Source organism: Ovis canadensis, chromosome 5, assembly GCF_042477335.2.
Source record: "Ovis canadensis isolate MfBH-ARS-UI-01 breed Bighorn chromosome 5, ARS-UI_OviCan_v2, whole genome shotgun sequence".
Classification (NCBI taxonomy): domain Eukaryota; kingdom Metazoa; phylum Chordata; class Mammalia; order Artiodactyla; family Bovidae; genus Ovis; species Ovis canadensis.
In genome coordinates, this window is record NC_091249.1 from 34,175,250 (window position 1) to 34,314,255 (window position 139,006).

General features: G+C 52.1%; 4 protein-coding genes and 1 long non-coding RNA gene across 13 annotated transcripts; 3 read left to right on the top strand and 2 right to left on the bottom strand.

The window, feature by feature from the left end:
- The first annotated feature begins 3,935 nt into the window (after positions 1–3,935).
- On the top strand, positions 3,936–37,372 carry AP3D1 (adaptor related protein complex 3 subunit delta 1). Its single transcript, XM_069591488.1, has 32 exons — positions 3,936–4,331; positions 16,044–16,139; positions 16,278–16,358; positions 17,286–17,366; positions 18,530–18,637; positions 20,208–20,337; positions 20,755–20,894; positions 21,015–21,088; positions 22,107–22,156; positions 23,021–23,070; positions 23,161–23,209; positions 23,888–24,033; positions 24,106–24,254; positions 24,340–24,570; positions 24,711–24,942; positions 25,726–25,871; positions 26,241–26,382; positions 26,823–26,894; positions 27,425–27,500; positions 27,754–27,953; positions 28,194–28,267; positions 28,458–28,629; positions 28,973–29,029; positions 29,528–29,635; positions 29,805–29,954; positions 30,135–30,182; positions 30,332–30,521; positions 30,653–30,741; positions 30,849–30,934; positions 31,483–31,604; positions 31,707–31,786; positions 36,256–37,372. The coding sequence occupies exons 1-32, from the start codon at positions 4,236–4,238 to the stop codon at positions 36,349–36,351; spliced, it is 3,621 nt and encodes a 1,206-aa protein (XP_069447589.1). The 5' UTR covers positions 3,936–4,235; the 3' UTR covers positions 36,352–37,372.
- A 1,433-nt stretch (positions 37,373–38,805) lies between these two features.
- On the bottom strand, positions 38,806–42,282 carry IZUMO4 (IZUMO family member 4). 3 transcript variants are annotated; one of them, XM_069591584.1, is made up of 9 exons: positions 41,689–42,282; positions 41,518–41,598; positions 41,317–41,388; positions 40,460–40,486; positions 40,287–40,362; positions 40,088–40,135; positions 39,989–40,003; positions 39,636–39,653; positions 38,806–39,149 (listed from the first exon to the last, which is right to left on the bottom strand). In XM_069591584.1, the coding sequence occupies exons 1-9, from the start codon at positions 41,900–41,902 to the stop codon at positions 39,059–39,061; spliced, it is 642 nt and encodes a 213-aa protein (XP_069447685.1). In that variant the 5' UTR covers positions 41,903–42,282; the 3' UTR covers positions 38,806–39,058. The 3 variants fall into 3 exon arrangements, with proteins under 3 accessions (XP_069447685.1, XP_069447687.1, XP_069447686.1); XM_069591586.1 differs by lacking the exons at positions 39,636–39,653; positions 39,989–40,003 and having other exon boundaries at positions 40,063–40,135; XM_069591585.1 differs by lacking the exons at positions 38,806–39,149; positions 39,636–39,653; positions 39,989–40,003; ... (1 more) ...; positions 40,287–40,362; positions 40,460–40,486 and adding an exon at positions 40,687–40,953 and having other exon boundaries at positions 41,689–42,276.
- On the top strand, positions 42,058–61,302 carry MOB3A (MOB kinase activator 3A). Of its 3 annotated transcripts, XM_069591583.1 has the most exons (5): positions 47,665–47,907; positions 49,669–49,805; positions 53,139–53,662; positions 57,608–57,810; positions 60,005–61,302. In XM_069591583.1, exons 3-5 carry the CDS (start codon positions 53,242–53,244, stop codon positions 60,032–60,034), a joined length of 654 nt encoding a protein of 217 aa, XP_069447684.1. In that variant the 5' UTR covers positions 47,665–47,907; positions 49,669–49,805; positions 53,139–53,241; the 3' UTR covers positions 60,035–61,302. The 3 variants fall into 3 exon arrangements, with proteins under 3 accessions (XP_069447682.1, XP_069447684.1, XP_069447683.1); XM_069591581.1 differs by lacking the exons at positions 47,665–47,907; positions 49,669–49,805 and adding an exon at positions 42,058–42,447; XM_069591582.1 differs by lacking the exon at positions 49,669–49,805 and having other exon boundaries at positions 47,675–47,907.
- Positions 61,303–78,770: 17,468 nt separating this feature from the next.
- MKNK2 (MAPK interacting serine/threonine kinase 2) lies at positions 78,771–90,450 on the top strand. Of its 5 annotated transcripts, XM_069591522.1 has the most exons (15): positions 78,771–78,945; positions 79,094–79,229; positions 82,552–82,639; positions 82,746–82,847; positions 82,930–83,027; positions 84,819–84,898; positions 85,229–85,302; positions 85,543–85,647; positions 85,737–85,792; positions 85,877–85,972; positions 86,375–86,569; positions 87,202–87,366; positions 87,990–88,033; positions 88,285–88,549; positions 89,935–90,450. In XM_069591522.1, exons 2-14 carry the CDS (start codon positions 79,179–79,181, stop codon positions 88,523–88,525), a joined length of 1,395 nt encoding a protein of 464 aa, XP_069447623.1. In that variant the 5' UTR covers positions 78,771–78,945; positions 79,094–79,178; the 3' UTR covers positions 88,526–88,549; positions 89,935–90,450. The 5 variants fall into 5 exon arrangements, with proteins under 5 accessions (XP_069447623.1, XP_069447622.1, XP_069447626.1 ...); XM_069591521.1 differs by having other exon boundaries at positions 88,285–90,450; XM_069591525.1 differs by lacking the exon at positions 82,930–83,027 and having other exon boundaries at positions 78,796–78,945.
- Positions 90,010–92,347, bottom strand: LOC138441112 (uncharacterized). The gene is made up of 3 exons (XR_011257246.1): positions 92,256–92,347; positions 91,294–91,623; positions 90,010–90,859 (listed from the first exon to the last, which is right to left on the bottom strand). It is a non-coding gene; the product is annotated as an uncharacterized lncRNA (long non-coding RNA).
- Between the last annotated feature and the right edge of the window lie 46,659 nt (positions 92,348–139,006).

A 139,006-nucleotide genomic window follows, 5' to 3' on the forward strand; every position in this document is an offset into this window, starting at 1 on the left:
GTCTGAGCGACTGAACTGAACTGATGGGCTTCCTAAGGAAATTGCCTGCAATGCAGGAAGACCTGGGTTCCATCCCTGGCCGGGAAGATCTCCTGGAGAAGAAAATGGCAATCCACTTATTCTTGCCTGGAGAATTCTACGGATAGAGGCCCCTGGCAGGCTACAGTCCACGGGGATACAAAGAGTCGGACATGACTGAGTGACTGACACACACACGGCAGCTCTACATCCCACCTGGCCACATATCCACGTTTGTTTAGTCAATCATCGAACACATACCACTCAGTCCAGCCAATCAGTAAAGGAAACCAACTTTGTCATTTAAAAACTGCATTTATTTATTTATTTTGGCTCTACTGTGTCTTCATTCCTGTGTTACTGTGCGGGCTTCTCTGTAGTTGAGGTGAGCAGGGGCTACTCTCTTGTTGCAAAGCATGAGCTCTAGGGCACACAGAGCTCAGTAGTTGTGGTACATGGGCTCAGTGGTTGAAGCTCCCAGGCTCTAGAGCACAGGTTCAATCATTGTGGTGCACAGACTTAGTTGCTCTGCAGCATGTGGAATCTTCCCGGACCAAGGATCGAACCTATGTCCCCTGCATTGGCAGGCAGATTCCCATCCACTCTACCACCAGGGAAGCCCCCATCTTAACCATTTTTAAGTGACAGTTGTACATTCACATTCTTGGGCAACCACCCCCACCATCCATCTCCAGAACTTTCTCATCTTCCCAAACTGAAGTTCTGCCCTATTTAAGACTAACTCTCTAGCCCCTGGCCCCCACCAACTACTGCCTATTTCTATGGGTCTGACTAGGGTTAAAACATACTACTTCGCACATTTTATAAGACCCTTACAAGGTTACATTTCTATTTGTACCTCCCATTCTCCATATACTGTTGTTTTACTTCAAATATGATGTAAAATCAATCTCAGGATTTTGCCAGCGGTCCAGTAGTTAGATTATACGCTTCCACTGCAGAGGAGATGAATTTGATCCCTGGTCAGGGAACTAAGATCCCACATGCTATGTGGCCAAAGAAAAAGACCAGAACAGTTAGAATAGACTTCATTCTACAATGAAGCACAAAACTTCTGAGGTCCCTACTGGATGCCTCACATACTCAATGAATTAAATGCACCTTAAAAAAAAATTATTTTTCTTTGACTGTGCTGAGTCTTAGTTGCAGTATGTGGGATCTAGTTCCCTGGCCAGGGATCGAACCTGGGCCCCCTGCATTGGAGCACAGAGACACCCGCCGGACCACCAGAGAAGTCCCTCTCTCCACCTTTGCTGGCAGGTTCTCCAAGCAGTCCCACAATAGACAAGCTCTCAGGGATTGTCCTTTCCCCAGCCTTGTTCTTTGCCCGGCCTCCTGAAGTTTCACCACATGCACTTATAGCTGGATATTCAAACAAACACCTGAGGGCACCCCTGTGAAGATTTAAGAGCAGTTTCTTAAAATAGTTCCCTGTTCTCCAGCACACCACCCTCCAGACTGCAGCCACTTTGACCTGTCACCTCCCATCTCTGTTTCCTCAGACTATGAAAACTCTGTGTTCTGTTGGAGTTTCCCCTCTCTGACCTACAGCCTGGAAATCACTTACAGGCAGAATTCTGGGGCAACTCTGGGGCTCATCCTGTTTGTTTCCCTCCTCTCTCCACTGCCTATTGTATGCTATCTGAAAACCAGTGTTTTATATATTTTGTCCAGTTCCCTAGTTTTGGGTGGAAGGGCAATTCCCATAGCAATGACTTACCAACTACGTTTCTTTTAAATAGCTGGTCAGGAATCCATTGTGTGGTTATGCCAGAACCTATTTATCCAGTTTTCAGTTCTCTCTTGTATACTTGTTTAACCTATGATGTTACTTAAGCTGGGGCTTCCCAGGTGGTGTAGTGGTAAAGAATCTGCCTGCCAAGGCAGGAGACATGGGTTCAATTCCTGGGTTGGGAAGGTCCCCTGGAGTAGGAAATGGCAATCCACTCCAGTATTCCTGCTTGGAGAATTCCATGAGCAGAGGAGCTTGGTGGACTGCAGTCCATGGGGTCGCCAAAGGGTTGGACATGACTGAGCAACTGTGCATGCACGTTAATCTTTCATCATAGATTAATTTTGGCACCTCATAGCATGCAGGATCCTCGTTCTTTGAGCAGGGATCAAACATAGAGCCCCAACCATCGAACTGCCAGGGAAGACCCTGCCATAGATTAAATCTGCATGCAACTGGGCATCATATCAGTAGAACCATGCTGTGTACACTCTTTAATGTTCGGTCTATTATGTTCAGCATTGTGTGTGTGTGCTTCACCTATTTTGTTCTCTGTTAGTACTTTGTTCTTTTCCTTGCTGCAAAGTTATACCAGGGAGTTATGTATCCATTTTCTGTTGATAGATATTTGGATCCTTTTGAGTTTTTGGCTAACATAAATACAGTTACTGTGAACATTCTTGTTCCAGTCTTCGGTGGATGTATTTATGCTTTCCTGTTGGGAACAGTGGTAGAATTTTTGGGTTAAAGGGCATACATATATTAGCTTTAAAAGATACAGCCAAAATTTTTTAAAGTTTAGGGCACACCCTGCGATGTGTGGGACCTTAGTTCTCAGACCAGGGATGGAAAACGTGTCCCCTGCAGTGGAAGCATGGAGTCCTAACCACTGGACTGCCAAGGAAGCCCCCCTCAGTGTGGTTTAACTTTACTTTTCTTTTATGACTGAGATAGGGCATCCTATTGGCCATATGCATCTTTTATTTTGTGAAGCGCATATTCACAACTTGTGCCATATTTCAACTGGGTTGTCTTTTTCTTCACAATTTGTAGGAATTTTTGTTTGGTTCTGCTTTATTTTCTGTTTAATTATATCGTGGATATAAATCTTTTGTCCAATATATGTATTACAAATATCTTACCCCAGTTTGTGGCTTGCTTTTTTTACTTTCTTCATGGTGGATTCTGGTGGGCAGGAACCAAGTGTATCTCATTCACTTGCCAGGCCTAGGACACAGTTGGCACTCAATAAATGTTAGTTGAAGGAATGAATTGGGCTTCCTTGGTGGTTCAGACGGTAAAGAATCTGCCTACAATAAGGGAAACCGCCAATCGATCCCTGGGTTGGGAAGATCTTCTAGACAAGGGCATGGCAACACACTCCAGTATTCTTGTCTGGGAAATCTCATGGACAGACGAGCCTGGCGGGCTATAGCCCATCGCGTCGCGAAGAGTCGTACACGACTGAGCAACTAACTAAGCACAGCACAGAACGAGTGAATGGGTTGAAGTCCTATCTCTCGATCTCAATTTCTTCACGTGGGCACGTTAATTCCTGTTGTTCACTCGCTCAATCTTGTCCAACACTTTGTGTCCCTATGGACAGCAGTGTGCCAGGCTTTCCTGTCCTTCATCATCTCCCAGAGTTTCCTCAGTCATGTCCATTGAGTTGATGATGCCATCCAACCGTTTCATACTTCATTGCCCTTCTTCTCCCTTCAATCTTTCTGCCCATATCATATACTCCCCATATCACAGAATTTTGTGACACTTGCAGGACATACGAGACCAGTCCACCGCAGAGCGGGATTTGGAGGTTCTCTGACAACGTCAGCTTTTAGAATCAGAAGGGGCGGAGCTAGGTTCTTCTTAGGGAACCTCTTCGAGAAGCTCCACGTGGGCGCCCCGCCCACAGCAGGCCCCGCCCACATCTGTCACAGAGTTGAGGGGCGGGGCAAGAAGGCGCGCGTAGAGGGCGTGGTAACATTCCGGAACGGGGAAGTAGGCGGAGTTCCGGAGGTCACTGACCTATGAGGGGGAAAAGCGCTGACACGCAGGGGGCGTGGCTGGGCCGCCCGTAGGCCGTTGTCTGCTTTTCCATTGGACGGCCTGGCGTCGTCAGGGAAACGCGGCGTCTAGGAGTGAAGAGGCGGGGCCTGTAGGGAGGCGGGGCTTCCGGGGGCCGGCCGCCGGGCCGGGGCTCCCGCCGTCAGCTGACCGACCGCCATCTTGTCGGCCATTTGCAAGCGGCGCGGCGCGGAGCCGGAGTGGTGGGGAGCGCGGCCTGCCGAGCGGGTCGCTGCCGCCGCCGCCCCGTCAGCCGCCGCCGACCTGGCCTGGGAGTCCGCCCCTCCGCGGCGGCCGGCAGCACAGCGCTCCGCGGGCGGCAAGCGCGGCCCCTGGGCTCCCTCAGGGCGGTCGGCCGTGGGCCTCCCGGGGCTCGAGCCCGGCGGCGGCCGCCGCGATGGCCCTCAAGATGGTCAAGGGCAGCATCGACCGCATGTTCGACAAGAATCTGCAGGACCTGGTGCGCGGCATCCGCAACCACAAGGAGGACGAGGTGATCCCAGCGCGCCGACCCTGGCCCTGGCCCGGACTCTCGCCCTGACTGACCCAGTCCGACCCGACCCGGTTCCCGGCGCTGCCCCTGATTCCGGCCCCCCGCCCGCCCCCGCGGCCCCGCTCCCGGCTGGAGCCCCGCCTGCCTGCGGCCTCGACCTCCGTACCTCTGCCCGTTCCTTCTCCGAGCCTCAGTTTATCCTCTTGGAGTTGGGGGCCCATCTCCCGCTCCCCGAGGGTGGCCCGAAAGAGACTTCGCAGGTCCCCACCCTCGCTAGCGGCGGATCTCTGATCTTGAATGTGTTTGTGTATCTCTTGTTCAAAATGCAGAGCCCCCTGCCCCGCCCCAGGCCTGGGACTCCTTGTTGGGGGACCCTCCTCTTCTGCGGGCCGCCCCCGGAGGAAACCCTTTCTGGGATAAACGCACGTCCAGGTTGCTCCCTGGTGTCTGGTCCGGAATTGGCCTTGCCTCCTGGGCTCGAGTCCCCCAGAAGGTGGGGCCGCCCCTCCTAGCGGGTAAGGGGTGGGGCAGCCGACGTTCTAGGCCAAATTAAGGAAGCAGCTCAGGAGTCCTGGAATAGGGAAGCAGACTTCAACTAGACACCCGAAAGCAAGAGGGGAAAAGGTTTTCCAGAAGTAGTGTTGTAACAGTGGGCACCATTTTCTTCCCTCCCGCCACCGCGCAACCTGTGACCTAGATTTAGGAGGAATGGGGACAGTTAGTGACCACCAGACCACTGGCTTCCGGGGAGGGAGACCCAAATCTGCACTTACACAATGGAAGGTGGAGCAAGTCCCCTTTTCCTTGCCTGAGAGTGAGGCTCCCCGATGGAGAGCAGCTGTCGGACAGGTCCCACGACCAGGTGCCACCTGGCCGGCCCTCACAGTGGTGCCGAGGAAGCCAGCAGAGCCGAGAGGAAAGTGCAGGGACATTAAGGAATTCGCTGGCAGGCACCAAGAGCCCCGGGTGCTGTCCTTCTGCGGAGAGCTTGAGTTCCTGCCTCTGTTGCACTTTATCAGAATGGGTGTGACCTCGCTGAAATGTAATTAGGTTATTTTGGTTCATTTCTGTAACTCGACCACCTTCCCTTCTTTGGCTACACCTAGGCACCTAGGTTTTGCATCATGTTAAACACTCTGGCCAGTTCCGCTGGTCACAACAGTAGTGAACTCTTGGTCTGATCTTTAGTTTCTCTTTGAAAGAATAGCTGGTCAGCCTGCATTTCAGACCCCAGGGCATGGCAAAGTAAATATGTGGAAGGAGTTTGCACTCTCAGATTGCTTTTTCTGCACTGGTTGACCTCCAGATACCCCCCTCTGGTAGTGGGTGTTATTGAGCAGTGTTTTCGGAGATTCTGAGGAGGGGCCGAGGGTTTTTGCCCTGGAGAAATGCGAGTTCAAGTTAGGGCGTCTGCTTTTTAGGGTGCAAGCCTGTTATCAGGGGCAGTGCCCTGAATCATGCTCTATTCACTCAGAATTGGTAGGAACTGATGGCTTGATCCTCAGGCTTGGAGCCCATTATTTGGCATTTTGATGGTGGTGGTACCTGGGTTCCACGCAGATGCTGTCCAGGCCTGTGGGCGATTCCCACAGGATGTGGCTCAGTATTCGAGGGTCCCTCATCAGAAGAGCTGTGATCTGGTCGGTCATGACTGGCTCCAGATGTTGGGGAGCACAGCAGGCAGCTATGGAGTTACTCTTAGCTCCGAAACCACCCCCCATTCCAAGGAAGACTGGCAGTAGTGTAGTTTTCCCTCAGAGTTTACTGTTTACAATAGGTTGTAGCTTAAACTCCTGTTGTGGCACCATAGAAGTGAGGCTTGGCAGTGACCTTAAAAAAAGCCGGATGGAATGGCATCATGATTTAGCATGTGACGTTGTGATACCCAAGTCCAGGTTCTTGGTCCTGTTTGAGTGAGGGGAGAGTTCCCTAGTGTAAAGTGGGAGGGACGGCTACCCCCCCCCCCCAATCTTGTTGAGTGCCTATAACTCAGGCTTCTGTGAGCTCCCCAAAGAAGAATCCAGAAAGTCCAGACCCCTGGCAGAGTGTGAAACTTTTGCTTCTGCTTGGAGTAGTAAGCATGTGCATGCCTGTGAGTGGGGTTACCATGGAAAACATGCTTTTTACAGTGACTCAAAGAAGTTTGAAAAATAATGGGCTGATTCCCATCTTTCTGGGGTGCTTGAGTTTCAATGTATATTAATATAGCACCAGCTCATGTGGGCAGGTGAGGAAAGTCACTTGGGAGTGTCCTTGCTTCTGAAACTTGTGTATAAGAAAAAACCAAATGATTTTCAATGTTGAATTCTTATGAGTACTTTTCATATTTGGGAGTAAACCTTTCCTTTCAGCCTTTTTAGATTATATGCATAACTTTTTATAATAAGCTCAGTGTTTATGAAAGTGAAAAGGTAAAATACTTCTTCCCAGAAATCAGTTCGAGAGTTTTTCTCTGTAAATAGAACTTGAGGGAGATTCTGTTAAGGTTTTGTGCTGCTCTTCCCTGTTATGGTGGCAGCCCTTCCTGAGTGCTGTCCATGTCCCTGAAGTGCTCCTGAGGACCAACCCTCTGAGTGTGGGTGCACACCTCCACCCCCCTCCCTGCCCCCGCCAGCAATCAAGTGGGTTCCACTTTGTCTGTGTCCCAGCTCACTCCATCAGGTGGCACCTTGCAGTTGTCAGTTTTTGTGTGGGGTCTGAGCTTGCGTCTAACCTACTCAACTGGTTTCTGAACTTGAAAAATTCACTCCTAATTGTGTATAGTTGGCTGTGTGTATCCATAGGTTCTGCATTCACCAACTGGATTGAAAGTATATTTTTAAAAATTCCAGAAAGTTCCAAGAAGCAAGACTTGCTGCACACTGGCAACTATTGGAATACACAGCACTTACATTGGGTCAGGTGTTGTAAGTCATCTCACAATGAGTTAAAGTGAACGGAAGGATGTGTGTACGTCATGTAGAAGTTCATTATATAGGAGGGACTGGAGTGTCTGAGGATTCTGGTGTCTTCGGGGGTCTGGAACCAGTCCCCTGCAACAGCAAGGGTTGACTGTGGAGTGGTATTTTGGAATTGGGCATAATCTGGGATTAAGATTGAACTGTACGAAGTGCTGTTATTCTAGGGTCTCTAACCTCAGAAATGCAATTTCCTGGGGTTCAGCCCTTGCCAGGGTGTCTGGCGCTCCTTGGGCCCTGAGGTCTGTGCAGGGCTGCCGCTCGTTGCCCTAGGGACAGTTACTGAAGCATGTGTTGTGTCTGGTGCGGTGCTTTTGGTTATTCTGTAAGACTTTCTATTTTAAAAACTGAGAAGACTAAAGATAGGAAGTTTAGTAAACAAATTTAGTAAACACCCTGAGTCAGGGTGTCTCCCCCTTGGCACTGCTGACTTCAGTCTGGGTCAGTCCTGAAGGGGGCTGTCCTGGGCACTGTGGGGTGTTGAGCAGTGTCTCTGGCCTCACCTGTGTGATGCCAGGCCTCCCCCAGTCTTGATAATCACAGTGTTCGCAGGTACGCCCCAGTGTCCCCTAGGCGCAGGATCCCCTGACCATAATTGATAGAGAAGATTTCTCTGGGTTTTTTAATGCTTCCCCTTCATCTAGGTGACCCTTGTTCCCTGTGCTGTCACTGTGTTGTTGGACCCTATGCTGTTGTGAGATAAGGAGGCCTGTCTCTGCTCGTGTGGCAGAGCTCCGGGAACCTTTGTAGCTTCCTAAGCAACAAAGGTAACTGGGAGCATCCTGGTTGGGGTGTTCAGTCTCTGCCCCGGGTTCCTGGCCCCAAGCTGCTGAGTCCCTTGGGGTTTCCTGGGAGATGGGGTGTCTTTTGTTCTGATGAGGTGACTCTTTGTGGGACTGGGGCACCAGAAAGGCCAGGCCATGGTTTGAAACTTGGGACTTTCAGACACTCCCCTCCAGTCCTCTAGAGAAGGAGGAGGGGCTGCAGGTGGAGTTTATGATGGATCATGAATTTGTGATGAAGCCTCCATAAAAATCTCTGAAGTGTGGGCTTCAGGGAGAGTCTTGGTTGGGGAAAGCACCTGTGTGCGGGGTGGCACACCGCCTGCTGTGAGGGCAGAAATCCTGCCTCTGGGCCCTGCGCCCTGCCCTGCCCCGTTGCCTCTTTGGCCAGCTGTCCGTCTATTGGCTTTGTTGTGCCCTTACTATGTAATAAGCTGGAAAACATAAGTAAATGCTTCCCTGAGGCAAGGGGGGTTCTGGGAACCCTGATTTACAGCTGGTTGGTGTGTGCGGTGGGGGCAGACCTGTGGGGTCTGTGCTGACTCCTGGCAGTGTGTGAGAACCCAGCTGAGTTGTGGGACCCCCCTAGGGTCACGGGGTTGGTTGGGGGGGGATGGTCCGTGTTTCCTAGGCAGCCCGCAGGGTGTGTCTTCCAGGTTTGTGCTGTTTTTCTCTCATTCTTATTAGTTGTGCAGAATGTGACACACCTGCACTGAATTAAGCGTTGTACAGTGTAAGTATAGTGATGGTAATCACGCTAAGTTCTCTGCGTGTCACTTCCTTGCTTTGCTCAGAGTTTTCTCCCTTATATGTGTGTCCCTGGACAGTGTTGCTTGCTTCTGGTCACCTGCAGCGGCTGCTCTCACTCTCTGCCACGGGAAAGGGCCATCATGACTTGTTCATTTCCGTCGCCGACGGGTGTGTTGTCTGTCTACACCAGGGTTCCTTTATCCACTGGACTATTGCCGGACGTCTGGCTTGTTTCCCACCTGGGGCATTTATGTGCCGCTGTGTACAGAAGGGCGGGCCGCTGTGGCGGGAGTGGGAGCGGGAGCAGCCTCAGCCTCCCCCTGGCCATGTCCTCGTGAGCGGTGTCCTCTTGGGCCGTGGCCACCACGAGGGCTGCTATGGCTTCTGCTTCGAGCAGCAGCCCCGGGGCCTCCCTGCCTTCCCTCTGTTTGGCGTGGCGCCTTTTGCTGACTCCTTGAAGCTGTCTCTTCAGGATTTGGGCCTCTTTCTGTGCATTTTTCCCCTGACTTGGGGGAGTTTTCAAGGGTACACTATAGGCCTAGATGCCATGGGTGGCGGCAGCTGTCAGGACCGAGTCTGGGGAAGGGGGGGGGGTCTGTGTGGCCCCTGGGGATACCCAGCTGCGTAAGGGCTCCAGGAGGTTGAAAGGCTGCAGGTGGCTAAGGCAGGCTCAAGGCCAGGATCCCCCTCCGGCACTGTGGACACGAGGACTTAGTCATCCTCGGGGTGGAGGGGCATCCCGGGCGCTGGAGTGTGGGGCAGCCTCCCTGGCTGCTTCACGTGCCAGGAGCCCCCAGTCCTGATGAACACGGATGTCCCAGGTGGGGCCTGGCATCCCCCGGGGCATGGTCGCCTCTCTGGGAACCTTGCTCTGGGACCTCACTGAGAGATGGTGTGGGAGGTTGGGAAGTCTGAGGCTTGACTGCGGCCCTTGCAGCTGATCCACGCTGAGTCCTGGGCCTGTGATGGGCACAGCCAAGACGGGTTCGCCCCGCCTTGCTGTCTCCCTAGGTATGGCCTCCCTTGGGGAGTGTCCTCATTGTGGGCCAGCTTGTACATTGTCAGAATTTTCTTGTTCTGACACTGACTTGCCTTGCCTACATTTTGGGGTTAAAGTGTATTTTCTTACTGAAGTGATCGTAGTAGACGGCAGCTGATTGTTGCTGACGACGTAGATGGAGTGACAGAGACAGCCTTCTGTGGTCCCCTGTCGTAATAGATGTCCATCTCTGGTGATGACCTCAACCATGTCCAGCAGCTCCCTCCCCCAGGAGTCTCAGGACTGCTGCTTACAGGAGCAGGGTGGAGGGGCTCTGGGCTCTGAACTGGGGACCCTGCAGGCAGCCGAGGGTGATGGCAAGACCCACATATTTATGACGATTCGGAGAGAGTCTCTTGGAAATGTCAGTGGACCAGGCAAGTGAGATGATGTCCTCCAGGAGATGGACAGATCATCCTGACAATGCTGCTTTACTTGGATTAGAAGTCATCAAGCCCCAGGAAGATAGGGAGGAACCTTAAACACACATGACTAAGTGGAAGAAACTGTCTGAAAAGTCTCCACACTGTGATTCCAGCTTTGGGACATTCTGGAAAAGGCGGAGCTCTGGAGAAGGATCGGTGGTTATGGGGAAGGGGGGATGAATGGGCGGGGCCAGAGGGGTTTAGGGCAGTGACTCTGTTCAGTGATACAGCGACACTGGGTGCCTGTCAGTGTACATACATCTGTCAAGACCCACAGAATGAACCCTGACACCAGCTGTGGATCCTGGGTGATGACGTGTCTGTGTGGGTTCATCGATTGTACAGATGCGCACTGCTGGGGAGGCTGTGCATACGTGGGGGCGGGCGAGCCAGGAATCTCTACCTGCCGCTCAGTTCTGCTTGAACCTAAAACTGCTTTAAAAAAGTGTTTTTTAAAAGAGACTCCCTGGTCCAGGTGTGTGGTTTTTGATCCTGCCAATCCATCAGGGTTAAGGGCAGCTTCTTGGGTCGACCCCTCAAGGTCTGACCCCACTCCTCTGGGAATCTTGGGGTGTCTTAAGTGACTCAGGGGGCTCTTCTAAGCAGGCAGGGTTGGATGGCTATTTTTCCATAGCTGCTGGGTTCATACCAGGCATGTGTCCTTTGCTGTGGATAAATTTGGGGTTGCACATCCATCTCAGCATTGTGTGCTCCGTGGTGAAGTGTGGCTGCTCAGAACAGGCCAAGGGGTGAGAATTTCATCATGTTCGCATCACCAACTTCTGTTTTTGAAACAAGTATTAAGGACATGTAGTCATGTATACTTTTGATCTTAAAATAGCTTCTAATTTTTGTTTTTAATACAGATAGACCTTATTTTTACTGCTTTCTCCGTGATCATGCTTTCCATGTACTGCGTGTTTCACAAATGTGGCAAGCATGTTGCCACATTTTCCAACAGCATTCCTTCAGTTTGTGTCTCTGAGTCACGTTTTGGTAATTCTCACGAATTTTCAGTTATTATGTGATGGTGATCTGCGGTCAGCAATCTCTGGTGTTACTCTCACAATTGTCTTGGGGCTCCATGAACCTCACCCACATAAGCGTGGCACTATCATTTGTGGAAGTGATAACAAAGCAGGTGGAATATTATGTACCTTCGTTGATAAGGGTTTGGGAAAATCGACTCCAGCTGTGAAGGAAGTTCTCCTGCAGTTAAAATGCCATTAGATGGCATCGGCCATGATGGAGAAACCATCTATGAGAGGAAGAGGCCATTGATTGTGCAGACTTCACTGTTGACTTATTTTAAGAATCTGCCATGACCACCCAGTCCACAGTGGAGGCAGGGCCTTCACCAGCAAAAATACGGCTTGCTGGGAATTCCCTGATGGTCCAGTGGTTAGGATCTGCACTTTCACTGTTGAGGGCCCAGGTTTGATCCCTGGTTAGGGAACTAAGATCCTGCCCCATCCCCCAAAAAAAGGTGGCTTGCTGAAGCCTCAGATGATGGTTAGCGTTTTGTGCAATGAATTTTTTTTGGCTGCACCAGGTTTTATTTGTGGCACATGGGATCTGGTTCCCTGACCAGGGATCGAACCCTGACCCTCTGCATTGGGAGCTCAGAATCTTAGCCACTGAACCACCAGGGATGTCCCACAATAAAGTATTTTTAATTAAGGTGTGTATTTATGTTTTTTAGACACAATAATGTGGCACATTCAGCAGACTACAGAATAGTGTGAGTGTAGCTTTTACGTGCACCAGGAGACCCCCTAGTTTGTGTGACTCACTTTATCGCGATATTCGTTGTATTGCGGTGGTCTGGGCCCCTCCCTACAATACCTCCTACATCTGCCTGTATAATTTACTGCATCTAGATCCTTTGTATACCCTGGCCTTTTTTTTTTTTCTTTGTAAAAAGGAGAAAAAATACTTCATTGTTAGCAATGCCGTGTGTAAATCAGACTGCAAAGACTAATATACCGTTTTCTCCCACATTCCTTACTTTAACTTCGTATGTGTAACTGTTTTAGATAAGTATGTAAACACTCCTGAGTGAAGCATATCCTTCTAATATTTCACAGTCCTTTCCTCCCTGTCCCACCTGTAGGAACCCCAAGCCTGTGTGCTGTGCACTAGTGTTGTGGCTAAACATTAGTGTTGAGGAAGGGTCATCCTTGGGGTCAGTCACTTTTGGGGGCTCAGCTGTTGCCCCAGGGGGTGCTCTGAGGTGCAGGGTCGCTGTGGGGGGGTGGTTACTCTGCTTTCATCTCTGAGGGGCAGTCTCGGGTGGGGAGCCCTGAGTCCCTGCCTCCCCTAGCTCAGGGCTTCCCTCTGGGTCCTCCTCTGGCTGCTCTGGAGACTGTCTCCGTAGTCTCAGTTTTCGGCAGTTTGTCTGTGATGTGTCTGGGTGTGATTTTCCTCTGTGTTTCGTATTGCGGAGAACCGGCGCTAGGTTTATGGAAGTTGTGAGTTTATGTCTTTCACCAGCTTTGGGTAGACTTGAGCTGTCAGTTTTCCAGCTGTTTTCCCTGCCCCTCCTTCCCTGGGTCTCAGGCGTGCGCTTGCGGCACCTTTATTGCACCCTTTTCTGACTCTGCTGTGTTCAAGGCGTCCCTCTTGTCCCACCATCATGCTGCCACCTCTCTCCTCAGCTTCCGCTCCCTCCTCAGTCCCTGCTGTTTCCCTTCCCAGGATTTCCACCTGATGGTTCTGTGTAGCTTTCCTTTCTCTGTGAGACGTCCTCTCTTTATTCATTACGAGTATGTTTTCTTTTTGGCCCTGAGAGCATGGTTACAGTAGCTGAGTTGAAATCTTTATATGTTGATTCCATCCCTAGAGACATCTCAGGGTTGGTCTTTGCTGGCCATCTTTTGTTTTTCTTCTTGGATATAGGTTATAGTTTCCTGTTTCTAATTATTTTTTACGGTAAGCAGGTGTTTTTTTTTTTCAGTCTTTGTTGCTGCGCGGCTTCTCTTAGTTGTGGAGAGCGGGGGTTGCTCTCTAGTTGTGGTGCTTGGGCTTCTCATTGCGGTGGCTTCCCTTGTTGCGGAGCACGGGCTCTGAGGCACATGGACTTCTGTAGTTGCGGCACACAGACTTAGACGACCTGTGGCATGTGGGATCTTCCCGGACCAGGGATCGAACCTGTCTCCTGCATTGGCAGGTGGATTCTTTACCACTAAGTCACTAGGGAAGCCTTCCTGTTTCAGATTTGAATAATTATGGACTGTGACCCAGACATTGTGGATGGTGTGTTGCAGACACTCTGGATTCTGTTGTGTTCTCTGCAGAGTGTTGGTTTTACAGGGAGGGGTGTGTTTTAGGGCGGTGACCTTGTCTGGGCTGGAGCTCTGGCTGTGTGTCCTGCAGTGGGCTGCAGTGCAGGCTGTGCGCGGTATTCTGGTGGGGACGGGGTCCTGGGGTCCGTGGGGCAGGGTTCATGTGAGGCTGTCCTCCCCTTTCTTGTCTCCCCTCACTTCCCAGCGGCTGCATTCGCCCAGGATCAAAGCTGGGGCAGGACCCAGTGGTCTCTCCTGCCCTGCGCTGCGGGAGAGTCACTTGCAGACAGGGCTGCGGGAGGCTTGGTCTGAGGATGGCTGCACAGATGTTAGCAAGAACGGACTCTGCCTGGCCTCCCTAAGCCAAGGGGTCCCTAGACCGCCTGGAAATCATGTGCAGAGAGCATGGTGTGCTGGCCTTTCACCAGCTGACCAGCTTCTGTGTTGAGGTGCCAGTGTGGGAGCATATGTTTGTGAGCACCTGTTTGCCCCTGGGCACTGCTGACGGTAAAGCGTCTGCCCCTGGTAGCTCAGACAGTAAAGCGTCTGCTTACAGTGTGGGAGGCCTCTCAATCCCTGGGTCCAGAAGATCCTCTGGAGAAGGCAATGGCACCCCACTCCATTACTCTTGCCTGGAAAATCCCATGTACGGAGGAGCGTGGTAGGCTACAGTCCATGGGGTCTCAAAGAGTCGGACGCGACTGAGCGACGTCACTTTCACTGCAGAAGCAGGTCTGCAGGGCTATGTGCTCGGCCAGGTTCTGCACACCTGGGATGGTCTCTCTGCTCTTTCCCTTTTAAATCATTAACTGCCGGTCCAGGGTGCAGAAAGGGGTCATCCCTGCACAGGTATGGGACTGAGGCTCCAGGGGATTAGTAATTGGAAGCCTGCTGGAAGGATCTGGTGACTTGTGTTCCATTGTCCGACTCGGTCATGGAATATATATCAGACGCTGGCTGAGGGCTCACGCTGGGGGCGCCTTCCCCCGGAGCCTGTGCTGGAGCCCCCAGAGGTCTGGGGTGACGCTGGGTGCAGGGTGTAGCCACTGGGAGCAGGGCTGCTGTGCTGGCCACCCTGCTATTGGTCAGATCAAAGGCTCCTCCTACTCTTGGGAAGGCGGGGCGGGCACCAGACTCCCCCACAGCCTGGTGACAACTGGACTCCCATGTTGGCAGGTTTGGGTTTTCTTGCGACTGCCACTGTAACATCTGTGCGTGTCTCTGGATGGGAGCCTTATGTCTCATGGGGCACATTCCTTGCTCTGGGCTTCGTGTGTCAGTCCAGGCTTTTGATTGGTATTCTAGTATGAGTGCTATAAACCCAGGAAACCCAGGAAAATTGAAAACATGTGTCCGCATAGAGCCCTGTCCCATGGCAGCATGTGTCGGAAAAGTGGGAAGGTGGGAGGGCTCCGAGCCCTGCCCTGCTGGGAGAATGGACTGGTGGCCGTGGAGCCGAGCGCAGATACACTGCAGCACCACTGAGGGGAGGGCGGAGGCTGCAGGGAAAGGCTGCTGGTGGCGCGAACTCAGAAATGGGGAGCCCTAGGGGAATTTGCAGCGCCGCCTGCCCAGGGTGGCTGGTCTTGGAGGACCTGGGGGCCACAAGGGCTGGAGGCAGACAGTCCCCACCCCCCAGCGGCCCTCATGTGCCTACACTGTCTGGATGGCCTGGCCCCAGAGTGAGCAGGGGACCTGTGTGGGCCCTCTCACTCACATGGGCCAGGAACACAAGTCCTTCAGGGGCTGGAACATGCTGGTGAGCTCATCTGGGGACTGCTCCTGTTCTCCCCCAGCCCCTCTGCCTGCCCCTCGGGAGGAGGGCCCATGGGGGATCCTGGGCAGTCCATCACACTGACAGGATTTCTCAGGATAGCAGCCATGTTGTCATACCCATACAGTGTGACTCCTTGCTCTCATGTGTATGTTGCAGTGGTTTTTAGTCTGTTTAATTCCAGAACATCCATCACTCCATCCTCATTAGCAGACACCTCCCCCCTCCCTGGCCCTGACAATCAGGAGCTCATTCTTTGTCTCTGGATTTGCCTCTTCTGGACATTTCCCATCGAGGGACGTGCACACTGTGTGTTCTGTGTCTGTCATAGGCTTCAGCCAGACACTTGAAAGTGAGAATTGCTCAGTTGTGTCTCTTTATGACCCCATGGACTATACACAGTCCATGGAATTTTCCAGGCCAGAATACTGGAGTGGGTAGCCTTTCCCTTCTCCAGGGGAAAGGATTCCCAACTCAGGGATCGAACCTAGGTCTCCTGCATTGCAGTTGGATTCTTTACCAACTGAGCCACAAGGGAAACCCAAGAACACTGGAGTAGGTATCCTGTCCCTTCTCCAGGGGATCTTCTGGACCCAGGAATCAAATCGGGGTCTCTTGCATTGCAGGTGGATTCTTTACCAACTGAGCTATAAGGGAAACCAGACACTGGCAGCTCCTCAATTTTTCTTTTTTCATTTTAGGCAAAATATATCTCTCAGTGCATCGATGAAATCAAGCAGGAGCTGAAGCAGGACAATATCGCAGTGAAAGCCAACGCGGTCTGCAAGCTGACCTATGTGAGTGCTGGCCACTCGCTCTGTCAGGCGGGGGGCTGAGACCCTGTCTCTCCTCATCTGTCTCCTCATCCTCTGGGCCCAGGGAGTTGGGGGAGAGGGGCTGGGCAGGAGCCTAAGACCCTGGCTCTATTGCCACAGCTGCAGATGCTGGGCTACGATATCAGCTGGGCTGCCTTCAACATCATCGAAGTGATGAGCGCCTCCAAGTTCACATTCAAGGTGAGGGGACAGCCCGCTGTGGGTCCTGAAGCCCCTGGGTGGGGTCCTGGGGGAGGGAAGGCGTGTGTCGTGTGATGAGGCTGCAGTGGGAGGGGACACAGTGGCAACCACTGGAGACCCATTCCCATCATACATCTGCCCAGCAAGGTCTTAGCACCATTAACACCATGTTTTCTTTTCCATTATAAGTAGCGTCAGTGAAGTTAAGGTTTGTAGGGGTGGTTATGTATTTTGTGATACAAATTAAATTTGTAACCTTCCAAAAAAAAAAAAACCACCACAGGCAGGCACTGATTATCCCCCCAGAGCCTGCCACTGGTCAGTTGTCCTGGTGCTTCTCAGCACCCTCTGCCTTCATCTCATGGAGCCTACTCGTGCAACTTTGAGACATTGCTTTTCTATTACTCGATATAACAACTGAACACGTCGTCTCCCGCTTTAGTAAATGTCCTGGAAAGCAGTCTTCACCACCAGCAGCCTATTTAGGGGTGTCCCGTGGTTCTCCCTGGGAACACGCCCTGCAGGCATCTGAGGCTGAGGCTGTGTCCTCCTGAGGGACCTGGACATTCATGCTGCCTGCCGGTTTCTCCTGGGGAGGAAATGAGATGCTGGGTGTGCCAAGGTTGGGCTGGTGCCCTGCCCGTGTGTTGGAGTGTCACACGTTTGTGTGTGGGTGTGCCTCCAGGCCACCCCAGCCACAGAGATGGGAGCCCATGGTTATGCCGTGTTTGTGAGACTCATTCTATCAGCTGCTGAGCAGGCGGTGAGGATGTGCAGGGCAGTGACAGGCCATGCTGGCCGACTTGACAGCCACTGTGTTCCAGAGACCATGCACTCGGGCGGGGTGTCCTCTTCCTGGTGGGGGATGGGCCGGCCAGGGCTGCGTGGCCCGCTCCCCTGTGCCCAACGCCTCTGTTGCACTCACAGCGAATTGGCTACCTCGCGGCTTCCCAGTGCTTTCACGAAGGGACGGACGTCATCATGCTGACCACCAACCAGATCCGCAAGGTAGGGGCCTCTCACCCCGCCATGGAAGCATGTGGAGAGGGGGGGTTAATGGGCAGTGGATGATTTCCACCCTCCTTGGAAGCAACAGTGGTGGGCAGCATGTGTGGCTCTCCTCTCGAGTTCTCTTAGTGTTGGGGAACTGCCCCCAGTCACTCTTTTCGACCCCTGCCCCCTCTTGTGGGGAAACCTGAGAGGGTGGCACTTTCTGCCCACTGGGTGCTGGGCATCGGCTGGTGTGTCTCTCCGGCCCTGAGTGGTTTTCAGCTCTGTGGTGAGAGCAATGAGTGCTCCATTCTGCCCTGGCCTGGGGACTTGATCAGCTCTTGCTGAGAGTGGTCAGGGGCCCATCAGAGGCACCTTTCCTGGACAGAACTGCCATGAGCCTGCGGCCCTGGGTCCTCAGATGGCTGGGGGAGGTCTGCTACCCAGGAGCTGGTGTGGTCACCCTGCAGGTGACTGGGCTCCCGGGCAGGCGCTGTGGGGCGGGCAGGCTGCAGGAGTTGCCTGGAGGCCTCCGCACATCGTGAGGTGTCTGCTGCCCGTGTCAAGCTCTGCGAGCCACTCTTGAGTGGAGGAATGTGCTGTGAGGCCCAGTCTCCACATCCAGGGTTGCAGTGAACTTTTAAGAGCCTATGTTTTTGTACCGTCGCCACAGTCTAGGAGGTTAACTCTTCAGACACTTCTGGGTGCACCTTTTATACATGTGAAGTGTGGGGAGGGTCCCCCTCTGTGCCAAGATGGGGCTTCCATGCAGGTCAGCGGGAGCTGAGGCTGGGGTGTCAGGCAGGGCAGTTGCGCTTCTTCTGCTGGTTCTTTGCTCCCTGAGAGGTGGGGCTCCAGTGGAGGCTTCTCGACACTTGCGGAGGGGCCTAGAGGAGTCATCCATGGGTGTCTCCCTGTGGGGGCGCCTGCTGCGTGCCTCTGGGCGGTCAGGGCCCTGGGTTCTGCAGCTTTGCCATGTTACACACCTGGAGCGAGGGGCAGCCCTCACCTCTGTCCCCCCAGAGTCATCCTAGCTCTTCTTGGTGACAGAGCGGAACTGGCTGCTCCTCATGTATCCTTGTTCTGCACGTCTCCAGACCCAGGGCAGGGCTGGCGGGCACAGCTGGGGCCCAGCAAGCCGTGGTCTGTGCCCGCCTCTGACCCTTGCATTCCCTTTCCAGGACCTGAGCAGCCCCAGCCAGTACGACACTGGCGTTGCGCTGACTGGCCTATCCTGTTTTGTTACCCCAGATCTTGCCAGAGACCTGGCCAACGACATCATGACACTGGTGAGTCTGGGAGTGGGCCCTCCCCTTGCCTTTAGTGCCTCGTGTGCCAGGATAACCTGGTTGTAAAGTCATGCTGAGGACACTCGGGCGGGTGGAAACAGCCTGGGTTCCTGGGGTGAGCCGGGACACCTAGTCACTGTCTCCCCCTCCGTCATCTGACGGGCCCGACTTTCACCTCACCTCCTCTGGAATGGTCCTCTCGGGAAGGGCAAGGTCTGGCTGGGGGTGGTGGTGGGTGCTTGACCCATCAGGTGTGTTCTTACTGAGGCTGAGTGGCAGTGGTAGTGGTCTCAGTGGGCAGCACGGTCAGGTGGTCTCTGTCCAGGACACCTTTTATCTTCATCTGGGTGCAGTTTGATGTCTAGTGGCTCTGTTCATCTGAAAAGCAGAATTCCCAGCCAGCTTTGATCTCTAGGGCGGGCAGGAACCTTGTTGTGAAAATGTGGATGCGTTCTTAGAAATCGCAGCCCTCAACTCTAGTAAAAATAAGAAGGAAAGGAAAATGAAACTGGAATTGACTCTAAAACAACCACAAAAGAACAAAGACCTCATGGCCCTGAGAGGGTTGTCAGCGCCTCACTCTCCATGATGGGGAGGCGCCCCGTCTGACCGTGTCACAGCATGTGCGAGGGTGGTGCGACCCTCCCAGAGCGTTCTGTCCAGACGCAGCCTGTTTGCTGTGTGGGTGCTCCAGTCTTGGTTTGCAGTCTTGAAGGCTGTGAGTAGAGTCAGCTTCTAGGTCCGGGGCCTGTTGTAAATGATGTGTCCACACATGCTCCCGCCCCTTTGTCCACACCGTGTCCCTGGGCTTCCCAGCGGCCAGGGCAGACTCTGTACAGAGACCCTGTCTGACAAAGCCAACAGCACTGACCCTCTGGCCTACTTCAGGAGGCGTGAGGACCCATTCAGGTGACGGTGGTCACACGCCCACGGGAGGGCGATAGGGATTTGTCTTGGTGCTGGGTCTAGAGGGCAGGGCAGCTTTCTCAGGCCAGGTTCCCAGGGCCCCAACAGGTGAGGAGTGTGCCCACCTACAAACAAGAGGCCCTCGTGGCCAGAGCACAGTCCTGAAAGCAGGGCAGGAGCTCTGAGGTCCCATGTTGGGGTGCAGAGCAGCATCCTGCCCTGGGGACAGGCCTCGGTGACCAAAGGATCTCATGGCCAAGGCTGACAGTGGAGGTGGACCTCGGCCTCCAGAAGGCAGGGTGGGGTCGTGGACTAAGGGAGGCAGGATTTGATTCTAAGGCACTGTTGCGTGGTCCTGGGCTTGGTGGGGAGGAGGGCAGTAGAGTAAATGTGCAGACCAGGCTCAGAGACCAGGAGCCAGTTAAGTTGGAGAGAGGGTTTTCCTTCAGGTGATAGAGATGAGATGCGGGCAGATGTGGGAGATGAACACAGGAGGGAGTGGAGGTGAGGGGGGTGGGGGATGAGCAGGGGGTGGGGGCCAGGAGTCAGACAGGGTAGTAGGAGGTGAGCAGGAGTTGAGCCGGGAGTAGAGGGTGAGATAAGGAGGTGAGGGGTGCGGGGCATAGGGGCGTCAGCAGGGAGACCTATGCCGTCTGCCCCACAGATGTCACACACCAAGCCGTATATCCGGAAGAAGGCGGTGCTGATCATGTACAAGGTGTTCCTGAAGTACCCTGAGTCCCTGCGCCCTGCCTTCCCCCGCCTGAAGGAGAAGCTGGAGGATCCCGACCCTGGTATGTTAATTTGAGTTAGAAAGGCCCTGTGGGGCCCGTGTAACTGAGGACCTGTGGAGGGGTGCTAGGCCTTGGGACCCTGTCCTCGACCCTCCTCTACTTTCCCACCAACCTGGAGTCCACCCTTCTCCAGACCACCCTGTTCCTGTGTTTTCGGTGTGGGATTCAGAAACCAAGCCCTGGGTGCTGTTGGTGTTCATTCCTCTCCTGGGGTGGCGTTGCTTCTGGGCCAGCAGACCTCACATTCGCTCCTTGGGATGTTGTTTTGTGGGATGGGTGTCCTGTACCTTGAGTGACTGACCCTCTGGGGACACCCCTCGAGGTGGCTGGGGGGAGCCATGCCCATAGGCCACAGTGCGTGGGGGGCCACCTGCTTCGGAGGACACCCTGTTACTGATGGGAGCCCTCCCTTCTCAGGAGTCCAGTCGGCAGCAGTCAACGTCATCTGCGAGCTGGCCAGACGCAACCCCAAGAACTACCTTTCCCTTGCCCCACTCTTTTTCAAGCTCATGACCTCTTCCACCAACAACTGGGTCCTCATTAAGATTATCAAACTGGTAGGTGTTCTCCTGGCCTGCCCCACCCACTGCCAGAGGGTCTCTGGGTGTCCTTGGTGAGGGCCCCAGACCACTGTCCCATCCCTGCTGTGAGTGACCGCCAGCCTCTTCATCCCCTAGTTTGGTGCTCTGACCCCCTTGGAGCCAAGGTTGGGCAAGAAGCTGATCGAGCCTCTCACCAACCTGATCCACAGGTAGGCCTGGGGCCGGTGTGGGAGGGCGCCCCCAGGAGGGATGGGGGGAGTGGCAAGCAGGCCTGCAGGTCTGCCATAGCCTGGAGCCATGTCCTTGGGCGCTCCTTTCCCCAGTCTGCAAACAGCCACAGTTAGGTCAGTGGGGAGAGCTGTCCTGCTCAGCTCTGGGGCCCAGGGGTTCTCACTGGTCGGGTTGAATAGCCTGAGGTGACCGTGTCCCCACCCAGTTCTAGAATGTTGTAGGAAACTTGGGGTGCCTATGGTTGAATTGTGGGGATGGAGCTTCCAAGTGCCAGGAGATCGTGCTCCTGGGATCCCCTGGGAGGTGGCCAATGGCTCAGGACGCTGTTGGCTCTGCTATTATTTATATGTTTATTTGACTGACGGGTGTTAGTTGTGGCACTCAGAGTCTTTAGTTGCAGAATGTGAACTCTTGTTCACATAGAACTGCATGTTCCAGCATGCAGGATCTAGTCCCCCAACCAGGAATCGAACCTGGGCCCCCTGTATTAGGAGCGTGAAGTCTTAACCACTGGACCACCCAGGGAAGCCCCTGTTGTTGTTTGAAACAAATCAGTAGTCATTATGAAGTAGCCATGGTTTTCAAAGCCTTCATATGAGGCCCTCGGACTTGAGACCTGTTTTGTGGCTCAACGCTGGTGGTCCATTCTCTTGACCTTTGGGGGTTTGAACTAAAGCATCACTGAGAATATCAGAGTGGAGTGGGTGGACACACCTGGTGCCTGAGTGACCTGGCAGGGGGCTAGGGTGGGTTGCGACTCTGTATTCCTCCTGCCAGGTCAGGCCACCTCCCTGTCAGAGTGAAACCAGCTAGCGGGGTCTGGGCTGCTAGAGAGGGCCCTTTGGGGAACTTGGCTTCTCTTCATGGGGTTCACAGAATCAGAAGATGAGTCCTTGGGCTCAGTGTTTTCCCTGAGACAGTTCCCTGGGGATCTTGTTGGGGTGAATGGGAGGCAGGCAGCCTCCGTCTTCCCGGCTCCTCTGTTTCCGTCTCCAGCACGTCTGCCATGTCCCTTCTTTACGAGTGTGTCAACACCGTCATCGCAGGTGAGTGCTGGGGTGACCCGCTCTGGATCAGGGTGCTGTCGCCGGCTAGGGGGCTGTTCCCAGGACCTCACCAGCAGGTGCAGACACCCCTGGAGTTGAGGTTCCCACTTGGGAAGCTGCCTGGCCTGGCTCTGTGGACATGTCAGCAACTGGACACTGCTGTGGCCAGAACCTTTGCCGCCTCAGGCTCCATTGATAAACGCTGCACCGCCACCAGCAAGACTGTCTTCCTGAGCATTCTGGAGCAGGCCTCAGGCTGCTTCTCGTGTGGTGTCCTGCATAGGAGCTGCAGCCAGGAGGGTCCTTGGAGGGTACCTGTATGCCCTCCCCACACAATCTGCTAGAGCACGTTAGCTGTGGGTCACTTGTCCCTGCAGCCCCATTTCCTATAGGTGGGAAGAGGGAGGTGGTGGCTGGAGGATTCAGTGTCTCATTGGCTGTCCCTGCCCGGAGCTTGGGCTGCTCCTCAGAGACCCACGGGCCGCTATAAGTTCAGCGAGGCTCAGGAAGCTGGCCCCGGGCCCACGCTCATGACCACCGCATGGGCCATGAGTATCACCGAGGATCAGCAATGGTCACAGAGAGGAAGGGCGAGCATGGGACTTGGGAGCAGGGGAGGCTGGCTGGAGATTGGCCCTTTTGTGTGGGAAGGTCCACAAGGAGGACCGAGGTGGGGCGGGACCGCAGACAGCCCCGGCCCTGGCCATGGGCAGAGTGAGTGAGGATGCAGATAGGAGATGGCCTGTTCCATCGCACATCACAGTCAGCAGGTCCCAGGCAGGGTGGCCTATGGGCCTGCCCCCGGGCACTGTGGTCTGCTCCCCGGGCCAGTCACGTGGGCCCTCACCCAGTGATCTGTTTCAGTGCTCATCTCCCTGTCATCCGGCATGCCCAACCACAGCGCCAGCATCCAGGTATGTCCCAGGACCCAGGCTCCCCTCCTGGCTCCAGGTCACAACTCCATGTGGGCATAGACATGAGCAGTATTACTCTTCTCTTTGTAGCTCTGCGTTCAGAAATTGAGGATATTGATAGAAGACTCTGATCAGAACTGTGAGTTGCTCGTCCCTCCAGGCTCTGCAGGGCCTGGGGGTGCCGCTACACATCTGCACAGTGGCCTGGTGTCTTGCTGTGTGGCTCAGCCCTTTGCCCATTGAAAGTGTCTTTGAACTCAGCCCTCTGCCCGCATCCATGGGGAGGCAGGACCTGACTGCAGGGAGGGGTGGGGAGGCTGTGGCAGCACAGGGGAGACGTCAAGGGTGCACCAAGGCCCGGTAGGAGCAGGCCGGGCGTTGGCAGACCTCCCCATGGGCCTACAGTCTCCTTGGAGGTTAACCAGACAGGCACTCCTGGTGGCGCTCCAGATCTGTTGGTTTTGAGCAAAGGTCACCAAATTCTTCCTGGGAAGGGCCAGGGAGTAACTCAGGTCAACCCTGCAGGCCGTATGGTCTCTGCCAGGGTAGCATAGAAGTTGCCTGGCGGGTTGCTGGCAGCATGTCACGTGCCAGTGATGCTGCTGTGGATATGGGCTGTGGCTGGACCTGACCTGTGGCCCAGTTGGCTGCCCCTGGCGTAGACAGTCGTGTGTTTGGGGTGCTAGAGGTTGGCAGTGAGGGGAGCCTGGTGCCTGGGAGATGTGGCCAACAGGGCCCAGGTGGTTGGGGTGTAGCTGCAGCCTGGCCTCGCCCTCGAACCTCGTGCAGGTGTGACAACTGCCCACTGTCTCTGCAGTGAAGTACCTGGGGCTCCTGGCCATGTCCAAGATCCTGAGGACGCACCCCAAGTCTGTGCAGGCACACAAGGATCTCGTGCTGCAGTGCCTGGACGACAAGGATGAGTCCATCCGCCTGCGGGCCCTCGATCTCCTGTACGGAATGGTGCGTGCCTGCCCTGCCGCCCACACTGCCCCCCTGCCGGCCTGCCCCCTCCCTCACTGTCGCTGCTCCCAGGTGTCCAAGAAGAACCTGATGGAGATCGTCAAGAAGCTGATGACCCACGTGGACAAGGCCGAGGGCACAACCTACCGTGACGAGCTGCTCACCAAGATCATCGACATCTGCAGCCAGTCCAACTATCAGCACATCACCAACTTCGAGTGGTGCGGCCTGGGGGCCGGCGGGGCCGGGGCAGGGTGCCGGGGTGGCGGTGGGGCTGGCGGGGCCCTTCACAGACCCGTCCTGCAGGTACATCAGTATCCTCGTGGAACTGACGCGGCTGGAGGGCACCCGCCACGGCCACCTCATTGCCGCACAGATGCTGGATGTGGCCATCCGCGTGAAGGCCATCCGCAGGTTCGCCGTGGCACAGATGTCTGCGCTGCTTGACAGCGCGCACCTGGTGGCCAGCAGCCCGCAGCGCAGCGGCATCTGCGAGGTGCTCTACGCGGCTGCCTGGATTTGCGGGGAGTTCTCCGAGTGAGTGGAGGGTGGCCGTGGTCTCTTCCTCCAGGTCCCCTCCCTGAGCCCCAGCTCCAGGTGGGGGATCACAGCGGGTGGCAGGAGCCTGGGACACGGAGCTGTTGGGGTGGCCACTCACCAACCCTCCCATCCCCCAGACACCTGCAGGAGCCCCAGCAGACACTGGAGGCCATGCTGCGGCCCAAGGTCACCACGCTGCCCGGACACATCCAGGCGGTGTACGTGCAGAACGTGGTCAAGCTGTATGCGGCCATCTTGCAGCAAAAGGAGCAGGCGGCAGATGTGTCCGCAGCCCAGGAGGTCACCCAGCTCCTGGTGGAGCGGCTGCCACAGTTCGTGCAGAGTGCGGACCTGGAGGTCCAGGAGCGGGTGAGCAGTGGCTCGTCCATCTGAGGGCAGTTCAAGGGGGGGGGGCCCTTTTGTGGTTCCCCACTCTTGGTCGGGGGCAGGGCTGGCCAGTTTGGTGCCCCTGTGCTGGGGAGGCCCCAGGTGGTCTCATAGGAGCAGCCTGGCGGGGGGCAGTGGGGATGGGAGACGGTGAGGGAGTGGGAGGCCTTGGAACGTGAGTGGTCAGCCCGAGCGAGATGCAGCACAGGTGACTGCGGATCCTGGTGGGTGCCGACAGAGGATGGAAGAGAGCTGGTTCACGAGAGCTTGGGGTGGCGGCTAGGCACTGGTGGCCTGGCAGCCTGTTTCATGAGCCCTGTGGTGATGCAGGCCCCAGTGGTCTCTGCAGTCGTGGTCAGGTGTTGGGCGTGAGCTTGTCTGTCGGCTGAGGGCCGTGAGCCCGGGTTGGCTGTGGTCCCATCCCTGGAGCTGAGAGAAGGCACCCTGGTGCCTCCCAGAGGTCGGGGGCCATGTTCTTGGAGCGATTGCCCAATGGGGTGTCACTCCTTCAGCCCTGTAACCCTTTATCTTGCTCAGAACCCAGTTTCTGTCACTAACTCTTTCTGAAGGAGATGGCAACAGGTCTGTGTTTTTCTGGCTAGGCCCCATGGCCAAGTGGCTCCTCATAGAGCCTTCCAGACATTCTGAGCCAGGCTCTAGTCAGAAGCAGCAAGGTGTCTGTGTGTGCTGTGCCCTGTAAGGGCTGAGTGGCCTTCAGGGCCGGTCCTCCAGGGTCCCCTCCTGACTTCTCTGGGGCCCCCACAGGCATCCTGCATCTTGCAGCTGGTCAAGCACGTGCAGAAGCTTCAGGCCAAGGACGTGCCAGTGGCAGAGGAAGTGAGTGCCCTCTTTGCCGGGGAACTGAACCCGGTGGCTCCCAAGGCACAGAAGAAGGTTCCAGTCCCCGAAGGGTAAGTGTGCGGCCATTAGCGGACCTGGGGTCAGGTGGCATGAGGGGCCCCCCAGGCTTCTGTCCAGCCAGTAGTGGTGGAGGGAACGGAAGGACGTTCCCTGAGATCAGGAGACCAACTCCTCACACAGTGCAGGGTGCTTGGCTGCTTCTCTGGGGCTCTGCTGTCCCCACCCTGGTGCCGTCCCTGAGAAGGTAAGTGGGCGGTCCTTGCCTATCGACCTTGGGGCGGTCAAGCTCCACCGTCCTTGGTCTGTCCTCTGTGCCCACGGCCGCTGCCTGGCCTTCATGTCCTGGTCTCCAAGGGGACAGCAGTGTCCAGGGCCGGGCCTGCAAGCCAGAGCCACCATGTGACCCCTGTGCCCCACAGCCTGGACCTGGATGCCTGGATTAATGAGCCACTCTCGGACAGCGAGTCTGAGGATGAGAAGCCCAAGGCCATGTTCCAGGACGAGGAGCAGCGACACGCCAAGCCACGGGCGCCCGAGGCAGATGAGCAGGAGCTGGCCCGGGTGAGGCAGGGCAGTCGCTCTGGCCTGTGGCCCATGCCCCTCTGGGCAGACCTTGGGTGGGCTTGTTCTCTTGGGCCAGAGCTCCCCAGGAAGAGCTGTGGGTCCTGACCGTTGGCCTTTTGGGTGTGGGGTCTGGGGACAACGTGCGGACTTGGGTATGAGATGTGCATCGTTCCCTCCTCTGCTCCTCCCCTGCCCCAGCCATGGAGCTCCTGGGTGGTCCCATCCCTGTGCCCCAGCCATGGAGCTCCCGGGTGGTCCCACTGGCCGCCCCTCTCCACCCCTCCCCATGCTGGCTTCCCTCTCTGTTGGCCCAAAGCCAACAGTGAAAGTGGCGAGGGGTCCTGTCCTCTAGGTCTGGCTTGTGCAGGTAGTCTGGGAGGGTACAGGGTGAGCACGCCACACACCCACTGATATGCTCACTGAATCCTGTCCCGCAGCGCCGCGAGGCCCGCAGGCAAGAGCAGGCCAACAACCCGTTTTACATCAAGAGTTCCCCGTCCCCCCAGAAGGTAAGGCTGGACTCCTTGTTCTGGAGGAACGGGCCAGGGCCCCATCTGCTCTCCATCCCTGGGCCATGTGAGGCTGTCAGCAGGTCCAGGGGCAGGACCATAAGGGGCCCTCAGTAGCAGCAAGCGGGGAGGAAGTTCTGGGTGGTTGAGCTCAGGCTCCTCTGCCTTAGCGGGAAGCGAGTGAGCATGAGGGACATGGGGTTTTTGCAGGTGCCACTGCCACCATCTGTCCCCCTCCAGCCAGCAGACCTGTCGGCTGCCTTGGGCTCCCCCAGGGAGACATGGCTCCACGTGTGTCAGGCTTGCTGATGCCAGCTTTCCAGAGGCAGGAAGCCCTGTGTTTCTGTGCTTCCAAAGTATGACTTTCAACTTGAAAAAAGATTCAAATGATAAAATGGGCAAGTCTTGCTCCCGTCCTGTACTCCCTGCACTGACAGACCCGCCCCTCTCCATGAGCCCTGCTCTGCAGCTTCAGCGTCATGCTGGGCCCTCTGCCCTGCGTGGTGATCAGCCTTGCTGTCTCCCCACAGCGGTATCAGGACGCGCCAGGCGTGGAGCACATCCCCGTGGTGCAGATCGACCTCTCGGTGCCTTTGAAGGTGCCAGGCAAGTGTCTGCGTGGGGTGAGGGTGTTGCGGACCAGCTTCAGACCTGCCTCAGCTCTGGCTCTGTCCAGCCAGCATCCTCCCCCCCATTGCCCTGCCAGCAGGGGTCGTGTACACCGGTCCCTAGGTCCAGGGTTCAGGGCCCTACACTGCCCTGGGCCCCCTGTCTGCATCCCAGTAGTCAGGGCAGTGTCCCCCAGGTGGGAGCAGGGCGTGGCTCTCAGGCTGTGGGGTGAGCACCCACGTCCCAGCAGGGATGCCCCTATCGGACCAGTACGTGAAGCTGGAGGAGGAGAGACGGCACCGGCAACGGCTGGAGAAGGATAAACGGAAGAAGAAGAAGCGGGAGCGCGAGCGCCGTGGCACGCGGCGTCACAGCTCGCTGCACACGGAGAGTGACGAGGACATCGCACCTGCCCAGCGCGTGGACATTGTCACTGAGGAGATGCCTGAGGTCAGTTGCCCACCCCGCCCCTGGGCCCCTGGTCAGCTCTACCCTGTGCGATGTGAGCACCTCCTGCACTTCTGTTCCGTTAACTGTCTGATCCACCGCTCACGCTGAGCGCCAGGCCCCAGATCAGATGCTCTCATGGGTGTGGACCTGCTGGTTTGTCTCTGAGAAGGGAGGTGGGGGCCCAGTGGGATTGTGGGGAGGGTGGGTTGATCCAGACACAGCGTTCCTGTCATCCCTCAGAACGCCCTGCCCAGTGACGAGGACGACAAAGATCCCAATGACCCTTACAGGGCCCTGGACATCGACCTGGATAAGTGAGTATTGGGAGTAAGGCCAGGGCAGCTGCCCATGGGGCTGGACGTGGCCTGGGTTCCCCACATTGTGGTCCCTCCCCCTGTCCTCTTTTGATTGCTCAGCATGGCCTGGGGTAAGGGTCCCGGCAGCAGAGTGGGCTACTTCCCCCCAGGCCTCATCCCAGGCCACTCATCCTGTGACCACCCCCAGGCCCCTAGCTGATAGTGAGAAGCTGCCCGTCCAGAAACACAGAAACGCTGAGACCTCCAAGTCCCCTGAGAAAGAGGATGTCCCCCTCGTGGAGAAGAAGAGCAAGAAACCCAAGAAGAAGGAGAAGAAGCACAAGGAGAAGGAGCGGGAGAAGAAGAAGAAGGTGGAGAAGGTGAGAGACCAGGCTCACTTGTCTTATCAGACGGGGTGGGGCAGGGATGTCCTGGGCTGTTACCTCCCCTTCCCCATGGTGTGCGTGTCCTGCACATGGAGGGAGGGTTCGGCAGAGCTACCACACACAGGTTGTGTTACCTCGCTCCCGAGTAACACGACTTTGCCTGGATGTGTGGTTCCGGTAGGTGCCTGGACCCATGGCAAGAGAGCTGGAGTCACCACTGGCTCCCAGCGCACTCAGGTCCTGTGGGGCTTAGTGTCCTGTGCCTGTCAGGGCAGCCACGCCTTCTCAGGGCCCGTCCAGCTTCTCCAGCTAAAGGCCTGTGTTCCTGTGGTTTCAGGGTGAGGACTTGGACTTCTGGCTGTCTACTACGCCACCTGCTGCCACACCAGCCCCGGTAAGAGCCTGGTTGTGACTTGTGCTGACTACAAGTGCTCCTCAGCTGGACACCCGTGCTTTTCAGCCTTGGATAGCTTAGAGGCATTAGGGGCTCCCCACTCACTGGGGGCAGAGGGATGTGGGGTGATCGTCAGGTAGACCAGCCAGGTCTGGGCTGGCTTGGTTCCATGCTCAGGGTCTTGTGCAGGCAATGGTTTCGTGGTGGGCCCTTGTCTCAGAGCCAGGCAGCAGCCTTGGGCAGCGGCTTCGTGTCTGTGTCTGGGGCCTGGTGGCTCTGGGGTCTTCTGGATCAGTGCTAGCCAGCCTCATGCTAGACCTCCTCTCCTGTGTGCTGGCCACCAGCACTTGGAGGGGGAGCCATACACCGTCAGGAGGGAGGCTTATCAGGGCAGGGTATTCCAGGGTAAGGCAGGTCAGGGGGCGCAGGACTCCCCATCCTGGGCCTCGGCTGCCTTTGAAGTCCCCCACCACCAACCCCGGCCTGGCCCCCCCATAGGAAGAGCTGGAGGTGGACACCACAGTCACTGTCCTGAAGACGGGGCAGGAGGAGCCCCGGGGAGAGGAACAGGACGCCGATGAGGACAGGGAGCAGGACCTGGAGAAGGTGGGGGCGCGTGTGCGGGGGCTGGGCTGGGGGCGGCGCTCCCGCACTGCTGGGGCTCCTAACAGCAGTCTCCTGTTGGCCAAGCTCGCTGGGTCCTAATTGCACAGTGCTGTTGGGCTGTGGCTCTTTAGAGGAGCCCAGGGCTGACTCAGGCCTGTTCCCGCTCCAGAAACCCTCCAAGCACAAGAAGAAGAAACACAAGAAAGACAAGGAGGAGCGGCCCAAGGACAAGAGGAAGTCCAAGAAGAAGGTGCCGCCAACGGACGAGGAGGCTGCTGAGCCTGTGGAGAACGGCACACTGGATGAGGAGCCCCTCCCGGTGAGGGTCCTCCCAACCCAGCCGGTGCTGGAAGCCTCTGGGACGTGGGGTCTCCCTGTCCCCTCGTTCTCACGCTCCTGATGTTTCCTGATTGGTTGGGGGGGGTGGTTCCCAACAGCCCTCACCATCACTCTCAGGTCCTCACTGCCCAGAGCTGACATGTTTCTCTTTTGTCCACAGCCCATGTCCAGCTATACCCTTCTGGCTGAAAATTCTTACATCAAGATGGTAAGCGAAGCTTGACTTTCAGGAGGTGGGGCCATGAGTGCTTGAGGCTCAGGGCTCCTTTCTCTGGACATGAGGGGGTGCCCACACTCTCTAGGCATGGGGTCCCCAGTGGCTCCCCTGCACCACTGACCCTGGGTCCTGCTCTACAGACGTACGACGTGCAGGGCAGCCTACAGAAGGACAGCCAGGTCACAGTCTCCGTGGTCCTGGAGAACCAGAGCGACAGCTTTCTCAAGAGTATGGAGCTCAACGTGCTGGACTCACTCAATGCCCGGCTGGCCCGGCCCGAGGGCTCCTCGGTCCACGACGGTGTCCCCGTGCCTTTCCAGCTGCCTCCTGGTGAGTGAGCCTGGCTCAGCGGCCTGGGACAGCAGTGCTGGGGACAGACCCTGGCAGCCTTAACTCCCCGCCGCCTGCCCAGGTGACGGCATCCTGCACCACTCCTCAGGCCCATGTCTTGCCCGCACCAGGTATTTCCAACGAGGCCCAATTTGTGTTCACCATTCAGAGCATCGTCATGGCCCAGAAGCTCAAGGGGACCCTGTCTTTCATTGCCAAGGTACGGGGGTGGGTGCCCCAAGGGTCAGTCATGCACCCGAGCTCGAAGGCCCTACCCCGCACCCCCTTGCCCTGCGCCCCCTCACCTTGACCCCCTCTGCCCCACAGAACGACGAAGGCTCCACCCACGAGAAGCTTGACTTCAAACTGCACTTCACCTGCACCTCGTACCTGGTCACCACACCGTGCTACAGGTGCGCTGCCCTCCCTCCTGCCCCCAGCTCCCCGCTTTCCTACCATGGGGGGCTCCAGACAGTCATCTCCACAATGCTCTCTGACCTGAGGAGAGGATGTGGGCGGGGTGTCAGGTGACCGGCTGGCACCTCAGGCTCAGCACATCCCCAGCAGCCCAAACAACAGGCCTGGCATCCCTCCCTGGACCAGACGCTGGACTCCAGACCCAGAACACGGGCAGGGCTGGGTCCTCTTGAGGCCTTGCACAGTGGCGTGCAGGTGGCTGCCCTCCTCTGTGGGCACACATGCTCGTCCTTCTCGCACATCTGCGTCCTGATCTCCTGTTCACACCAGGACCCCTATTACATTGAATTGGGGTTCTGTCACCAAACCCAGTCACATTCCCACGGCCTGGGTGTCAGGGCTGAAACTTAGGGGCTTTGGGGACACTGTTCAGGTGTTGACTTCTTACAGGACTAGTGCAGACCCTGAGCCACAGGCCCTCAGAGGAGGTGCCCACCCCCGGGCGGGGCCCCCTGTTGCCACCCTCTCTCTGTCCTTCCCACAGCGATGCCTTTGCCAAGTTGCTGGAGTCTGGGGACCTGAGCATGAGCTCGATCAAGGTGGATGGCATTAGTATGTCCTTCCATAACCTCTTGGCAAAGATCTGTTTTCATCACCGTTTTTCTGGTAAGACTGGACATAGCTGATAGACTGCTTGGCCTTCTTCCGGCACACGGGCCTACCCCACTGCCTGGGGCTGGCCCAGCCTCACATCACCCTCTCTTGCAGTTGTGGAGCGAGTGGACTCCTGCGCCTCCATGTACAGCCGCTCCATCCAGGGCCACCACGTCTGCCTCCTGGTGAAGAAGGTGAGCCCTCAGGGTCTGGAGGGCCTGCCCAGCTTCACCACTGTCCTCCAGTGGAGCTGCTCTGCTCTGAGTTCAGTCTGAGATGATTTTGCTGAAGGCTCTGACCCTGTGCTCCTGAGCAGTGTCGGCCTTTCCTCCGCCTGGCGCGTTCCCTCCTTGCACATCTCCTGGAAGAGGTCATATTTAGTCAGTGTGTTTCTTGTGGCATATTATTGTAGAATTCAAGGAAAGCATCTGGGTCTGGGGAGTTCTTTTCTGAAAAGTTTTTATCTGCAAGTTCAGTTTCTTTTTTTTCATAACTGCTTTATTCTTTTTTAGAAATTTAATCTTGGTTGCTCCAGGTCTTTGTTGCTTGCTGCAGGCTTTCTCTAGTTGCAGTGAGCAGGGGCTACGCTCTAGTTTTGGTGCAAGGGCTTCTCATTGCATGGCTTCTCTTGTTGAGGAGCACGGACTCTAGGCACACGGGCTTGGTTGACCCTCAGCAGGTGGGATCTTCCCAGACCAGGGATGGAATCTGTGTTCTCTGCATTGGCAGGTGGAGTCCTGTCCACTGGACCACCAGGGAAATCCTGTTTCTTTGATACTTTTAGGGTTCCTTCCTTTGTCTGTTTCTTACTGTGTGAGTTTCAGTAGTTTGTAGTCTTCAAAGAGGTTGGTTTCATCTGGATTATGGAGGTGATGGTGGATCAAGTCATCTGGTTCTTTTCTTTTCCTTTTAGTGTCTGAGGGATCAGTGGTGATAAAAGCTTTCATTCCTGATATTGGTAATTGTCTCCTCTCCTTTTTCTTGGTTATCTTGGCTAGAAGGCTTATTTATCCATTTTGGAAGATCAGTTTAGTAGCCAATTTTTTTGAAGAGTTGGAGAATTCCCTGGAGGTCCGGTGGTTAGAACTCTGCACTTCCACTGCCAGGGACTGGGTTTGATTCCTGGTTGGGGAACTGAGATCCCACAAGCCATGGCAATGCAATGCATGCGTGATCAGTTGTGTTCTGCTCTTTGCAACCCCTTGGGCTGCAGCCCATGAGGCTCCTCTGTCCATGGGATTCTCCAGGCAAGAATGCTGGAGTGAGTTGCCATTCCGTTCTCCAGGGGATCTTACTGACCCAGGGATTGAACTCAGGTCTCCTGTGTCTCCTGCTTTGGCAGGTGGGTTCTTGCCCACTGAGCCATTTGGGAAGTCCCCACAAGCAATGAGGTGTAGCCAAAAAAAAAATTTTTTTTTACTGAATATTGCTGCATATCTCTTTATTTCTGCCTCCTTTGGATTTATTTTGCTGTTTTGCAAATATATAAGGTGAAAACTTAGACCTTTCCAACAGGCCCGTCTCTTCTAATAAAGTCTTTAATGTTAGGAACTTTTCTCTAAATAATTGTTTAGCTGAACCCCACAGGATTTTATGATTCATTTTCATGTGTATACAGTTCCAAATACTTCTAATTTCTATCACTACCTCCTCACTGACCTGTGGACTTATTTCTAAGCATTGGGAGAGTTCCCTGTTGCCTCCTGGCCCTTGGTTTCTGGTGTGACCTCTCAGGCCTCTGAAAGGTGCTGAGACTGGAGCTCTGTCCTGAGTGTGCTCCCTCTGGACAGCTGTTCTGTAGGTGTTCCTGCGATATGTGTGTTACCCAGATCCTGCTGGTTGACTGCTTTTGATTCTTCTGGATCCTTGCAGATTTTCTCTCTGCCAGTCCTCCACGAGTGAGCAAGGAACATGAAGCCAGTGATGGTCCACTGGTCTACTGACTGTGGGCCGTTAGAATCGTGAATCTGGGCGAGTGGATCCCCTCACCAGTTGGTGTGTTCGTCTCTGTCCTGTGGTGTGTCTTTGCTCTGAAGTCCACTTTGTCTGGTGTCAGTACAGCCATTCTGTGTGTGTGTGTGTCTGTGTGTGTTTTTTTAATAACGTTTATTTATTTGCTTGGGCTTCCCTGATAGGTCAGTTGGAATGAATCTGCCTGCAATGTATAGGAGACCCCGGTTGGACTCCTGGGTCGGGAAGATCTCCTGGAAAAGGGGATAGGCTTACCTACTCCAGTATTCTTGGGCTTCCCTTGTGGCTCAGCTGGTAAAGAATCCACCTGCAGTGTGGGAGACGAGATTTGATCCCTGTGTTGGGAAGATCTCCTGGAAAAGGGAAAGTCTACCCACTTGAATATTCTGGCTTGGAGAATTCCATGGACTGTACAGTCCATGGGGTCACAGAGTCAGACACGACTGAGGGACTTTCACTTCACATTTATTTACTTACTTGTAGTAGCACTGCTGGGTCTTTGTTGCTGCATGAGCCATTCTCTAGTTGTGGCACACGGGCTTGATTGCCCCTCAGCATGTGGGATCTTTCCAGACCAGGGATGGAACCCATGTCCTCTGCCTTGGCAGGCAGATTCTTTACCACTGAGCTACCAGGGAAGCCCTCTTGCTGTCATTTGGTCTGTGCTTATGTGGCAAATCCTTTGTGGTAAACCTGCCTTTATCCTTGTATTGGAAAGGATTTCTTATGGATACCATGTCCTGATTCATTCTGTCAGTCTCTTTCAGTTGTACTGTTCAGAGCATTGTGCTTAAAGTATTACTGATATTTTTGGGTTTGTCTTGCAGTTAGCTTGTTCCCTGTGTCTTTTCTTTCACCCTTCTGCTCTCGCCTTCTGTGGCGTATGTGAGCGTTACCAGTGTCCCACGTTTATATGTTAACAGAGTCTCTGTGTGTCTGGAGCTCTGGGGACTATATCCCCACCCTTGGTGTTCAAAGTCTACTTGGAGCTCAGGCGGAACATGAAAACCTCACACTGGCGTACCCTTAACCCTCCCCCTATATAGGAGGTGGTCTCAGGTTTTGCTTCTGCAGACACTGAAGGCACCTTTTACAGATTCCGGAGACCTCAGGAGACAAGACAGCATCGTCTGCTCACCTGCGTGCCTGCTGTTTCTGTTGCTTTCACTGCTCATTCCACCCTTTATTCTGCCTCATTTCTCTCTGTCTAAAGAACTTTAGATCAGGTCTGTTGGCTGTGTGAGTTCTCTCAGTTTCCTTCATCCGATCATTCTTTGTTTTACTGTTTGTCAAGGCTGTTTTTGGTGAGTATAGAATTTTTGCTTTGATGTTTTTTTCTCACACAGTGCTTCAAAACTAGGCCATTTCCTTTTGGAATCTTGGTTTCCAATAGGGAATGTTTTCCCTTTATGAAGAAATGCATTGTTTCCCCCTGGCTGTTTCAGGTTTTCCTTTGTTCTTGGTTTTAGCAGTTTGTGACATGTCTTGGTATTGACTTCATTGATTTGGGCAGTCTGCTGACAAAACCCTCCATCCACGTGGTGTCAGTAAAGCTGTTGGGAACGTAGGGAATTGAAACGGCGGCAGGGCCTCCCTTCCAGCATCTTCTGCCAATCCCTGGGGCTCTGGGCCCCGCACTGTGTCTGGACCCCTGTCCCTGCCCTCTTCTCATTGCGTGCTGCCGAGATTAGAAATGAGGGGTTCGAGTGTGCTTTCACTGGACTTAAACTTTAGTGATATTTCCACTCATCCTGCACAACCTTTACCAGAGGGGTTCCCTGGAAGGGGACCTAGCTCCTGTTAATAGTGTGGAGTCTGTTGTATGTGCTGATCTGTGCGTTTCTGTCTTTTGCACAACTCAGTTCTCAGCTATGATTTTAGGTACCTTTTCAGCACTGCTTTCTCTGTCTCGGGTCCCTGTGATGTGAATCTTTGCTACTTCACCCACCCCCACCTCCTTTCCACTGGTCTGTTCAGATTGGATCATTTCCATTAATCTCTTGTCAGGGTCATAGACTCTTCTGTCACGCAAGTTCTGTTGTGTGCAGCTGGTATATTCCAGTCTAGAAGTTCCCTGGGTAGATCTTTATTTCTTCCATTTCTTTGCTGAGATGTTGTGTTCTCCTGCTTGCTTCAGGGATGTATGTGATTGCTGATGGGAGGTTCTTGGAGTCACTACTTTAAAGCCTGTCAGGTGATTCTGACATCCATTTCTTCTCCGTGGGTATTTGTGGGTTATCTTTTCCACGTGAGCTAAGATTTCCGTGGTCTTGGAGTGCCGAGTGATTTTGGAAGTTTTGAATTGGAGTCTGTGGGCCTTCTTCACACCTGTGGAGAAGGCTGGCACTCAGGTTCCATCTGCAGGACATCTGGTGCTACACTCAGCTGTTCCCTGTGCCCCTGAGGGGCTGGGCCAGGCAGGGGCTGTGTGTCCTTTGCAGGGCTGGGATCCCTGCCTTGGCCAGAGCATCAGTCCTGAGCCCTTGCAGTTCTGGCCTCTCCAGGTCCTACAGCTCCTCCCATGGGGTGTGGGAGATATGGGGTGTGGTGTGCCTGCTCTGTCCTACCTGGATCCCCTCTTCTTGGTTATCAAACACCCCAGAATAGGAGAGGCTTATTGGAGCACCCTGAAGTAGGAGAGGATGTCCAGAGGGTGGCGCCTCATGAGTGCCAGCTATCGTTTCCCTCACAGGGTGAAAAGTCGGTGTCAGTGGATGGGAAGTGCAGCGACCCCACGCTGCTGAGCAACCTGCTGGAGGAAATGAAGGAGACGCTGGCCACATGCTGAGTGCCACCTGCCGCAGGAGTGTGGCCACGTGCTGCACACACTGGGTCCAGCCAGGAGTTGACCAAGTCCGCCATTGTCCACTGTGTAGACCTCGCAGTTTACGTTACGTTGATTTACCTTGTCATCTTTTTTTACTTTGCTTCTCTCTCCTCTCTGGCGAGCAGCAGCCCTTTCCAGTCCCCAAGCCAGCCAGGGCTCCTCTGGCTGGAGCGGACTGTGCCTGTGGCCACAGGGGCTGCCCGAGGGTGAGCGTGACCACTGTCGAGGCCAGGACCTGGCCGGGGCTGGATGGGGACCGGACACAGTGGCGCGTCTCACTTCTGTCAAGTCGTCCGAATCCCACGAGTTCCCAGATTCCTGCCCGCAGGCCCTGGGAGTGGAGGCCGGGCCAGCTGTTGGAGGGAGACATTCCTCTTCACCCCACACCGAGGGGCACGTCCTCCCCAGGACACACGATGGGGCAGAGTCTTGCAGGCTGCCGTCCATCACATCCTGTTTGTTCCACCACCGTGTCCTGTGTATCTGCTGAGGGGGGTGCCCGGCAGGGATCCAGGGCCTTGGCCTCCGCACCCAGCTGGGTGCTGTGGTGAGTGGTGGAGAGCTACAGCTCTGGCTCCCCTGTCGTCACTGGATGCTCTGCAGGTCTGTGTCTGCACCTGTGGAAGGCCCGGGCCTGGCCCTGTTTCCTTGCTGGGAAGCACGTGGGTCCGGGGGTGGCTGGGCCCCTGAGATGTGCATCAGGGGCAGGAGGGACCCCAGCCCACCCCCGTGAGACTGAACTTTCCTCAAAGATGATGGTCCTCAATGACATTTTAACTTCTTTTGATGAAAACTGTCACTTTAGCATGTAGAGTAACCTATTACAGAATCCTGTGCAGTGATTCTAGAATCTCTAAATTGTATGATGTGTTATATAAGAATTTATTTGCTATCGACATTCCCGTGTAAAGGAGAGACATATCATGCTGCTGTAATGATTTTGTGTCAAGATGATCCAATAAACTTGCGAAACAGGCGTTTATCCATTGAGTCTCTTGCCTTTGGCAATGTATGCCCTGAGTAGAGGATTCTCCCCCAGTGTGGGGGGTCAGCATACAGCCAGACTTCTGGGGAGTCTTGCAGCACTCGGGGCCAGAGGGGGGCCACAGGGCACCCTTGTGCAGGTTACATTGTGAAGCTATGGCGCCCCTGCCCTTTTGCCTGGACCTCTTACCCCTCCGGAGGGGTGTGGTCCTCTGGGCTCCTGGGCCCCAGCGGTAACAGCAAGGAGACACCTGATACCCATCCCCTCACAGGACTCCACGGGGCCCAGCAACTGCTGTCCCTTTCCAGGGAACCCCTCTGGTAAAGGTTGTGCAGGATGAGTGGAAATATCACTAAAGTTTAAGTGCAATGAAAAAGCACACTCGAACCCCTCATTTCTAATCTTGGCAGCACGCGATGAGAAGAGGGCAGGGACAGGGGTCCAGACACAGTGGGGCCCAGAGCCCCAAGGATTGGCAGGAGCAGATGCTGGAAGAGAGGCCCTGCCGCTATCTCAATTCCCTATGTTCGCGACAGCCATACTGATGCCACGTGGATAGAGGGTTGTGTCAGCAGACAGCCCAGATCACCTCTAACCTGAAGCCCAAAACGGGGGCAGTTGCAGAGCCCTGCACAAAGGCCCCTCGGTGGCCCCCGGTCATTAGCCCATCCTGCTACGGTGTGTGGGCCCAGCTCAGGTCCTGGACGTCAGAGTTCCCCCGTCTTCCACTCACCAGTCCCCTGACCTCAGTGCTCCTGGGCAAGTGGAGGCTAGCAGTCCATCTGTGAAACCTCGGCTGGAAGGCACCTCCACCCCGAGCAGAGGCCCCTCACCTGAGTAGGGAGGTTGGCAGCCACCCAGGCCAGGAAGGGCCCAGCCCAGGACTCCCAGAACTGCCAGACTTGCCATGGTGTGCTTCTATCCCCTCCCATCTGCTGGACCGAAGCTGAGCCCTGGATCGAGCCAGTTTGGGCCTGTCCTTTCACAGCCCACGTGGGGCATCTGAGAAAGAAGCCAGGCCGTGGTGGTGACAGCAGGTGCCATGGTGCAGCTGATGTGACAGGAGCCCCGGGACGCACCGAAGCTGGCCCTGGTTTTTACCAAACAGCCTCCCCTTGAGTCATCTGAAGAGCCAGTTGCCCTGAAGGCTGGTTGTGTGCGGCCTGCCAGGTACTTTCTTTCCCGTGCTGGTTCTTTGTTGCTGTGCACAGGCTACTCTCTAGTTACGGTGCACGCGCCCCAGGGCATGCAGGCTTCAGTGGTTGCAGCACGTGGGCTCTAGTCCCTGATCAGGGATATAATGGTTATCCTCTGAACTGGCAGGCGGATTCTTTACCACTGGACATTCCAGGTCCCTGGGAAGCCCTCCCTGCACCTGGCACACACCTCGCTTGGGTCCCAGCCCACAGCCCCAACAAGGACAGCTCTGGGAGGAGAAACATCAGGGATGTTTAATCATTCCATCACATGGCTGCGATCCTGCCCACATCTATGCTGCGCTATATACAAAGTCATCTATCTCCCATCCCCTCTCCCGGCCCTGGCCTGGCCCGGCCCCAGGCTCCAAGGCGGATGGGGCCCTCCAGGCAGCAGTAGGCCTGTTCCACAGGGTCTGGCCGAGCCGGTCCAGCGGAGTTCTGGCCCCGCACCACGGCGCGACCGGTCTGGCCGGCCGGGCCGCCCTCAGTGCTGCGTCAGGCACTCGGAGGCGTTTTCCAGAGTCAGGTTGGCCAGGTGTGGGGGCTCCAGACACGTGAAGCTTGGTGATATCAAGCTGCAAGGAGATGGGGCGCCCCAGTCCTTCCTCTCCTGCCCTGCCTCGTCCTCCCTGGCGGACATCTGCTGGGGCCCAGGCCCCTCGTCCCAGCGGGGGCATGTAGCAGGGCTCCAGACAGACCCTCGAGCTGGGCTTAGACACCAGTGGGGTCACACCCAACACTCACGACAGGGTCTGTGAAGGGAGCAGGGTGGGGCGGGGGCAGGAGGGCCTGGGGTTTTGACCGCTGGCTTAGGCAGAGCCCGCCCGGGTCCCTGTAGCTTCTGCCCACTGGGTCACTCACAAGGCTGGAGTGGTTCTGTGCCTCCAGGCGAGGAGGAGGGGAGCTCATGTTTATTCATGGCGTGATTACATGGATGTGATTGCCGAGGTGACATCCTGCCTGGCTGCACCCATCCCATACAATGCCCTGTCTGCCCCCACTGACCTGGAAAAGTCCACACTGCCCACACTCCCAGGAGGATGGGTCTGGGGGGACCTTACCTTGTATTGGTGTCCATTCTGAAATACATGACAGGGCTCTGGTTAGCTCCGAGCTTTGGGGGTAAGGCTGTGCCTGTGTTCCTCAGGCCCCTCCATGGGGGCACATGTTCACCAGGGGTGCCCTCACCAGCTCTGACCATAGCCCCACCACCCACCTGAGGCAGGGGTAGGGCCTGGGTCTGTGGGGACCCCCAAACCAGGATGTACACCCTTGTGCCAGCTGAGCTCAGAGACCCTGGGAGGTAGAGGCTCGGTCCCCAACACCAGGGCCAGGTGCTGTCTCCTGTGGCTGCCTGGGCACATACTTACCAGTGAGGGCACACACACATTGCTCTTGGGGAAAGGGGACTTACTTGTGCCACTTATTTCTACAACGACAGCAGTTTTGGAGTCAGGGGCCAAGTGGCCTCAATCAGGATCCCCTCGCCCTGTGCCCAGCTGCCCCCACTCACATGTACTGGAGGAGGCCCTGCACTGCTCTCTCCCACTGCGCTGACGACCTGCAGGAACACAGGCATGGACACTCAGGGGCCAGCTGCAGGGCTCCCCTCCCCCTTACCCGGGTGATGAGGGGCCCCTTCAGGGAGAGAGCCTGGGACCCTGTGGGCAGGGGCCTCTCAGCACAGGCAGCTGCCCGCGCCTTAGCCCTACTCGCAGTTGTAGCCAAAGCAGACGACGTGCGAATCCGTGCAGTTGGTGCAGGAGATAGTCTCGTACTGGAAGATGCCTGAAACACACCAGAGGTGCTGCGGGCTCCCCTCACCCTCAGCCTTGGAGGCCCCAGCTGCTGCAGCACCCCACAGCCAGGACCAAGGCTCACTCACCACAGTGACGCTGACAGTCGATGCGGCCTGTGGTAGGGCAAGGGCACAGATGGTGCCTTATTAGGCCTGGCCTGTTCGCCTGTTCCTCCCCAGCCCCCACCTCCCAGGTTGCCCAAGGTTCAGCCCCTGTCCATTGGCCGCTTAGGTGGGCCCCAGCCTTGCTGTTGTTGTCTGTGTTGCAGCATGTGGGATATAGTTCGTGACCAGGAATCTAACCTGGACCCCCTGCATTAGAAGCACGAAGTCTTAGTCACTGGACCACCAGGGAAGTCCCATTGTTTGTTGTTGTTCAGTCACGAAGTCATGTCCGATTCTTTGTGACCCCGTGGACTGTAGCATGCCAGGCTCCAGGGCTTCTCCAAGCAAGAAGACTGGAGTGGGTTGCCATTTCCTTCTCCAGGGGGTTCTTCCCGACCCAGGGATCAAACCAGTGTCCCCTGCACTGGCAGGTAGGTTCTTTACCACTGAGCCACCAGGGAGTCCCCGGCCCCAGCCTGGGATGGAGCAAAGCAGATGGGAGGGTGGCAGCAAAGCTCTGAGGCCTCCAGGGACCCATAGGGGAGGCGGCAGGGATAGGTGGGATTTATCCATCAAGGTGTCCTGTTGGTGCCCACTGGATGAAATGGTTACCCCTGCAGAGACCGGCCCTTTCCCCCCACCCCCCACCCCCAATGGCCTTTCTGAGTCCTGACACCTGGCTGCACCACGCCGGACTCCCTGTTCACATTACTCTAGCCTGAGCCACACCCTGACCAGACTCTGGCCTGTAAGGAGACTGAAATACTCCCATGACCCTGGGTCCTCAGGGCTTGGGCAGAATCCTCCCCGCTGCCCCGCCAGCCCTCTCCTTTGCTCACTTTCAATGATGGCATTCTGGATGAGGTGCACCTGCTCCCGGAAGATAGCTCGCAGCTCGCTGGGGAAATACCCTGATAAGAGGAGGCGGAGAGGGGGCTGTCAGCCTCGGGCGGTCAGACTCAAGCGGCGGGTGGACTTTAAATGTCTGGGGGCGGTTGGGCTCTGCTTCATTTTCCAGCCCGCGGCGGTGGGCCCCTCACCCGGGAAATACATCTTTCCCTGGTACAGTTGATCCATCCTCTGGTACACGGCGTTCGCCACTTGGTTCAGCTTCTCCCGGGCTGGGGGCGGGAGAAGGAGGCGTGTGAGCCGCCTGGATCCGGGGTCTGGCCGGGCCGGGGGCTCCGCCCGTGCAGGACCCCCGCACTCACTGATCTCCGCGGGGATGGCCAGGTGCAGCTCCTTCATTGTGTCCTGGCTCCAGTCGCTCAGCAGAGAGCCCGACACGGGGATGTCGCCCACCCACCAGGACTTGAGGTTCACGTGATGGCGGTAGAAGGAAAACTTATCCGAGAAGTTACCATGGCAGTGCAAGCAGCCGCGGGCCAGCGCTGCTGTCAGGCCCAGGCACAGCAGCAGGGCCATGGCCCGCCCCCGCCCGCCGCCGACCAACCGACGGCGCCTCCCGCGCCACTCCCTCGTCCGCCGCGCACCAACCAACGGCGCCCCGTGCCACGCCCCTCCGCCGCGCACCAACCAACGGCGCCCTCTCGGGAGGGCCACGACCCTGCCCCTCCCGCGGCGTAGGCCTAGCGCCTGTAACGGGCAACAGAGGGCGCAGGTTCCTCTTTCAGGCCCCGCCCAGCCACCCTTTTGTTGGTCCCGCCCCCCGGCCGCGCCTCACGCATGCGCCCACAGCCATCGCAAAGCTCCTCCTTCCAGGCGGGCCTCCAGGTTCGAGACCGAGTCTCTTGCTCTCGGCACACAGCAAGTTCCGCCCGCAGGCCTCCCCGGCTCTCGTTTCCGGGGAGGCCTTGCCCTGGAGCGGAAGTATATCCGGTGAGGGGCGGGGCGGTCGTGTGCGAAATTACTCCGGGCCTGGCAACGAGGCCGGACTGGCCAGCGGCCCGGGAGCTGGGTCCAGCGGCGAACTTGACCCAACTCTTCCGGCAGCAGGAGGCAGGTGGCAGGTGAGTCCTCAGAGAGACCAGCGCGCCCGGCAGGGAGGTCGGGCCCCTCAGAGGGGCGACCGCGAGTAGAAAGGAGGCCAGGTCCCTCAGGGGGACGAAGGCGGAGAGGCCGGGTTCCTCAGAGGGGAGACGACGGGGAGGCCGGATCCCTCAGGGGAGCGACGGCGGGAAGGCCGGGTCACTCAGGGGGGCAACCGCGGGCCGCGGGAAGGCCGGGTCCCTCAGAGGGATGGACGGTGGTGGAGGGGCGGGAGCCGGTGGCGGGCCCTTGATGGAATTAGTGGTTACCAGTGGAGGAGGAAATGCAACCCACTCCAGTGTTTTTGCCTGGAGAGTCCCAGGGACGGGGGAGCCTGGTGGGCTGCCGTCTATGGGGTCGCACAGAGTCGGACACTACTGAAGCGACTTAGCAGTAGCAGTAGTGGTTACCAGGGCCACCCCCTTCGGTATCAATAACCAGGACCCCACCTCCTGGTTTGGATGGAAGGTCCACAAGATTTTAGGGCCCCTAGCGCACTGTGACCCCCGCCCTCTGAAAGCAGTCTTCCTGGTCCCCAGAGCCCCTGAGCAGTGGGCACGGCCTGGGCGGGACGTGTTTGAATGTTGGCACTGCCCACTAGCTAACCCCCCTGCTTCATCTCTTCACTCACTGAAGGGCTTGCATTTGCTTTAAATGATTATGTACTTTACTAAATGTCACTGAAAAGGGAAGCCGGAGGTTGACTGGAAAATACAGAGTCAGAGTAGCAAATAAATAGCTAGTGATGCTCCCACCCAGAGAGCCACTGCTCATTTTAGAGTAAAAGTCTTCCATTCTTTATCTGCAGGTGCTTTCTACCCCTTGCCTTTTTTTTTTTTAACCTTTTTATAGAGTCTCGGTTGACGCCCAATCAACTGCATTCATTCAGAGATACACTTGGATAAATTTTGGCATGTGATACACAAGCATTTTGCATCTTTCACCCCACTGCCTGTCTGCACTTTGTGATCTTGGACTTGTTTCTGTTACGTGTGGTCTTTGCTAGCTGCTTATTCATTCCTCCCTCCACCCAACATAAAGTTCAGGGACTCTTATGAGCCCATTTTACAGACTCAGCCAAGAATGATGAGTGATACCAAGAATCCTGGCCCTAGCCAATGTCAGGATAGGGTGCTGCAGCCTCCCAAAGCCCTGAGTGCCCATCCACCTCCCACCCTGCCTCAAGTTCATGGTAGCCTGTCAGTGTCTGTTGTACTGATTATGGAATGAAGCAAGTGGAGGTCTTGGCTGCCCCACCCTGCCTGCCCGCACCCTGGGGCACTCTGTTTCTCCCCTCCCTTCCGAAGGTGCCCTTTGTTTGTTTACCGGGAACCTCAGCCTGCTCCAGTCCACAGCCTCTCCCCTCCCCAGAGTTCCACCTCAAATAGCACCTATCCCACTGCTTCTGTCCTGATGGTGACAGGGGTGGTTCCCCCTTTTATAACCCTTCAGAGCTGAGCTGTCCTGTGCAGTAGCCACTGGCCATTCATGGCTAGTGATCACTTGAACGTGGCTATTCCAAAATGGGATGTACCCTTCGTGTAAAATACACAGCAGTCTCTGGAGACTTGGAGTGTTAAGGTGGGGGTGGGGTAGGAGGTGTGTAAAATAGTTCCTTAGTATTTTCTTTTTTTTTTTTAATTTTTATTTTTACTTTATTTTACTTTACAATACTGTATTGGTTTTGCCATACATTGACATGAATCCACCATAGGTGTACATGCGATCCCAAACATGAACCCCCCTCCCATCTCCCTCCCAACAACATCCCTCTGGGTCATCCCCCTGCACCAGTCCTTAGTATTTTCTATACTGGTTAGATGTTAAAGTGATATTTTGGTGCTCTTAGGCTCAGTAGTATGTGTGTGTGTGTGTGTGTGTGTGTGTGTGTATATATATATATATATAAAATCAATGTTAAAGTCACTTGTTTCTTTTCTTTTTGTTACTTTTTAATGTGGCTACCAAAAAGTTAAAAATTACACATGCAGCATGTATTTCAGTGTCTTCCAAGGCATTTTTAAAAAAATATTTATTTGACTGCATCAGGTCTTAGGTGCAGCAAGCAGGATCTTTTTTATTTGTAGCATATGAACTCTTAGTTTCTGCATTTAGGATCTAGTTCCCTGACCAGGTTCCCTTGCGTTGAGAGCACAGGGTCTTAGCCACTGGACCACCAAGGAAATCCCACGGCATTTGTTCTTTATGCCAGGATGTCTAAATGTGTTCTTTATTTATGCCTTCTTTCTTAGGATTCATCATTTTCTGCTTCCTATCTGTGGCTTTAGTCATTTCTTAAATGGGGTGAGCAATTCACAGGATTTGGCCAAATGCCTGGTGTGTTGTAATTGATAAATTCGTGTTAGCTATACAGTTTTAAATTGGTCTTACTTTTATTCATTCACTTTTTGGTTGTTCTGGGCCTTGGTTGCGCTTGGACTTTGCTCTCATTGCAGTGAGTGGGGGCCACTCTCCACCGTGGTGCGCAAGCCTCTCATTGCCGTGGCTTCTCTTGTCGCCGAGCACAGGCTCTAGGTGCATGGGCTTCAGCAGTTGCAGCATGTGGTCTCAGTTATTGTCACTTCTGGGCTTAGTTGCTCCTTCATTGGCAGGCAGATTCTTTACCACTGAGCCACCAGGGAAGCCCCAGTAATTTTTTTTTTAATAGACTTGAGTTTTCTAGAGCAGGTTTAAGCTTACTGCATAATTGAGTGGAAGGTACAGGGAATTCCTGTATGCCCCCTGCCCCCACTTGTGCATTGCCTCCCCGGTTATCAGCATCTCCCACCAGAGCAGGACGTTTGTCACCAGGATGAACCTCCACTGACACGTCCCTGTCAGCCAGCATCCAGAGCACATTTGGTAGGTTCACGCTCAGTGGTGCATGCTCTCGGGGTTTGGACAGATGTGCACTGACACATACCCATCATTTTTTCACACAGAGTAGTTTCACATCCCTAAAAATCCCCTGCGCTCCACTTGTTCATCTCCCCTGCAAACTCCCCACCCCCACAATGGCCCCCCACAACCACTGATCCTTCTTCTGTCCCCAGAGCTCAGCTCTGCCTTCTCTAGAACATCATAGAGTGGGAATCACGATGTCACCTTCTCACATGCGCTTCTTTCACTTAATGGTGCACATTTCCAGCTCCTCCTGTCTTTTTGAGGCTTGATAGTATACTTTTGTTTTGAACCACCTAAAGGAGAAAGTGTGTCTATCATCTCTCAAATCTGGACCATGGTGTTTGCCCACCAGGCGCCCCACATAGCTGTGACAAGCTGAGTTCTAGGTGTGCCTCTCTCTCAACAAAAGTAGAAGTGGTTGTTTCAGTCCCTAGAGGGTTCTTGGAAGTACTATTTCAGTTCCTGGGCTCGAGATGATTCGTATTCCTAACAAGGTTAAGGCAGTCTGCTTCATATGTGATGATGCTCCCAAGCCAACCAAGTTCACGGAAGAGTCAGCCATTAACCATCATTCCGGGAGCTGCTCTTCCATCTCCAGGGGTTCTTGAAATGGAGGTTGAACAAAAATTCCCCAAGCAGCTGACTTGGAACTTGGGTTTTTACTTGGGGAACTTCTGGACATGCCCCAGCTGGTGAGCTCCTGACTTCCTGGAATTGCGAGGTTCAGGCTGCTTAAGCCAAAAAGGGGAATCTGACTTCAGAAACCAGGTTCTGGGAAGGAGATGGTCATTCCTGTTGCTGCTGAGTCCTAAATAATACATCCAGGGCTGGGCTGCTTTCCATGGGGGGCCATCCTGGGCACTCTCTGTGGGATGTGGAGCAATATCCCTGGCCCCATCCATTCAGTGCCAGGAGTGCCCCATTCCCCTGTGGTCGCTGGGGGGCAGGGTCACCGCATTTGAGACCCATGGCTGTAGCTGAGCATGGAGGGAGCTCTTCCAATGTCTGGAGAGAGTGTGTTGCCTGGTGGATACCCTCCCCACAGACTGGGGTCAGTGCACAGGCAAGTCACGAGGACCCTGATGTTGAGAGGAAGTTTGGGCAGCCAGAAAAGGTGGGGCTTGTGGTGGATGGAAGTTTGGAGGCATGGTTTCTTGTGTATTCCCTTTCTGACACTCAGTTCTCCAGTCAGTCAGCCACGCAGTGAAGGCTTCTGCAGCTTTGGAACAAGTCCTCAGAAGGAAGAGGTGTGACTCCTTCATGGACACACCACCCACGACCTCTCCTGCGTTTCTCTCCTTTCTGTCCCCCGACCCCCGACCCCGTTTTGTTGAACAGAGAATCTGTGTTTGCCCCCGTGGGGAACTGAGACAGAGGGAGGAGCTTCAAAGGAGAATCGTGGCGCTGGGCTGTGGACACCTGGCAGCCCCTCTTTGTCTTGGCAGAGCAGAGGACAGTAGAGGTGGGGACAGCTGGGCCTAGATCCCAGGCCATCTCTTATCTGCCATGGGCTCAGGGCTCTCAGAGGCACCAGGAAGGGTCCTTACTGCCTCGCCCCCCGCTTCCTGTGAGGCCAGTGATCCTGGTCATCCCGCGGCTTGGAGGGCTTGTAGACACAGCACGCGGTCTCTGCCTCCGCCGCGTGGCTGTCTGTGTCTGTGTCCAGAGCCCCTCTTCTCGTGGGACACGGTGACCTCAACTTAAGGGCGTCTGCAGTGGTTCTGCTTCCACATGGGGTCACTCCCCTGTTAAGACTTCAGCACGTCTTTTGAGGGGGGGTGTGATTCTGCTTATAAAAGGGCGATTGGAGATAACTGCTGATGGGCATGGGGTTTCTTTGTGGGGTGATAAGAATGTTCCGGAATTAGGTAGTGGTGATGGTTGCACACTTCATGATTTTACTAAAATCCATTGAATTGTGTAGGTTTATAGTCATGTGAATTATATATCAGTTGGCTTTTGTGGGGGAAAAAAAGGATTACTAGGAGGACTGGACTATAGCGAGCCCATCTAAAGCACCTGGCCTTTGTTGTGTCCTTCAGGATGCAGGCAGCCTCCCTACCCAGGGAGCAGTCTCAGTATTTAAACACAAACATTTAGACTATGGGAGACAGCCCTGAGGCGCAACCATCTTTAACAGGACAGATCCTGGGCTGTGAGCATCTTCTAGGCAGCCACAAAGGCTGCTGGGCCAGGGGCAGGGTTTACACACAACAGTGGCAAATGTCATCAGCCAGGCAGGATGTGGAGGCACCGGAAGGAAGTGGCGACGGGGCTGAGGTGTGGCGGTTGCCAACAGGAACTGTGTTTTGTTTTTAGAAAAAGAACAGGGGTGGGTGGGTGTGTGCTGGGGCAGGGGAATTTTGTCATTTTAACCTTTGTCACTCTTGGAGTTTGTAAGTGCCACATTCACCTAGTGTGCAGGAAGACCCAGGGGAGCCCCTTGTGCTGGATTCCGAGAAGCCTCTCCTGGTTTTCCCTTTGCTGCCCTTGGAGGTCTTCTAAGAGAGGGCAGAAACCTGGGATCTCCAGAAACGGTACCTGGGATTTTGGTGGCGGGAGGCTGCTGCAGTGACTCCCGGGTGCTTCTCAAGGAAAAGGCACTTTCCAGTGGCTGCCCACTCCTTGGTCATAGGAGCCCAAGGGAGTGTGTTTTTTATAGAAAGTACTGTTTGGTTTTGATGGGAACTCTGTCCATCCAGGAAGTTTTTCAAAAATCATTGCTTCCACTTAAAAATAAAACCCTCCCACTTTCTCAGGAGACAGAAAGGTAGGCAGGAACCTTATAAGCCCGCTTCATCACCCTGCCCCATCTTCTAGAACCATCCTGGTGCGGGTCTGGTCCGTGGCTTGACGGGCTGTAGATAGAGCTGTGGGGTCGCCCGGGTCAGTGGGGTCCCTGCCTGCTTCTTACCACCCCACAGCCTGTGCCTGTCTGACAGGTCACGTGGCCCCAGAGACCCCAGAGTCAATAGAAGGTAGCAGTGGGGTGCGGGCAGGTTGCATTTTTCTTGGCGTTGTGGTTCTCTGTGAGGGTGAGAAGGCCGGCTATAGGGCAGATAAGGAGTCTGGACACCTGCGTGCACAGAGGCCGCTGTGGGGGCTCAGGGGCCAGCCCAGGCCAACCCCACGCTGGCTGGATGAGGGATAGCACCCTGCTTTGTCTTCTCATGGCTGAAGTGAGGCTGCATTCAGCCCGGGCAGAGGGTGTTTGGAGGCTAAAGTGAGTCGTGGGTGAGAAATTGCTGGCAGGCGGTAGGTGCAGGGGAGGGCAGCTTGGATTGCTGGTCAGTCCACACACGGGGACTGTCCCTTGACCTGCTCTTGGAGTGGCCCTGAGAGCTGCTTGGTTTACAGATGAACCACCTGGGTGGGTGCACGGCCCCTCGGCAGTTAGCGGTCATGGTCAGGGGGCAGGTGGAGGCGCAGGGCCCCCACCTGCCACATCCAGCACAAGTGCCCTCATACAGAGGAGTCCCTGCTGCCTGGCACAGGGGATGCGACTAGTCTCTGCAACAGAGGGTCAGGGCAGGTGGCCTCTTAACCGGGGCCTCCTGGGGGTCTCAGATCATCCACGTTGGGAGAAAAACGGCAGCTGGGCTCTTTGTGGCTGCACTCCCTTTTTGGAGGCACCTCTTCCTGCCCTCCAGGCCCTAGGCACAGGTCTCTACCATACCTCCAGAACCAGGGAGGGTCAGAACCGGAGGCACCTACACCAGACTGCAGGTGCGGCAGAGGTGCCTGGTGCAGGAGCAGCCCCAGCTAGGAGGGATTTGGCCCTGGATTTGGGATGAAGAGTGGAGGGTGGGGCAGTGGAGGTGGGTGGCCAGGCAGAAGGGACCGCAGTTTCATCCCCACGGTCCAGGGTGCAAACACTGACTCCTTCTGCTACCAGCTGTGCAGCCTAACAGTGATTTGCTCATTAACTGGGTAGTAGTTAATGGTGACCACTAGTAGTTAATGGTTAGTACTGAGTCACCATCTTCTAGCCCAGTGTTTCTCACCTGGGATGCTCCTGCCCTCAGGGGATACTGGATCACATCTGGGGACATCTGTGGTCGTCACAACGGGGGATGCTCCTCACATGAGGGGGCATGGCTGCTGCTCACCCCCATAGTGCCCAGGGTGGCCCCAGTGTCAGTAGTGGCAAGTCTGGGCTTCAGTCTTTCCAGCTTTAAAGTAGGGTTCTGCTTTGCTCTGTGGGTTACCGTGACTGCCTCACTGGGCGTTAACCAAGGTGGCAGGAAGTGATGCTGGTGGCTGGGGCCTCAGGGGCAGCTCTTCTGGTCTCTGGACAGGCCTCCTCATGCCAGAGCACAGGTGGCTTCCTGCCCCGTCGCCAGGCGGCCTGTCCGCGCGCGTTCCCTCTCTCACACGTCAGTGCCTGCGCCTTTCACCCGTGTGGTCTTCTGAGTTTGTGCTGTCACCTCGCACGGTAAGCAGATTTTACAGGCAGTTCTGGCCCCAGCTTGAACCCAGAGGGAAATGGCCTGTTCTTTGTGGTTCCCAGAGCAGCACTTCAGCCCACACTTGCTCTGTCTCCTCACCCTACTTTAAAAATAACAGCTTTCCTGGCTCTCATTGATGTTCCAGACTCTCCGCCTTTCATGTGTGCAGTCCGCTGTTTTCAGTCCATTCACGTTGTCTGCAACACCACCTCTCTCCAGTTCCAGAACATTCTGTCACCTCAGAAGAAACCTTGTTCCCGTCAGCAGTCACCCCATCCCTTGGCTCAGCCCCTGACCACCAGGAACCCACTCCCTGTGTCTGCAGATCGGCCTGCTCTGCACGTTTCCCATCAGTGGAGTCACCCTGTGTGTCCTTCTGTGTCTGCTTCTCTCACTGAGCACCGTGTCCTCAGGGTCTGTCCATGTGGTAGCGAGTGTCGGGCTTCTCTCCTTTCCATGGCTGAGTGATGCTTCCATGTGTGGATCAGCTCACGCACTACTGGGCATTTGGGTGTCTCCACCTTTTGGCTGTTAGGAATCATGCTGCTGGACACACTTACGTACAGGTTTTTGTGTGGACATGTGTCGCCCACAAGTGTTATCACTTGGATGGACACTTAGGAGAGAGCTGCTGGTGAGATGGTAACTGCAGTTTTTAAACTGCTGGGCTCTTTTCCTCAGCAGCCACCCCATTTTACATTACCCCAGCAACGCAGGAGGGTTCCTGTTGACTGTCCTGTTTGATTACGCTGTCCTCGTTGGGGGCGGCAGGTCCCTCCCCTCCTCACTGGGCTCCTTACATCTGGCTCCATTCCTGGATGCTCAGCCTCTGTGTTTTGCATAGTTCATGCTGCTTTGAATCAACCTTCCAGTACCCACAGTGTCAAGTGGGGCCCAGAAGAATGAGCAGGCTTCACCTACCAGTGGGGAGGACAGATGGTCCCCAGCCTGCGTGTAGCCAGGGCCCGAGTGACCCGGTTGTGTCAGCTGTGAGTTACCCTCCCTGGCGTTCCTTCAGATGTTCTGTGTAGCCTCTGTCTGAGTTTCCAGTGGCTGCTGTAACAAATCACCACAGACTTTGTAGCCCAAACCACACAGATTATCCTCTTACAGTTCGAGAGGTTGAGTCCAGCTCAGGCCTCTCAGGGCTAAAATCCAGGTGTGGGCAGGGCCGGTCCCTCCGGAGGCTCCGGGGGAGCTTCGGCTCCTGCCTTTTCCAGCTTCTAGAGGCACCGCATCCCTGGCTTGCAGCCCCTCCCTCCATCCTCCCAGTCAGCAGAGCAGCATCTCCCGTTTCTCTGCCTCTGACTCTGTTAGCAGGCCCTGTGGACATGCGGAGGACACAGAAGGGGGAAAGAGGTAGGGTCACGGTTGCGCCTGCCCCAAGGGGAGAGGTGCTGGACCCCTCCTTTGGACCCCGCCCTCCACACTCCATGCTCCAGAAGAAGTACTCTGTGGGCCCAGCTTACCGCCATCCCTCTCACTTGAGACCAGAGCAACCTCTTTCTTGTTTCTCATAACTCAAGAGTCAGAATTATTCCTGGCTCTACAGGCAGGACACCCTGGCTAGAACACTGGTGTGTGCCCTTCACATTATCCGTCCAGCCTCTGGAATTAACCCAGAGGTGCCAGGAGGCCCAGGCCAATGGGGATCAGTCTGATTTCCGACCTGCCGACGTGTGGAAGAGCCGAGCCTGCAGGAGATGCTGGGCTCCAGGATGTGGTGGGTCGTGACTCAGCGCTTACTAACCGCCTGCTGAGGTCCTTCCCTTCCTGGTCGCCCCATCTGGACCGTGGACATGGGTGCAGACATGGGTGAACTGGGCTGAGGTGACCAGACCTGCCAGCCTCAGGCCCATCCCCTGGCACAGCTTCTCCATCACTGAGGTCAGCCTAGTGGCATGACATTGTCCCCTGGGGGTGACGGGATCCCTGTGCAAGGACACGCGATGTCCTTTCAGACATGGAATGTCCAGAAGTTTCTGATTGTAAATGTAGGCTGTTCGAAGCCCCTCAGTTTGTCGCAGTTTGCTGCACAGCATGCTTGGTCTGGAGGGTCAAGGTCCCAGGACCAAGAGACTGACTCCAAAGGTGTTTATTACAACATTACGTGTATATTACAACATTACGTATATATTACAACATCATGTGTATATTACAACATTACGTGTAAGTGGTTTTCATCTCACTAGGAGTGCAGGGCTGTGTGTGCTGGAGCCCAGCCTGGGCAGTGCTTCCGCTTCCCCCAACCTGGGCCCACTTCCCCCTCTGCTGCTGCTCCTGGGTGAGCTCCCAGGATATCTCCACCCCACCCAGTCCTGACCAGGTCCACTCCCAGGAAAGCACATCTACCCTAGCCGGGGCTGGGGGCGGTGGGCCATTGTGGCCATCAGAGCGGTGATGGTGAAGGAGCAGCGCATGACTGGTCCCAAGTATGAGCCAGACCCAGGCTCCTTGTGCTTGATTTCACCCTTTCATGCCCCCTGCGGTGGGGTCTGTTACTCCCAATGTGACAGGGAAGACAGTACAGAACAGAGGCTTGGAGCCGGGCCATGGCAGTGCAGCCCCTACACTGGGGCCTCGTCCCCAAGATGAGCGGCATCTGTCACAAGACCAGACCACTCGTGGAGGCATCTTCACTTAGGTGGTACATCGGGGTGGGTAGTGTCCCCCAGATTCCTACCTGTCCCTTGGACGTGGATCTGTGCAGATGTTAGGCTAGAGAGCTGAGGGCCCATGGGGTTATGGAGGGCCCTGGTCCCGAGACGAGACTGTGACACAAGCCACAGAGAGGAGGAGAGGCAGCAGGAGTCCACGCCCTTCCAGCCCTGGAGCCCAGAAGCCCCACGGTCAGGCTGTGGGCAGAGCTAGTTCCTCCTGGGGCTCCCTCCCAGCTCCACCAGTGCCCCTGGTCCTTGGAGTCTCCATCTCTGTGTCCATCATCACACGGCCTCTTACAAACTCATCACTGGATTTGGGGTGCCCGGATAGTCCAGGAATAGGGCAACCCAAGATCCTTAATCAGTCTGCAAAGACTCTCTTTCCAGATAAGATTCATTCACAGATCCCTGGCTATGGACATCTCTTCACAGAGGCTGCCACCTAGCCTGAGGGGCCCGCCCTCAGGTGGCATGTGGGGCCAGCAACTTTCTCTTTACCAAAAGCCTCTGGGCACAGAGGGGATGTGCCAGGGCAGTTCTGTGTGCCCTTTTGTTGAAACTCAAAACCACAAGTCCCAAGAGCGTCCCCAGTCCACCCGCTGGTCCTTCTAGAACAGGGTTTCAAGAAGGCTCACGATGTTTCCTTTTTGTGTGTTCCAGGTCTGAGGGAGCCCTGGGGGCCCTGTGACCTTCCTGTCGTGAGTGTCCTGCCCGGCCCTCCCCTCGGAAACCTCGTGGGGGTTGTCCTGAGAGCGCGGCCAAGATGTCCAACCCCTTCCTAAAGCAGGTCTTCAACAAGGACAAGACCTTCCGGCCCAAGCGCAAGTTTGAGCCAGGCACCCAGCGCTTCGAGCTGCACAAGAAGGCGCAGGCCTCGCTGAACGCAGGGTTGGACCTGAAGCTGGCGGTGCAGCTGCCCGCTGGCGAGGAGCTTAACGACTGGGTGGCCGTGCACGTGGTGGACTTCTTCAACCGCGTCAACCTCATCTATGGCACCATCAGTGACGGCTGCACTGAGCGCTCCTGCCCCATCATGTCGGGCGGCCCCAAGTACGAGTACCGTTGGCAGGATGAGCACAAGTTCCGGCGGCCCACGGCACTGTCAGCCCCCCGCTACATGGACCTGCTCATGGACTGGATTGAGGTGCAGATCAACAATGAGGACATCTTCCCTACCAACGTCGGTGAGTCTCTGCGCTTTTGTGTTCTTTTAGGGTCAACTTTATTGGGATGGAGTCCACACACCGCTACATCCACCCATTTAAAGTGCATGGTTCAGGGGCTTCCCTGGTGGTCCAGTGGTTGGGACTCCACGCTTCTGCTTCATGGGGCACAGTTGGGGAACTAAGACCTCACATGCTACATGGTAAGGCAAATAAAAAAAATGCAGTTCAGTGGCGTTATAGTACATTCACAGTGTCGTGCAGCTATCAGCTCTATCTAAACCCATCTCCCTGGAGGCTTCTCTGGCCCAGTGGTTAAGAATCCGCCTGCCAATGCAGGGGACACGGGTTGCATCCCTGGTCTGGGAAGATCCCACATGCTGAGGGGCAGCTAAGCCTGTGCCCCACAACTACTGAGTCTGTACTCTAGAGCCCATACTCTGCAACAAGAGAAGCCTGCGCACTGCAGCTGGAGAAAGCCCACGTGCAGCAGTGAAGACCCTGCGCAGCCAAGGAAAAAAAGTCCACCACCCTAAAGGAAGCCCCATCCCCTTCAGCAGTCACCCGCACTGCCTCCCCAGCCCCTGACTACCAGGAACCCACTGTCTGTGTCTGTGGCTTTTCCTGTTCTGAACGTTTCCCATTGGTGGAGTCACACCCTGTGTGTCCTGTGTCTGCTTCTCACACTGAGCGTCGTGTTCTCAGGGTCCATCCGCGTGGTAGCGAGTGTCAGGGCTTCTCTCCTTTTCATGACTGAGTGATGCTCCTGTGTGTGAAGGGACACATTTTGCTTCAAGCAGAGGCTTCCCTGGTGGCTCAGATTTTAAAGAATCTGCATGCAGTGCAGGAGACCCAGGTTCAATCCCTGGGAGAAGGGAATAGCTACCTCCTCTAGTATCCTTGCCTGGAGAATTCCATGGACAGAGGAACCTGGCAGGCTGCACTCCATGGGATAGCAAAGAGCCAGACCCAGCTGAGCGACTAAACACACAGAGTTGAGGGATCTTGAGATAGACAGTTCTGGATTATCTGAGTGAGCCCTAAATGTCATCACAAGGTCCTAATGAGGGGGCAGAGGGAGACTCGTTGCCCAGGGAGGCAGAAGGTGGTGAGGTGATGGGAGGAAGAAGGGACGATAAGCCCAGAAAAGATGGGACCGGGTTTTACCTAGAGCCTGTGGAGGACCCAGCTCTGCCCACAGCTGGACTCCAGCTCGGCACCATGTGGACTCTGGCCTCAGGAACTGGGAAAGAATTGTCCTGAGCCGCTGAGCGGCCCCAGGAGACAGCAGATGTTATTCTCATGTTCACCCGGGCTGCTTGGAGTCCTGATAGGCTGACTGGTGAGCAGGCCTCGGGCCTGGCTTTGGGCTGCTGGCATGCTACGTGCTTCATTGAGTTTCTCACCCCCAGGCCTCACTCAGCATCCGTACAGTGAACCACGTTGACTCTGGCAAGGGGCTTCCAGGGACCCACCTGGGAAAAGGCCATCCCACACTCATCACTTTCCCGAAACAGATTCCTGGGCGGTCCCCTGTCAGGTTCCCGGGTCCAAGTCTGCACCTTCTCGCTGTCATCCTGAGTCACTGCTTTGCTGGGACCATCTGAGGCCCTGCAGGGTCCACTTCCTAGAACTCAAGCTTGCCTCGAGTCAGTGCTCACACACCAGAAAGGAGAGCATGAAAAGAGCGAGAGAAATGAACTGGGCGGATGTCACCCAGCTGCCCAGCAGAGGGTAGGGGCTGCCTGGCCCAGGCCGTATCTTCCAGCCCTGTCCACAAACCCCAGGGCCAGCCCCACCCCTTGGCCTGGTTCCACCTGCACCCCCACCCCCAGAGGACTGAAGTGCTTCTCTTTGCTTGTTTGCGGTGCTACTCAGAACAGGCGCCTGCCGTGCTCTTCAGGGCTAGATCTGTGGGCAGACAGAGAAACCACAGGTCCAAAAGCTCATCCTGCCCCCCACACTGGTGCTTCCATGCCTGAACATCCACTTAGCCCCAAAGCTACCTGGGTACTCCTGAGTTTAGACCCGAGATCCATCCACACGCTTTTCCCATAAAGGACCAGATGGGCTGCCTCGGATACTCAGATCTGCCATGCAACCCAAAAGCCATCGTGGATGACATGTAAACAAGTGTGCATGAGGAGCAGGCCTGCGTTCCAGTAAAACTTCCCTACAGAAGTGGGTGGTGGGCCAGGTTTGTGACTCCATGTGAGGGCATCTTGCAGACGTGGGCAGTGCAGTCCCAGAAGATCCTGTGTCCAGGCCCTTCTCATATGGGGCTGTCGCTCCCTCTCCACCTGGGATGACCCAGGAGGACCTCAGTGACTCCCATCCCCCCCAGGAAAGGGGGCATGGTGGGGCCTTAGCCTAGTGGGGCCCAGGATCCTGTGTGGCAGGTGGTGGCTATATGCTGTGCTACCTTCCTCTGCCTGCCATAGGCTCTGGTTCCCTCTGACCTCCCAATGCTGAGGAGACCTTCCCTTGTGGGGGGTCCTCCTGCCCTCAAGGCCACTGTCCCACCACTCAAGTTTCATGGGTCTTCACGGACAGCAGGTGAGCCTCAGATGCCCTGTGAACATGGTTTTTCCCAAGAGTCAAGTATTCTTGGGCTTCCCTGATGGTTAAGAATCCACCTGCCAATGTAGGAAACACGAGTTCGATCCCTGGTCTGGGAACATCCCACATGTGGCAGAGCAGCTAAGCCTGCGTGCTTCAACTACTGAGCTCATGCACTTAGGACCTGTGCTCTGCGACAAGAGAAGCCACCACAGTGAGAAGCCTGCACACACAACTCAAGAGAACCTGCGCTCAGCAACGAAGCCCTAGCACAGTCAAAAAATTTTTTAATTAGTTTAAAAGAGTCAGGCATTCCTTCTGTTTAGCTCTTTTCTCCTGTTGGATGGAGGCAGGAAACCCAGAGGCCTCACTGGTGCTGAACAAGCCTTCTGCAAAGGAACATCCCCAGACACCCAGCCTGGAGTACCAGTGCCATCAGCAGTATGGGACACGCATACACACAGGAGGGAGCTGGCCAGGAGCATGACGGTCGGTCTTGGGGAGGGTCTTTCCCATTTGCCTCGTGCCTCTACACCCTGGGACCTGCCTCTGGCGTGAGAAACCCTCACTCAGGCTAGTTGTCCCTGACTGGCCGCTGACACCACCCCTTGAGCTGCTGAGCACACAGATCCTAAGCACCTACTTGGATGTCTTTGGAGATTTGCTTGCCAACCAGCAGCTGCCATTCCATTTTCTGTGAGTGCATCCCAGAGTGTTGTGGCTGTCCATAGGCTGGCTATCCACAGGCTGGATGGAGCCCCTCTCATGAAGGACACAGGACCTGTCCGTCCTGGTCCCGGGCAGCCCCCGGTAGCACTGGTCACGTGGTGTGAGTGCATGGCATCTATCCCCTGGGCCGAGGAGGACACGCAAGGTGGGGAGGGGCATGTTGGCGCAGCCCATGAATGTGCCTGACGCCAGAGGGTCACCCCCAGCTGGGGCGACAAGCCTTACCACAATTTTAAAAAATTTTTTTAAAAGTTAAAAATAGAAATAAATGTATTTCAGTAATAGAAAAACAAGGTGCATGTATGTATGTATGCAATTAAGTTAGGATGTGTATGCAATTGTTAGGATGTGTATGTTCAAATGTAAGCTGTACCATGAAGCATACTTAGATGGAACGACATAAATATATTAAGGGAAAAGCATCAAAGTCCAGAACATAGGTTTTTATGCATCGCCCAGTTCCTATCCGAAAAATAAATGTAACCAGAAATAGACAGAAGCCTGTGAGCCGCCCGGAAGCGGGATTGTCAGGTCCACTGCCCGGCAGACACGGAGAGCGAGAAGGGCAGGATGTCCGGGCCTGCAGGACTGCCCCTGCCCGCCCCCGGGCGCTGTCTGGGGCAGAGAGGCGCAGGTCCTGGAGGGAAGGGAAGCTGAGCCATGCTCGTCGCCCCACAGGCACGCCGTTCCCCAAGAACTTCCTGCAGGTGGTGAAGAAGATCCTGTCGCGGCTCTTCCGCGTGTTCGTGCACGTGTACATCCACCACTTTGACCGCATCGCGCAGCTGGGTTCCGAGGCTCACGTCAACACCTGCTACAAGCACTTCTACTACTTTGTCACTGAGTTCGGCCTTATCGACACCAAGGAGCTGGAGCCACTGGTGAGCGGGGAGCGGCGTGGGGTAGGCAGCGGGTGCGCGGGGTCCCCCTGTTTCAGTGGCCCAGAGGGGCGCCTGCCTGCAGTTGCCCCTGCTTCTCTGTGGGGGTGCCCATCCCTCCTGCGAAAGCGGCAGGAGAGCAAGGAGCTACTTCTTTTTCTGGTTTTAATTGAGGTAAACTTTACATGTGGTAAAACCACTGATGTAAAAACGAACAAGTCAGTAGTGTTTAGTACATTCACAGGGTCCTGCAACTGTCACCTCAGTCCAGTTCCAGAACCTTTCACAACCCCCAAAGCAGTCTTCACATCAGCAGTCACCCCCTCCTCAGCCCCTGCAACCACTCACCCACTTTCTGTCTGGGGGGATTTGCCGAATTGGTCAGTATTGACTCCCCCACATCCCCAGAAATGGGAGATTTCAGGTGCCTGAGTCAGGTCCCGTGGGCTGTGACATGGAGCCCGTATGCCATACTGTGTTACCCAAATGGCTCTGAGCAGGACCTGCAAGGTCAGAGGGCACAGGTGGTTGCTCTCCCAGTGCCCACCAGCTGCTGCCACTGTTCATGGGGGTCATTATAAGAAGTGGGAACGTCTCCCCAAGCTCAGAAATGCCAGAACCTTCCAGGGACCGGTTGGTGACTGGGTGTGCGGGTCTGTTCCTGGGAGACAAGATCATCGCTCTGGATATCCCGCCCCAATTGTACCTTTCCTGGCAGGACCCTGGGCCTCCATGTGGGCCTGTTTGGGAGGCCTTTTATTTGAGTACACTTGATTACAACCTTGTGTTGGTTTCAGGTGTACAGCACTGTGACTCGGTTATACATGTATTCTTTTTCATAATCTTTTCCATTATGGTTTATCACAGGACACTGAATATAGTTCCCTGTGCTATATAGCTGGAGAAGGCAATGGCACCCCACTCCAGTACTTTTGCCTGGAAAATCCCATGGACAGAAGAGCCTGGTAGGCTGCAGTCCATGGGGTCGCTAAGAGTCGGACATGACTGAGCGACTTCACTTTCACTTTTCACTTTCATGCATTGGAGAAGGAAATGGCAACCCACTCCAGTATTCTTGCCTGGAGAATCCCAGGGACCGGGAAGCCTGGTGGGCTACCCTCTATGGGGTCGCACAGAGTCAGACATGACTGAAGCGACTTAGCAGCAGCAGTGCTATATAGCAGGACTTAAATGTTTATCAATTTTATATATAGTAGTGTGTATCCATTAATCCCAAACTCCTAATTTATCCCTATTTCTTTTCTCCCTTATGTCTGAGTCTGTTTCTCTTTCATAAATAAGTTCATCTGTGCCATACTTTAGATTCCACATAGAAGTGACATCATGTGGTGTTTGTCTTTCTCCGACTCACATTGCTAAGCATAAAGCCCTCCAAGTCCATCCATGTTGTTGCAGATGGCATTAGCTCACTCTTTCTCATGGCTGAATAACAGTCTGCTGTATAGATGCGCCGCGTCTCCGTTCTCCACTCCTCTGTCAGTAGGCATTTAGCGTGTTTCCATGTCTTGGTTATTGTAAATAGTGCTGCTGTGAGCATTAGGGTACATTTATCTTTTCAAATTATAGTTTTCTCTGGATACATGCCCAGAAGTAGGATGGCTGAATCAATCTATGGGACCTCCGTATTCTCCATAGTGGTGGCACCAATTTGCTTTACATGTGACCTTTTTCCCTGATTCCTTTCATTGCTTTGGGTCTTTGCAAAAGGCTTATCTTTGACAACTTTTAAAAATCTCTAAAAACATCTCAACATAGTTTTTTCGTGTTTGTATATTCTCTTGTAGGCTCTGGCTAGTAGGGAAGGGGTTTCCCTCTGGGGTAGTGGAATGTTCTGGAACCAGGTAGAGGTGGGGGTTGTCCACTGTTGAGGAGGACAGTTCATTTTATGTGAATCTCACCAAATACGGAAAATAGTCGTGGGCAGTTTGATGATACGCTCATGGTTTTTCACTTAGTATCCTGATCCCATGGTCCTTTCCCCTGCATTGATGCTTAGGGTTCTTTCTGGAGGCAGAAACTGTGACCCTTCTCATAAAGAGCCTGCCGCCTGGCCTGAGGCACATACTGTCTATGCCCTGTTTAGTAAGGTTTGTGTTAAATGAGGCCCGTGGGCCCCTTGCCACCATGCACTCCGACTTCCCTTTGTGACTCCTGATGTCCTGCTTGTTCTTAACAGAAAGAAATGACCGCACGGATGTGCCACTGAGAGCCCTCGGCCCTGTCGTCTCTGCGGCCACGCCCTGGGGCCCCGCTGCGGCTATGCGCCACATCTCCAGCGCAGGGACCAGTGTTTTCTAGCCCAGCAGATTCTGGGCTGTCAGGGTTGCATCCTCTCTCCGGTTCCAAGGTGGCAGCAGCCATTAGTCCGGTCCTCTCTGGGCCCTAGTCTCCTCAGCCGTCACATCATGAGGGAGATGGAAATTGAACTCTGTGATTCTCTGTGTTGTGAGCAACCAGGAAAACCCACTTTGTTTGGAAACCACTTGCATCTGCCTGGAGGCTGGCCCACCTTGGGTCCGTCTCCTGACTAGCCAGCATGCTTGGCCATGGGCTCTGGGGCCCAACAGCAAGGCCATGGCCATGCAGCACTTCCCACCATGGCCCAGGTCTGGTTTCGAGCGGTACGAGCACCTGGCTTCTGTCGTCCCTACGTCCTCCCCTAGCCACTTCTGTCCGCCGTTCCTCCAGGACCCTGGGCTCATCCATCAGTTTCCCAAGCCTGCGCCTGCATCCCACATTTCTTGGGGCCCCTTCATGTCACATAAAAGAGTGAATTTTTATAGTTTCATATACAACTGCTGTGAGATGTTACTAGGAGAAAAAAAAAAGGCATTTTACCTACAGGTAGTCTTCCCCTTGCCTTCTAGAAAAATGTCCCCTTTTTGCCATGAATAACAGGGTGACTCTCCCAGGGAGCACCTCTCCCTGGGTGTACAACCTCTGAATTTCACCTAATGCCTGCCAACATCATATGGAAACCCTTTGTGTGCCACCCGCCCCCCCCCGACCCCAGGACTCTGGGACCAAACCCCAGCACCTTCTCCCTGCAGAAGCTGGAGTGGGGGCACTCCACCAGCCACCTCCCTGCCCAAGAGCAGCATCCTTGGTGGCCTTTGGCCATGGCAACCCTACCTGCCCAGGCCACGCTGGTTCCAAGTTACCTCAAGGTGTCAGGGAGAGGGTCCACCACCGACACCGAACAAGTGCAATTAACTAACGCAACCTGGGCCTCAGTCCTTCAGAAGCTGCCAGCCCTGCTCCTGGAGGCCTAGAAAGACTTTATGAAACCGGCCAATCGAATGTAGCTCCTTTTAGATGCAGAACCACAACCAAACGCCGTAACCACTGTGCCTCTCCAGGTCACCAGCCAGGTCAAGGAAGGCAGTGCGACTAGGGGAGAGTCCCCTGCCCACCCTCCTGCACCTGTGGGTATTCCCACAGGGACATCAAAATAAACCAGTCTCCTTATCTGCAGCTGATGACTGTCATTTTTGTCTTCCTAGAGTTAGGACACATCACCACAATTGTCACCAAGGTGCCCTTGTCCAAGGGGCAAAGAAATCTTCGCCGTCACAACGGTTTGTGGCCCCCAGAGTGCCCGAGTAGATGATCAGACGCACAGCATATTGGTGGGACTAGAATTTCACAGGGTGCCCGGCATCTGGAAAACAGACTGAGAAGGCACCCACCTCTCCCCCACTTCTGCTTTCTCTCGCATTGCTCTAGACACTGAGCAAACGTGATTTTAACTGTTGTCGCTTCTCAGCCTTTTGGCTGAGATCAAGTGATTTTAACTGTTGCCTCTTTGCAACATAAAAACGTTCCAGAAAACTTTGAACTGGGTGCAGAAGAGTAGAGTGAGAGGGAACAAGCAGGGGTGTTTTCTCCATCCTAGGTGTCCTGTGACCTTAGCGCATGAGTTTACCCCAGACATCTCTTACATGCAAAATACGGGATTGTGTTACTCTCAGGGGTCCTGGGGCCAACAGAGCGGTCTTATGAGAAGCTCGATCCGGTGGATTCCAGCCCGGTGTGTGGCTTTCTTCCCCTAGAGGGCGCGCCGTCTCCATCGCAGGGAGAGAGTGTCTTCAGGGGACTCCTGGTTACTTGGAAATAAATACTTTCTAATGAAGCCTGTGTTTCCTTACCCCTGGATTTTGCAAATACACCACAGAGACTTCCAGGACCAGTTTAAAGTCTGGGGAGCTATTTGCCGTTATTTGGAACAACAGCCCCCAAAATTGTCCTTGTCCTGGTCCTGGTACCTGTGAACATGTCACTTCAGTGGGCAGAGGAGACTTTGCAGGAGGGGTTAAGTATAGGCCCCTGAGATGCTGGATTCCTGGGGTCCCAGTGTCATCACAGGGTCCTTATAAGAGGCGGGGGGAGGTGCTGCTGGCTATGAGGATGGAGGGAGAGGCCGCGAGCCAGGGATAAGGCACCTCTAGAATCTGGGAAAGGCAGCAACCGGTGCTCCCTGGAGCCTCCAGAGGGACCAGCCCTGCCTACGCCTGGATTTAGCTCCTTGAGGCCCAAGTTGGACTTCGGACCTCCAGGACTTTAAGGAAATAAGTTAGTGTTATTTAAGCCAATGAGTTTGCTGACTTGTTAGGGCTGCCATGGGGAACTCATGCACCCTTTGGAAGGAAGTGTTTCATACACTGAACTCCTGGGACCTACTGACTTGGGCTGCCTGGAATGCTAAGATTAGCCAGGCTAGCTTCTGGGCAACCCCTCCCTCCACTGGCCTGGTAATCACTCATCCTAACAGGACAGTTCACCCCAAAACTTGTTCAACCAGGAGAGGTTGTGGGAGGTAGGAAATGGTGTCTGGAATGGTACCAGAGGAGGCAGTGGCAAAAGGAACCAGCTGTGTTTCTTGGACAAAACCAGCTGGCCCTGTTCCCTCCTGGCCACCACTGAGGCATGGCTGTGGATCTGAGTCATCACAATGGACGTGACAAAGAAGGCAGAATAACCCAGAAGGGGTGTTCTTCCAGAAAGTGGAGAAGAAGAAAGTGGGGTTACAGTAGGGCCATCTCGGAAGATCAGGAACCCCCTTGCTACTGGAAACTTCCAAACTGGGGGGGCATTGTCCTTGACTGGTACTATTCAATATGGCAGCCACTAGCCACAGGGGCTATTGAAATTCTAATTCAAGATCAGCTAAACAGAAAACATCCTCAGCTCCTTCCCGCTAGCCCTCGTCAGTCGTCTCCACGACTCCCATTTTCTGCTACTGTTGGTTGGCGCTGCTTCTACAAGTTGTTCCTGAGTCAGAACAAGGTCAAGATAGAGACTTTTTTTTTTAAGGTAGAGACAATTTGAATCCTTTTCCAATTCATAAAGATTGACTGAAGTCTGGAATTTGATAAGTGGTTTGCATCTTGACCACCAAAAGGAGGAGCCGTGTGGGGTTGAAGAGGGGAAGGCGGCTCTGGGGACAGATGGAGGACTTGGAAAAGCCCAGACAGGGATTTCCCTGGCAGTCCACTGGTTAAGACATTGCCTTCCAATGCAGAGAGTGCAAGTTCCATACCTGGTTGGGGAGCTAAGATACCCACATATCAGCCAAAAAAAACCAAAACATAAAGCAGAAGAGGTATTGTAACAAATTCAATAAAGACTTTAAGAATGGTACACATCAAAAAGAAAGAAAAGAAAAAGCCCAAATAGATTCATTCCTCTGTTGAGCATGCATTTTATAGGTGCCTCCAAGTTGACAACGCCCCTCTGGGTTGTTGCCACTATTTATGGCTACAATAATATTCCTCTAGTTGTATCTTTATAAACAGCCTGGTTTTTTTTTTCAATTTTAATATTTATTTTTATCTTTTGGCTACGCCACGCAGTATGTGGGATCTTGGATTCCTGACCAGTGATGGAACTGGTGCCCCCTGCAACGGAAGCATGGAGCCCTAACCATTGGACAATCTGGGAAATCCTTAGATGCTGTTTCATAGATGATGGTAATTGGCAAAATTGTTTGCTCTGTCAATATATATATATTAATACATAATGATGTATTATGTATTAGTATATATGATTGTGTATTACAATATGATATATATTAATATAATATACGATAATATATATTAACAGTGAGCTTAATTCACCAATTATCACTATATATATATATACACACACATATATATATATGACTAACCAATAGTAAAATGTAAAATAATATGCATCCTTTGAAATTAACTGGAGGGACAAAGACAGGAACAACAGCAGCTACAAAAGATAGAAAATACAGTAAACAGCAAAGATGAATATTTTATTTAGTTATTTATTTATTTTTTAAAAGATGAATATTTTAAAGCATGTATGGGATTAGTTCATGGAAAACTAAGGCAGCAGTCATAGACCAGGCTTGGCTATATGGAGTCCCCACCTGGTTTTATAAATAAGGTTTTATTGGTACCAGACCCTGCACGTTCACCTGTATATCACCTATATAACACAAGGGGCAGTTGTCACACAGAAGCTGAAAACAGCCACTCTCGGGCCTTCATGGAAAAAGTTGGCTTACCCCTGAAATTGAGGTTGATTCTCCTAGTAAAATATGAGAGTGTCTCAGAAGTAAAACTGTGATCTTAGCATTTTCTTCTTTTCACACAGACCTAGACAGTTCTGTGTATCCTAACCCCTGGGCTATATGCTTACCTTGGGAGAATCTCATGTGACTTTTATCCCAATAAAGTTCTTATATAAATGGCTTGGCACAGTTCAGAGTAGATAAGGCCAAGTTATATCTAAGCAAAGCCAACCATGAAAAAGCAGTGATTGCAATATTAATACATACAGAAAACAGTATACTTATTTTGACCAAGTTTCCTGATTAATATCGCTATAGGGAAAATATATTAGTTAGAAAACTTTATGTATTGAAATACATTAAATGAAATAGAAATTCAAGGAAGACTTAGAAAATGATACCTTATGAACTTATTTACAAAACAACAGTAGACCCACAGACATAGGAAACAAAGTTATGGTTACCAAAGGGGAAATAGGAAGAGGGATAAATTAGGAGTATGGGATTAATAGATCGGAGAAGGCAATGGCACCCACTCCAGTACTTTTGCCTGGAAAATCCCATGGATGGAGGAGTCTGGTGGGCTGCAGTCCATGGGGTCGCTAAGAGTCAGACATGACTGAGCGACTTCACTTTCGCTTTTCCCTTTCATGCATGGGAGAAGGAAATGGCAACCCACTCCAGTGTTCTTGCCTGGAGAATCCCACACACTACTATATATAAATTAGATAATCAGGGACTTCCCTGGTGGTCCACTAGCTAAGACTCAGTAATCCTAATGCAGGGGCCCTGGATTTCATCCCTGATCAGGGAACGAGATCCCACATTCCAAAATTAAGAGTCCACAACTAAAGATCCTCAGTGCCATAACTAAAGATCCATATGCTGCAACTAAGACTCTATGCAGCCAAATAAGTAAATATTTCTTAAAAGAAATTAATGACAAGAACTTACTGTATAGCAAAGGGAACTATACCTGGGAGTTCCCTGGTGGTCCAATGGTTAGGGCTGTGCACTTTCACTGCCAAGGGCTCAGGTTCAGTCCTTGGTCAGAGAATTAAGATCCTGCAAGACACGCAGCATGGCCAGGAAAGAAAATAAAGGGAACTATACTCTACATTTTGTCATAAGCTTTAAGGAAAAAGAATCTGAAAACACACACACACACACACGCACACATAACTGAATCAATTTGCTGTACACCTGAAATGAACACAACTTTGTAAATCAACTATAGTTCAATAAAAAAAAGAAATTCAAGGAAAACATGGCAGAATGATTTATTAAACATTTACAGTTACTTCTCCTGCCAGCTAAGAAAATGTATTAATTTAGTGATGTATCAATATATCGCTCCTGTATTCTTGAGTGGGAAATCCAATGGACAGAGGAGCCTGGCAGGCTACGGTCCAGGGTGTCAGAAAAGAGCCAGACACAGTTTAGCAACTAAACAACAACAACATATCAATATATAAATTTATGGATAGATTAATTATAAAATGATATATTGATTTCTTAACATATTACTTTGTTTCCTATAATTCATTTACAAATTAATGTATTAAATATTATAAACATAAGATGTTTTATACATAGGTCATTTATTAAAGTTTATTCGCTATCAGTGTTTTAAACTGGAGAAACTCTATTTTTGCTAGACTATTGTCAAAGCATTTGTAAAAACTGATTTTCTTTTTTAATTGATCTCTTCAACTATAGGAAAAATGTCAAATTCCAAAAATACATGAGATAATACCCCAAACTGTATAGGCTGTCACCTCTAATCAGAAGGTGATTGTTGTAAGTGGGTTTCAGCTTCTTGAAAACCAGTGTGGCTGGACCAGCTCCTGTGGGTCTTACTACGATTGCAGGACAACCTGCAATAACTATCAGGAGACTTTTAGGAAAAAAAAAAGTTTATTACTTACAAGACCTGGGCCCACACAGCAAGGTCTTGGGTAGAGAGAAAGCTGGGGAGTCTGGTTCTGGTTTTATTGGGGTTGAGCGTGGGGGCCTAGGTTCCACAGGCTCACTATTTATTGGTGAATTCCAAACATATGAGCAGGAGTTTAAAGTGTGAGAAGAGAAAAAGCAAGCAGTCCAAATGGTCGGTTATGCATACCAACTGAGATCTCTAACTCAGTGGGGGAGGTCACCTGGTTTTTAACAAGCCACCTTGTTGGCTGCAAGGTGTTTATTCCAGATGCCGTCTTTGAAGTGGGTACCTTGGCAATCAAAGCGTGTAAGTCAGGCACTTGTGTTACAAAAAAAAGAACAAAAAATCAACTGTCAGGGCTTACAGGACAGCAGTGAAACTAGAAATTAATAGCCTGAGGTTAACTAACTCTCAGCCAATAGAAATATACTAAACTTTCTCCAGAATGGATACCTCTGCATGAGGGGGAAGGGCCCAGATATTTTTTATTAAAAAAAAATTTTGGCCCTATTGTGCAGGATGCAGAATCTTACTTCCCCGATCAGGAATCAAATCCATCCCTCTGCAGTAGAAGCTTGGAGTCTTAACCACTGGACCACCAGGAAAGCCCAAGAGCCCAGGTTTTTTTTAAAATTAATTTATTTTTTATTGAAGGATAATTGCTTTACAAAATTCTACTGTTTTCCGTCAAACCTCAACATGAATCAGCCATGGGTATACATATATCCCCTCCTTTTTGAAATTCCCTCCCATCTCCCTCCCCATCCCACCCCTCTAGGTTGATACAGAGCCCCTATTTGAGTTTCCTGAGACATACAGAAAATTCCTGTTGACTATCTATTTTACATATGGTAATGTAAGTTTCCATGTTACTCTTTCATACATCTCACCCTCTCCTCTCCTCTCCCCATGTCCATAAGTCTGTTCTCGATGTCTATTTCTCCATTGTTGCCCTGTAAATAAATTCTTCAGTACCATTTTTCTAGATTTTGTATATATGTGTTAGAATACAGTATTTATCTTTTTATGTCTGATTCAACTTCACTCTGTATAATAGGTTCCAGGTTCATCCACCTCATTAGAACTGACTCAAAGGCATTCCTTTTTATGGCTGAGTAATATTCCATTGTGGATAGGTACCACAACTTCTTTATCCATTCATCTGTTGATGGACATCTAGGTTGCTTCCATGTTCTGCTGCTGCTGCTAAGTCACTTCAGTCGTGTCCGACTCTGTGCGACCCCATAGACGGCAGCCCACCAGGCTCCGCCGTCCCTAAAATTCTCCAGGCAAGAACACTGGAGTGGGTTGCCACTTCCTTCTCCATGTTTTAGCTATTGTAAATAGTGCTACAGTGAACACTGGCATACCTGTGTCCCTTTCAATTTTGGTTTCCTCAGGGTATATACCTAGGAGTGGGATTGCTGGGTCATATGGTAGCTTTATTCCTAGTTTTTTAAGGACTCTCCATACCATCTTCCATAGTTGGTGTATCAATTTACACTCCACCAACAGTGCAAGAGTGTCCCCTTTTCTCCACACCATCTCCAGCATTGATTGTAGACTTTTTAATGACGGCCATTCTGACTGGTGTGAGGTGATATCTCTTTGTAGTTTTGATTTGCATTTCTCTAATAATGAGCTATGCTGAGCATCTTTTCATATGTTTGTTAGCCATCTGTATGTCTTCTTTGGAGAAATGTCTGTTTAGGTAGTTTTCCCACTTTTTGATTGGGTTGTTTGTTTTTCTGGTACTGAGTTTTTTAAGCTGCTTGTATATTTTGGAAATTAATCCTTTGTCAGTTGTTTCATTTGCTATTATTTTCTCTTATTCTGAGGGTTGTCTTTTCACCTTACTTGTAGTTTCCTTTGCTGTACAAAAACTTTTATGTTTAATCAGGTCCCACTTGTTTACTTTTGTTTTTATTTCCCTTACTCTAGGAGGTAGGTCACAGAAGATCTTGCTTTGATTTATGTCATCGAGTGTTCTGCCCATGTTTTCCTCTAAGAGTTTTATAGTTTCTGGTCTTACATTTAGATCTTTAATCCATTTTGCGTCTATCTTTGTGTATGGTGTTAGGAAATGTTCTAACTTCATTCTTTAACATGTAGCTGTCCAGTTTTCCCAGAACCATTTATTGAAGAGGCTGTCTTTGCCCCATTGTATATTCTTGCCTCCTTTGTCAAAAATAAGGTACCCATAGCTGCATGGGTTTATTTAAGAGCCCAGATTTTAGGGGAAGTGTCCTGACTGTTGCTGCTGCTGCTGCGTCACTTCAGTCGTGTCTGACTCCGTGCGACCCCAAAGACAGAAGCCCACCAGGCTCCCCTGTCCCTGGGATTCTCCAGGCAAGAACACTGGAGTGGGTTGCCATTTCCTTCTCCAGTGCGTGAAAGTGAAGTTGCTGAGTTGTGTCCGACTCTTTTGCAACCCCATGGACTGCAGCCCACCAGGCTCCTCCGTCCATGGGATTTTCCAGGCAAGAGTACTGGAGTGGGGTGCCATCGCCTTCTCTTAAGAGAAGCTGTTAGTTAGTTATTAATAATGGAATCACTGTATTAGTCAGCTAGTGCTATATAACAAAACACCACACACAGAACAACTTGAGACAGTGCACATTTGCAATCTCACAGTTCCCGTGGGGCAGGAGTCCAGGCCCTGGCCAGCTGCATCCCCCTTCCTGGGCTGCAGTTAAGGTGGCAGTGAGACTGGGTTTGGAGGGGGCGGGTCTCACCTGGAAGCCCAGCTACGGAGGGATCCTACTCTATTTGATGCTCTCGTGGTTGTTGGCAGAGTTCAGCTCCCTACAGTTGCAGTACTGAGTTCTCACTGGCCGTCAACCAGAGGCCACCCTCAGGGCCCTACCACGCGGGCCACCCCTGCATGGCCACGTGCTTCATCAGAGCCAACAAGAGAGACAGTGAGCCAGACGGGCATTACAACCCAACATAACTATTGCCCCATTCATTGGTGCTGCTCACACTTGGGAGGGAATGGCACCAGGGTGTGACCACTGGGAAGTGGGAACGCAGTGGCCACCTGAGAGCCGTCCAGCTTTTTTTCATTAAGTGGACATGAATCCCACCATTGAAATACTGGGTCATTCCATCACATGACAGGAACGCAGATGGTGGCTATTTGCTGACATGAAGGCAGTCAGTTATTCATCTCTGGAGAGGTCTTCCCACGTGGACCCTCCTGGGTGGCCCAGATGGTAAAGAATTCACCTGCAGTGCAGGAGACCTGGGTTCAGTCCCTGGGTTGGGAAGATCCTCTGGAGAGGGGAATGGACACCCACATGGTATTCTTGCCTGGAGAATTCCATGGACAGAGGAGCATGATGGGCTACAGTCCACAGGGTTGAAAAGAGTCAGATACAGCTGAGCAATTAACACTGTACCTACAGAGACATTCCTGATGCTTCCTCCTGCTCCCTCCTGGGAAGGCTCTCTGGACCAGTTGTCCCCCTTAGTGCTGCTGGCACTGGGGCTTATCATCCTCTGTGGGGGGCATCCTGGGTGCTGTGGGGTGTGGAGCTGCCTCCTTGGCATCACCCCCTCGATGCCAGGAGCCCCCCACCATCATCCCAGTGTCTCCTGGGGGCAGGACCCTCACGTGTGTGAAGGCTCCAGGGCACGCTCCTGGCACAGGAAGTTGACACCTTCCTCGACCCACCGGGTAGCATCTGGGGGTGCTGCCGACCTCACGACCCCACCAGCACCACCTCTGAGCCGTGTCCTCTCTCACGTACACTGAACTTTCTTGCAAGAAAGAGCAGGTGTTGTCTCAGTGGCTGTTCCCCACCATGGATGTTTTTGGAAAGCGCAGTCTTCGGCACACAGCTCCTGATCTGCAGCGGATGCTCGCTGGTTTCCTCCTCTTTGTCCACCCAGACGCTTTCCTTCCACACCCCGCCACAGCCAGGAAACATGAACTGTGTGGATGTTTACTTCACGTCCAACCTCAGTTAAGAGGACAGCAGAGCTCTCTCCGTGTGCACCTGGCACTGTCACCACAGTCGCCAGCCGCCACTGGGCCGTGCAACGTCTCTTGTTGACAAGCATCTTGGTGAGCCATCGCCAACACTCTCTGCAGTCCGTCCATTTACAGTGGACAGTTCTGGGCTTTCGGTCCACTCACAGGTCATCCAGCTGTCACCTCTTTCCAGTGCCAAAACATTCTCACCCCTGAAAAAGAAATCCCACGTCCACTAGCAATCACTGCCCCTCTCCATTCCCCATTTTCTCTGTGGATTTGCTTGTTCTGAACGTTTTAAATACCAGTGACTCTGCTCCAGGCTCCACCGCCACTGAGGGCCTTGAATACCCGCTGCTCCAGGAAGGCCACCTGGGAAACAGATGGCGGGGGAGGCCACTCCCTACACCCGCCAGGCTTTCATGGTCCCCCCACGGCCCACCTCCCAGGGGTCTGTCTGAGCACCTAGCTCATGATGTCCCACAGGGACACTTGATCCTTTTAGCACTTTGCTAGAAGGTAGAGCTGAAGTCAGGTGGTCCCCACCAAGCCTCCCAGCCCAGGACCCCCAGCCCAAGTGACTGGAAACTTCTCCCTCTGGCCAAGTACTGCGCCCTAGTCCTGACCTCAGTGAGCAAGGCACCTGGTTGGGCATGAGTCAGGGAGGCAGCCTCAAGATGCCTGGCATGTGCTGGCTCCACCACCCTTCTACCACCATCTGGCCTGTTTCCTTACTTTGTGTGAGCCTGTCTCCCTGCTTGTTCCTCTGACTCCACTCCAGGGCCCCTGCAAGTTCTTGCAGGGACTCTGTCAAATGAATGTGCTCTTCCTTCAGTCCAGACCCCCAGCACCAGTACAGGAGCAGCTTCAGTTTGTTAGAGCAGCAACAGCTAGTCAGCCCTGCATGCTCAACCCTTAGGCCGAGGTTGTTGGTTTCTCGTGACTGCTGTGATGAATCACCAAAACTTGAAGGTTTAAAACCACACGTTTGGGACTTCCTCCGTGGTCCAGTGATTAGGAATCAGTGCTTCCACTGCAGGGGGCATGGGTTCGATTCCTGGTCAAGGAATTAAGAGCTTCCGAAAGATGCAAGATACAGCTAAAAAAACCCACACACATGTGTCATCTCACAGTTCTGGAGGTCAGGAGTCCCACATGGGTTACACTGGGCTAAAATCCAGGAATGGGTAGGGCTAGTCTCTCTGGAGGCTCTGGGGACCACTGGCTCCTGCCTCTCCCAGCTTCTAGAGGCACCACTTCCCTGGCTTACGGCCCCTCCCTCCATCCTCACAGCCAGCAGCACAGCCTGCTGGCCCCCTGGAAACAGACAGCCCACCCCAGTGGTACCTTCGTAAACCTCAAAGAATCCTGAACATGTGATGGATGAGCTTCCTGCTGGCTGGAGCATCCCTGGAGAGTATGGACATCGTAGACAGCCCACCAGAAGGGTCTCAGGGGGCTGGGTGCCAATGGCCCTCCCCGCTTCACAGACCAAAGCCAGCCCTCCAAGAACAGGGCCTGCTTGGAAGCAGGAAAGGTCCTTCCAGAACAGCTGGAGGCCGTGGGTCTTCTGGAACATGTCCGGCTGCACGTCTTGGAGGGCTGTGCTGCACCTGCAGGTCATCTGTTATGGGTTAGTGGCGGGAGGCAGGCAACAAAGTGTTTAGAGACTACTTAACACTAGTGGTGTGATTTATCATTTTTGATTCATGTTGAACTAGTTTCAAATTCACAGAAAAGTTGCAGAAATGGTACCATGAGATCCCAGATGCCCTCCACCCAGTTGCCACTAAAACTAACATCTCACAAGGCCAGAGGACAAAGACCAAAGCAGGACATCTCAGGTTAGTGGTTTTCCGGGTGCTGGGGTGAGGGGTGATTGAGGGACAGGAAAGAGGCCCACCAGGGGGAAGCTGGGTCCACATCTCAAAGCCTGACATGGACCAGGGACCCTAACCATCTCTTTGTCCCTCTCCTCCCCAGATCTCTGGGTCCAGCCACCCCTCTCTATTCTTTGGGACCAGCCATGGCAGAGGCCCGGGCCTTGGGCCTAGAGATGTCCCACCAGGTGTGGGACTCAGAGGGTGCAGGTGAATGTGTTTTATTTCTGTGTGTGGGGGGTCACTTCTGGCTGCTCTCTGCACCCAGGATCTGCCAATGTCACTTCTTACTCCTGATTTGTCTTTCATTGACACGGACCACCAGACAGCAGACAGGAGGGCCTGTCCAGAGTGAGGGGACATTGCCCCCAGAGTCCACAAGAAACAGACCCACACCACCGACCCCCTTTGCTTTCCTCTGCAGGAACTGAGAAGGGGGTGGGGGGATAGTGCGGGGGCATGAGACCTGGGCACAAGGGGGCCAACCTCCTGGACGTACAGGTGGAGACGGGGTCCTTGTGAGCGATGTTTCCTGGCCCTCGAGGAATAGGGATGGGTGCAGGGACCCAGGCCTGGGGACAAATCTGGTTCCCCAGCTGCAGTAGGGTCTTGGCGAGGGCAGGGGTGCGAGGGATTCGCCCTAAACTCCTGGGGCGTAACTGATCCTCCGGGCGGGGTTGGAGGGGGGAGCACAGCATGCTGAGCAGGGGGCGCCTTCTGGGGAGCTGCGGGATCCAGATGCAGTGCCTCCGCGCTCTTGCTATGCTCACCTGGGGAGCAGACCCCTAACCCCAAACCACGTCGTTCTCCCTGAACTCCGAGGCAAGCCCGACGCAGTGAGATTCGCGCGGTCCCTTTAAAGGGACGTGGCCCTCCTAGCACGACCTAGACAACAGCAATCCCATTGGCCCGAGAGCAGGCCGCGGCCGCGCCCCTTGAGTTCAATCTCTGGAATTCTATTGGCCTAACGCCAGGGCCCCACCTCCCACTCCAAGGGAGCTCCGGCTCTGAGCCAGGTTCGCTGACGCAAACGCGTTGCCCCGGCAACGGGTCCGGCTGCGGGGCCCAAGGACCCCAAGCCACAGCCACCGCGCAGGCGGGGCCTTCCAGGCCCCCGAGGCACCTAGTGCTACAGATCACGGCGCCCCCTTTTCCCGTCATCGCCCCAGGCCGACCGCCACTTAAGGGCAGCTAGCGAAGGGCGCCCCGGGAGACCCAGCTACGAGAATGAGGAGGCGTCCGGGAAGGGCACGCCTGGCGGTGGTCACGGCGTGGGAACCGGCTGGGCGCTGCTGGCGTCCCGCTGCAGATTGCGGGGAGGGTTCAAAGGGACCGGGTCACACGCCAGGCAGCAGATCGGCCCGAGCATTTAGCAGTACAAGCAAATCCAACACCAGGGGAGGACATTCCTGGAACGTGGTCCCTGCGCCAGCCCCAGGGTCATGTAGAACCCCCGCCTCCGGCCATAGAGGCTTCTGGGGCCTTTGGCAGGTCAGCAGACACTGGGCCCAGGTGTCCAAGTTGCAAGGGCCACTGAAGACATTGCCCCTGTCCCCAGTCCCTGTTCCTGGCCAGGAAGCCAGATGGGTTGGCCTTCTCCAGGCCTGGCTGGACTTGCCTCATTTTGCTCATCTGCTAAATGGGGACTCTGGGATGCTGCCGGGGTTAGTGCCTGTATGAGCCTCCTACCGCCGCTGTAATAAAATACCACAGATTTAGGGGGTCAAAACTGACAGAAATGTATTTTCTGACAGTTCTGAAGGTCAGGGGTCTTCTGGTCTCATGGGGTTAAATCCAGGCATGGGCAGGGCGGGTCCCTCCAGAGACTCCAGGGGAGTACTGGCTCCTGCCTTTCCCATGTTCTGGAGGTGCCCGCCTCCCTGGATTGTGGCCCCTCCCTCCATCCTCACAGCCAGCAGCACAACTTCTCCATCTCTCTCTGCCTCTGACCCTCCTCCTCCCTCTTATAAGGACCCTGTGATGACACTGCCTGACCCCCTAATCCAGGATCATCCCCATCTCTTGGCCCTTGATCTCATTTGTAAAGTCCCTTCTGCCTCGTAAGGTTTCATATCTACAGGTTCCCGGGAAAGCCCCTCACCCTCCTTAAACCAAGCGCTCCTGTAGGTGATGCCCAGATCACTACTCGGGGGCAGGGGAGCTGGGAGTGGGAGACCTGACTCCCCTGACAGCCACCAGGGTGACCACTGCCTGAGACCCAGAGAGAAAGTGGACGACAAGCCAAACTACCCATCTCAGTGGCAAAGTGTAGCCTTTGGCCATCTGTTAGGGCAGCACTGCTCAGCCCCAATCCCACCCCTGCACCTCCTTGGGAACTTTCAGTGCCTGACCCCTGAGAAGCCACACAACCGCCACAGCAGAGCAGGGTCCAGAGCTGCAGAGACACCCACAGCCAGGCTGGCAAGCCAGCTTGTGACTCCTGGCCACACCCGCCCCTGCTTTCCCTTTTCCCTGCCCTCTCCCCACCCCCACTGAGGACAGCGGTCCTGGCTCCCTCCCCAGGACTGCTGAGCCACTGGAATGGAGCGGGCTGTGAGTCAGCCAGAAGGAAGGGACACTTACAGCCACTTGCATCAGATGTTCCTGCCACCGGCCCTCATGTCCAGAGGCCCCAGCCCAGTGAGGGCCCAGTGATGACCCTAACCATGACCCTCACTTACCTGGGGATCTGATAAGACCGGGGACTGGTGGTTCCTGTCCCTGGACAGGTAAGAACATGCAGAGAAGGTACGGACCAGACTGAGTGCCAGCCCGTGATGTCAACTCTACCTGCCCTTTAGAACCACAGCCACCTCAACCCCGAGTACTGATCCGACTGATTCCGACACCCTGATCCTGACTTGGAAGCTGTGTCTGGAGCAGGCTTCTGCCAGCCCTGTGCCCCCTCCAAGCCTCAGGCACCTGAGCTGAGGGAGGGACCCAGCGCTCCACACAAAGGCAGGGGCTTATGAGGGTACTGCGGTGGTCCCAGCACCCCCATCCCTCACCAGGCACAGGCACCGACTGCTTTCTTGTGCATATGCACCCTCTCTATCCACTTCCACCCGCGCACAGTCTGCCCTACGCGGACACAGGCTTAGTGCCTCTCTAAACGTGTACAGACACATGCACACCCTAGTCTGGTCACACTCGCACACACTAGCACCCAACAAGTTCTGCTCTTATTTTTTGGCCTCACTACAAGTGGCATGTGGGATCTTAGTTCCCTGACCAGGGGTCAAACCTGTGCCCCACGCAGTGAGGCACTGGAAGCTCAGAGTCCTAACCACTGGACAACCAGGGAAGTCTGGGTAGTACTTTTTAGCACTGGAAGACAAAAGTCTTTACTATTACCCCTTGGTAGGATTGCCAGATTAAAATAGAAAATACACACTTAAATTTGAATTTCAGACAAACAATGAATAATTATTTTGGATATACTAATGCCTGGGATATACATGAGAATGATACTGAAAGGTTATTCATTATATGAAATTCAACTTTAAAGTGACATCTTGTATTTTTATTTGCTAAATCTGGGGGCTCTCCCTGCTGGGTCTGGAGGTCCTGAGCTGTCCTTGGATTCCCTGGCTGCTGTCTGGGGGGTGATCTCTGCATGACTGAGGCCCCAGGATCTCAGGGCTCAGCTACCCTGCCAGGCCTAGGAGGAGGTGGTCAGAGTGGACCTCACCCAGCCAGCCAGCCTGGCTCCTCAGGCCCACCGAGGGCAGGAGGAGCAGAGGCCCGGGGGTTCAGAACCTGCCTGTTGTCTCCTCTAGGCTTTGGGGGAGATGCCCACATACAACAGGGGCAGAGTCACCTTGTAGAATTTACTTCTCAGAGAGCTGGTTCCCTGCACCTCTGGCCTGAGTTCTGCCAAGCCTCATCCATGACTAAGGTGGAAGATGGAGGCCAGACCCCTCTCCTCTTGGCCACCTAGGATGCCACAAAGGAAGCTGGGATTGAGGAGGGGAGGGAAAAGCTGTGTAGCCCCGGAACTGCTCCAACTGATACAGGAAATTTGTCCTCCTTGATCAGGCCGGTGCCTTCTGACTCCTGCTCTTCAAGGGCAATCCTGAGACCCCTTCCCCAGCTGTCTGCCTCCCTGCCATCCTTTGGGTGGGGGGAGTATCCTTGTTCCAGAGTCTGCCCATCCTGCCCACAGCTCTGTATCATCATTCCCCCTGCTGGACCAGCCCCTGACTAAGCCTTACTGCCCCAACCCCGACAGGGCCCCAAAGGGAGACACTGGCCAGGAGGGAATGGAGCCCGGGCCCAGGCTTTCTGCCTCACCTCCTTGGCAGGTGGGGTCTCCTAGAGGAAGGCAAGACTCCTTGGGTCCCAGGGTGAGGTGGGCAGGGTGGCCAGCTCCCCAGGTACCTCCCAGCCCCTGGGCACCCAGCACCCCTGGGAGCTTGGCCTGCAAACAGGGCTGTCCTCAAGGAAGATGGCAGCAATAGGTTGCCCAGAGCTGGCCGCCAGTCTGTGACAGGACAGGACTGAGGCCTCTGTGCCAGGAGCTCAGGCTCAGAGGTTCCTCTCCCTCCCCCATTCCCATTGCCAGCACCTGCCCCCCAGTGCAGACTGAGCTGGGGCTGGGCCTGGCTGTCTCACCTTGGCCAGCACAACCCGGGCCCCCACAACGGCCAGCACCCAGGCCAATTCTGTTGCTCAGTCCTGGGGACTCAAGTGTCCCATTCCAGGGGATCTGCAGTGGTTGTTTGCATATACCTGTATTTACCCATGGACACACACAACACATGCAAGAACTCATGTTTCCAGCACACACATGCATGGCCCCTACCCTTGTTGAAGAGCCCATGTGTGCACCAGGACCCCCTCCCAGCACCCAACCAAGTGCTCCCTCCTCAAGCACAGGATGGGGTCTGCAGGATTCAGGGCACCCAGAGGGCATAAGCAGTATGTGTGTGGGGGGTGATCCTGCTCTCCAGGAGATGCTGGGAGGTGTCTGGTTGTCACGACTGGTAGGGGGTGAGGCTCCTGGCATTGAATGGGTAGGAGCCAGGGAGGCTGTTCAGCTGGGTTGAGGAGAGGAGACCTAGGTGGAAGGACCTTACAGATGGGGACTATCTTCCCATCTCTGTTTCCTGTTTCCCCACCCACGTTACTGGGCTCACCAAGGGACCACCTGTCCAGACTGTGTGAGAGTACAAGAGCTCCTCTGAGCAGTGCCCAGTGCTGGACCTGGCTTCTGGTTTAGGGAAAAAAATATGCCCCCACCAGCCAGACTCCCAAATCAGGCTGCACAGGACTGGAGCTCCACTGGACCTAGGAAGATAGCCCTGAGGCAAGGCCTCAGTTCATTTCTATTCCCTGAGGTCAGCAGCATGCATGTTCTTTGTTGCGGCCCGTGGAATCTTGTTCCCTGACAGGGATAAAACCTGGGTCCCCTCCATTGGGAGCACAGTCTTAGCCACCAGACCAGCAGAGAAGTCTCCAGGTGTGATCAAATTAAAATGAGGTTGTACTAGATTAGGGTGGCCTTAATGCAATGACTGGTGTCCTTAGCAGAGAGAGGAAACACAGGGAGACAGAAAAGATGGTCACATGAAGACAGGTGGAGAATGGGTGATGTGGCTACCAGCCAAGGAGTACTGGGGATTGCCAACAAGTACCAGAAGCTGGAAGAAGTAGCAAGGATCCTCCCATGGGGCCTTCGGAGAGGGTGTGGTCTTGAGGATGACACCTGAATTTCAGACTTCTGGGCTCCAGAAGCAGCCTCTGGAAGCTCACATCTTACCCAGCCCGTCTATGAGTGCACATAGACATGCACGCATGCACGTATGCTTCAGTGGACAGGCTGAGCCCTGGACGGGAGGGAGGACAGTCTACTCTGCAAACGTGAGACACTAAGTGTCCAGATACGGGCTCTGAGGATCATCCGCGGCAGGGCTGTGGGGATGGAGAGCTGGTTCATTCTCTCAGAGCCTGGGTCAAGGGCTCCAGCCAAAATGGGGCTGTGTTTTGCCTCCTGTCCTGTTCACCGCTAACCCCTTGGGCTTTTTCTCCATCAGTCAAGGGAAACGTTCCTTTCTGCAGGACTGAGGGACGGTTCTTCACAGATCTGTCGCCAACCGCTACTGCGTCCCCTTTCCCCAGTCAACAATTGGATGAACTCTTGGGGAGCAACCTGGGGAAGCAGCTGGGCCTATAAGCCTATTGGGGTGGACCTGCACGACAGCTGGTGCGCCTGCACGACAGCTGGGGCCAGGATCCGGGAGCTGAAAAATCCGGGAGCCGAGAGATCCAAGTGGGAGCTATAGCAGGTTCTAGAGCAGGCGTGTTGCCCATAGAAGTCAGTGCATCCTAGGCCCTGCCCGGTAGACTAGGGCTGTTGCCAGAGGGCAGGGCCGGACTCCAGCTCGGAATCAGGGTCCCGCGGGTCTCCTCGAGCCTCCGGCAGACCTGTCCGAGCAAGCCAAGATCCTTCCCGGGTCCCGCGCCCCGAGCCCCGCGCCACGCACAGCGCAGGCGCGCAGACACTCCCCATAGCCGGAGGGGCCTTCCAGCCCCGCCCCTGCCGTGTGCGCATGGGCGGAGCCCAGAGGGGTGGGGTCTGCGTCGGGGCGGGGCCGAGCCTGGCCTATAAAGGCGGAGGCGACGCGACGCGCCCGGCTCCTCTCGGCGGTGGCGGCCCAGGCCGAGGAGTCCGCGGTGGTGGCAGCGGCGGTGGCGGCGCTGTTCCCCGCGCGGTCCGCGCAGCGGGGTCCGGGCTGCGCGTCTCGGGCGGCGGCACTGCGGCCCCGGCCCGAGCCCGACCCCGGTGAGTGTGGCCCTGCGACTCCGGCCCGGCCCGGCCCCGGCCCGGGCTCGGGGATCGGGCCCCACGGAGCCTCGCCTCCCTGGCCCGGGCTCCCGGCGCAGCCGGCCGCGGCCACTCAACGCCCTCCTTTGTCTGCTCCCGCCTTCAGGGTCCCCTCCCCTGCCGCCCCTCTCCCACGGGCCGCCCCTCCGGGCCCCGCGTCCCCTCCCCCGCTGGCGGGGCCCGGACAGAAGATGGTGCAGAAGAAAACAGCCGAACTTCAGGGCTTCCACCGTTCCTTCAAGGTGAGGGGCAGGTCGGTTTGGGGGCGCCCAGGGCGGGACCACTGGACTTGGAGCCCGCCCCCAGTTCCCGCGGCTCATGCCAACCTCACCCTTTGCCTGGGGCTGCCCCAGCCTGGTATTCATTGCGGGGGGAGGTGATCCTGGGCCAGAGTCCAGTCTCAAGCACCCTGGGACCTGTGGGGTCTTTCTTCCAGGAGCTCCCCAGTCTGTGGGGCCTCTACCCATGTGTACCCATGAAGACCCCAGCCAGGCATGTGCTGGTATGGGGAGGGATTCAGTATGCCACAGTCAGTCCCTAGTGCCCTGGGGCCTCTGGGGTCTTTACTCCAAGAACCCCAGGCAGAACTGGGGGGGCCCTGCCCATGAGGGCCCCTGGCTGTGTGTCCCCTGCAGACCCCAACTACTGTGCACTGCTGGGGTAGTCAGCAGCCATAGTCCTGTCCCCAGCGTCATGGGAGGGCTTGGGAGGGTCTGTTGGGTCCTTTCTCCAGGAGCCCCAGACAGGGCTGCAGTCCCCGGGACACCCTCCTGGGTGGTCTACAGAATGCGGCAGTGGATTGAATGCCTTCCCAGCTCTGCACCTCCCAGACACCCCAGGCCCAAGTGCTATATCCTGTCAGAGCAGGAAGTTTCTGTGGCGGCCCCATGGCTGTGGCAGTCGAGTTCTGGTCTCAGATGAGCGAGTCTGGTGGGGGCAGGCAGGTGTTAGGCAGGGGCCCCACAGAGCCTGGCCCTGGGGAGGCAGTGATGTCAATGGCCACCCCACCCCACTGGCCGGGTTATGTAATGGCTTCCCTGGGCCTTCTTGGGCAAGGACCTGTTGCCCTGTAGAGAAGGCAGGACCTGGGTGTGTGTGTGTGTGTGTTTGTGTGTGTGTGTGTGTGTGTGTCTGTGTCTGTGTATGTGCATGCTTGAGCTCCAGTGCCTACAGGTGAACTGCAACCACAGTAGGAGGAGCAAGCTGAGACTAGGTTAAAATTCCCAGCCCATCCAGGCAGCGTCCCAGGCCAGCGCCCCGCCCCTGCCCACACGCCTGTCATCCTGGCTTCCCCCTGCCTCCCAGGGCAGCTCCAGCCTTGGCATGTCCAAGTGTTTGGGACTGGGCAGGAGCAGGGTGGACGAGAGACATCCCTGGTAGTGGTCTGTCCCCTCTGGGGGCTGGGTGGGAGCCAAGATGGGGTTAGCATGTGGGGCCAGCATGGTGGCCAAAGCACACTTGAACTTTCTGGATGGTTCCACCCACCTCCTGCCAAGGCCTGCTGACTGGAGGCCTGCAGCCAGGCCTAGGCCTGGTCTGGGTACACTGCCTGGTAGCACGGACTGGCCTCTGCAGGCCACACAACAGCCCTGCACCGAGGTGGGACTGTGGGAGCCCTGAGGGAGTTGGAGGGACCCTGGGCAGGGAGTCCTAGCTCTGAGGTGGCCCTCTTGGTGGCCAGGGCTGGCCACTCTCAGCATCTCCTCCAGCTGCACCCAGCTGCTGCCCTGGTCTGCCAGATGTCTCTGATGTGTTTTCCCCCTTTTAAGATGGGAAAGTAGAGGCTTGGAAGGCGAGGGCCTTCCCCTCACCCCACCCTGCAGGCCCTCTGCACGTGGTGACAAGGACACAGGAGCAGGCCTGCTGTCCCTTCATCTTGGTGGCTTGGCCATCTCTTCTCCAGTGCTCTTTGCACTGGAGGCTAGGACGGGGCAGGGGGTTGGTCAGGACCCAGAGGCTCCCTCAGGTCCTTGCACCCTTCGGTAGTCCTACGATTCCCCCAGGTGCTCAGATCAGTAGGCTGGGGTCGGGTAGCTGGTGAGGAGCTGCTGGCCCCGAGCCTCACGTCCACTTCTGATCACCCCCACGGTGCTACCCCTCCTCTCCTCCCCGGTGGAGGTGGTCACTCGGCGCCAACTTATCGGAGCAGATTGCCAGCGCTGGCGCAGCTGTGTCCCTGACCCCATGGGTGCCAGAGCCCTGGGCAGGCAGGGTAGGGTCTGGTGGCTGAGCCCGCGCACACTGGCTGCAGTGCTGCCTCCCTCCCTCGCCCCCGCCCGCTGGGCCTCCTAGCAACTATCTGCAGGCGGGTGGGGAGTCCGGGCGGGCCCACGCCTGTTTTTCAGCCGCTCCCTCTGACCTCTGCCTGCCCCTCTGCTGCCGGACTGGCTTCTGGGCCTCCTGTCTGAAGGAATCTGGCCTAGCCTCTTCTGCCGGTGGACCCCTGGGTGTTCCTGGAGGGTCTCCTGGCATTTCTTCTGTCAGAGGGCCCTCCTGCCAAAGCCCTGGGTCCAGTTGTTCCAAGGCCCAGAGAGGGGCAGCAACTTGACCCAAGTCATCCAGTGTCAGGGCTGGCACCATGGCTGTGTGTGCAGGGCCCCCACACCCACCTAAAGCCCTGGCCACCTGGTCTGCCCTGACGCGTGGAGCTCAGGAGAGCAAGCTGAGCTGGTAGGCCTCAGCGTCCCGACCCTCGTGCCTTGCCATGGCTGCCAGTCATCACGCTCAACCTGCTCTGCAGGAACATATTTATCCCAGTTGTCTTTTGTTGGGAGGAACCCTAGCCACTTTTGTTCCTGGGTTAGGGTCCCTTGCAGAGGACCTGGAGGCTGTCGGGGGTGACCTTGAGCTGGCCCCTGCTTGCTACACGGGTTGTTTCCTTAGCTGGACACCAGGGCCTGTGAGGGGTTCCCTCCTGTGGGCTGTGGCCAGGGCAGGGCTGGGCAGGGAGCAGCCAGTGCTCATGTGGGAGACCGTAGGCACCTCTCCCTTGTGTCCCTGCATGGGTCATGGTGCTGAGGATCTGAAAGCAGATGAGGAGGGGGTGAGAGCAGGAGAGGAGGCTCAGAGTTGGGGGATGGGGGTACATCACAGGCAGTGTGGTGGGAAGAAGGTGCAGTGGGGACAAGAGGACAGTGTGAAGCAAAGGGGACCGTGCTGCCCCATTTCAGAGTGGAAAACTGAGTCCAGGAGGCCATGGGAAAGCAGGCAGGGCCACCTGGCTGGCAGCCCCACCCAGGGAAGCCAGTGACTCAGTCCCTCCCAGTGGCTGCCCCACACCTTTGATCCCTGTGCCAGGTAGTGGTGCTGGCCCCATCCTGCAGGTGAACAGACCAGGGCTCATGACACAGCCTGGGCCGCACGGTAACTCAGGCCTGGCCTGGGAAGCGACACTGCCTACCGGCAACCAGCTCTTCCTGTACCACATCCCCTCAGCATAGGCCCTGACGGCTGCAGGTGGGGAGTGAAGGGTTAATTTTCTGGTGGCCTGGCAAAGCCAGGCTTTGTGCCCCTCAGTGTGTGGACAGGGAGAGGGCCTGAGCTCTGTCCTTTCCTCTCCTGCAGGGGCAGAATCCTTTCGAGCTGGCCTTCACCCTAGACCAGGCCCGCCACGGGGAGCCTGACTTCAGCCCAGAGTGCCCAACCCGCCCTGGTGAGGGGCTGAGGGGAGGGCACATCTCTGGTGGTGGAGCGGGGTAGGGGGGGGCTGGGCCGCCTCCCAAGCTGGGTGGGCTTTACCTCCAGCCCTCCCGGCACAGATATGCCCACGAGCCAGCCCATCGACATCCCTGATGCCAAGAAGAGAGGCAAAAAGAAGAAGAGATGCCGGGCCACTGACAGCTTTTCGGGCAAGTTTGAAGGTGAGTGGAGCGGGCCGGGGTGGGAGCTTTGGGAAGATGGGCTGGCCCAGGGAGGCTCTCACCTCCACCGCCGGGTCCACAGATGTCTACCAGCTGCAGGAGGACGTGCTTGGGGAGGGTGCCCATGCCCGTGTGCAGACCTGCATCAACCTCATCACCAACCAGGAGTATGCTGTCAAGGTGAGCCAGTCCATGGCACCGGAGCACGCCCCTTGCCTCTCCCCAGCAGCGCCAGGGTCTGGCACCACCAGAGGTGGCAGAAGGAAGGGAGCTGGCATCTGAGCTGCCAGACTGACAGCCGGGGAAAACCAATGTCTAAAAATGGCCTCAAGGCTGGTGACTCAGGCCACCCCTGGGAATCTAGGTCAGCCCAGGCTGAGCCCCCAAGTCCAGGTGAGAAGTGACCAGGGGTGGCACACCAGCACAGGTGGCCAAGAACCTGCTGCCAGAGGGGTCGCTGAGAGCTGGGGGTTCAGTCAGAGCCAGTGCTCTGTGCTGGGTCATTCAGGCTCCTGTTCCAGGGCTAAGGAATGCTTCTGGGCATTGATACAGAGATCAAAACCCTGTACTCTGAGTCTGGGGAGGTGGGCAGCTGGGGAGACCAGGGCAGGCCTGTGAGAGCCTCCTGCCTACCCTGTGCTGCCCTGACCCAGGGTGTGGCCACGCAGCCTGTGTGCCTGGCCGGGCATCAGACCCCACCTTCTGAGAAGCCTTCCAGGCTTCTGGGCTGGGTGAGGTCATGGGAGGCTGGTTGCCCAGGAAGGAGGGCCAGGTACTCCAAGGCAAGCAGAACTGGCTGGAAACCTCAGGCCTTGGCGGAAGCCTGGTGACCTGGGTGGCTGTGGCCCCTGCCCCTTGGGAGTGCCCAGGTGGGGTGAGTGATGGTGCCACAGGACTGGACACCTAGCATCAAGCACTCTCTGCATGGTTGGGGGGCTCCCGAACCCTCCTTTCTACGGGCCCTGCTGGGCAGGCTGGCTCCTGTCACTCTGACGGACAGGGAGACCAAGGCGGGGAGTGGTTAGGCTAGGTGTTTGGGTGGGAACCCCAGAAGGCCACATCCCTCCTGAGAGGGACTGCTGTCTCCTCCATGGATTGGGGGCCCTAGCCATGTTCCCAGGAGATGGGATGAGGTTCAGTTAACTCCAGAAGGGCATGACTGGTGGCACTGTGTCAAGGAGCCCCTGGAATCTGTGGGGCAGGTGTATCTGTCACTCGACAGGTGGGAGAGCACTTCGGGTGACGGCCCATTGGCCAGTGGACATGGTGCCAGCTTGTTGCTGGAGCCTGGCCAGCAGAACACACCATAGGCATTCCCCTAGGCTGCTGGTGGCCCGGAGCCCCAAACATGCTGGTGACCAAGCCTGCCCACCCACCCAGTGAGAGGGAGCCCAAGGTCCAGCCTAGGAAGAAGGTCCCAGCAGGTGCTGGGGGTGTTCCCCAGATTAGCATGGGACTGGGAGACAAGATGTGGTGATGTGGTGCCTGGGGAAGGAAGAGAGCTTGGCGGGAGCTAGTTGCCCCAGGCGCCCCTACTCCCCTGGGTGGGGTGTGAGTCACCACAGTGGCCCCCAGTCTCCTGCTCTGGGCGGTGGGGTGGGGGGGCACCTCGTCTAAAGAACCTGCTGCCCTGAAGGGATAAGTTGCAGGGGCTCCAGGTCCAAATCGGCCTGCTCCAGAAGGAGAGCTCCAGCTCCTCTCTGCCTCTCCTGCCATGTCACCCCTCCTGGGAGGCCTCTGGGGACATGCTGCCCCGTTTGTGCTGACACCACAGTTTGACTTCCGGTAAATTCTGGGCCCCCATAGGAGAGCTCTGCTTTCCGGAGCTTAAAAGTCTAAGCTCTGATGAGTTTCAGGCATGACCCAGGGGAAGTTTCTGGCGGGCTGTGGAGGATCCGGCTGGCCCAGTTGTGTTTCTGTATGTGTGTCTGTCCTCACCACTCCTATATCCCCCACCCCCGGCCGTTTCAGATCATTGAGAAGCAGCCGGGCCACATTCGGAGCAGGGTTTTCAGGGAAGTGGAGATGCTGTATCAGTGCCAGGGACACAGGTAATGTGACCTAGCCTCGTCACAGCACTGGGCCCCTAGCCACCTTTCAGTGGATAAATGGGCCCAAGAGCCTCCTCATCACCCACAGTGGCCACGTAATGAGCACCCACTGTGTGCCAGGCCCTGTGTTGTGGGTGGGCCCAGTGGTGGGCAAGCCAGACAGTCCGAGGTGGGCAAGGTGGAAGCAGGCCCATGGCCCTAGGCCCATGCCTCCTGCCGGCAGGTGGAGGTGGAGGAGGCGCACCCCTCCTGGGCAGGGCTGTGGCTGCGGCTGCACGCGGGCCTGAGGAAGCCTCAACCCTTCCCCTGCCCCTCTGCCCTGCACCCCAGGAACGTCCTCGAGCTGATTGAGTTCTTTGAGGAGGAGGACCGTTTCTACCTGGTCTTTGAGAAGATGCGGGGTGGTACGTGTGGCCTGGCGCAATTTCTGTCTGGATCCCGATGGGCCTGGGGGCTCAGGGCCACCAAGGAGAAACTTCCAGGGGGCCTGCCCATCAGAGGGACCTTAGGGGTCCAGGGTGGTGGCCCCAGCTCAGGTTGGAGTACTTTGGACTCAAAGAAGCCAGAGTCGGGGCTTCCCTGCCAGGGTGGGGTGGGTGCTGGGCATTGGGCAGTGGAGGTGACACCTGTGTATTCTGGCCCAGGCTCCATTCTCAGCCACATACACAAGCGGCGGCACTTTAATGAGCTGGAGGCCAGCGTGGTGGTGCAGGACGTAGCCAGTGCCCTGGACTTCCTGCACAACAAAGGTGGGTGGCTTGCACCCAGTCCACCTGCCCAGGACCCCTGAAAAGCGTGCCCACCCACCCTTGACCTTGGTTCTTGGTTCTCCCGGCAGGCATCGCCCACAGGGACCTAAAGCCGGAAAACATCCTCTGTGAGCACCCCAACCAGGTGAGGGGTACAGAAGGGGGTGGCCTTCCTTTCGGACCAGGCCCCCAGGACCCAGCCCTCACAGCCCGTTCCAACCCCACCCAGGTGTCCCCCGTGAAGATCTGCGACTTTGACCTGGGCAGTGGCATCAAACTCAACGGGGACTGCTCCCCCATCTCCACCCCAGAACTGCTCACTCCGGTGAGGGCCTGCGAGGAGGGGCAGTGCTGGCAGGGGCGGAGGGGGCGGGAATGGTCCCGAATCCGGTCCCAGACCGCAGTTGCATAACCTCAAGGTGTGGATCCTGCTTGTCTGCTGAGGCCTCAAAGTTTGAGCTTCCGCTTAGCAACAGCCGCTGATTGGCTGGGCAGGGCCGCAGCCGAGGCTGTGAGCCTGGGCGTGCTCCCGGCACCTGTTGATTGGGTGGGGGTGAGGGTTGGGGGTGGGGCCGGCTCCCTCGGTGGCTTCTGATTGGCCGGCAGGGCGAAGGAGGGGCTGTTTTCTTTAGTAGCCTCTGATTGGCCGAGCACGGGCTTCAGGAAGTCCAAGTCAGTGAGCCCCCTCCCGCCTCCGCCCTCTCTAACGCCCTGCCTTCGCCTACAGTGCGGCTCCGCGGAGTACATGGCCCCGGAGGTAGTGGAGGCCTTCAGCGAGGAGGCCAGTATCTACGACAAGCGCTGCGACCTTTGGAGCCTAGGCGTCATCCTATACATCCTGCTCAGCGGCTATCCGCCCTTCGTGGGCCACTGCGGCAGCGACTGCGGCTGGGACCGCGGGGAGGCCTGCCCCGCCTGCCAGGTGCGAGTGGCGGCCTGCTGTGCACCCCTCCCGCAGCACCCCGCCAGGCCTGCCTCGGCCTGCACACACACTCATACACACAGGCTGTGCACCTTCACCGCGGCCTGCCTGGTGCACCCCAAGGCCTGGTCTATGTACACACTTACCCGCTACCCTGGGGACCGGCTTGTGCACCCCCCAGGGCTGCCCTGTTTGCACACAAACCCACACCCAACCGCAGATCCTGTCTCGTGTACCTCTGAGCACCCCTTAGGGCTTGGCCTTCAACCGCTGGCCACATTAGCAGGCCACTGCCTCTTCGTTTCCAAAGGCAAGGCCTATGGTTTGGGGTGGTCAGGTTCTAGCCTTCTATAGACCACCTGAGGCTCAGGCGTCATGGCCTGATTTCCCCTTGATTCAGCTCACTCCAGTAGAGCCCAAGTACCTCCCGGAAGCCACTCTGGCCCAGCCTCCCAGTACCTCTGCTTTGCTAGCTGAGCTCAGAACACTTTCCCTAAGCCCAGGCCCAGGTCACACGGGATGTGGTGGAGGAGGGGTGCTCCTCCAGGTCTGGGCTTGCCCATCCAGGCACTGGGGACATGGCCTCAGCCCTTGCTAGTTGCAGCTGACCCCTCTCCCCGTGTCCTCTCCAGAACATGCTGTTTGAGAGCATCCAGGAGGGCAAGTACGAGTTTCCAGATAAGGACTGGGCCCACATCTCCTTTGCTGCCAAAGACCTCATCTCCAAGCTCCTCGTCCGCGATGCCAAGCAGAGACTGAGCGCTGCCCAAGTCCTGCAGCACCCCTGGGTGCAGGGGGTGAGTGGGAGCCCCAGGAAGCGTGGGAGTACTCAGACCTCCATCATGCCTCTGCCAATGGGCCAGGGTTACTCAGAGCAAGGGTCGAAGAGCCCCAGAGTGAGCTAGGGCACAGTAGGGAAACCCCCACTGCCTGCTGGCCAAGTTCAATCTGCACTGCAGGCGCTCCTTGTTGCCAAGCTCTGTGTCCAGGAGGTGCTGGGGCCTGTTTTCTCGAACAGCGTCAAGCTGAGGTCAGCCAGGTGGCACTCGGGCAGCAAGCCAAGGTAGATTCATGGCCTGCCAACGGCAGTTCCAGGCTCTCTACCCACCAGTCTGGGAAAAGCGCGATGTGTCTGTCTTCTGCCCAGTGGTCGTCCCAGGGGGTAGGTGCTTAGGCCGAAGGTCGGCACCGTGGGGAGCAAAGACTCAAGGTGGAGGGGGCTTCCACCCTCTTCCAGGAGCTGGGAACCACCTGAAGGGGCAGCTGTGCTGAGAGGCAGGCCCCGCCCCCAACTTGGCGGGTTACCCGCAGGTGCTCTGCGTTCACCACCCCTGTGCTCTGGTGTTCTCAAGAGTCAGCCAAGCGCCGCGCGGGCGGGCGGGCTCTCCTCTCCAACCTCGCCTCTCCTGTCTTCTTGCAGTGCGCCCCGGAGAACACCCTGCCCACGCCCATGGTCCTGCAGAGGTGAGGCCCTAAGTGGGGAGCCCCAAGTCCATGAGGGGCGCTAAATGTTAAGATGTAAAAAACCCTTTCAGTCCTGGGGCAGGGAAGCTGTCCAAGCGCTTGGGTGTCCTTCTATTAGGTGCAGAGTTTGTGACTCCAGGCGGGGCTCCAACCCACTGCCGCCCCAGCCCCACACCCACCCATCGGAGACTGGGACCTCTTAGGGTCTGCGGTCCCTCCTTGGTGACCCCCCACCCCCGCCCGGTCCCCAGGAACAGCTGTGCCAAAGACCTCACTTCGTTCGCGGCCGAGGCCATTGCCATGAACCGGCAGCTGGCCCAGCGCGAGGAAGACGCCGCGGAGGAGGAGGCGGAGCAGGGCCAACCCGTGGTCATCCGAGCTACCTCACGCTGCTTGCAGCTGTCCCCGCCCTCCCAGTCTAAGCTGGCCCAGCGGCGGCAGCGCGCCAGCCTGTCCGCGGCCCCCGTGGTCCTGGTGGGAGACCACGCGTGACGCCTTCCTTCCCTCTGTACATAGGCCTTCCCCACCTGTCAGATCTAAAAAGATTTTTTAAGCTATTGCCCGCCCGCCATGACCAGCGGGCTCCCCTCCCCCCATCCCCTCCTTCCCGCTCCCGGCTGGATTCCGAGGCGCTCTGCTCAGCTCGGGGGTCTTTTTATATAAGGTTTTTGCTGGTTTTTTTTTTTTCTTTTTCTTTTTCTCTCCCCGCAACCCCCTCTTCCAATGGTGTTAAAAGCAAAGCAGGCTCCGGGGGGGAGGAGAGCTTCGGGCGCGCGGCTGGGTGGGCCCTCCCTCCCGCCGCCACGCCCGGGACGCCTCGGCCACTGTGAAGGCCCTTCCCTCCCCCCGCGGGACTCAAGAGAGGAGGGCGTGGCGTCTCCTGGGCCGGGCGGGGCCCCGCCGCCCTCTCCGGCCCTCGCGATGTTTTCAGGGACCGGTCCACCCCCACCTCCCCTGGATGAGACGGCAGCTTCTTCCCTCCCCATAGACACCCTGGTGGGCGGCGGGGCCGGGGGTTTCTCAGGTCTCCGCAGTCGCGGGAGCGGAGCCTGGGGCGGGGAGGGCGGAGTGACGCCCACTGGACACCCCACCCCTTCCGCCGACTGACAATCGGGGCTCCCTCGAACCTTGACCTTAAGCTGCAGCTGATGGGCCCTCCTCTGGCCCCTCCACTGGGGACTGCCCACCCGGGAGGAGGGCGCCAGGGCAAGCGAGAGGGGCTGGACAGGCGCCCGTCAGCCGACGTGGGGGTCCCACGGACCCCAGACCCGGGCACCCGAGTGCCCCTTCTCAGGGCTCAGTCTGACCACGGCCACGTCCTGCCCGGCAGCCCCGCGGGTCCGGTGTGGATGCCCCGTCAGCCCCCCTCCCCCACCCCGGGCGGCGTGTCTGCCCCGCCCACCTTCAGGAAAAGGCCGCAGCTGCTGCCCGGTCCGCCCGCGCCCGAGTCAGATGTTGTCGCGTGACCCGCCGGTCTGGGGAGTCTGGGCCCTCCCCGATCTGACGCCTGGGCTTCGGGTGGGAGACACTATGCAATACACAGGCTTCCTTTTCTACGTGCACAGGGGCTTCTGCCGGGGCGGGGGCGGGGGCGGGGTGGCGGGCGCGGGCAGGCGGTCCCCAGGGTCCCGGCCGGCTTCTGCGGGTACCCCGATCTGGCTTCTAGTCGTTCGTTCTGTTTCGTTAGTTTTCTAAAACAAAAGTTGACTTCCCTTCCCTGTTCTTGAAGAATACTTGAATGCGGGGGGAGGGGTTCGAGGCGTGGGGAGCTCGGGCGCAGTCTCAGTGGTCCCCCCACGTCTGGATGTTGCCACAGTCCTAGGTGGCTGGTGGGGGCCGCCTCCCCTCCCCGCCCGCCGGATCTGTGGACTGGCCTTTCCAAAGACTCCGGGGGTGGGGAGGCAACTCCCCCACCATCATTTCTCTCCCATTTGTGATTCCACGTTTTGCAGCCGAGAATTCTGCCTTTTTGTACAAAAAAAAAAAAAAAAGAAAGAAAAGAAACAAACGGACTCTCACCCGCTGCGAGGCGCCATGGCCATTTTACTCGGGAAAGCTGAGCTGTGAGCCGCTTTTTTTTTTTTTTTTTTTTTTAAATCCAAAGGTGGGACATCCACTTCCTCCCCGCTGTCTCGAACAGTGCGGCCCGGAGGACTGGTCAGAACCGTTACTGTGAATGAGCCTGGCTCTCAGGCTGCTCCGGCGCTGGGGGAAGGGGGCACAGCAGTGTTTCAACGTTAAGATGGGTAAAAAAAAAAAAAAAAAATTTTTTTAAAGTGGGGGAAAAACATCCAAGCACTTTAACTCCACTCTACCAGGTGAGCTGATACAGCTCTGAAGTTTTCCTTTTCACCAACTGTCAATGCCGGAATTTTGTATTCTGTTTTGTAAGGATTTAATAAAAGTCATAAAAACCCGTTTGCATGCTCACGTTGCGGCTTTCCATTGTCCTGCAACAAACTGCCCCAAACCTAGTGTCCCATGTTGTTATTCCTGGCGGTGCTATGAGTCAAGGATGCAGACAGGGCTTGAAAGGCTCAGTTTGTCCTTGCGCTAGGACACCTGGGTCCTCCACTGGGAAGGTTCATCACCGTGGGCTGGGCTCATGCTGAGGCTGGAACCTGGGCCAGGTGCCCACAGGGGTCTCTTGTGTGACTTGGGCTTCCTCATGTGGCTGGCTGATCTGAGCAGCCTGGCTTCAGAAGTCATGCTGCATGGCCTCCCCAAGTCCAAGGTCAGTGGAGATCAGCAAGCAGATGTCCCAGGTCCAAAGGGAGGGAGGAAAACAGCTTTGAGTTGGGGCGGGGCACCTCTGGACAATGCAACCTAATTCAACAAAACCCAGTAATTCAGACCTCCCCCTCATGGCTGGCCCTCCTCCCTCTCTAGACTCCTTTCTCAACTGTGATTATATTCCTGCCATCTGCAGGTCTTTGCTGGACAGCCAGGGCTGACTTCAGATCCTGGCGGGAAGAGGGAGAAGCAGTGTGTTAGGGAGGGCTTCCGGGAGGCAGAAGCCAAAGGGTAGGGGGCTGTGAAGTCCAGTGGTTAAGGACAGCAGACAGGCTGGAACTCCAGGCCCTTTCAGACTGCTGTGCTTATCAGTTCCCTCATCTGACAGCAGGGGTCTTGAGGAAAAGCCAGGTGAAACCAGCAGGTAGCACAGCAAGAAGGCAAGAAGAAAGTCCAGCGGTTAGGACAACGTGCTGCCAATGCAGGGGGCATGGGTTTCATCCCTGGTTGGGGAACTAACATCATACCATGTGGTGCCACCAAAGGGTTGGAGGGGGGAAATCCTCTGCAGGGCCTGGAATGGGCCAGTCTAGGATCAGCCCCTGGAGCCTTCTGTGTGTCTGGCTTCTGTCTCCAAACAGCACGTCCTCAAGATTCACATGTGTTGCAGCGTGCGTTGGTGCCTCCCTCCTCTTCACACCTGAGTCATAGCCCATTGTCTGGACCACACTGTGTTTATCTGCTACCCACCGATGGACATTGAGGCGTCCTGCTTTCTGGAGTAGCGAGTTGTGCTGCTGAGAACACGTAGCATATGTTTGTCTGGATGTTGTTTCATTGCCCCTGGGTGGACACCCCTAGAAGGAATGCGAGCAGGGCACAGGCCCCATTGGATGTCATTTCAGAAGGACTGATCTTGATGCCATGTGGAGTGTGGGCTAGGGGCCAAAGGACCCTGTGGGGCACCACTGTCTCCCTTGCAGCCAGCCCAGTGAGGGCTGACAGGCCTACAAGGGTGGAGCCCACAGAGCAGATAGGTGCTTTGCAGGGAGTGGTATCTAGCGGTGCTTAGGGACAGCCTGGATGTTGTGAAGTGGGGCTCAAAGGGGGCTCTCCCAGCTGCTCGGAGGGCTTCCTGGAAAGGCGTAGGCACTGGGATCCCCTCTCTTGCCTAGGACCCCAGGCTTGGCAAGTGGCACCTCCTCCCTGACTTGGCCCTACCTGAGGAATCTTCAGGGATACCTTGGAGCCTGGCCCCGCTCCTGCGTTTGCTCAGCTGCCCTCTGGAGCCCTCTTCTCAAACCCCACAGCTACCCTGCCCCAGCCAGGACCACGGCCCCCTGCCTAGTTTCCCCAAAGCCCGAGCTCAATGCTGTCCCTTGCCCGGCCTGGCACATGCGAGGGAAATGGGGTGGGTGCCACATGCTAAGCCACCACCCTCCCAGGTGGCATGGGGCCCTGCCCAGCCCTGCCAGGCCACGCCACTGACCTCTGCCTGCCCCCTGCCGCCTGCCAAGACCCGGCCACCAGGCACAGCTTGTTCTCTCAGCTGCAGCCCTAAGTTTGATGTTTGCGGTTTCCTCTCGGCCGGCCCCACCCCTCCCAGGCCGACCCCGCCCATCCCAGGCCAGCCCCGCCCCTTTCACGGCCGGCCCCGGCCCTTCCACGTCTCTTGGAGGAGTGGCAGGAAAATCCTGGAGACAGAGGAGCTGAAGGCTTTCCTGGGTGGCGTTGGGGCCTTCTGTCTGCGCCGCGGGAAACGGAGCTCAAGGCAGGCAGCTGGTCCAGGGCTTCTGCAAACTGGATCTGTCACCCCGAGATTACGAGGAATCACGGGTGATTCTGGAGCTGCCCTCCCCCAGCCTCCACAGTGCTAAGGATAGGGAAAACAGGGCTAGTGTACGTCCCGACACTTTGTATTATCGTCCCAGCTTGTAAAACACGCACGCCTCCCTGCGTTGGAAGGCTGGAGTCTTAGCTGCTAGACTGCCAGGGAAGTCCCTTAAAACTTCTTTTAAAGAAATATTTATTTATTTGAAAAGACCCTGATGTTGGGAAAGATTGAAGGCAGGAGGAGAAGGGGACGACAGAGGATGAGATGGTTGGATGGCATCACCGACTCAATGGACATGAGTTTAGGCAAACTGCGGGAGTTGGTGATGGACAGGGAGGCCTGGCGCCTGAACTGAACTGATTTATTTATTAGGTTGCATTAGGTCCTGCATAGTTCTTCTGTGTATTCTTGCCACTTCTTAATTTCTTCTGCTTGTGTTAGGTCCTTACCATTTCTGTCCATTATCATGCCCACCCTTGTATGAAATGTTCCATTGGTATCTCTGATTTTCTTGGACAGATTTCTAGTCTTTCCTATTCTATTGTTTTTCTCTATTTCTTTGCATTATTCATTTAAGAAGGCCTTCTTATCTCTCCTTGCTCTTCTCTGGAACTGTGCATTCAGTTGGGAATGTCTTTCCCTTTCTCCTTTGCCCTTCACTTTTCTTCTCGCCTGAGTTATTTGTAAAGACTCCTCAGACAACCACTTAGCCTTCTTGAATTTCTTTCTTTTTGGGATAGGTTTGGTCACTGCCTCCTGTACAATGTTACAAACCTCCACCCATAGTTCTTTAGGCACTGTCTACCAGATCTAATCCCTTGAATCTGTTTGTCACCTCTACTGTATAATCATAAGGAATTTGATTTAGGTCATATCTGAATGGTCTAGTGGTTTCCCCTACTTTCTTCAATTTAAGCCTGAATTTTGCAATAAGGAGTTCATGATCTGAGCCACAGTCAGCTCCCAGTCTTGTTCTTGCTGACTTAGTTGTAGCATGCAGGATCTTTAGTTGCAGTTTGCGGGATCTAGTTCCCTAACCAAGGATTGAACCCAGGCCTCCTGCAAGAGGAGCATGAAGTCAGCCACTGGGTCACCAGGGAAGTCTCTCAAAACTGTTTTTTAAAAAAGAAATTTTATTTAAAAAATAACGTGAAATAGGCCAGATACAAAAGGTCACATAATGTGCGATCCCACTTATGTGAAACGTCCACAACAAGCAAATCCATGAAGACAGAGAGTGAGTTCCTGGTTGTCAGGGGCTGAGGATGACAGCCGGTGGCACTGGGTTTCTTTTGGGTTGATGGAATGTTCTGGAACTACAAGTGATGGTTACACAGCCCTGTGAATATGCTAAATGCTGCTAAAGTCTTCATTTTATCTTATTTGGTTGTGCCATGGAGTAGGTGGGATCTTGGCTTCCCCACCAGGGTTTGAACCTGTGCCCCTTGCAATGGAAGCCTGGAGTCTTAACCACTGGACCATCAGGGAATTCCCTGAAGTGTTCATTTTAAATGGGTGAATTTCATATTCTGTGAATTTCCCTGCAATAAGAATGAAAAAGATGACAGGACTGAGTCTGTACTGAGTCTGGAACACAGTAAGTGCTCACTCAGTGTATGGGAAAGTGATTTATCACCAGCACAGGCGTCTCCACCCTAGAGTTTAGGGATTTGTTGCAGGTTTTGTTCCCAGTGCTGTCCGCACACCAGGCCCTCCTGGTGGTTCATCCTCACAGCTTCTTTCATCATCCCGTCCCAGGAAACTGCAGCCTGTCCTGGTCTTTGACTCACCCAGAAAGAAGACAAACTGGTTTAAAGTGAAGCGTGATGAAATTCAATCAGAGGAAGGGCTTACCTCGTTGGTTGAAGCCTGGATGGGGTGAGCTGGCACAGGAAGGAGGAAGGGAGGGCTGGGTTCTTGGGGCAGGGCCCATGAATGACCCAGGCGCTCCCAGCCCGACTGCTCACCTCTGGGATTTGGACGAGTGTCTGGAGCCCGGTGGCTCTGGGTTCATCATGTGCCGTGAACCCTCTCTGGTCCTAACACTGGGCTATGTTCATCTCTTCCATCTGCTGGGATTTATGCTCCCCTTCATACAGGGTTTGGGGTTTGTGGGCAACTTTGGGAAGGTGCTGTGGGGTTTCTATGACATCTACCAGTTCCAGCTCTCTCCTGCCTTGGTTTCCCTTTGATGACCTCATGAGAGGAAGCCAACCAGAGGGGGTCTGCCCAGTGCCACATCCTTGGCTCAGGGACCAAGGAGGCCTCCAGGATCTGGGCCCTGGGATGGTGATATGGAAGGGCCTTGGGGAGAGTGTCTGGTGGCAAGTGCCCAGCACAGACTGGGGGACAAACAGGGATAAGATCCTGTTGCCAGCATTTTTGTTTTGTTTTGATCACGCCACATAGCATGTGGGACTTTAATTCTGCAACCAGGGATCAAACCCGTGCTCTTACAGTGGGAGCGCAGAGCCTTCACCACTGGGCCACAAGGGAAGCCCTGTGTCCAAAGGGGCATCCACTCCACAGGTAAAAGAACCACATGAAGGTTGTGAGTTGGAGCCCTGGTGCCCCCCAGCTGAGGTTATCAGCCCAGTGGGTCACCCTTGTCCAGTCTCTGGTCCCATCATGGTCCTTACTTCCTGGACCGCTTCTCGCTTCACTGGGGGACTGATGCCAAGCACACCACGGTGAGAAAGCTGCTCATCACCACTCCAAACCTGGGCCAGGACCCTCGCCTGGGCCTAAAATTTAAGGGGGTGCAAACTGCCTGCAATGCAGGAAACTTGGGTTTGACCCTTGGGTCAGAAGGATCCCCTGGGGTTGGGAAATGGCTACCCAATCCAGTATTCTTGCCTCGGAAATCCCGTGGACAGAGGAGCCTGGCGGGCTACAGTCCATGGGGTTGCAAAAAAAGTCGGACACAACTGAGCAACTGAGCACGCACACACACAAATTTGGTCATGGAGGTAATGTTTGTGCTGAGAATGTTTGCTGGAAGACCAGTGAATTCCCAGCAGTTGTAAGAACTAACATTTCCCCTACTGGTAACATTGTGCAAAAGTCTATTACAATGTCACAAGCAGGATCCTGACATGCTACAATCTTATTAGCAAGTAACCACTTTCTGTTATTCACTTGTGTGTTTGCAGTTCCTCCTCCCTTTGGTCTCAAAGTAAAACAAAACTCCACTTATTTCTTGTGCTCACTTGAAAATATTGGGTTGCCCAAAAAGTTTGTTTGGGTTTTTCTCTAAGATGTCATGGAAAAACCTGAACAGACTTGTGGGCCAACCCAGGAGAAGGTATCGGGGGGCCATGGAAGCAGGTGCCTTCTGGTAGGACCTCCTGGAGCAGTGAGCCTGTTCTCTGTCTTTGCAGCTGTCAGCCTCACGTGGCTACTGAGCGGGTGCAACGTGGCCGGTGCAGCTGAGTTCCCTTTCATTTATTTATTAATACACTTCTTTGGTCTAGGGGGGCTACTGTCCTCCCTACCCCTTTGGAGAATGCAGGTCACAAGGCCCAGTATCTGTGTTTCACCCCCAGTCCTTGGTTGATCCTCAGTCTGTTTGTCCTGAGTCTCAGCCATATGGTTGGTGCTCAATAAATGTAGTGGGACAGGCTGAGTGAGTGAGGGATCTGGATGGGTGGTCTCTCCTGGCCTTCTAATCAGCTCCATATGGTTCTGGCCCTGGCATGTGAGACTGGGTTTGTGCTCAATATGCCCATCTGGAAAATGGGTCAGGGCACTGGAGTACCAGGAGAGTAGGGTCCCCCATCCTTCACACCTTTACCCCTTGCTGGTGCAGATCCTTGGGTCTCACTCCCCCTGATGGCCGCATAAGGGAATACACCCCATCTGCAGAGGTGTGCCGCTGGTGGTCGCTCAGATGGTAAAGAATCTGCCTGCAATGCAGAAAACCCAGGTTCGACCCTTGGGTCAGGAAGATCCTCCAGACAAGGGAGTGCAACCCACTCCAGTATCCTTTCCTGGAGAATCCCATGGGCAGAGGAGCCTGTGAGCTACAGTTCATGGGTTGCAGAGAGTTGGACACAACTGAGCGACTAACACACACGCACACCCCACCAGGACGCACACTACAGAGCAAGGCGTGGAAGCAGGGCTCAGGGACCCAGTGGGAGCGGGAGCACCCTACGCCCTGCATTTGGGGCTGGGGGCGCTCTGGGTATCTCAGCAGGGAGGAGGTGTCTCAGATGGGGACACGGAGGAGGTGCAGCCGTGGGAGTCACCCGCCCGCAGGCGTGGAGCGGATGTGTCCTTAGCTGGAGCGTGGCCTCCCTCACACTCTCCTCTCTGCCTGTCTTCCTGTCGTTAAGGAAGTTACGTGTTTGTCAGTTCCACATCAGAACCACTTTACGTCCCAGAATAAACATATGTAAAATATATTTGCACCATGGGCTGAAAAGGAATCCCAAGGGAATAAATGTTTCAGTTTGCAATGTCCACGGTTTCCCTGATAGCCAGGGGTGGCGCGGGCCCTGCCCACAGAGTAACCGTCCTCCCACTGCCACGGGACCCGGGGCATCCCCGCGCCCGGTGTGTCAGGTCACGTCACCTGCAGGCCTACCCTTTGGAGTGCTTGTCTGGTCTTGTATGTTTTGCCTTCTTGGCTGAGCGTGTTTGGTATCAGGGGCCTCCCCTGGCTCAGGGAGGAGCCAGGAAGGGGCAACTTCACCTTGTGGGGAATTTAGGTGCCCAGAACCTTCTGGGAGACGAGGACTTGGAGGCAAGGGAGCAGCAGAGGTTGAGGCAGCTCAGGTGACTGAGCCCCAGACCTCCTACCTCTCCAGAGGTGTAAGAGCTTTCTCAGTCGCTTATTCGCTCCCTTGCTCATTCTTCCTTTCTTCTATGTTTGGTTGCACCTTGAGGCACGTGGGATCTTAATTCCCTGACCAGAGATCAAACCTGGGCCCCTGCACTGGAAGCATGGAGTCCTAACCGCTGGACCTCTAGGGAAGCCCCAGGAGGTAGAAGGTTTATCTTCAGACCCTGCATTGAGGGCCATTTGGGTGGAACTGCCAGTCTTGGTTGCCTGTCTTGTTCGTTCCCTTCCATTTATTTATTTATTGAATTAAAAAAATGTTTGTTATTGAATTATAAGTTGATTTACAACATGGTGATAATTTCTGCTGTCCAGCAAAGTAATTCAGTTATACACATATATACGGTTTTTTTTTTAAGTCACCACTTTTAATTAATTAATTTGGCTGCCTCGAGTCTAGTTTCGATATGTGGCGCTAGTTGCTTTGAGGCACGTGGGATCTTAGTTCCCTGACCAGCGATGGAACCTGAGTCCCCTGAATTGGAAGGTAGATTCTTAGCCATTGGATCACCAGGAAAATGCCCGCATTCTTTTATTTTTTTGTATTCTTTTCCATTGTGTTTTATCACAGGATATTAAATAGAGTTTCCTGTGCTATGCAGTAGGACCTTGTTTATCCATCCTATGTGTAATAGTTTGCATCTGCTAGCCTCAAGCTCCCAATCCTTCCCTCTCCTACCCTCTTCCCCCTTGGCAACCATAAGTCTGTTCTCCATGTCTGGGAGTGTGTTTCTGTTTCACACTTGTTCACACTGTTCATTTGTGCCGGGAGCCAGTGTGAGGAACTCCGCCCTTGGCAAAGGTCATGAGGAAGGAGGCTCGGCATTACGAAAAGGCGAGATCGAGCCTCAGGAGACCCCCTGTTCCCGAGCATCTACCCCCAAAACCAGAGTCTGTTTTATGCTCTCACCTACACCTCTGACTTTACGGGGGGCTGTCCTCCATCACCATTTCTCTCGGAGGAGTTAACTTGCAGCTCCAGTTAATAAAAATTCCTGGGCGTGACAAGAGTGTTTCAACTTACGAACTCGTCTGAAGGTTATTTAGCCTGCCTGAGCGGGTTCCTCTGGCCACATGTGATTGTTTACAGCCTCTCAACCGTGAGAGGCACGAGATGCTTTAAAACTTTCTAAATATAGACTCTTTTGAGAAGTTAGAAAATTATTAGTATAGTATAGTAGATTGATTAGAAATTATATTGCTAAAGGGTTTTTCATTTGTTGAGCCAATATTTGCTGCTAAATCTCCATATTCCCTGCCCTTATAATGAATATAACTAGCATATAGGAGAAATAAGTATTAACCTTTAAGATTAATCATGTTAAACCTTAGGCTAAGTAAATTCCTTTCTTGATTGTAACCCACTACACTCTCACCCTATAGGAATGCAACTTTATTTGGAGGGTGGCGCTTGGTTTAAGAAAAAAATCACCCCTGGAAAAAATAAGTTTTCTGGTTGACTGACCGTTATCAGAAAGGGCCATAAAATATAAGCAGGCCTCATGGCCAGAAGATGATGTAAAACCCATAAGACCTTTGTATACGTTTATATGAAGCACCTGATTTTGACAAAGGTCAGGTCTGCTGACCCCCACGTGACTATGTATTCATCCCTATGTATAACAAAAAGTATATAAGCAAACCTGAAAAATAAAGAAATGGGATCGGTTTCTGGAAAGACTGATTCCCCTGTGCCATTCTTTCCCCTTCTGGCTGAATTCCCATCTGGTACTTGGATACTCACCAAGCCTGCTAATTTTGCCTGGGCTTCTAAGATCGGACCGGGGAGGCCTCAGTGCCTCCTCTCCCTCAGGAGAACGGAAAGACGCCTGTGGCCTACGTAGGTGGTGATTGGTATTCCACGTGAACCAAGTTTTTCAGCCTCCTTTTCTCTACTAATTTTTCTACTACACTATCTGTTTCTAATCTCTCTATATATCCATAATTAACTAAGTTTTTTCCTAGGACGCCTGCTCCGTCTCCCCTGTGAATTACCCTGGATCCACCGGGGCTGGACCCCGGCACATTTGTGCTGTATTTTATTCATTCAGTATTTCTGGCTGTGCTGTGTCTTCCTTGCTGCCTGGGCTTTTCTCTGGTCGTGGCAAGGGGGCGCTGTTCTTCGTTGCAGTGTGCAGGCTGCTCACTGTGGTGGCCTCTCTTGTTGCAGAGCACAGGCTCTGGGGTTTGAGGGCTCCAGTAGTTGCGGCACATGAGCTCAGTAGTCATGGTCCCCAGACTCCAGAGTACTTACGGCACACGGGCTCAGTTGCTCTGTGGCATGTGGGATCCTCGGAAGTGAACCCATGTCTCCTGCATTGACAGGTGGCTTCTTTACCACTGAGCCTCTGGGGAAGCCCTGTGCCGTATTTCAGATTCTGCATTTAAGTGATATCATAGGGTATTTGTCTTTTTCTGATGACCACGTGGTATGGTCGTTTATGGTTGTATCCGTGTTGCTGCAAATGGCATTACTGCATGTTTTTTTAATGGCTGAGTGTGTCACTGTGTATATGTACCACTGCTTATTTATCCATCCATCTCTCAATGGAATTTAGGTTGCTTCCAGGTCTTGGTTATTGTTGATAGTGCTGCCATGAACGTAGGGGTGCATGTATCTTTTCAAATTATAGTTTTCCCTGAGTCTATGCCCAGAAGTGGGATTGCTGGATCATATGGCAACTCTAGCTTTAGTTTTCCATTCCCCGAACTCCTGAGACGAGCTTCCAGCATGCAGAGTAGCTTGATTTTTCCCTTTCATGATTCACCTAGTTATCTCAACACCACCGATCATCACTGCTGTGACCAAGAATTTCATGAAGAGTTTCAAACAACTGGCTGCACTTGGTTGAAGCTGTCTTCTTCTTCCTTTCCCCAAATCCAGTCACATCCTCAGTTTATGGCCTAATGAGGGTTGTGCTGTCTCTTGGGTGAATCTTCTACTCTGAGGTCTAGCAAACTCTACAGTCTGATGGGGTGTGAGAACTTTAATGGCCCCAAAACTAAATCCAGACAGAGCAACTGGCCTGGGCTGGGTCCCACCTGTTTGGGGTCACCGTCCCCCTTCGTAAGTGGTCCCCTTAGGATTCCAAGGAGAGGCTGAGGGCTAGCTTCTCAGAAATGTTTCCACCTTGGACGCTGGCTGATTTAGGCCAAGTAGAAGCAAGAAGCATCAGCCAACAGTTGACCTCGTGGTATGGGCAAGGAAAATGTTTTCCTCTAACTTCTTTTAAAAAAAAAAAACTTTTAAAAGAATTATTTATTTATTTGCCTGGCCAGGTCTTAGTTGTGGCATGTGGGATCTAGCTCCCTGACCAGGGATTGGACCTGGCCCTTTCCACTGGGAGTGTGGAGTCTTAGCCGCTGGACCACCAGGGACGTCCCTCCTCTATACTCTTATATTTATGAGGGACAGCCTGAGAATTAAACCGACAAAAGATATTTTAACAGGAGACAAAATGTACCGGCATATTAATTGTTACTTTTTCTTTGTTATGGTTAAAAACCTTTTATTAATTTTAGGCTGTGCTGGGTTTTTGTTGCTGCACGTGGGCTTTCCTCTAGTTGCGGTGAGCGGGGGCTACTCTTTGTTGTGGTGTGTGAGCCTCTCTTGTGGAACACGGGCTCTAGAGTGTGCAGGCTTCGGGAGTTGTGGTTCCCAGGCTTTAGAGCACAGGGTTGGTAGTTGTGGCATGCGGGCTTAGTTGCTCCTCGGCATGTGGGATCCTCCCAGACCAGGGAGTGAAGCAGTGGAGTCTTGCCCCAAGGCCACAGGTGCAAGGCTTGCACCAAGGCCACAGAAGTGGGGCCCAGAGCCAAGGTCATCTGCAAAGCTGACTGACTCCCTTTTATAATCATTGCCCAAAGCCCCCCCCGACTCCCCCCACCCCAATTTGATTGTTGCCCAAAGATCAAATTGCCAATATCCACTGGTCACTGAAAAAGCAAGAGAGTTACAGGAAAACATCTACTTCTGCTTTATTGACTACACCAAAGCCTTTGACTGTATGGATCACAACAAACTGTGGAAAATTCTTCAAGAGATGAGAATACCAGACCACCTGACCTGCCCCCTGAGAAATCTCTATGCAGGTCAAGAAGCAACAGTTAAAACCGGATACGGAACAACAGACTGGTTCCAAATTGGGAAAGGAGTACTTCGATGCTGTATATTGTCACCCTGCTTATTGAACTTCTATGCAGAGTACATCATGCAAAATGCTGTGCTGGATGAAGCACAAGCTGAAATCAAGATTGCCTGGAGAAAAATCAACCCAAGATATGCAGGTGACACAACCTTTATGGCAGAAAGCAAAGAACTGAAGAGCCTCTTGATGAAAGTGAAAGAGGAGAGTGAAAAAATTGGCTTAAAACTCAACATTCAAAAAAAAAAAAAAAACAAACAACATTCAGAAAACTAAGATCATGACATCCAGTCCCATCACTTCATGGCAAATAGATGGGGAAACAACGGAAACAGTTCTGTTCAGTTCAGTCGCTCAGTCGTGTCTGACGCTTTGCAACCCCATAGACTGCAGCATGCCAGGCTTTCCTGTCCATCACCAACTCCCGGAGTTTACTCAAACTCATGTCCATTGAGTTGGTGATGCCATCCAACCATCTCATCCTCTGTCGTCCTCTGGAAACAGTGAGTGACTTTATTTTTTGGGGGGGGGCTCCAAAATCACTGCAGATGGTGACTGCAGCCATGAAATTAAAAGACACTTGCTCCTTGGAAGAAAAGCTATGACCAATCTAGACAGTATATTAAAAAGCGGAGACATTACTTGGCTGACAAAGGTCCATCTAGTCAAAGCTATGGTTTTTCCAGTGGTCATGTATGGATGTGAGAGTTGGACTATAAAGAAAGCTGAGCACCAAAGAATTGATGCTTTTGAACTGTGGTGTTGGAGAAGACTCTTGAGAGTCCCTTGGACTGCAAGGAAATCCAACCAGTCCATCCTAAAGGGAATCAGTCCTGAATATTCACTGGAAGGACTGATGCTGAAGCTGAAGCTCCAATACTTTGGCCCCCTGATGCAAAGAACCGACTCATCAGAAAAGACCCTGATGCTGGGAAAGATTGAAGGCAGGAGAAGTGGACGACACAGGATGAGACCGTTGGATGGCATCACCGACTCAATGGACATGAGTTTGAGCAGGCTCTGGCAATTGGTGATGGACAGGGAAGCCTGGTGTGCTGCAGTCCATGGGGTCGCAAAGAGTCGAACGTGACTGAGCAACTGAACTGAAAGCACCCCCGATCATTGCCAGCGGACTTCCTGACCGCAAATGAGGCAAAGATGCCCACTCCAGTGCTAACCAATCACCTAACAAATTGGTTACCAGCACCCTGACCAATCACCTAACGGCAATCTTCCAGCAGGAATTTTCTTTGTCTTAAGGCTATAAACATTGGCTACTAACCCATGAAAAGCGTTGACTCTCCCTGATCTGTCATGAAGTTAACCCACTGCTCTCATAGAGCCCTCATCATCTCTGCTCTTTGCTCTTAATAAACTCACTTCTTTCTGAAATGCCTTGTGTCTAGAAATTCTTTTCCAACCCATGTTTGAACTGCCGCCACAGAACCCAAGTCCCCTGCATTGGCAGGCACATTCTTATCCACCAGACCACCAAAGAAGTCACTCCTCCACCCTCTTACATGTATAAGTGGGGGCCTGCAGATTAACCTGACAAACAATATTTTTTAACAGTAGACAGAGTGTATAACTGTATTGATTTTTAATTTTAAATGCTTGGGGCATCAAAGAGGTGAATCCCCAAAGGAACAGTGAGATTTGAGAGCTCATAGACTGTCATGGACTTCCCTGATGGCTCAGATGGTAAAGAATCTGCCTGCAATGCAAGAGACCTAGGTTTGATTCCTGGATTGGGAAGATGCCCTGCAGAAGGGAATGGCAACCAACTCCTGGTATTCTTGCCTGGAGAAGTCCATGGACAGAGGAGCCTGGCAGGTTACAGTCCATGGGGTCACAAAGAGTTAGACACAACTGAGCGACTAACAGTTTGGACACAACTGAATGACTAACACTTTCACTTTCAGACCATCATATTAGAGGAGAGATGGGCGAGAGAGGCCACTGATGGGAGAGCAGACAAACTTTAGGGAAGATAAATGGGCCTTTGGAGAATAGTTGAGAGACATGACACTTTATGACAAACTCTGTCTGGGAGCCCACTTGTCTTCTCCCAGAAGAGAAAATTAGAGTTGACTCTAGGCAGAGATTTATGACCATGCAAAGCTCTGTGTTTAGGCAGAGAAATTTCAGGAGCTCAGAGGGTTTCAGCTCAGAGTCATTCTTACACCAGAGTGGCATGTTTTTGGATGGCAAAGCCTGATCTCCAGTTGTTATTGTGTTGTTCAGACACTAAGTTGTGTCTGACTTTTTGCCACCCCATGGACTGCAGCACACCAGGCTCCTCTGACCTTCACTATCTCTTGGAGTTTGCTCAAACTCACGTCAGTGATGCTATCCAAACATCTCATCCTCTGTTACCCTCCTCTCCTTTGGTTTTCAATCTTTGCCAGCATCAGGGTCTTTTTCAATGCGTTGGCTCTTCACATCAGGTGACCAAAGTATTGGAGCTTCAGCATCAGTCCTTCCAATGAATATTCAGGGTTGATTCCCTTTAGGGTTGACTGGTTTGATCTCCTTGCTGTCCAAGGGTCTCTCAAGAGTCTACTCAAGCACCACAGTTTGAAAGCACCAGTTCTTCTGTGCTTAGCCTTCTTTATGGGCCAACTCTCACATCCCTACATGACTGCTGGAAAAATCACAGCTTTCGACTATGTGGACCTTTGTCGACAAGGCATGTCTGCTTTTTAATACTGTCAAGGTTTGTCATGCCTCCAGTTGTCTCCTCCCAAGTTTTTTTCGCTGCCTCTCCAAATTTTTCTTCAATATCAGGCATTTTTGGTGTGAGTGATATCCCTGTGGACAGCCCCAGTGTCCTAGAGTTGGCCAGGCAGGATAGGAAAATGGCCTCTCACCTTTCTTGCCTATGATGTTTTCCTAAAAATTGCTGAACCCCCAGAGCGACTTCACTTTCGCTTTTCACTTTCATGCATTGGAGAAGGAAATGGCAACCCACTCCAGTGTTCTTGCCTGGAGAATCCCAGGGACGGGGGAGCCTGGTGGGCTGCCGTCTATGAGGTTGCACAGAGTTGAACACGACTGAAGTGACTTAGCAGCAGCTGCAGAATGAATGAAAACTCCTGGGACTGGCTATGTAAACAGCGCCCTCTAAAGGCCACCACCAGCTTAGACATGGCTGGGGGTGGTTCAGTGACCCATAAGCCTGTAAGTCAAACACCCTCCAGGAATGACTGAGGGTCTCCGGATGAACAAACAGGAAACATGTCAAGGAGGTGAGGCAAAAAGGTTGTTGACCTTCCCTTGTCACTCCCGCGTCCCAGTGGGCTGAACTTTCTGCCTTCACTGCTAATCTCTCTGCCTTTGAAAAGACTTTAGACATGAAAGTATGTTGGTAGGTTCAGTCATGTCCAACTCTGTGCGACCCAGTAACTGTAGCCTACCAGGCTCCTCTGTCCATGGGATTTTCCAGGAGAGAACCCTGGAGTGGGTTGCTATTCCCGTGTCCAGGGGATCTTCCTGATCCAGGGATCTAACCTGGGTCTTCTGCATTGCAAGCGGATTGTTTACCACCTGAGCCACCAAGGAACTTCAGTTCAGTCACTCAGTCCTGTCTGAATCTTTGAGACACCATGGATTACAGCATGCCAGACTTCCCTGTCCATCACCAACTGCGGGAGCCTGCTCAGACTCATGTCCATTGAGTTGGTGATGACATCCAGCCATATCATCCTCTGTTGTTCCCTTCTCCTCCTGCCTTCAATCTTGCCTAGCATCAGGGTCTTTTCCAGTGAGGCAGTTCTTTGCAGCAGGTGGCCAAAGTATTGGAGCTTCAACTTCAGCATCAGTCCTTCCAATGAATATTCAGGACTGATTTCCTTTAGGGTTCACTGGTTTGATCTCCTTGCAGTCCAAGGGACTCTCAAGAGTCTTCTCCAACACGACAGTTCAAAAGCATCAGTTCTTCAGTGCTCAATTTTCTTTATGGTCCAACTCTCACATCCATACATACTAGAAAAACCATAGCTTTGACTAGATGGACCTTTGTTGGCAAAGTAATGTCTCTGCTTTTTAATATGCTGTCTAGGTAGGTCATAACTTTTCTTCCAAGGAGCAAACGTCTTTTAATTTCAAGGCTGTGGTCACCATATGCAGTGATTTTTGAGCCCAAGAAAATAAAGTCTGTCACTGTTTCCATTGTTTCCCCATCTATTTGCCGTGAAGTGATGGGACTGAATGCCATGATCTTCGTTTTCTGAATGTTGAGTTTTAAGCCAGCTTTTTCACTCTCCTCTTTCACTTTCATCAAGAGGCTCTTCAGTTCTTCTTCACTTTCTGCCATAAGGGTGGTGTCATCTGCGTATCTGAGGTTATTGATACTTTTCCCAGCAATCTTGAAATTCGCTTGTGCTTCATCCAGCTTGGCATTTCTCATGACGTACTCTGCATAGAAGTTAAATAAGCAGGGTGACAATATACAGCCTTGACATACTCCTTTCCCAATTTGGAACCAGTCTGTTGTTCCATGTCTGGTTCTAACTGTTGCTTCTTGACCTGCACAGAGATTTCTCGGGAGGCGGGTCAGGTGTTCTGGTATTCCCATCTCTTGAAGAATTTTCCACAGTTTGTTGTGATCCACACAATCAAAGGCTTTTGTGTAGTCAATAAAGCAGAAGTAGATGTTTTTCTGGAATTCTCTAGCTTTTTCTATGATCCAGCAGATGTTGGCAATTTGATCTCTGGTTCCTCTACCTTTTCTAAATCCAGCTTGAACATCTGGAAGTTCTTGGTTCACTTACTGTTGAAGCCTCACTTGGAGTATTTTGAGCATTACTTTGCTAGTGTGTGAGATGAGTATAATTGTGTGATAGTTTGAACATTCTTTGCCATTGCCTTTCTTTGGGATTGAAATGAAAACTGACATTCTCCAGTCCTGTGGCCACTGCTGAGTTTTCCAAATTTGCTGGCATATTGAGTGCAGCACTTTAACAGCATCATCGTTTAGGTAATGCCAAAGGATGTCATAGTCATCAGCAATTGCAGCCCTCCAGTGTGAGCCAGTGAGTGCTCAGGAACTCAGGAAGGAGAAGAATATCTGCTCTCTAGCAGCCACCAGACTGCAGCCACTCCCTAAGGTGAGCCCTGAGGAAAGGAAGCTCAGGATGCTGGCCCCAGATAGGTGAGGTGCATATGAAAGGAAGGATTTCATGGGCCTGACTCTTGCATCTTCCCATACATAGAAAAGTGCTAAACTCCTTGACTTAGGATATCGTTAACAATAATCTTTTGACATTTGGACTACCTGCCCTTTGTTACAAAGTTCTGTATAACCTGGCTCTTCCCCTCACCTCCTTGGAGCAGTCCTGTGATTTTTTTAAAGGGTGTGAGTGAAACACCCTGCAACTGACGCTTGAACGTTTGCCCTGTGCTTTAATGAACACTCCCAGAACATTCCTTGAAGGCAGGTGTTGTTTACTCGCCACCTCAGGAGTCGTATGAATGTTATGTGCCCATCAGCGCAGCTTTTGATCTTGTTGTTATGGAAAATGGCCACAAGGCGGCAGCGTTTTTCATGCCACCTTTTTGTTTTTCTTTCTGTGCAATTTCATTTTGATCTTATATTGGAATAGAGTTGATTTCCAATGTTGTGTTTGTATAAGGCATACAGGAACTTAATTCAGTCATGCCTAAATGCGCATCTATTCTTTTTCAAGTTCTTCCTATATACTGCTGCTGCCGCTAAGTCACTTCAGTCGTGTCTGACTCTGTGCGACCCCATAGACGGCAGCCCACCAGGCTCCCCCGTCCCTGGGATTCTTCAGGCAAGAACACTGGAGTGGGTTGCCATTTCCTTCTCCAATGCATGAAAGTGAAAAGTCAGAGTGAAGTCGCTCAGTCGTATCCGACTCTTAGTGACCCCATGGACTGCAGCCCACCAGGCTCCTCTGTCCATGGGATTTTCCAGGCAAGAGTACTGGAGTGGGGTGCCACTGCCTTCTCTGCTTCCTATATGCAGAAGATCCTAAAAAGTACTGAGAAGCAAGAATCAGAGAAGAGAATAAAAATGCAGCAAGATGTGGTGGAGGTGTTGGAAACAAATACAAAATCCAAGAAATGTACTCTTGTAGAAGCAGGGCTCTACAAATTTAAATCAGGGAAACTGGATTCCGTGTCTGGCTAATGTCACTGAGCACAATGCCTTCAGGCTTCATCCACCCGTAGCCTGTGTCAGAACTGCCCTCCTTTCAGACTGGACAACATTCATTGTGTGGATGGACCACGGTCTTCTTGTCCATTCTTCTGTTGAGGGACACATGAAATATCTACATTCATCTCTCATGTCTTGTAATATTTGTGGAATAACTTCAGAAAGTCCCATGATCCAAACGTCATTCACCATTAACTACTTTATAAGCTTTCATGTTTTGAAATCCATCAAAGCTAGGAAGAAGGGAAGAACGTATGTGAGCTTCACCTGTGTTTAGGAACGAATGCTTTAGGGTATTCATTTTACTCCCATGTGTGTGCAATGCGTGTGCGTGCACCTGTTTGCGGACATGTGCTATCCGTGTGCACAGTGTGTGTAGGTGTGCAGCGCATATGTGTGCGGGGAGTGGGGGGGAGGGCTGGTAGGGGGTCGTGGGCTGGGGGCTTGGGGCCAGAGGTGGGCATGCAGGTGCAGGTGGGAGCTCCCCTTGGGTTCTCTGCTCTGATGGCATCTATGCCCCACCTCTGCCCACATTTCCGCTTGGATGCAGCGCAGTGCCCAGACTAGGAGCCTAGGTGTCAGCCCACCCTTCCCCCTACCCTGCGAGGAAGCAGGACCTGAGCGCGCTCCACCCATAACTAACCATCAGGATGGACGGACCCGCTTTCCCCGCCCGACCCTAAAAGACTGTTCTTCCTGGGCGTCTGGGGTTAGCGCCTCCTGCTGGAAGCCTGGGACGCTGCCGCCGGGCCACTTCCGGTCTGTCCTTGCAGAACACTGCGCTGCGCTCCACGAGGTTCCTGGCTCTCCCCTGGGCCCTGACCACCAGGTGGCCGTAGAACCTGGTCACCGTTTTGTTTTGCCCGTTGAAATGTTTAGTGACACAGCTTTTATTCCGTTTGCTGATATGGGTGAAGTGTGGAGCCCAGTGATGATTTCTTCTTCAAGAAAGGTGCACGTGGATGAGCGCCCTGTCCAAAGATGAGACACCCCAGGTGTGTGACCTGTGTCTCCTGGAGCGCAGCCCTAAGCTACTTTGAATCTACATGGTAGATTCAGGCCTCTCTAAGTCCTGTCTACACTGATTAAGTTTAGGTGAGGCCGTGCGCTTCTACAATGAGAACGTTTACACCTGACTGGGTTTTCTGTGCAGTAGGACATGGAGACCTGGGTAGAGACCCCGCCTGGCCTCTGCCCTGGAAAACGCCATGCCTGTGTCTGAATGTCAGTGCTCAGATGTCTTGGGTCTGGAGCTGAGGTGGATTTCTCTGGGTAATTGTGCTGTTCTCTGAGTGGGGTTCCATGGCTCTCCTGGGGTCAGCGTGGAGGTAGGGCTCTTAGGCCTCCCCTCTGACAAGTCCACCTTCCCTGGGGCTCATCGAGACACCTCCGGCAGGCTGCCTGGTCGTTCTTCAGTCTCTGAGTCGCGTCTGACTCTTTGTGATCCTGTGGACTGCAGCACACCAGGCTTCCCTGGCCTCCTCTATCTCCTGGTGTTTGCTCAGACTCATGGCTGTTGCTATGGTGATGCCATCCAGCCATCTCATCCTCTGTCATCCCCTTCTCCTCCTGCCTTCAATGTTTCCCAGCATCAGGATCTTTTCCAAGGAGTCAGCTTTTCCCATCAGGTGGCCAGGGTATTGGAGCTTCAGCTTCAGCATCAGTCTTTCCAATGAATATTCACAGTTGACTTCTTTTAGGATTGACTTGTTTGATCTCCTTGCCGTCCAAAGTCTCTCAAAAGTCTTCTCCAGCACCACTGAAAAGCATCAGTTCTTCGGTGCTCAGCCTTCTTTATGGTCCAACTCACATCCATACAGGACTATTGGAAAAACCATAGCTTACTATATGGACCTGGCTTGTTTACATATTGGGGGCCCGCTGCCAACCACAGCCATGGTGTCCTGACCAAGGGAACATGTGACCCCAGGTTAGCAGGGGTATCTGGGGACTGTGTCTCACCCCATCTGCGTGGGTCAAAATCATGTGCAGAGGGAGACCATATACACAAAACTAAGAAAAAGGGAAGAATACATGTGAGCTCCACTTGTGTTTAGGAATTAATGCTTTTCAGTGTCATTTTATACAGGCCTGTGCCTCTTCCCTCTTCACTCCTGTGAGGTTCCCCATCCCTGGGGCTCCTGGAGACTCCTCAGGAGAGCTACCTGGTAATTATTCCAATTCACCAGCACAAGCATGACAAGAAGAGAGCAGGTTTACCTGGCCAATTGATTGCAGGGCACATGGATCAGGCAAAAAACCAAGGGGCAGCAGGTGAGGTTGCTGCTGTGATCTCCTTGCAGTAGAGCGTCCATACTCAGCAGAGACCAGACCTGCCCCTCACCTTCCAGCCCAGCATCTGGGGTGTTTTCGCGGCACCTCAGCAGGACAACAAAAGACCAAGACTGCCAGCACCAAGGTAGTGTGTTCAACATTATCATGACGGCTGTAAAAACAATTACTATTACACAGGACTGAAGGGAAAAGAGGAGGACTTCTCTGGGACAAGTGTGGGGGAAGGAGACTGACCAACGCTTCTATCTACCAAACCAGGAGGTTACAGGAACTCACTCGTTTCTGCCATGGGGGCCCAACCAGAAGACCTGGTGTCCTAACCAAGCCTCTTGCCACCCCAGATGCAGGCTCTGGGAGGGGGCGTCACCCTAGAGACTGGATGTGTGACCCTAGGTGCAGGGTCTGGGGAGGTACAAGTCTGGGAGGTGGGGTCACCCCAGAGACTGTGGACATATGACCTCAGGTGCAGAGTCTGGGGTGGGGGTCACCCTAGAGACTGTGGCTGTGTGACCCCAGGTGCAGGGTCTGGGGGGGTCACCCTGGAGACTGTGGATGTGACCCCAGGTGTGGGATCTGGCGGGGTCACCCTGGAGACTGTGGCTGTGTGATCGAGGTGTGGGATCTGGGGGGTCACCCTGGAGACTGCGGCTGTGTGACCCCAGGTGCAGGGTCTGGGGGGGTCACCCTGGAGACTGCGGCTGTGTGACCCCAGGTGCAGGGTCTGGGGGGGTCACCCTGGAGACTGTGGATGTGTGACCCCAGGTGCAGGGTCTGGGGATTGTGTGTGTCTCACCCCATCCACATGGGTCTGGATCCTGTACCTGGAGACCCCATATGTGCTCTACTTCAGTGTGTCTTGTCCCCTCTGAGGTTTCCAACATCTGAACTGAGGGTGTTGTGCTGATTAACCTGTGGTCCTTTTTCTTCTCTTTATATAGCTGCGTTCACATGAGGTCAGGCGCCTCTGAGTGAGTTGCTGCTCTGCATTCTGCTAAGTGAAAGAGAACCTTCGGTGGTGTCCTATTGATATTGTAGCATGTCACGTATCTAACTCATAGGGTCACCACTGTCTGGCCTCCTCTAGACCGAGCTCGTGTCATTTAATTTGTAAGTTATTGTTATTTTATATTGGGGTAGAGTTGATTTCCATTGTTTTGTTTTGTTTTAGGTGCACATGAACTTGATTCAATTATACACAGATGTATATTTATTCTTTGTTCAGTAGAGTCTCCAGTCCTATTCAGTAGGTCCTTTTTCATTATCAACTTGATATATATTAGTGTAAATATTTTCATCCCAAGCCCTTAATTTATCTGTCCCTTCAAATCTTCTTTTGATAATCATAATTTGATTTTCTCAGTCTGTGCGTCTTTTTCTATTCTGTAAATTAGTTCATTGGTGTGAACTTATAGATTCCACCTGAACATAAAACCTTAGGATAGTCGTCCTTTTCTCTCTGAAAAGTATTTGTCAAATGATAATTTCTTGGTATATCAAAGCTGCTGCCAGTATTGTTATTTCGTTCTGTTTTATGGCTGAGCAGCATCCCAGTGTGCAGATGTACCGCGGAGTCTTCATTTTTCTGTCAGTGGACATTTTGGTGGATTCTGTGTCTTGACTGTTGTAATAGTGCTGCCCTGAAAATCAAGGCGCACGTGTCATTTGGAATGGTGGTTTTCTCTGGACCTAAGCCGAGGAATGGGATTGCAGGATCATACGATGTTTAGTGTTTCAAGGAACCTCCGTGCTGTTTTCCATCGTGGCTTCACCATTTGCATTCCCACCAAGACTGCGGGAGGATTTTATTCTCTGCACATTCTCTGCAGTAATTATTCTTTGTAGATCTTTTCGATGGTGACCCCTGGCGCCAGTGAGGTGGTACCTCACAGTTTTGTTTGGTATTGGCTTAATAATTACTCATGTGGACTATCTTTCCATGTGCTTGCATTATTTTTTTTTACATCTTGTGAGAACAGTTTACCTCTTCAGTCTGGCTTCTTGAAAGTTGACCCTGTTTGGAATTTTTTCCCGATGATTCACCCCAGGACATTTCTTGAGGGCAGGTGACATTTACAGCCCTCTTGGACTTGTGACTATTATGAGCCCTTTAGCATCTGTTTTAAGGTTATCTGAACCAGCTAATTACTCCCTGTCCCTCCGCCTTTCTTTTTTGGTAACTGTGAGTTTCTATTCTAAGTCTATGAGACTGTTTCATTTTTGTAAAGAAGTTTATTTGTTTAGATTCCACAGGAAGTAATACCTTATACCTCTTACTACACTTAATATGATTATCTCTAGTTTCTTCCTGGTAACTGGAAATGGGATTATGTCATCCTTCTTCATGTCTGAATCATATTGCCTTGTGTACATGTACCCCGTTTTCTGTCTTCATTCATCTGTCCTTGTACATTTGAGTTGCTTCCGTGTCTTGGTTATTGTACCTAGCGCTGCCATGATTGTTGGGTGCAGGTGTCTTTTTAAATTTTGGTTTCCTCTGGATCTATGCCTAGCTATGGGATGCTGAGTCATTGGGTACATCTATGTTTAGTTTTTTAAGAACCTCCATAATGTTGTCCCTAGTGGCTGTACTGACTTACATTCCCCCCAACAGTGTAGGAGGGTTCCCTTTTCTCCACACCCTCTGCAGACTTTATTGTTGTAGGGCTTTCGATGTGGCCATTCTGATCAATGTGAGGTGATAGCCCATTGTACATTTGATTTGTCTTTCTCTAAGAACTAGTGATGCTGAGCATTGTTTCATGTGCTTTATGGCCATCTTGATGACTTCTTTGGAGAAATGTGCATTTATTGGTTGGCCAATTTTTTATTGGGTTATTTCCTTTTTTTTTCATATTGAGCTGTACTAGTGGTTTGTATGTGTTGAAGAGAAATTCCCTATAGTTATCTTTGCAAGAATTTTTTTCCATTCTGAGGGTTGTCTTTTTCTTTCACTGACGGTTTCCTTTGTTGTGCAGATGCTTTTAATGTTTATTAGGTCCCATTTGTTTATTTTTGTTTTATTTTCATGATTCTATGAGGTGGATCAAAAAAGAACTTGCATTTTATGTCAAGGCGTGTGCTCTTTTCCTTAAGAGTTTCGTAGTATCTGTCCTTTTATTTAGATCTTTCATCTATTTGGAATTTATTTTTGTGTATGGTGTTAGGGAGCATTCTAACTTCATTCTCATTTTCATGAGAGGCTAAGGAACCTGCCCAGTGTCCTCCAAGTGGCTGCTCCCAATTTCCATTCCCAGCATCTGTATAGGAGGGTTCCTTTTGCTGTACACCCTCTCCAGCAATTATTGTTTATAGAATTTCCATCTATGGCCATTCTGAACTGGTGTGAGGTGATACCTCCTTGAAGTTTTGATTTGCATTTCTCTCATATTTAACGATGTTGACATCTTTACATGTGAATTTTTAAAACAGTGTGAGTTAAACTTACTTATTCAAATTGGCTTCTTGAACACCTGCTGTTTTTAATATTTTTCTGTTGTCCGCCCCTAGGACATTTCTTGAAGGCAGGTATGTTTTACTTACAGCCCTCAAGCCTAGTGAATATTAAGTACCTGTGAGCAAAGGTTTCAAAGTTGTTGTTGTGGGAAATAGCCACAAGGTGGCAGTATGCCTTTGGGCCCCTACCCTGGTTACTGGGGGAACCAGAGCCTTAGGGAAAGTCCTGTTCCTGGATTGTCAATTAGAGTAGAATGTGCTAGAAGAAACACCCAAGGCTTGCATCCCACTCCTCCTTCCTTCCTTCCCCCTATGCCCTGGACACATCCCAGTTCCTGCGGCACCACTCTGTGGAGGGGGCTTTCACCATAGGTGGGGTGACCCTAAGGAAGGAAGCTGAAGGTGGGAACCCCATCACCCGGAGACATGCAGCCCAGGGGGCTTTTCAGAGCTCTTCCAGCCCAGAAGCTCCGCATCCTTTGGGTGCAGTAGGCATAGTTTCACTGCATGTCCTGCAGTGAAACTGCCAGGATCTGGAGGCCGTGGGCCGGTGCAGAGGGGAAGACACGCCAGTCCATGGGACAGGGCTCATTGACTGGCACGTCCTCCCAACCTCCCTCAGCCCCAAGACAGTTCATCCAAGAGACTCAAGCTGGCCTAGGCTTCAGGGATGTGGCAGCAGCCCAGGTCACTAAGGCCTGAAGGGAACAGGGTCAGCGTTCTCTTTCTGTGGTTTGTATTTTATATTGGTGTAGATGTGACTTACCATGCTGTAGAGTGTGTTTGGTTTTTTGTTTCAAGTGTACAGCAACACGATTCACTCATGCATAGCCGTGTACACGTTCTTTTATTTTTAAATTTATTTCTTTAATTGGAGGCTAATTACAATATTGTGGTGGGTTTTGCCATGCAGTGACATGAATCAGCCATGGGTGTACATGCGTCCCCATCCTGAGCCCCCCTCCCCCCCCCCATCCCTCAGGGTCATCCCAGTGCACTGGCCGTGAACGCCCTGTCTCATGCATTGGACTTGGGCTGGCGATTATTTCACATATGGTAATATACATGTTTCAATGCTGTTCTCTCGAATCATCCCACCCTCGCCTTCTCCCAGAGAGTCCAAAAGTCTGGTCTTTATATCTGTGTCTCTTTTGCTGTCTTCATTTAGGGTCATCGTTACTATCTTTCTAAATTCCATATATATGCATTAATATACTGTATCTGTGCTTTTCTTTCTGACTTACTTCACTCTGTATAATAGGCTCATTAGAACGGATTCAAATACATTCTTTTAAATAACTGAGTAATATTTCATCGTGTCTACGTGTCCATGTTCTTTTCTGGGTTCTCTTCCCACATAGTTTATTACGCAGTTGAGTTGGGGTCCTTGTCCTACCGTGGGTTCTTGTTGCTTATTCTGTAAAGAGTCACGTGCATACGTTCATCTCCAGCTTCTCGCTTTCTTTACCCAGCGCCTTTCCCTTTTGGTAACCATAAGGCAGTTTGCTGTGTTGTGAAGCTGCTTCTGTTTGGTAGAGAAGTTAATTTGTATCCATTTTTAGAATCCACCTCCAAGAGATAGCATGTAATACTTGTCTTCCTTTGTCTTCCTTACATCACTTAGGATGACGGTCTCGACTTCCTTCCTTGTTGCTGGGCATGGTGTGATGTCACCCTCTTTATGGCTGGGTGATATTGCTCTGTACGTGTACCCCACCTTGCTGACCCATTCATCTGTCCTCACTCACTGAGGCTTCACCCACGTCTTGGCTCTTGTACACAGCACTGCCGTGAACACTGCGGTGCACCTGTCCTTTAAAATTTTGGTTTTCTGTGGTTCTGCACCCAGGAATGGGATTGCTGCGTCCTATGGTACTTCTCTGTTTAGGTTTTCATGACCCTTTGTCCTGTTCTCCTTTGTGGATTTACTGACTTTCATTCCCACCAATGGTGAGGAGGGTTCTTTTCCTCTATTGCCTCTCCAGCATTTATTGTTGTAGATATTCTATGCTGACCATTCTGACGTGTGAGAGGTGATGCCGGTTCTGATTCACAGTTCTCTAATATTTATAGATGCTAACAAAAGAGTCCAAAATGAAGTACTTGGATGCAATCTCAAAAACGACAGAATGATCTCTGTTCGTTTCCAAGGCAAACCATTCAATATCACGGTGATCCAAGTCTATGCCCCAACCAGTAACACTGAAGTTGAACGGTTCTATGAAGACCTACAAGACCTTTTAGAACTAACATCCAAAAAAGATGTCCTTTTCATTATAGGGGACTGGAATGCAAAAGTAGGAAGTCAAGAAACACCTGGAGTAACAGGCAAATTTGGCCTTGGAATGCGGAATGAGGCAGGGCAAAGACTAATAGAGTTTTGCCAAGAAAATGCACTGGTAATAGCAAACACCCTCTTCCAACAACACAAGAGAAGACTCTACATATGGACATCACCAGATGGTCAACACCGAAATCAGATTGATTATATTCTTTGGAGCCAAAGATGGAGAAGCTCTATACAGTCAACAAAAACAAGACCAGGAGCTGACTGTGGCTCAGATCATGAACTCCTTATTACCAAATTCAGACTTAAATTGAAGAAAGTAGGGAAAACCGCTAGACCATTCAGGTATGACCTAAATTAAATCCCTTATGATTATACATTGGAAGTGAGAAATAGATTTAAGGGCCTAGATCTGTTAGACAGAGTGCCTGATGAACTATGGAATGAGGTTCGTGACATTGTACAGGAGACAGGGATCAAGACCATCCCCATGGAAAAGAAATGCAAAAAAGCAAAATGGCTGACTGGGGAGGCCTTACAAATAGCTATGAAAAGAAGAGAAGCGAAAAGCAAAGGAGAAAAGGAAAGATATAAGCATCTGAATGCAGAGTTCCAAAGAAGAGCAAGAAGAGATAAGAAAGCCTTCTTTAGCGATCAATGCAAAGAAATAGAGGAAAACAACAAAATGGGAAAGACTAGAGATCTCTTCAAGAAAATTAGAGATCCCAAGGGAACATTTCATGCAAAGATGGGCTTGATAAAGGACAGAAATGGTATGGACCCAACAGAAGTAGAAGATATTAAGAAGAGGTGGCAAGAATACGCAGAAGAACTGTACAAAAAAGATCTTCACGACCCGGATAATCATGATGATGTGATCACTCACCTAGAGCCAGACATCCTGGAATGTGAAGTCAAGTGGGCTTTAGAAAGCATCGCTAGGAACAAAGCTAGTGGAGATGATGGAATTCCAGTAGAGCTATTTGAAATCCTGAAAGATGATGCTGTGAAAGTGCTGCACTCACTATGTCAGCAAATTTGGAAAACTCAGCAGTGGCCACAGGACTGGAAAAGATCAGTTTTCTTTCCAATCCCAAAGAAAGGCAATGCCAAAGAATGCTCAAACTACCGCACAGTTGCACTTATCTCACATGCTAGTAAAGTAATGCTCAAAATTCTCCAAGCCAGGCTTCAGCAATACGTGAACTGTGAACTTCCAGATGTTGAAGCTGGTTTTAGAAAAGGCAGAGGAACCAGAGATCAAATTGCCAACATCTGCTGGATCATGGAAAAAGCAAGAGTTCCAGAAAAACATCTACTTCTGCTTTATTGACTATGCCAAAGCCTTTGACTGTGTGGATCACAATAAACTGTGGAAAATTCTGAGAGAGATGGGAATACCAGACCACCTGACCTGCCTCTTGAGAAATCTGTATGCAGGTCAGGAAGCAACAGTTAGAACCGGACATGGAACAACAGACTGGTTCCAAATAGGCAAAGGAGTACATCAAGGCTGTATATTGTCACCCTGCTTATTTAACTTACATGGAGAGTACATCATGAGAAATGCTGGACTGGAAGAAACTCAAGCTGGAATCAAGATTGCCAGGAGAAATATCAATAACCTCAGATGTGCAGATGACACCACCCTTATGGCAGAAAGTGAAGAGGAGCTAAAAAGCCTCTTGATAAAAGTGAAAGAGGAGAGTGAAAAAGTCGGCTTAAAGCTCGACATTCAGAAGACGAAGATCATGGCATCTGGTCCCATCACTTCATGGGAAATAGATGGGGAAACAGTGGAAACAGTGTCAGACTTTATTTTTGGGGGCTCCAAAACCAGTGCAGATGGTGATTGCAGCCATGAAATTAAAAGACGCTTCCTCCTTGGAAGAAAAGTTAGGACCAACCTAGATAGCATATTCAAAAGCAGAGACATTACTTTGTCGACTAAGGTCCGACGAGTCAAGGTTTTTCCAGTGGTCATGTATGGATGTGAGAGTTGGACTGGAAGAAGGCTGAGCACCAAAGAATTGATGCTTTGAACTGTGGTGTTGGAGAAGACTCTTGAGAGTCCCTTGGACTGCAAGGAGATCAGCCCTGGTATTTCTTTGGAAGGAATGATGCTAAAGCTGAAAATCCAGTACTTTGGCCACCTCATGTGAAGAGTTGACTCGTTGGAAAAGACTCTGATGCTGGGAGGGATTGGGCGCAGGAGGAGAAGGGGATGACAGAGGATGAGATGGCTGGATGGCATCACGGACTCGATGGATGTGAGTCTGAGTGAACTCGGGGAGATGGTGATGGACAGGGAGGCCTGGCGTGCTGCAATTCATGGGGTCTCAAAGAGTCAGACACGACAGAGCGACTGAACTAAACTGAACTGAACTGAGTATCTTTTCATGTGCTTCTTGGCTATCTCTATGTCTTCTTTGGAGAAAGGTCCATTTAAATCTTGTACCCCTAGTTGGCTGGGTTGTTTCTTCGATATCGAGGTGAATAAGCTGTTTGTATGTTTTGGAGAGAAATTCCTCATGCGTGTCTTTGTTTGCACATATTAGTTCCATTATGAGTTTTGTCTTTTCATTGTGTTTATGGTTTCCTGTGGTGTGCTAGCGCTTTTAAGGGGAGTTAGGTCTGATTTATTTATTTTTATTTTTCATGATTCTAAAAGATGGGTCCAAGAAAAACTTGCCACATTTTATGTCAAAGTGTGTTCTGCTTTTTCCCTTAAGAGTTTCATATTATCTGTGCTTTTATTTAGGTCTTTGGTCTATTTGGAGCTTACTTTGTGCATGCTGTCAGGTACTATTCTAATTTCATTCTCATGACCATTTCTTAAAAACCCCGCACACTGTTCTTCATAGTTCAGTTCAGTTCAGTCGTTCAGTTGTGTCCGACTGTTTGTGAGTCGGACCATGGACCGAAGGACGCCAGGCCTCCCTGTCCATCACCAACTCCTGAAGTTTACCCAAACTCATGTCCATTGAGTCAGTGATGCCATCCAACCATCTCATCCTCTGTCATCCCCTTATTCTCCTGCCCTCAATCTTTCCCAGCTTCAGGGTCTTTTCAAATGAGTCAGCTGTTCGCATCAGGTGGCCAAAGTACTGGAGTTTTCAGCTTCAACATCAGTCCTTCCAATGAACACTCATGACTGATCTCCTCCAGAATGGACTGGTTGGATCTCCTTGCAGTCCAAGGGACTCTCAAGAGTCTTCTCCAACACCACAGTTCAAAAGCATCAATTCTTCAGCGCTCAGTCTTCTTCACAACCCAACTCTCACCTCCGTACATGACCACTGGGAAAACCATAGCCTTGACTAGATGGACCTTTGTTGGCAAAGTAATGTCTCTGCTTTTGAATATGCTGTCTAGGTTGGTCATAGCTTTTCTTCCAAGGAGTAAGCGTCTTTTAATTTCACGGCTGCAGTCACCATCCATAGTGATTTTCACCTTTTCACTAACAGTGTGGGAAGGTTCCCTTTTCTTCACGCTTTCTCCAGCATTTATTGCTTGTCAACTTTTAGACAGGAGTCATTGTGAGCCATGTGAGGAAACACCTCATTGTAGTTTTAATTTGCATGTCTAATATTTAGTGATGTGGACATCTTTTCATGTGGTTCTTTTAAAGGGTGTGAGTTAAACTTACCTCTTGAAATCGGCCACTTGAACATCTGCCCTGTTTTGAATTTTTTTTCAGTGACACCTAGGCTATTTCTTGAAGGCAGGTATTTTTTACTTACAGCCCCTTGATGCTTGTGCATATTAAATACCCAGCAGCGCTGCTTTTCATGGTGTTGTTAAATGAAAAGGCCACAAGGGAGCAGCACTTCTTCATGTCCCACTCCTTTTTTCCCCCAGTAATTTCCTTGTTATTTTATGTTGGAATATTGTTGATTTCTGGTGTGTTTGTTTCAGTTGTACAGATACACGATTCAGTTATGGGTAGACATTCATTTATTTTCTTTGTGTTCATTTTCCCGTATGGGTGATTATGCTATTCAGTAGTTACTTTTTAATCATCTATTTGAGGTTTATTACTGTGAATATACTAATTCCAAACTGTTAATTTCTCCCACTTGTTTCTGAAGGTTGGGGTCTCTGCAGAGGGCAAGAGACACTTCAGGTCCATCGTGGAGGAACACTCCCTGCACAGGCTCCCAGTTCCCTCAGCCCCAGGACACTCCAGCCTTGGTACCCAAGCCAATCAGGCTCCAGGGATGTGACACCAGCCCAGGTCACTTATGGCCTCAGGGGAATAGAATCAGCATTTCTCTTCCATATTTTTCTGTTTTTGCCCTATGGTTTGAACTGGAGTATATAGGTGAATTACAATCTTGTGGGTTTTTTTTTTCCTTTTCAATCTAATGCAGCTTGATTTTCTTGGTGACCAGAAGCTTCTTTTCTAAATCTGTTAGGCTGTGTTTCTTTGGGAAAGAACTTAATTTGTATCCATTGTTAGATTATACCTACAGGTGATAGCATATGATACTTGTCTCTCCCTGTCTCCCTACTTCACTTGGAATGATCATAGCTACTTTATTTCCTGGGGCTGGACTTGGCATTATTTCCTGGTTTCTCATCCTTGAGAAATATTGCATTGTGTTCATGTGCCCGTCTCCTGTTTCCATTCATCTGTAATTTCTACATTCAGCTTGCTTCCCAGACTTGATTATTGTACCTTGTTGGGCTGAGATTGCAGGGGTTCCCATGTCTTTTAAATTTTTTATTTTCTACGTGGGTCTGAATGAACTCCGGGAGTTGGTGATGGACAGGGAGGCCTGGCCTGCTGCGATTCATGGGGTTGGTAAGGGCCGGACACGACTGAGCGACTGAACTGAGCTGAACTGATGCCCATGTGTGGGACTGCTGGGTCCTAAGGTACTTGTGTTGCAGTGAAAGGGGAAAAAGAGGAATTCGTTGTAGTAAAAAGTAAAAAAAAAAAAGAGAGATGAGTTTTTCTCTTTCTGCCTCCTGAGAGCAAAGAAGATAAAGGGAACAGTAAGCAGCCCTGAACATTCCTAGTTGGTTTTTTTTTTTCACTTTAGCCACTCCTAATTCTGCATGTCTATAATTAAGTTTGCTTTCCTGCCCCCTAACTCTGCAGGAGCTAAACTTTGCACCTATTTAGTCTCCTCTATACTGGGAACAATTAAATCATACTAAGGATAATCAGTCTAATAACACTAGAAAGCTAGGCTGGGTGCCTTATGGACAATGCCAATATATAGTTTCCCTAAAAAATAAAGTTTGGTGTGGAACAAACTAAGGCAGATGATTTAGGTATATACTGGGCTACACATAATGGAAGTTCTTGACTTAAGTTCTTACTGATGACCTTATTATTGCTACCTATATTGCCTGTTTCAAAAGTGTTGTCCCGAGCCTATTATACAGAGTGAAGTAAGTCAGAAAGAGAAACACCAATACAGTATATTAATGCATATATATGGAATTTAGAAAGATGGTAACGATGACCTTATATGCAAGCAGCAAAAGAGAAACAGATGTAAAAACAGACTTTTGGACTCCATGGGAGAAGGTGAGGGTGGGATGATTTGAGAAAATAGCGTTGAAACATGTATATTACCATATGTTAAACAGGTGGCCAGTGCAAGTTCAATGCATGAAGCAGGGCACTCAAAGCCGGTGCTCTGGGACAACCCAGAGGGATGGGGGAAGGGGAGGTGGGAGGAGGGGTTCAGGATGGGGGAACACATGTACACCCATGGCTGATTCATGTTGGTGTATGGTAAAAACCACCACAATATTGTAAAGTAATTGTACTCCAATTAAAATAAATTTTTTAAAATTAAAAAAAAAGTTTTGTCCCTTACATCACCAAGTGCGTGACAAAACAGTTATGCAATGCCCCCATCTGCAGTCAGATTTAAGACCCTGAAGGGGCTCTGCCGTCTACCTGTACAAAGATTAAATCATGGTGACTGAAGCTCCTGACCTTCAGCACCCCGGAAAGGAGTTCAGGGCAGAAATTAGGAATGAGGCACTCTGTGTTTCACCCAGCCTGGCATTTCGCGTGATATACTCTGCATAGAAGTTAAATAAGCAGGGTGATAATATACAGCCTTGACATACTCCTTTCCCAATTTGGAACCAATCTGTTGTTCCATGTTCAGTTCTGTTGCTTCTTGACCTGCATAGAGATTTCTCAGGAGGCAGGTCAGGTGGTCTGGTATTCACATCACTTGAAGAATTTTCCAGTTTGTTGTGATCCACACAGTCAAAGCCTTTTCTGTAGTCAATAAAGCAGAAGAAGATGTTTTTCTGGAACTCTCTTGCTTTTTTGATGATCCAGCGGATGTTGGCCATTTGATCTCTGGTTCCTCTGCCTTTTCTAAAACCAGCTCGAACGTCTGGAAGTTCACGGTTCATGTACTATTGAAGCCTGGCTCAGAGAATTTTGAGCATTACTTTACTAGCATGTGAGATGAGTGCCATTGTGCGGTAGTTTGAGCATTCTTTGGCATTGCCTTTCTTTGGGATTGGAATGAAAACTGACCTTTTCCAGTCCTGTGGCCACTGTTGAGTTTTCCAAATTTGCTGGCATATTGAGTGCAGCACTGTCACAGCATCATCTTTTAGGATCTGAAACAGCTCAACTGGAATTCCATCACCTCCACTAGCTTTGTTCGTAGTGATGCTTCCTAAGGCCCACTTGATTTCTCATTCCAGGATGTCTGGCTCTAGATGGGTGATCACACCATCGTGGTTATCTGGGTCATGAAGATCTTTTTTGTATAGTTCTGTGTATTCTTGCCACCTCTTTTAATATCATCTGCTTCTGTTAGGCCCATACCATTTCTGTCCTTTATTGTGCCCATCTTTACATGAAATGTTCCCTTTGTATCTCTAATTTTCTTGAAGATATTTCTAGTCTTTCCCATCGTATTGTTTTCCTCTATTTCTTTGCATTGATCACTGAGGAAGGCTTTCTTATCTTGCTGTGCTATTCTTTGGAACTCTGCATTTAAATGGGATTCATTTGAATCTTTACTTTCCTCCTTTGCCTTAGCTTCTTTTCTTTTCTCAGCTATTTGCAAGGCCTCCTCAGACAACCATTTTGCCTTTTTGCATTTCTTTTTCTTGGGGATAGTCTTGATCACTGCCTCCTGTACAGTGTCACGAACCTCCATCCATAGTTACAGATACTCTGTCTATTCAGTCTAATTCCTTGAATCTATTTTTCACATCCACTGTATAATCGTAAGACATTTGATTTAGGTCATATCTGAATGGTCTAGCGGTTTTCCCTACTTTCTTCAATTTAAGTCTGAATTTTGCAATAAGAAATTCATGATCTGAGCCACAGTCAGCTCCCTGTCTTGTTTTTGCTGACTTTATAGAGCTTCTCCATCTTCTGCAAAGAATATAATCAATCTGATTTCAGTATTGACCATCTGGCGATGTATGGTGACCATCTGTATCACCGTACTCAATGATGGTTTCAGTCTAATGCCTTTGCAAAATGTTTCCTCTTCAAGATTTATGAAAAGGACTTAAAGTTTCTAACTTTCAGAACATAATACTGAACTGAGTAAAAAAAGAATTGAAGCATTATACTGAGAAACCGGAGGACTTCATGAAGCTGTTGACAAAAAGGATTAGTTACTTAGAACTAAGTAAACTGGTAGGCATGGTTGTAATATTATGGTTTCTATCTGAAAGAATTTTTGGTTTAAATCTGTGTTTTCCAGGTGTAATAAAAACTTCTTCAATTCATTATGACTTGCAATAAATAGTTTGGTAGATTATGTCTTTTGTAACATTTATCTTTTTCTCTCTACTTGGTTGATCCTGCCAGTAACATATGCTTGTTTCAAAGATTAAGCTGTGAGTAAATGTGTATGGCAATTTCAGTACAATGAAATTCCAGATACCTCATTAAGTCAATTATAGCTCCTTTGGCCACTCTATTATTATAAATGGATTATAGCTAGTTATACTAATCGTTTGTTAAATTTGCTCTTTGTTTTCAAATCATGCTTCCTGTCTATGCTGCTCTATGTCCTTGTCTGCATTACTTATATCCTCTCTAATTTGTAAGATTGTTATCTCTTACAGTAACTAGTGTGTAAATCAGGCCTCCAACAAAGCTTCTATGACTAAACATTTTAGAGGAAATAATTGTAATAGTGTGGTTCTTGGCATGGGAAGAAGCAATGAGGGAAAATGTCTCCTGGTTTATAATTAGAATCCAGAGAATTTTAATTATTGATGGAAGCTTAACACCTGGAACTTAACATCTGGAGTTTTAAAAAATCAAGAAATTTTTGAGTGAACTGGAATGAAGCTCCCAGTGCCTTGGGACAAACTTTGATCATGAAATATTTCCCAGTAATGGTCATTCATGAGCTAGAGGGGAAGGCCTGAGGAATGGAATCAACAATTGCAGCCCTTCAATGGAGCCAGTGTGCCCTGAGAAAGGGGTATGCCATCCCCCTGGCAGTCCTTAGACTGCAGCCACTCTACCCACTTCCTGTGGTGAACCTTGAGGAGACTCTGAGAAAGCAGGATGACAGGCCCCAATTAGCTAAGATATATTAAATAGATTTAATGAGCCATGACTCTTACGTCTTCCCATGCATAGAAAAGTGATTAATTTCTTAACTTGAGATGCTGCCTCTTATGTTTAAAGTTAAATATTTCTAAGTCTACAGTAGGCACTTTTCCAAGAGGAACAAAGGAAGACAAGTCGCAACATTTAAAAACACCGGCACCAATGGCAGGCACTCCCAGGAAGACCCATCTGACAAGCAAAACGGCCCCCCTTCTCCCACAAGATTGTGGGATGGACACTGAGACAGGGGGATTTGTTACCAGGAAGGGTTAATTTTAATTTACACTGGATCTCCTTCTATGACGTTAATCCTTTTTTGTTAGTATAAATATACATAAAGGCCTTCTTCAGGGAAATGACCCAAGCTGCCCACCTGTGAAGGACTCTAAGGAAGTGAAGCTAACATGTTCCCCCGCCTGAGGCTCGCCATTCTAGGGGATATTTGCAGGGATTGAATAGTTTTTTTTTTAAATTTCCTCACCTCCCCCCACCATCTCTGATCCGTAAAAGAACCTGGCAACCAAGCCCTGACAAGATGGTTATCAAGGCGCTAGCCTGCCATCTTCTTGCTCAGCTGGCTCCTCTATTAAAGTCTCTTCCTTGCCACAACCCCTCGTCTCTCAAATTCACTGGCCTGTCTTGCGGTGAGCGGAGTGAGCCAGGACTCCGAAACAGAAGCAGGCCTGCAGTGTGCCTCGGGTGCCTGCGCCTTTTGATCAGCGGTTTTCTCAGATATAGGCCATGGTGTGAGGCTATCAGATCCTAGTTTTGATCCCTCTGAGAGGTTTTTTCAGGCCTTCAGAGACTGTCCATCATGCTGACTGTTGCCAGTGTGTATTCTCAGAGACAGTTTAGGGGCATTCTTTTTCCTCCAGGCTCCCGCCTGCTTTTATTGCTTGTAGATTTGTGATAATGGTGGTTGTGATTGGTGGGATTTATTTCTTGTTGTCATTTTGATTGGCATTCTGGCAGGAATTCAGGATCCTTAGCATCTTGTCCTGTTGTGGAGGTTTATTTTGTCTTTTTTTTTTTTTTTCTTTTCCTAAGAGTGTCAGGACACTTTGACAGTTGGGTTCCTGAAAGTCAGGTGTGTTTGGAATTTATTTCTCCAGTACACACCCCAGGACATTTCCTGAGGGCATCTGTCATTAACAGACTCCCAGGCCTTGTGAATTGAGGTGCCCTTGAACACCAAAGATAAAGTTTTAGTTACAGAAGGTGTCCACAAGGTGGCAGCAGTGTTAAGTCCTACCTTTCAGTTCAGTTCAGTCGCTCAGTCGTGTCCGACTCTTTGCGACCCCATGAATGGCAGCACGCCAGGCCTCCCTGTCCATCACCATCTCCCGGAGTTCACTCAGACTCACGGCCATCGAGTCCGTGATGCCATCCAGCCTTCTCATCCTCAGTCGTCCCCTTCTCCTCCTGCCCCCAATCCCTCCCAGCATCAGGGTCTTTTCCAATGAGTCAACTCTTTGCATGAGGTGGCCAAAGTACTGGAGTTTCAGCTTTAGCATCATCCCTTGCAAAGAAATACCGGGGCTGATCTCCTTCAGAATGGACTGGTTGGATCTCCTTGCAGTCCAAGGGACTCTCAAGAGTCTTCTCCAACACCACTGTTCAAAAGCATCGATTCTTCGGTGCTCAGCTTTCTTCACAGTCCAACTCTCACATCCATACATGACTACTGGAAAAACCATAGCCTGACTAGACGAACCTTTGTTGGCAAAGTAATGTCTCTGCTTTTGAATATGCTATCTAGGTTGGTCCTAACTTTTCTTCCAAGGAGTAAGCGTCTTTTAATTTCATGGCTGCAGTCACCATCTGTGGTGATTTTGGAGCCCCCAAAAATAAAGTCTGACACTGTTTCCACTGTTTCCCCATCTATTTCCCATGAAGTGATGGGACCAGATGCCATGATCTTCGTTTTCTGAATGTTGAGCTTTAAGCCAACTTGTTCACTCTCCTCTTTCACTTTCTTCCTGGGATAAGCAGAGCCTTCAACATATACCCAACTGACGGAGGATACATCTGGGAAGATCTTGCTTTATACATTGTGAATATATATATATTTATACCATTCACATAACACTTTTGATGCAGAAAAAAGAGAAAGAACTGCAACTCTGGGTTAGGACACCTCAGTCCTAAGTAAGGTTGGGCACCTTCTCATCCCACTTACTCCCTAGGCTGGGAGTGCCCCATTTTGGATAGTTGGGGCCATGAGAGCCTCCCTGTGGCTCAGCTGATGAAGAATCTGGTTGCAATGTGGGAGACCTAGGTTCGATCCCTGGCTTGAGAAGATCCCCTGGAGAAGGGAAAGGCTACCCACTCCAGTATTCTGGCCTGGAGAATCCCATGAACGGTATAGTCCATGGGGTTGCAAAGAGTCGGACACGGCTGAGTGACTTTAGGGAAAGTTGTGGCAGAAATCAAAGAGGAACTAAAGAGCCTCTTGATGAAAGTCATGGCAAATAGATGGGAAAACAGTGGAAACCCTGTCAGCCTTTATTTTCTTGGTCGTCTCCTTCACCTCCTGCCTTCAGTCTTTCCCACCATCAGGGCCTTTTCCAAGAAGTTGGCTCTTTGTATCAGGTGGCCAAGGTATTGGAGCTTCAGCATCAGTCCTTCCAATGAATATTCAGGGCTGATTTCCTTTAGGATTGACAGGTTTAATCTTGCAGTCCAAGGGACTCTCAAGAGTGTTTTCCAGCACCACAGTTTGAAAGCACCAGTTCTTTGGTGTTCAGCCTTCTTTATGGTCCAACTCGCACATCCATACATGACTACTGGAAAATCATTCTTTAATTATTAAATTTTTGGCTGTGCTGGGTCTTTGTTGCTGTGAAGGCTTTCTCCAGTTGTGATGAGAGGGCTTCTCATTGCAGTATCTTGTCTTGTTGCAGAGCAAAGGCTCTAGAGCAAGCCCGCTTCAGTAGCTGTGGCGAGTGGGCCCAGGAGTTGCAGCTCGCAGGCTCTAGAGCCCAGGCTCCGTAGCTGTGGAGCACGGGCTTAGCTGCTCCACGGCATGTAGAATCTGCCCATACCAGGGATCAAACCCACGTCCCCTGCTGGGCAGGCAGATTCTTAACTACTGGACTACCAGGGAAGTCCCTTGGAGGCTTCTTCCTAACTTGTTTTCCAGAAAAGTTACACCAGGAAATTCCCTTGTCTCTCCCTCGCTGATGTTGGTAGTATCTCTCAGTATGTCATTCTGAAAGGCAAAAAAAAAAAAAAATTGCATCTCATTCTAATTTCCATTTATTACTAATGAAGTTAAACTTTCCCCCTCTTATTTATTGTCTTTGGTTTGTTCTTTTGTGATTTTGTTGCTTTCCCCCCACATTTACCCACATTTTCTTGTTGCTATGTAGTTATTAACCTTTTATTATATACATTGTAAATATTTTCCTACTTTGTCATTTGTCCTTTAATTTTGTTTTCTGATGGCACTTTCATTTTTAGACAACTAGTCTTTAATTGCAAATATTGTATCCTTTTAACTCAAGAATATAAGTGAAGAATAAGAAGGTACATCTCCCTTGTAAAGGAAAACTTTTAGCATCAATTTACTCTATAGCAACAAGCAATCTACAACAGAATAACAATGCCCTTGGGAAAAGCCCTTGTGTTTTTAACCTGGAAATTATAACCGTAATCTGCTATCAATTCTAAGTATTACCCCTTCTTTAAACCCGGCTCAAGTCCTACTCTGTCCAGTCTTCTGCAGCTGCCCCAGCTGTATCATCCTCTTCACTCTTCTTTATTTCGGTGAACATCTATTGGCTATCTTTAAGTGCAAGGCGGTGAGCCAGGTCTTCTGGGAAGAAGACACAACCTGCCTTTGAAGAGCTTACTGCTTAGTGGAGAGAAAAACACAAGTCTGTTACATGTCCAAATGAAATGAATGCTGTATATGATTTCTAACAGGTGGATTCTGGGAGAGGCACCTGGGAAAATCTTCGCAGGCAGGCTGTGAGAACAGGGTAGGAAAGGGCTCGGAAGTTGGATTGTGAAGATGGAATTTGGGGTAGAGAATGCCTAGTGTGTTTTCTGTTTAGGATATGTGTCAGAGACACAGAAGAAGGTAATTTTCAAAAAGTAACCTGGGGTCATGGATGGAAGTCTTTATATGCTAGTTTGGACTTTATCCTTTGCGGTAGGATGCCATTAAAAACGTTCTTCTTTTTAAAAAGTAGCTGAGAAAAAAAAATAAAAAAATAAAAAAAATAAAAAGTAGCTGAGATTATTTCATGATTATGAAATTATTAGTGATGTTTTCCCAATTCTCAGTAGTTTCCCAAATATGTAAAGAACAGAACACATGTTAAAGAACCACTCCTAATATTTTTTGGTTTATTTTGTGAGATTTTCTTTTTATATCCATAGATACATATATACCGTATATATAGCCATATATACCATTCTACTCAGATAGAATTAGACCACTAACTGTCCCATAACCAAGTCTCCCTTTCTGCCTGTCGTAACCAGCGCTGATGTGGTGAATGGGTGGAGGAGGAGGCCCTGGAGAGGTTATGACAGAGTCTTTGTGAGAGATGGTGAGAGTCATCCGGCGAGGGCAGAAAGACAAGGATGGACGACAAAGATGTTTCAGGAGGGGAGCTTGCCTTATATTGCTGGTTTTCATTTTTAAAATCACATTTCCTTTGTTGCGATTTTCATTTCAGCATCTACTTTTTATAGTTTATTTTCTTCGCTTTTGCAGAACAAATGCTGGGTCCCTTGAAAAAAATCATTTCATGATCTCATAGGTAGTGGAGCCTCACTCAACTTGGAATTTTGTTACTGCCCCCTCTCTGCAAGGGAAGGAGGGAGAAGTTTCCCCTGTTAAAGATAGTTATTGATTTATGTGGTTTGAATTCATTCTATGATCTGTAAGAATAGACAGGAATTAAATACTTTGCTTGTACTGAATTGCTGGTACAAGCAAAGTTTATTGACAGTGCTTAACAGGCTTCAGGCTCTGAGCTATACAAAGAAATGTGCCCAAGGTCACAGTTAATAATTCGCTGAGCCCAAACTCATACCCCAGGCTGTCTGATTCCAAAGCTCATGCTCATTTACCATGCAAAATTGGATTACCAGTGCTTGAAATTGATGTTCTGTATGTTTAATAAATAAACTAGGGAGGAAGTCATCAAATAAAAATCTAGCTTATATAATTTATAGCTGTGCATCTGAACACACTCTGCTTTGATATATTAAGTGATTCATTTACAGTTTGAGGACACATTAGGATGAGAATGCCAATGACATCCAGGTCCCCAGTCTGCTTTTAAATTTTGGTGCCCCGCTGCCAATGAAGCCATTGAATCATTTCTTCTAGTGACCCAGCAGTTTCCCAGTAAACATTTCCCAGGAAAATCAAATATGTAACATATACTTACAGCAAGGATAAAATTCTCTAGTGTTTTGATCATGAGAGAAAGCAATAAGAGGGACATTTGGTTCCTATCTCAGTATCTTAAATTTGGAGGAGGTCAGGGCAGACAGCTCTTTGCATTTCTAAAGTCACATTATTAAATCAATATAAAATTAAAATCCTTCATAACTGTATTATATTATGTAAGACTATAAAGAAAACTGAGTGCCAAAGAGTTCATGCTTTTGAACTGTGGTGTTGGTGAAGAATCTTGAGAGTCCCTTGGACTGCAAGGAGATCAAACCCATCAATCCTAAAGGAAATCAGTCCTGAATATTCATTGGAAGGACTGATGCTGAAACTGAAGCTCCAATACTTTGGCCACGTGATGCGAACGTCACTAACTGACTCACTGGAAAAGACCCTGACGGTGGGAAAGATCGAGGGCAGGAGGAGAGGGGGACAGAGGATGAGGTGGTTGGATGGCATCACCAATTCGATGAACATGAGTTTGAGCAAGCTCCGAGATTTGGTGATGGACAGGGAAGCCTGGTGTGCTGCAGTCCCTGGGGTCGCAAAGAGCTGGACACGACTGAGTGATTGAAGTGAACTGATGCTACGTTGTTATGTTACATTGCCTATTCCAACCCACACTATGCTCTGAGCCCCACAGAGAGCTGTGGCAGAGGCTTTATGTTTGCAACTGTATTGTCTTGGCTTCAGCAGGCCCCTTCCTTTAGGCTTAGTCCACCACAGCCTGTCTCCTCTGCCCCTGCAGTCTCACCGGTGCCTTCTTATCTTTTAGGAAGAGGAGTGTCTGGGGCCCCAGTAGGCAGGAGCTCCAGGGACATGAGGGGGATGGGCCACCCAGAATGGCTGTAAAAGGGACTTTGTTCAGATACCAGGCTTTTGTGGTCCTGACTCCAGGAACAATTCATGTTCTGTTCTTGCTTACCAGCCCAGGGGAAGCCAAGAGGGGTCTCTTTTTTCTCATGCCTATGACTTGTTAAGGCCATCCTCTCTGAGCTTCAAATGAACTTTATTTCTAAATCTTAGTGACAAATGTCAGATCCTTCACCTGTGAGTTTTCATATCTGCAATTCATTTTTCAGGCTGCTTTCCTAACTCCTCATGCTGTTACCTGGTTGCTCAGTAGGAAACAGGAGACTTGGCCTGTGAGAGCTAGAAAGCTGTGTCATGGCCAAGCGCAGCACGAGAGGATGCCTTTTGCTGCCTTTGGTCATCCCTTCATGGGCTATTTTATCCTCATAGGCAAGTTTTTCTTAAGCCCCCAGAGAGACCTTTAGGGGCTTTCACCTGGGTCAGTGTCTTCATGAGGAGGGCTTAGTTTGAGAAGCCTGCAAAATGCTGTTTTAACCATTTTCTTAATTGTAAATTAGAGTCCCTGCTTAGGTCAGGGTGGACAGATCAGCAACCCAGAGGCCTTCCGCTCCATGATGGTTACCCATTCAGATGGGCTTGCAGATGACAGCACCACATATTTGGAAATGTGAAATCTGCCCATAGCATCTGCCCTTAGAGATGGACAGGCAGAAGCAGCTCAATCCTTCCCTAAACTTTTATTGTATAAGCACACCATGTTTTTCTTGCCTTCCATGGGACAGCATGGGTAAAGGTAGAAAGAATACTTAGGGATCAACTTATCTAGCTGCCTAGTCACTGTTTCTTAGAGCTCAAGAACAGAGAGCCGAAAATACAATAATCTGAAGTAAATGATAAGAAAAGACTGAAAGTTATATGTTGACCGAGACCCTTCCTCCTAGAGGGAATGTGTTGGGGTCTAGCTTAGGTCTGTGTAACAGAGGGAGCAGCAAGGGGTGGGGGGTGGGGTGGGCAGGCAGCCAAAAGGCTAGTTCCCAGTCCTCAGGAGATCTGCATGTTTGCCACTTTGAGACCATCAGCTAAGAAAATATTGAACAATATTATTAACAGCCTTCAGAGTAATAATTGGTGATACTGAGCAACAAACAAGAAGCAGGAAGATGAACTGTACTTCTGAGGCTTTGCGGTCTGGGGAAGAGGTCATTAATACTGGTTTTACTTATCTAAGCATTAGTAAAATGCCAGCAGCACTAACTGAAAACGAGGATGAGCTATGTCTCTTTTCATCAACCTGTGCCCACAATGGCTCAAGCTCCCAGGAGAAAGATGTTGTATCCTTATAAGTTCAGATATAGAGCTATATTCAATTAATATTGATAGTGATAAAATGGCAACAATTTGTCACACAATAGTGACTTTCATTGCTTTGATTTTTCTTTATCAGAGTGGAGCTAGAGGGCGCTGTCTACAGCAATTATTCAGTACTTATTCAATGCGTTCAATAACTATTGATGACAAAACAGTAACAGTTTGTCATATGGTAATAACTCTCATCCCTTTGGCTCTTTCTTTTCATTTGGTAGTGACTCTCATCCCTGTTATGCCCCGTGTCCGAGTCCCCAAAACTGAGAGAATAAGACATCCACAGCAATGCTAAAGCATAAAGGGGTTTATTGCTAGCTCGAGCTAGGGCCCAAGTCTCATCCAGCACAGTGGAATCTTGACGAGAGCCCCGAGCTCTGAATCACAGCTGCTTATATACAGGCGGTCTTTTGTCTCAGCAATAGTGTAGTTGGCGTGTGGTGATTGACTCAACCTTGGGTCATCGTGGTGATTGATTTAACCTTGGCATCTTCAGGGAGGACCTTGGTGTCATCAGGGACCTTGGTGTTATCGGGGACCTTGGTGTCATCGGGGACCTTGGTGGGGCTTCCCAGAATTATGACTCATGCTTACAAGAACCTGAGGCTTAGGCCTAGTGTGGCCCGTTGAGCCTGTCATGGCTCAGGTCAGGTCCCAACATTCCCCCCGTCTCTTGATCGTATAGAGGAATCTTCCTCTATCTGAGGGTCCAGGGTGATTCGTCTGAGTCCTGTCGACGGGTGAGCTTCATCTTTAATGGGTTGGAGGGATGTGGTGTCACCTTCCATTTTCTCTGGGCCTTTTTTGTTCCTCCGGAGTGGCACAGCGCACGTGGTTACAGTGCACCCAAGGTCCAATGCCGTCGACCTTCAGGGCAGTAGGGAGAGTAAGAACAACGTAAGGGCCCTTCCATCTAGGCTCTAATGTCTTGATTTGATGCCGTTTGAGGGGGTATTACGCGCTTGGAAGAGAGCGAAGGGAAGGAGAGTCACCCAGTCCCCACCAGTCTCTATTGCCAGTTTTGCCAAAGTTTTTTTTTTTGGAGTCCAATTTATTTTTTCTACCTGTCCTGAGCTCTGGGGATTGCATTCGCAATGTAGTTTCCATTTGGTCCCCAGAGCTAAGGCCATTCCCTGAACAATTTGACTCACAAAAGCAGGTCCATTATCAGAGCCAATGGTTACCGGCAGCCCAAACCTAGGTCATTAATCTCTCAAGGAAGGCTGCCGGGCTCTCATTTGGCTCTTGTCTAACCAGATTTACCTTAGCCAAATTTGTTGGTTTTCTGGCGGCTGCCTGAGACCAGCCATGAGAGTCTGGCAGTACACTCGGAGACGCTCCCTGCCTTTAGCGTACTCGAAGTCCCATCGGGGCTGCGTCAGGGGGAATCCCTCGTCAATCAGATTAGGTTGTGTTGTAGGTCTCCCATCCACCCCTGGAACATTTTTCTGTGCTTCCGACAATATCCGTTCGCATTCCTCTGTGGTGAAAAGCACTTGTAATAGCTGTTGACAATCATCTCAAGTGGGGTTATGGGTGAAAAGAATGGATTCTAAAAGGTCAATGAGGCAGGCTGAAGGTTTCCTCTCGTGGCCAGCCGATATTAAAGGCAGGCCACTCGGCAGAACAAAAAAACATCAGTTTGTTCTTCTTCACCAACACCGATAGATTTCGTGCTCTAGACTTAAAATCAGAAAAGTGGTCGGTCATAAGGGACAAAGGAGTAGAAGTCGCTTGCCCCATGATTACAGAGAAGAACACAGGAGACAAAATGAACACACAAAGAGCAAAGACAATGCCACACTCACATACACATGACAAACAGATAACAAATATACATCGGCCAAGAACACAGCACTAGGTCTTCTTGGGCCCCCCTGAAACTTCCTTTCCCTTGAGGTTATCTTACCAGCAAGGTGTCCACAGAGCCAACTGCCTTCCCAGCACAATGCCGGGCCTCGGCCTTATGCTGGCTAGGTTTAATCCCCTTACAGAGCCAGCCGCCTTCCCAGCACAATTCCAGGCCTCGGCCTTATGCCGGCTAGGTCGACCTCTTTCAGGTTAAGGAAGCCCTTCTGCCGGGAGGGTGTTATTCCCCTCAGTTAAAAAGAATCCCGGACGAGCCCCCAAATGTTATGCCCAGTGTCCGAGTCCCCAAAACTGAGAGAATAAGACGTCCACAGCAATGCAAAAGCATAAAGGGGTTTATTGCTAGCTCGAGCTAGGGCCCAAGTCTCATCCAGCACAGTGGAATCTTGAAGAGAGCCCCGAGCTCTGAATCACAGCTGCTTATATGCAGGCGGTCTTTTGTCTCAGCAATAGTGTAGTTGGCGTGTGGTGATTGACTCAACCTTGGGTCATCGTGGTGATTGATTTAACCTTGGCGTCATCAGGGAGGACCTTGGTATCATCGGGGACCTTGGTGGGGCTTCCCGGAATTATGGCTTATGCTTACAAGAACCTGAGGCCTAGGCCCAGTGTGGCCTGTTGAGCCTGTCATGGCTCAGGTCAGGTCCCAACAATCCCTTTGGCTGTTTCTTTTCAAAAGTGGAGTCAGAGGTGACTGTCTACATCCCTGACTCTCAGTAAACACCTTGAATATGTTACAGCAGGTTATCATGGCTCACTGCTGCTGGCCACGTGATTTCAGAAGCTAGGAGTGATACCGTGGAGAGGGCTGCCTTCCTGGACTTCTGTAAATGTTAACTCCTGGTTACCTTCCCAGATGTTGATCAAATGGAGGTGAGTGCGGCATAGCAAACAATACAAACATCTCTGCTGTCCTTGCGAAACTTCGATTTCAGATAAGAATGGCTGGAGCAAGAGCAAGGGACAGAAACGCAGAGGAATTTGCGGTGCTCTTCGAGAGGGGAGGTTCTGCTTCCCCATGCAGGCTCTGAAACAAACTGTCGAGGGTTTGTCTCGGTGGAAAAGGCTGGAGTCTGCAGTTTGGCTCTTCATGTGTGTGCTGTGTTCCTTCCTCTCTTCTTTCTCCCCCCTCTTCTCTTCTTTGGCAACGATGATAGAATTTCCTGGGCAAAATAATCCTTTCTTTTTTAACTGGAAAAATCTGGCATAATGTCACAGTGTTCTGATGTCCTCAGAGCTCAACATACTGGGCCTTAGAAAGTTTCCAGGGGAGAGACAATAAGACCACAGTCTGCATAGAGCCTTCTGTGTGGCTGTGACAGCAAAGGCAAAAACAATCACGTTAATGTTGCTGCTTCGGATTGGGCTTGTTTGCTGCCACTTCTTTGTGAGTTTTTCACTATTCACTCTAAGTTTTTAAAGGACATTGTGTATGTCTCCATTAAGACAAACTGTTTACATCTCAGGGTTACCACGTTCTGTATCCTCTTTGTTATATTCTATTCAGAAGATGAAGTAGGTGGAAGGGTGGACCCCCACCCCCACCCCCAAAGATATACCTACATCCCAGAACTTGTGAATATGACCATATTTGGAAAAAACATCTTTGTGAATGTAATTAAGGATCCCAAGATGAGAACATCCTGGATTATCCAGCTGGGTGCTAAATCCAATGAAAAGTGTCGTTGTAAGAGACAGAAGTCGCAGAAGAGAAGGCTATGTGAAGACTGATGCAGAGATTGAAGGGGTGCAGTCAAGGAAGCCGAGGCATGTCTGCAGTCCCCAGAAGCTGGAAAAATTAAGGAAAGATCCTCCCCTACAGCCTTCAGGGGACTGCAGCCTGATGACACGTTGATTTTATTTGTTTATTCTATGTTTTTAATTTTTTTTTTGCCAGATCACATAGCTTGAAGAATGTTAGTTCCTTGACCAGAGATGGAACCCTGGGCCTTGGGCCCTGGAGTCCTAATCACTGGACCATCAGGGGGTTCCCGACACCTTGATTTTAGACTTCTGGTCTCCAGAATTATGAGAGAACAGACTTCTGCCATTTTAACCCACCCAGTTCATGGTAATTTGTTATGGTGGCTCCAGAAAACTAATCTAGAAGGTTAGGAGGACCCGGTGGATTTATCCAAACATTGTTGGAATGGAAGATTTCATCCTAAAGTAGCATTCCTCAGGTCTCTAGGACTCAGATAACCCCATGCTGTGAAACGATCTGGCCCAGGCATGTCTCAACTAAAACCCATGGCTGTAGTTGTCAAGTCCTAATACATACATCAAATTTGGGGAGCAGAAATTCCTCGACAGTATAAAGGTATCCAGACCTGGAGGAACGCTCCTCATTCTGCGAGGTATTTTGTGTGATAGAATGGTAGACCAGCATGGTATTTTCACTCTGTTGGAGAGGGGTGTTTCTTGTCAGTTCATTCGCTGAACTCCTGGCTTCTGTCTCCTCTCCCCCAACAGACTTTCTCTTTCCCAGAACCCACCACCGCCTTTCAGTGCCTGCTCCCCTTTGAGTTGTCTGCAATGTGGCATTCCGTGTTGTCATCACCAAGCTAAGAGCGTTGGCAAACAAGATGAAATATCTTCATGCTTCTAGTTTAAGGGGTAAAAATATAAAGGATAATAAGGGACAGTTCCTCTGTACTATAAACCATAGCCTGGGGGAGAAGATAGACCCATAAATGGAGATCTATAGGAGAGTGTGCTTAGGGCCAAACAGAGATCTGCTGGCCTCCTGGGGCACCCAGGGGAGGGAGCACTTCTCCTTGGGAGAAGATTTATGAGAAGACAAAAGATTTGTGCTAATGACCTGGAACTCTGCAAGCTGAGAAGGGAGAGGAAAGCATTCTCAAAAGAGGCATCAGCATAGGCAAAGACATGTAGTCAGTTTGTGGAATAGCAGGAAATTCCTCTATGCACTAGAGAAGGCAACGGCAGCCCACTCCAGTGTTCTTGCTTGGAGAATCCCAGGACAGAGGAGCCTGGTGGGCTGCCGTCTCTGGGGTCGCACAGAGTCGGACACGACTGAAGCGACTTAGCAGCAGCAGCAGCAGGGTAGCAAGAGAGTAGGGTGAGATTGGAGGTGAGCAAGTGCAGAAACACAGAAATCACGATCAGCCAGGCATTGGTTGTGATTCTTCCTCACCCCGTTTGTTACTTCTTGAGCCCATCCAGCTCTCTCCATTCCTAGGCCAGGCTGCCATCACCTCCAGTCTGGACACCTGTGATGGCCCGCTCACCCCCTCGCACTCAGTGTTCTCGCTCCCAGTCTGCCCTGCTTTCCAGTCCAACTCTCTTAGCAGCCAGACCCAGCCATGTCACTCGGTTGTCTTTGTAAAACTCAAAACAATTTCAAGTGGCTCACAAAACCCTCTGTGATATACCTTCCAATCAAAGCAACCCATGTGCAAAGGAGCATAGAATGGCTGCACCAGCGCCCTGACGTGACACTCTCTATCCCGGGCTTTCTGCCTGCAGAAACTCATTTGACTAGTTCTAGATTTTGTACTTCTGGTGATTACATCCACATCCCAAGTTTTATGCTTGTGCTGAAGTCTCCAGGTTTATCAGTCATGAATGTCCTGCTATAATAAATAAGGGTTTAATTGACTTCTATTACTTTTTATCTCCTTTCTCCATCCCCAGATTATTCCTGGTTCCTTCTCAGATCTGTTCTGAAACCTCAAAAAATATACTTAAGCCTTAATTTCTTTATCATTCTAGGACAGATTTACCTCTAATGTATCATGCTGTAAGATGGGAACATTAGAGCCTCCACCCTACCCTCTGCCTTCCAAGCCCCATTTCTTGCCTACGCCTTGACTTACACGCTTGTCATCTGATGACATCTACAGTCCATTTGACTGTAGTGGAATCGTCCATAGTTCTTTTTTTAAATAATTCCTTCATTCACTAGTTTTGGCTGTGCTGGGTCCTCATTGCTGTGTGCGCTCTTCTCTAGTTGCGTGGAGCAGGGGCTACCCTCCAGTTGCGATGCACGGGCTTCTCATTGCGGTGGCTTCTCTTGCTGTGGATCACGGGCTGTAGGGCATGTGGGCTCCGTAGTTGCAGCTCCTGGGCTCTGGAGCACAGGCTAAGTGGTTGTGGCACACAGGCTTAGTTGCTCCGCAGCATATGGAATCTTCCCAGCCCAGGGATCGAACTAGTGTCTCCTGCATTGGCAGGTGGATTCTTTACCACTGAGCCACCAAGGAAGCCCCCAGCCCCATGAGTTCTTTTTAAGTGGAGTCTAAAAGGCAAAACAATTAAAAACAATTTGTAATAACCATGGAAACCCATTCACTGCAGCTCACTTCTGTGCTGTGTTTCATTTTGCTTTATATTTGAGTCCTGTCTTTTTTATCTGTTTTTTGTTTGTTTTTCTGGGAGTATAATTGCCTTTTTTTTTTGCCTTCTGTGGATTTCCAGGGCATCAGCCATACTCTCCATCCTATGGGATCACTCCTCACAACCCCTTTCCGAGAAGCCCCCTGGCCAGTCTGCCTGGGGACTCCAGACTTGCTGCGCAGCTCCCAGCTCTTATCCCAGGACTCCGCTGGACTGCTCTCCTGGCCTGCACACACTGTTTCTGAGCATCATACCTTTCTCTCTTTCTCGGAACCTGCTGAAGCATGCTATCAAGTAACTTCCTAACAGAAGATGCTTAGGCGGTAGTTTTTGTTTCTTTTTTAACTTTCTTGTTATGGAAAACTTCAAGGGTAGAAAATAACAAAATGAGCCCATAATGATGGGTACATGACCCAACAATCAGCTCCAAAAATTGTCAACTCATGGTCAATCTTATTTCACCCATATTCCTAGTCACTTCTTACAAATTGAAAAGTGAAAGTCACTCAGTCATATCTGACTCTTTTCAGCCCCATGGACTGTACAGTCCATGGAATTCTCCAGGCCAGAATACTGGAGCAGATTGCCGTGCCCTTCTCCAGGGGGTCTTCCCAACCCAGGGATCAAATCCAGGTCTCCTGAATTGCAGATGGATTCTTAACCAGCTGAGCCACAAGGGAAACCTCAGTCAATTCCTACACTCCCAGATTATTTTGAAGCAAATTCCAGATATCCTATTACCAGTAAATATTTATGTATATATCTCAAAAAGTAAGGATTCTTTAAAAAAACCCACATAATTACCATA

Coding starts and splice junctions, on each gene's coding strand:
- AP3D1 (XM_069591488.1), top strand. CDS start 4,236: ATGGCCCTCAAGATGGTCAAGGGCAGCATCGACCGCATGTTCGACAAG. Junction 4,332..16,043: donor GCAACCACAAGGAGGACGAG/GTGATCCCAGCG, acceptor TTTTCATTTTAG/GCAAAATATATCTCTCAGTG. Junction 26,383..26,822: donor ATGAGCAGGAGCTGGCCCGG/GTGAGGCAGGGC, acceptor CCTGTCCCGCAG/CGCCGCGAGGCCCGCAGGCA.
- IZUMO4 (XM_069591584.1), bottom strand. CDS start 41,902: ATGGCCCTGCTGCTGTGCCTGGGCCTGACAGCAGCGCTGGCCCGCGGC. Junction 41,599..41,688: donor GGCCATCCCCGCGGAGATCA/GTGAGTGCGGGG, acceptor TCCCGCCCCCAG/CCCGGGAGAAGCTGAACCAA. Junction 41,389..41,517: donor GGGAAAGATGTATTTCCCGG/GTGAGGGGCCCA, acceptor TCCTCTTATCAG/GGTATTTCCCCAGCGAGCTG.
- MOB3A (XM_069591581.1), top strand. CDS start 53,242: ATGTCCAACCCCTTCCTAAAGCAGGTCTTCAACAAGGACAAGACCTTC. Junction 53,663..57,607: donor CATCTTCCCTACCAACGTCG/GTGAGTCTCTGC, acceptor GTCGCCCCACAG/GCACGCCGTTCCCCAAGAAC. Junction 57,811..60,004: donor CCAAGGAGCTGGAGCCACTG/GTGAGCGGGGAG, acceptor TGTTCTTAACAG/AAAGAAATGACCGCACGGAT.
- MKNK2 (XM_069591521.1), top strand. CDS start 79,179: ATGGTGCAGAAGAAAACAGCCGAACTTCAGGGCTTCCACCGTTCCTTC. Junction 85,973..86,374: donor CCCCAGAACTGCTCACTCCG/GTGAGGGCCTGC, acceptor CTTCGCCTACAG/TGCGGCTCCGCGGAGTACAT. Junction 86,570..87,201: donor AGGCCTGCCCCGCCTGCCAG/GTGCGAGTGGCG, acceptor TGTCCTCTCCAG/AACATGCTGTTTGAGAGCAT.